At 42.2% G+C, this 131,527-nt stretch overlaps 1 protein-coding gene across 1 annotated transcript; it reads right to left on the reverse strand.

Moving 5' to 3' along the window:
• Positions 1-28,150: 28,150 nt before the first annotated feature.
• LRFN5 (leucine rich repeat and fibronectin type III domain containing 5) lies at positions 28,151-121,610 on the reverse strand. The gene is made up of 3 exons (XM_040411855.1): positions 121,542-121,610; positions 52,337-53,744; positions 28,151-29,075 (listed from the first exon to the last, which is right to left on the reverse strand). Exons 2-3 carry the CDS (start codon positions 53,722-53,724, stop codon positions 28,151-28,153), a joined length of 2,313 nt encoding a protein of 770 aa, XP_040267789.1. The 5' UTR covers positions 53,725-53,744; positions 121,542-121,610.
• Between the last annotated feature and the right edge of the window lie 9,917 nt (positions 121,611-131,527).

A 131,527-nucleotide genomic window follows, 5' to 3' on the forward strand; every position in this document is an offset into this window, starting at 1 on the left:
TGTGGAGTACTTGGACGCGTGTGATGGAGCATTGTCCTGCATGAAAATCATGTTTTTCTTGAAGGATGCAGACTTCTTCCTGTACCACTGCTTGAAGACGGTGTCTTCCAGAAACTGGCAGTAGGACTGGGAGTTAAGCTTGACTCCATCCTCAACCCGAAAAGGCCCCACAAGCTCATCTTTGATGATACCAGCCCAAACCAGTACTCCACCTCCACCTTGCTGGCGTCTGAGTCGGACTGGAGCTCTCTGCCCTTTACCAATCCAGCCACGGGCCCATCCATCTGGCCCATCAAGACTCACTCTCATTTCATCAGTCCAAAAAACCTTAGAAAAATCAGTCTTGAGATATTTCTTGGCCCAGTCTTGACGTTTCAGCTTGTGTGTCTTGTTCAGTGGTGGTCGTCTTTCAGCCTTTCTTACCTTGGCCATGTCTCTGAGTATTGCACACCTTGTGCTTTTGGGCACTCCAGTGATGTTGCAGCTGTGAAATATGGCCAAACTGGTGGCAAGTGGCATCTTGGCAGCTGCACGCTTGACTTTTCTCAGTTCATGGGCAGTTATTTTGCGTCTTGGTTTTTCCACACGCTTCTTGCGACCCTGTTGACTATTTTGAATGAAACGCTTGATTGTTCGATGATCACGCTTCAGAAGCTTTGCAATTTTAAGAGTGCTGCATCCCTCTGCAAGATATCTCACTATTTTTTCACTTTTCGGAGCCTGTCAAGTCCTTCTTTTGACCCATTTTGCCAAAGGAAAGGAAGTTGCCTAATAATTATGCACACCTAATATAGGGTGTTGATATCATTAGACCACACCCCTTCTCATTACAGAGATGCACATCACCTAATATGCTTAATTGGTAGTAGGCTTTCGAGCCTATACAGCTTGGAGTAAGACAACATGCATAAAGAGGATGATGTGGTCAAAATACTCATTTGCCTAATAATTCTGTACACAGTGTATACCCCCATATTAAATACCACCACTCACTGTGGCCTCTAAATATAATAGTGCTACACCATGCCCCTGAACAAATGAATTAACTACACTTGTGCCCTTAAATAGATAACTAACAACACCATGTCCCTTAATTGATGACTAGCCACACTATGCCCCTGAATTGATGACTAGCCACATTGTGCCCCCTGCATTGATGACTAGCCACACTGTGCCCCTTGCATTGATGACTAGCCACACTATGCCCCCTGCATTGATGACTAGCCACACTATGCCCCCTGAATTTAAAACTAGCCACACTATGCCCCCTGAATTGATAACTAGCCACAATATGCCCCCTGAATTGATAATTAGCCACACATTTCCCCCTGAATTACTGACTAGCCTCACTGTGCCCCCAAAATAGATAACTAGCCACACTATGCCCCATGCATTGATAACTATCCACATTGTTCCCCCCTGATTTTATTGCTAGCCTCACTGAAGCCCCTCAAAAGATAACTAGCCACACTGTGCCCTAATAGATAACCTGTTACCACACCAAGAGGGGAGGTTGATCCAATGCTACCCCCACACCCTTTTAGTTCACCATCCAATTAAACTGGGGTTGCAAAATACAATTCCCCTAATAGACATTATATTGTTGGTGGATCCTGTCTAACACTACACAGCTAACTGACAACCTCTGTGACTTTAACTATAATCCCATTTGGTTGTCAGACAGCTTTACTGGAATGTTTACTGGAACCATATGGGACAGGGCCAGTGTGTCACTGCCAGTTCTGTGAGAAGGTCTTACAGACGTTCTTCTCTACCTCTTGTATGACGTTCTTTGTTTTGGTTTCACTTTGTCATCTCCGTTCCTTCTGCCAGGTGTCACTTATTTAGACTAATTGTCTTCCTTTATATTCCCTCCCATACTGCCTCAATTTGCGGTTTATACTACTTCCTGGATGAAGTGTTCACTGCTGGAGGCTGCTGCTGCTGTTTACTCAGATAAGTCTTTTCATTAATTGTGTTTCCTTGCTGGCTTGATTCTAGGTGACCCTGACTCCGTCCGTATTAAGTGCAGGGAGCCGGCGGTCGTGTCCCCTCACTATTATAGAGTTTTCAGGTGTCACACAGTCTTAGGTACATGGGCATGCAATCGTCTACCATTGAGACCCTTGCATGTGCTTAGCAGTCAGGGAGAGCTCTAAGGGTATTAAAGGGCTCACCTATATGCTCCTTAGTTTGGGATCAAGCCAGTCGGTCGTTTATAAGTTCCAGCTATCTGCAACTTCACCCGTGACACAGTGCCATTATAGAACTTTTCAGAGTCAGGGCATTGACAACCAATACAAACTCCCATTACGTTTCCCATGGTTGTCACCCAGGAAATGCCCTATAAGTGACAAGTTATCCCAGAGAACGTCAGAGCCATCTGATGCTGAAATTGGATCTCACTGTGGAAGTCAATGAATGTGGTTAGATGAAAAGCAATGAAATAAAACAGAAAATAACATTCTGGGACCGGACCAAAGCTTTTTTCGGCTGCCGCCCAAGTAATAAATTGCAAGAGGAACACAGACCGGCAGAGGCAGATCAGGAAATGGGCAAATTGTGTGAAAATGCTTTCTGCAATGTCGGCAATATGATGGATGCTAAAAGCCGTAATGTCACAGGCGATGCAGAGTTAAACTGCTAGGACTGCACTTATCCTGAGCCAACTGATGAAATATAGGCAGAAGAGGTCATTAGAGAATGATTGATTAGTCTATTACACAAATGGCCAATGGAAAGTTGTCACATCAACAAAGTAACTATTATCTACTGTTATCTAAGGATGATCCTGGTATAACCTGGGTATCTCCTTTTATATAATTATATATGTGCAGCTGGTATAAGTTATAGATCTTCTTGTATAAAGTGATATGGAGCATACTGCTATAACCTGGGCATCTCCTGTATATAATTATATACATACAGCTGGTATAACCTGGGCATCTCCTGTATATAATTCTATATGTACAGCTGGTATAAGTTATACATCTTCTGTATATAGTAATATGGACCATGCTGGTAAAACATGGGCATCTCCTGTATATAATTATATACATACAGCTGGTATAAGTTATACATCTTCTGTATATAGTAATATGGACCATGCTGGTATAACCTGGGCATCTCCTGTATATAATTATATATGTACAGCTGGTATAAGTTATACATCTTCTTGTATATAGTGATATGGACCATGCTGGTATAACCTGGGTATCTCCTGTATATAATTATATATGTACAGCTGGTATAAGTTATACATCTTCTTTTATACAGTGATATGGGGCATGCTGGTTTAACCTGGGTATCTCCTGTATATAATTATATATGTACAGCTGGTATAAGTTATACATCTTCTTGTATATAGTGATATAGACCACGCTGGTATAACCTGGGCATCTCCTGTATATAATTATATATGCACAGCTGGTATAAGTTATATATCTTCTTGTATATAGTGATATGGAGCATGCTGGTATAACCTGGGTATCTCCTGTATATAATTATATATGTACAGCTGGTATAAGTTATACATCTTCTTGTATATAGTGATATGGGGCATGCTGGTATAACCTGGGCATCTCCTGTATATAATTATATATGTACAGCTGGTATAAGTTATACATCTTCCTGTATACAGTGATATGGAGCATGCTGGTATAACCTGGGCATCACCTGTATATAATTATATATGTACAGCTGGTATAAGTTATACATCTCCTTCTATATAGTGATTCAGACCATGCTGGTATAACCTAGGTATCCCCCGTATATAATTATATATGTACAGCTGGTATAAGTTATATATCTTCTTCTATATAGTCATAGGAAGCATGCTGGTATAACATGAACACCCCCTTTATATAATTATATATGTACAGCTGGTAAAAGTTATACATCTTCTTGTATATAGTGATATGGGGCCTGCTTTAACCTGGGAATTTTCAGCTTATGTTTAAATTACAGATATCAGCTGTCTAAACAGTATATAGTATTTGAGCGTAGCCTTTAATATGATTTTTTCCTAAAAATATTAAAGATGGATGATAGTACTGGCTCTCTGTCCTCTACTCTGAATTATGTATGGGGCACCATAATTCTCCAGTGTATTTTAATGCTTAGCCTGCTGAATGTTTACTGCACCGGGCTTAAAATATGTATAAATATCTGGTAGTGTGACTAGTAATTGTATGCTACTTTATTGCCTATTTGTAACATTATTCAATTTACTGCACTAGTCATGGAATAATGCTGTAGTATTATGTACAAATGTCGGCTATTAAACAATGATGAATAAGCACCTTTTGAAGTAAATCATACAGCCTTTGATCGTAAAATATAAACTGTATTTGTTCTGCGGGCAGAATAATGCATGTCCCTTGCTTTCTGTGTCTAAAAGAAATGGGTAAAAGTCCTTTAAACAATTTTGGAAAGAAAAAAATGATACTGCGTTTTATGGATTATGGATGTTCCCTTTAAAATGTGGGTGTGGCCAGGCTCTTCCCCAATATTGGTAAATGGGTTTCTTTCCATTATGCTAAGTCTAAGTGCTACACTTGTCCTTTTATTGTCAAGACCTGTCATGCAGGTTCCGTCGGGTGGCGTATTATGCAAGTATATTTCTGTGGTGCAGCTTTATATTTCTGCCTTTAGGGGCTTTAGGATCTGACTCTGCTATAGGCATGAGGCTGGGTAAAGAGGTAGGTGGGCATCACAGAATTAAATTATAGATTTCATCTAAAAAAATTCATTTCAAAATCAAAGCCATATTTTGGGTCTGCAGTGTTGGACTCGGGTACCTGGGTCCCATCAGAGGAAACTATTCTTGGGGCCCAACCCCTCTATCATCAATTAAGTTTAACAGGGTTTGAATCAAAGAATTAGACCCTAGTGGCAAGTAATTGGCAGCCACATATTTAATTTTTTTTCTCTTCTGGATCTTTGTGGCCCATTATGGACCCACTGGAGGATCATCTGCTACTCTGGTGGGCCCAGGGGTTGGACCACCAATGTGGCCAGGTGAGGCAATCACCTCAGGCAGCACCAGGTAGGGTCAAGAGGGGGGCAGCGGAAGGGCCATGGGTATTGAGCACTTCCATTGTGGCAGAGGGGTTAGGTTAAGAAATTGGCATGGGGGGGGGCGTTTCAGTTTTCGCCTCAGGCAGCAGAAAGGCTAGGTGCATCCCTGGGTGGGCCCATTTAACCCTGTGAGTCTGTGTTGTGTGGAGTCATGCAATGGCAAGGATTCAGTTTAATGCCTGTATCTAAATGCTCTGCTGAAGTCAGTGGCTTGTTGGTACATCCCCCTTACAGCACCCAAGGCTCATGCCCCATCAGCCACGTCCCCTGCTATGGGCAATACACTGTCTCTGTGTGTCCCCAGTGGAATCTGAATATGGGAGCACAATAATTGTGGATGCTATATTATGAAGTTATTTTCTTGACAAGGCAACGAGAGTTATCTAGCGCACCATGGGTATAGCATAAACAAAGTGTATATGGCTCTATAACATGTGGGACTCATGTGCCGCCATTTGGCTCTGTGTCCTTGCTTCTTCTATATACATGGGGCACATTGATCCAACTGGTAAGGGGCAGGGTAACCAAATACTTTACCTTTCAGTAGAGAGGCTTTGCTTTTAGAGACTGTTTGGTTATTCCTATTCAGAATGGTCCCAGGTTATAAGTGGTGTACCCCAAGGTTCAGTGCTGGGCCCTCTGTTATTTAATTTATTTATTAATGATATCGAGGATGGAATTAATAGCATTATTTCTATTTTTGCACATGATACTAAGTTATGTAAAACTGAACAGTCAGATGTCCATAAAATACAAGATGACTTGGACAATCTGAGTGATTGGGCATCAACTTGGCAAATGAGGTTCAATGTGGATAAATGTAAAGTTCTGCATCTTGGTAGTAATAACCTCTGTGCTTCATATGTCCTAGGGGGGTAACACTGGGGGAGTCACTTATAGACAAGGATTTGGGTGTCCTTGTAGATGGTAGATTAAATAACAGCACACAATGTCAATTAGTTGCTTCTAAGGCCACCAAGATATTGTCATGCATTAAACGAGGCATGGACTCGCGGGGCAGGGATGTTATACTACCACTTTACAAAGCGCTGGTGCGGCCTCATCTGGAATATGCAGTTCAGTTCTGGCCACCTGTCCATAGAAAGGATGCTCTGCAGCTGGAAAAAGTACAGAGGAGAGCGACTAAACTGATAAGGGGCATGGAGGGTCTGAGTTATGAAGAAAGATTAAAAGAATTGAATGTATTTAGTCTTGAGAAGAGACGTCTAAGGGGGGACATGATTAACCTGTGCAAGTATATAAATGGACCATACAAAAAATACGGTGAAAAACTGTTCCATGTAAAATGCCCTCGAAAGACAAGGGGGCACTGCCTCCGACTGGAGAAGAAAAAGTTCAGTCTCCGGAAGCGTCAAAGCTTCTTTACTGTAAGAACTGTGAATCTGTGGAATAGACTTCCTCAGGACGTGGTCACAGCAGAAACAGTGGACAGTTTTAAAAAGGGTTTAGATGAATTTTTAAAAGTAAACAACATTAATGCTTATTAAAATATGTAGAAATCTGAGTCTCTCTTCCTTCTGGGATTCGCGTTCCCACTTATCCCTTGGTTGAACTTGATGGACTTATTTCTTTTTTTAACTATATCAACTATGTAACTATGTTATGTGAGCCAGCTCATCTGTTCATCAGGGGCGGACTGTCTATAGACCCTAAAGGGAAAGTTCCGAGTGGGCCAATGCCCTCCTCATAGGCACCAGCCAGATACATAAAGATCTGATGCTCTCTGCATTAATTAATGTAGTATCATCATACTCTTATGCACCTGGCCAATGGCTGCCCTCCTGAATTTAATTGTATTGCCGTCCTCAGGATGATGAGGATGATACTGTGGCACGGGCAGCAGACTTTTGTGCTGCACTGTGGTATTTGGTTCTTTTGAGGTGTTATTTTGTTCTGCACTACATTATTTCTGATCCTCCATACTTCTGTTGTTCCTGCCTACATGTGTTGGCCCTGCCTTCTGTCAATTTACAACATGGGGACACTTTTAGGTTTCTTCCATGGCCATTTTAAGTTCCCAGTCTGTCCCTTCGTTCTTTTCATTGAGTTATTGGCATAGCTATCTATTGGGCCTTGATTGTGCCATGGGAGATGGTTTATCCACCAGCAGTCTCTCACTGAAATAGTGACTTGACTCGCTAATCAGTCTCCATTTAGTCAGTCTCTGGTGTTACTCACTTTTTCCAGCATGATGCAGACCTCCGTGGGGACCCACGTGCAAGAGCAGTCTTCGTGACATTGACAAGGCCTGGAGAGTCATGGAGAGCAGTCTGTGTGAGCTGTCACTGAGGCATCATGACTAAGTGCATTGTTCAGTGGGGAGAGGGGTCAGTTTTGAGGAGTCCACTGGTGACCCTTGAGGTAGGTTGTCAGTGTATTTTGGGGAAATTAAGGTGTCAGCAGTTGGGGGATGTACTTATAATGGTGGTAGCCAGCATTGTGCATTACATGTAACCTTGTGACTGGCACCTTATAGAAGCCTTTTCTGTGTGCATTTGGATCACTAAGCATCTGCCATCTGGGAGGTGCTTCAGTATTTTGCATCTGTGTAACCTCCATCCTATACCATTGCTCCATGGCTGTGTCTGAGCACTTGCATCAGTGAGTGTGGTGTAAAAAGGATTTAGTAGGTTTCTTTGGAGTCTGATTGGTCTGTAAAACATTTCAGCCAAGGATGGAGCCAAGATAGGTTGGGTAGTAGTAGACTTCTATCCCGGAGAGGCAACTGCTTGGTCTAGAAGGGTATGTGAAACATCCTTAGGATAGACCTGTGAGCTATGTGTAGTGGAAGGTTGGGTACCCTTAGGTCTGCCATGTAGCCTGGTTGGTTCAGTCCTGTGGATTAATGGCTGGAATAGGAACATGGTACGAAGGGCCAGTTTGGGAAGGGCTCCTACGAATAAGGCAATTCATTTTGGCGCTCCTATTATTTGGGAATGTAAGAAAGAAGAGCGGATTGCCAAAGAACAGGTGGCAATGTGGGTAGATGGGTGCTCACCCTGGAGGGTTGTGAAGGAGGCACAACACTTTGCCTCCCATCTCAATTTTTTTTAAATCACCACGGGCTGCCAGTTAGCAATACTAAGCACGGCCACTATACTGTATATAAGTCAAAACTCCTGTGAGACATTTCGGTTGTTAGAGATATCTTGCCTAGAAACCACAACCTGCTCATTATGGTTGCATACAAGAAGATCCACATATCTCACTTAAAGAGGACCTATCGCCTCTCCTGACTTGTCTGTTTTAGTATCTACTTGCATTCCCCATGTAATAACAATTCTGGAGCATCTATTCTTTTGACTACATGTTGAACAATTCACTTATTATTCCTGCTAGAAGTTATGAATGAATTGCCAGCAGTATGTAGTGAAGTTCCCGCTGGGTGTTACCAGTTGGGGGTGTGTCCTTAAATAGTCTGACGCTATCCAATCAGTGCTGCCATTGCCAGACTGTGCAGAGACACACTCACAACTGATAACATTCAGCTGTACCTTCATTGCAGACTACTAGCAATTCATTCATGACTTCTATCGGGAATAATAAAGAAGGGCACAACACAGTCATAAGAATAGATACTCCAGAATTCTTGTTACAGTAGTTACAGGAATGTCAGGAGAGGGGACATGTCCTCTTTAAAAGGAACCTCTTAGTAATTATGACAATACCAAACAGCTGACAGCACTAGATTGGGGCTGGGGAAGGCAAGATAAACATATCTTTTTCTCAACAGGAATAGTGCTAATATGAAGTTTTTTTCTGCCAGATTCTCAAGTGCCCTGGAGGCAGAGCTTCACTGTGAAATGCTCTTGGTTCTCTGAGTTAAGATGTTTCACAACCCCTCCTCCTTGCTCTGATTGACAGCTGGTCTCCTGACTAAATGCTATGGCTGTCACTCAGAGCACAGGGGAAGGGCTGTAGCAGATATCAACTGCTCCGCCTCCTGGGCTCTTGAGAGAGTAGAATCTAGCAGAATAAAACTTCATATTCTCACTACTCCTGATGATAACATTTCCCCACATGGTATGTTTATCCTGCTCTCTTCAGCTTCTACTTAGCGCTGTCAGGAGTTCAGCATGATCAAAATGTCTGCTAGACTCCCTCTAATTCTATACATAGAATTGCCACCATATGGCAGCACATGAAATACTTACTGGTCAATAATATGGAACTGCACAGAATGCTTCAGCACATGCTTTGTTATGTGGACAAGAGCTAACAAATTTCTGTATGGCTCTTCATAAAGATAAAATAATAGACAAATAATAACTAATAATAACCCATTTTCTCCATACAGATTGTACTGATAATAGGACACAAATTGGACAATAATGACAGAGCCAGACAGTAATCTAAGCACTTAGAGGAGTGCACACTTACACAATCCAGTCATAATTCAGAGTTGGCACTGTCTGAAGACAGAGATACATACTGGACATTATTTCCTTCTTTTCCGATCCCCAGAGAAGGCTCATGAAAGTTCTATCTATTCTATTGATGTATGCCCTAGGAGATTGATCAGTACAAAAAGCCGGATAGTTCTATGCATATAAAAAATTCTCCAAGCTCTAAGCAAAGCAAGGTCATTAACGGCTTCCCCAGGGGTCTGTGCTTTTTTAATGCTGTGCATTAATGATGTTAAAGCCACTGTAACTGGAAAGCTTATTACATTTGCTGATGATGCAAAATTGGCTGCAAATGTCGACACAGCACAAGGAGGTAAAGAGCTGCACGGAGGCAGTCAGATTTACATGAGGAGCGTGTAGACTGCAAATAACAACATTGCAAAATATGTCCACCCAGCCTGTTATCCTGCAAGGTTGATCCAGAGGAAGGCAAAATGCTTTGAGGTCTAGAAGAAGCCAAATTCTGTTATCTTAAGGAAAAACAATATTCCCAACCCCAATTCTATCAATCATAATAATTATCTGGATGAATAGTAATCTATTAACTATAACCTGTAGTATTACTACACTCCAGACATCCAGACCCCTCTATTCTTATCTTAGAGAGTTCACTATCAGAGTGCATAGAGTCTCACTGCTCTTACAGTAAAGAATCCTCTTCTATATTGGTGTAGAGACGGTAAAGAGCAGTGGATGTGTTGGCGACTGACCCACAGGGGTCAGAGACACCGCTGCAAAGCAGCATTTGTAGTCAGGAAACAGGCCAAAGTCAGGGCTGGTAGAGTTCAAACATATTCAAGAAACAAATGTATAGGTGAGTCAGTGGCTGCACCCATTTGGAAGGCGGTGCTCTCCCCGCGACTTACCCCAATGTCGCAAAACAGAATTAGTAATAAATGATTATAAATGTGGGGGGCACTCTGATATCCCTGGCTGTATATAATAATAATTGCTATGTATATGGTACATATATATATTTTTATTTGGATTAGACAGAAACAGACATCCGTATGACATTAATGTAAAACCTTATATTAAAAAATGTGAATGAGAGATTATAAAAAAAAATAAAAAATTAAAACTAGAATAGAAAAAATTAGAAATAAAACATATATTAAAAACGATGTGGAATCCACTTTGTAAAATGACTGGTAATTCAGTTCTCAAATGTCTGTAAAGCAGTAGTCCTTCAATTGTTGTCCAAAAGGTGGTGCACCTATTATTAATGAGAACAATATAAGTTGGTCGATAGTCAATATTATTTAATCATTGACTGACTTTAATATCGACCTCCTATGTGATCAAAGAAGAGATGTCCAAATATAGAAACAAGTCTGAGGTCAGGGCAGGTGATAATGGGTCAATACGTGAAACAGGCTAGTGGTCAGTGCAGGTAGCAGAGAATCAGAGCCTGTATCAAGCAGAAGTTCAGTACATGGGCAGCCAGACAGAATAATAAACCTTCACTGGTTAACTAGAAAATAGGAACCTAAAGCTCAGGCTCCCTCCCACTAGTGATGGTGCAAGGCTCCCTTCCACTAGGGAATGCAAGCCATAGGTTATGGAATAATTTGAAAGTGCATGTGCTGGCCCTGGCAGAAAAATGCAGACCACAGCATGCAGAAGATACCGGCTAGGGGAAGAAGGAACAAAGTAGGGGGAAGTCATTTGAGTAGCAAGGCATTCATGCCTGCAAGAAGGAGCTGGGTAGTGGCGGGCACGGGATGCCAGCACAACAGAAAGTTTCTTTATGTAGAAGACGACCCCTACAGTCAAGGATATAAATAGATGATGGAAGAGGTATCCATACTGACCTCTGATATATTGTACATCTTTTTTGTAAACTAAATAACTCTAATTTTGACAATCTTTCTGGGTCCTGCACACTGCCCCTTTCGATGCCCCCCATCATAAGGGGTAAGCAACTTTTTTTTGTCCAGCCTAATCCTGTCACTAATGCTGGAAACAGACCCCCATCGGGTCCCATTATAGTCAATGGGCTCTGACAGGGAAAGGTAGTATTCAGCTATGCCAGATGCGATAACACCAGCAGGCTGTTCCTCTACCGTAGGGATACGCAGCCTTCTGCACTCCAGCTGCTGTTAAACTACAATTCCCAATATGCGCACTTACTCGGCTGTTATTGTAACTCCCATAAAAGTGAAAGGAGGATTCTGTGAGTTGTAGTTTAAGAACAGCTGGCGTTCCGGAGGTTGGTGATCCTTGCTCTACCGGAGCAGCTTGCCGGAACAGTTTAGTGTGAAACTAGCCTGAGAAGCCTCACAGGCGCAAGATTGTCAGGGCCAGGTGAGTTGTGTTTGTCCACCCCTTTCAATCAAGCGGCAGGTAGGTGCTTCTTTACCTGTGAGGCGCTGTCCACTCTTGCTAATTAGTTATGAACGGCATAGGCAATGCTAATGAGACAAATGGGTTCGTTAGAATAGACTTGCTCATCCCTATTTGGTACAGTAGAGTCGTTTTCCTTTAAGATATGACTGTCTCTTGATGAGTATCTATCATGGTCGGGTACATGCATTTATTCAGAAATGAATCAGAGCTCTCTTCGGTATTACGCAGCCTGCAGCCCTTTCTTAAAAATGATAATGACTTGTCTCTGTTCTACTATTAAACATAGTAAAAGACAGAGATCAGCGCTCGTCCTGAAAGCGTTCCTCTAGGAGTCTTTCATTATCCTTCATTTCATTGTAAATTTGCTAAGAAATTGAGAAAATCTACTTCCCTTTGGGTTTAAGCATTTACTTCACTTTTCCAACCAAAAATAAATAAATAAAAAATTTGAATTAGTTTTTAGTCATAAACATCTGAAAGGCTTATTCCAAGATAATGACCCATTTTACTGTGTTTCAATTTCTCCTTTACGCTGCAATCCTGAAGGGCAAATCCACACAAGTTATAATTAGAGACGTCTCGGATTATCTTTTTGATAAAAGTTCATCAGAATATTAAAACAAAATTCAGCTTTTTTATCTTATATTTTATGGTTTTCTTATTTTTTTAAAGTCAACTCTTACACTGAAACATTTTTTATTAGAAATCAACCTACAGAAAGAACCCAAAGTACTTGTCTGAACCTCCTTGTCACGTCCTTCAACGTCCTCCTCCTGTCGGTCTCTTTATCTGGGTTTACTCCACAAATTATCTTCTCTTTTTTCTAGCTCCCCTCTTGTTTCTGAGTGATTGGCACTAGAGTTGTGCGAACCCGAACATTTCCGTAAAAGTTTGGGTTCGGTGTTCGGCGATTTTTATGGCGCTTTTTGAAAGGCTGCAAAGCAGCCAATCAACAAGCGTCATACTACTTGCCCCAAAAGGCCATCACAGCCATGCCTACTATTGGCATGGCTGTGATTGGCCAACTGCAGCATGTGACCCAGCCTCTATTTAAGCTGGAGTCACGTAGCGCCGCCCGTCACTCTGCTCGGATTAGTGTAGGGAGAGGCTGCAGCTGCTGTGAGGGAAAGATCAGGGAGAAATCTTATCAAGAACTGGTTTATGTACTCAGCGATCTACAGCAAATGTGTTTTGTGGGTTCAGTGCACAATTTTTTTAAGCCTGCCCTGAGCCAACTACTGCTGAAAACGAACTTTTTTTCTTCATTTCATCAATATCAATACCTGATCGGCAGCCATTTTATGCAACGATAGTGCACCAGCATAGGCTATCTGCAAGTCCAGAAATACAGCTTTGGCATACTGGGGTTAAAAAACTCTCTAATATACTGCACATCTGGGATTAGACAAGCATAAGTGACTGTCACATTTAGGACAGAAATACAGCTTTTTGGTTAGGGTGAAAAAAGCCTCTAATATACTGCACATCTGTGATTACACGTGCATAAATCACTGTCACATTTAGGACAGAAATACAGCTTTTTGGTTACTGGGGTGAAAAAACCCTCTGATATACTGCACATCTGTGATTACACGTGCATAAATGACTGTCACATTTAGGACAGAAATACAGCTTTTTGGTTAGGGTGAAAAAAGCCTCTAATATACTGCACATCTGGGATTAGACAAGCATAAGTGACTGTCACATTTAGGACAGAAATACAGCTTTTTGGTTAGGGTGAAAAAAGCCTCTTATATACTGCACATCTGGGATTAGACGTGCATAAGTGACTGTCACATTTAGGTCAGAAATACGGCTTTTTGGTTACTGGGGTGAAAAAACCCTCTGATATACTGCCCATCTGGGATAAGACAGTAAGGTGGCGCATGAAACCCATGCCCATCAGTCTGTCACATCACCCCCATGCATATCGGGGAACCTGTCTGAGCCTCAAGTCATGCAGCAGTCTCTTATGCTGTTTGAAGACTCTGCTGGCAGGGTTTCCCAAGGGCATCCACCTAGCCCTTCCCCAGGGGTGGAAGACATAGAATGCACTGATGCACAACCACTTATGTTTCCTGGTGAGGACATGGGAATACCACCTCAGCACGTCTCTGATGATGACGAAACACAGGTGCCAAATGCTGCATCTTTCTGCAGTGTGCAGACCGAAAAGGATGTCAGGGAGGAAGACTGGGTGGAAGACGATGCAGGGGACGATGAGGTCCTAGACCCAACATGAAATGAAGGTCGTGCCACTGACTTTCAGAGTTCGGAGGAAGAGGCAGTGGTGAGACCGAGCCAACAGCGTAGCAAAAGCGGGAGCAGGGTGCAAAAGCAGAGCAGCCGTCGACCAAAACAGTTCACCCGCTACTGGCCACCGTCAACAGGGACCGAGCACACCAAAGGCAGCTTCAAGGAGTTCCCTAGCATGGCACTTCTTTACACAATGTGCTGACGACAAGACCCGAGTGGTTTGCATGCTGTGCCATCAGAGCCTGAAGCGAGGCATTAACGTTCTGAACCTTAGCACAACCTGCATGACCAGGCATCTACATGCGAGACACAGGCTGCAGTGGAGTAAGCACCTTCAAAACCTGCTCCCTCTTCTGCTGCTCCCTCGGCCTCTTCCTCCTCCTCTGGAGGAACGTTGGCACCTGCCGCCCAGCAAACACAGGATGTGCCACCAACAACACCACCTCCGTCAACAAGCATCTACACCATGTCACACGGAAGCGTTCAGCTCTCCATCTCACAAACCTTTGAGAGAAAGTGTAAATTCCCACCTAGCTACCCTCGATCCCTGGCCCTGAATGCCAGCATTTCTAAACTGCTGGCATTTGAAATGCTGTCATTCAGGCTGGTGGAGACGGACAGCTTTAAACAGCTCATGTCGCTTGCTGTCCCACAGTACATCGTTCCCAGCCACCACTACTTCTCCAGGAGAGCCGTGCCCTCCCTGCACAACCAAGTATCGGATAAAATCAAGTGTACACTGCGCAACGCCATCTGTGGCAAGGTCCAACTAACCACAGATACGTGGACCAGTAAGCACGGCCAGGGACGCTATATCTACCTAACTGCACACTGGGTAAATGTAGTGGCGGCTGGGCCCCAGACGGAGAGCTGTTTGGCGCACGTCCTTCTGCCGCCAAGGATCGCAGGGCATCATTCTTTGCCTCCTATTGCCTCCTCTTCCTACTCGGCTTCCTCCTCCTCTTCTTCCACCTCCTCATCCAGTCAGCGACAGACCTTCACCACCAACTTCAGCACAGCCAGGGGTAAACGTCAGCAGGCCGTTCTGAAACTGATGTGTTTAAAGGACAGGCCCCACACCGCGCAGGAGTTGTGGCGGGGTATAGAATAACAGACCGATGAGTGGTTGCTGCCAGTGGGCCTCAAGCCCGGCCTGGTGGCGTGCGATAATGGCGAAATCCCGTTGCAGCTCTGGGACTAGCCGGTTTGACGCACATCCCTTGCCTGGCGCATGTGCTGAATTTGGTGGTGCAGAAAATCATTCACAGCTACCCCGACATGTCAGAGCTGCTGCATAAAGTGCGGGCCGTCTGTGCACACTTTCGGCGTTCTCACCCTGCTGCTGCTCGCCTGTCAGTGCTGCAGCGTAACTTCGGCCTTCCCGCCCACCGCCTCATATGCGACGTGCCCACCAGGTGGAACTCCACCTTGCACATGCTGGAGAGACTGTGCGAGCAGCAGCAGGCCATAGTGGAGTTTCAGCTGCAGCACGCACAGGTGAGTCGCAGTGCGGAACAGCACCACTTGACCACCAATGACTGGGCCTCCATGCGAGACCTGTGTGCTCTGTTGCGCTGTTTCGAGGACTCCACCAACATGGCCAGTGGCGATGACGCCGTTATCAGCGTTACAATACCACTTCTATGTCTCCTTGAGAAAACACTTAGGGCTATGATGGAATAGGATGTGGCCCAGGATGAGGAGGAGGAAGAGGGGTCATCTCTAACACTTTCAGGCCAGTCTTTTCGAAGTGGCTCAGAAAGAGGATTTTTGCAACAGCAGAGGCCATGTACAAATTTGGCCAGCCAGGGCCCACTACTGGAGGATGAGGAGGAGGATGGGGATAAGGCATGTTCACAGCGGGGTGGCATCCAACGCAGCTCGGGCTTATCACTGGTACGTGGCTGGGGGGATACGGAGGACGCAGACGATACGCCTCCCACAGAGGACAGCTTGTCCTTACCTCTGGGCAGCCTGGCACACATGAGCGACTACATGCTGCAGTGCCTGCGCAATGACTGCAGAGTTGCCCACATTTTAACGTGTGCTGACTACTGGGTGGCCACCCTGCTGGATCCCCGTTACAAAGACAATGTGCCGTCCTTAATTCCCTCACTGGAGCGTGATCGGAAGATGCGCGACTACAGGCGCACGCTGGTAGACGCGCTCCTGAGAGCATTCCCGACTGACGCCGGGGGACAAGTGGAAGCACAAGGCGAAGGCAGGGGAGGAGGAAGAGGTCGCCAACGCAGCTGTGTCAGCGCCAGCACCTCAGAAGGCAGGGTTAGCATGACCGACATGTGAAAAAGCTTTGTCACCTCGCCGCAACAACCGGCCCCAACTGCTGATATGGAGCGTGTTAGCAGGAGGCAGCATTTGACCAACATGGTGGAACAGTACCTGTGCACACGCCTACACGTACTGACTGATGGCTCTGCCCCATTCAACTTCTGGGTCTCCAAATTGTCCACATGACTAGAGCTTGCCCTGTATGCCTTGGAGGTGCTGGCCTGCCCTGCAGCCAGTGTAGTCTCTGAACGTGTATTTAGCACGGCAGGAGGCGTCATTACAGACAGACGCAGCCGCCTATCCACAGCCAACGTGAACAAGCTCACGTTCATTAAAATGAACCAGGCTTGGATCACACAAGACTTGTCTGTACCTTGTGCATAATAGACATTTATACCATCAAGCATACATTCTTGTACTCAAGTCAAGTGCAATGATTATTTTTTTATTTATTTTTTATTTGGCCCAATATTTTGGGGGCTACCTACCCCACTGCGGAGGCACAGTGGAAGCACAAGGCGAAGGCAGAGGAGGAGGAAGAGGTCGCCAACGCAGCTGGGGCACCGCCAGCACCTGAGAAGTCAGGGTTAGCATGACCCAAATGTGGAAAAGCTTTGTCAGCCTTGGAGGTGCTGACCTGCCCTGCAGCCAGTGTATAGTGTGAACGTGTGTTTAGCACGGCAGAGTGCATGATCACAGGCCACAGGCAATGTGGACAAGCTTACGTTTATTAAAATGAACCAGGCATGGATCCCACAGGACTTGTCCGTACTTTGTGCAGAATAGACATTTATACCAGCCTCAACCATCCATTCTTGTACTCAAGTGCACTTATTCTTAGTTTTATTTTGTTATATGTCCCAACACAAATCAGTGTTGGCTACCTATTCCTCCTTCACCGCCGCTTCCACCTACACCGCCACGTCAACCTACACCGCCACATCCACCCATCCACCGCCTCCTCAACCTCCTACTCCTAGATCCAGATTGTTATTTTAAATTTTTCAGTATTTTATGTTATTTTAAGTCATTTCCCTATCCACATTTGTTTGCAGAACAGTTGTCATGCTCTTAAGCACATTTTGATGCCTTTTGCAGCCCTCTAGCCTTTCCAGGACTATTTTAGAGCCATTTTAGTGCCCAAAAGTTCGGGTCCCCATTGACTTCAATGGGGTTCGGGGTCAAGTTCGGGTCGTGTTCGGGTCCCGAACCCGAATTTCTTTTTCAAGTTCGGCAGAACCTGACGAACCCGAACATCCAGGTGTCCGCTCAACTCAAATCGGCAGCAATCAGTTTGGGTATCCTGGGTTTTTTGGGAACTTCAGCACTGGTGACCAACCCACTTAAAAATACAGTACATGGCCTCAAGAGTAAATACAAAAAGGAAATGGTAGCTGCGCTCACCTGCGCTCACCTGCACTGAATCTCAGAAGGAAGCACGGACTGTGCTGGGAACAAAGCACAATAAGTAAAATGAAAAATGCAAAAAAGAAGTTCAGCTTCAAAAAAAACATGACAGCCTTTATACGATGTACTAATTAAAATCCAGTTTAGACACCACGTCTATACGTTTCAGATCGTATAACTGTGATCCTTCTCATGATCATGGTCATGTGTAAGGATCAGAGTTATACGATCCGAAATGCGTAGACGTGGTATCTAAGCTTGATTTTATTTAGCATATCAAATAAAGTTTATCACGTTTTTTGGACGCTGGTCTTATTTTTTCACTTTTCATGGCCTCAAGAGTATATAAGACACTACAACTATTAGCACCGATTGCCCTGGAATGGGGGAAGGGGTTCCTGTAGAATCTGGGGAGTAGTGGCTTAAACCAGGAAAAGAGAGCCGAAGGTCCTAATTTAAGGAGGAAAACAATCCCTTTGTAGATAACCTACTAGGACTCATGGACTTAAAGGGGTCGTCCAGGCTCAAGATAGTAATTAATATCAGATCTATGGATGTCCGATAACCTGCACCCCCAGCTGTTTTAGGTAGCTGCCGACACCAAGAAACTACGCAGTGTATCAAACCTTCTGCTTCTACACTGTACATTGTATAGTTTCCGGTGTCATAGCTGCTTGAAACAGCTCATGAGTCGGGGTGCCAAGTGTCAGACCCCCACTGATATACTGATGACTTAGTCTGAAGGTAGGTCACCAATATATATAGCTCAGACAACCCCTTTAATATTGGGTATCCCCTACTTGGAACCTCTCTTTATGAAGCAGAAGAAAGTTACTGAGTAGGAACAGCTCTCATTTTGGCAGATCCAGCCCAATCATGTAATATATGTCTTGTAATTCAACATTTCTCCTGTAGTGGCCGCTACAGTGCACAGACAGACAACTCCTGTAATAGAATATTATTTTTTTTTATTTTTTTTACATTCGTACTGATCTCATACCCCTGCTTTTCTTCCAGTGTCTGATGTCTTTAATGTTGGTTATTTCTAACGCTATTTTAATCAGGGATACATTTAGCTTGTGAGTTCCAGAGGAGTCGAGATAGAGAATTATACAATATGCAGGATAATTCCAGAGTGACTGAGGATCGTATTGACTAATTCTCCTGCATAATCACTACAGGACGTAATATGCCTTTAAATACTAAATGAAAGGGCAGATCCTCTAGGGCACATTACCATTACAAATCTTGCGGTTGCAGCATTAGGACGAGGCTCGCGGGTATTCACTTATGTTTAGCTTTAGTGCACTGCGATATGAGTTCAGTGGTGTCGGGAATTCTCAAGACGCTAGCGATGAGGTGTCGTGGTCTCTGCTCCAATTACTAATAAAACACATTATTTCTGCTCCATTGTTTCAGATCATTCTATGGAATTTGACATCATATATCATTTATAATATCTAAACCCATACATTACAGTTACTATCTATCTATATGTCATATCTATCTATATGTCATATCTATTTATCTAGTATCTATCTCTCTATTATCTATCTAAAATACAAAAATAAAACAGCACTCCAGGTATAGTGAATGGGTGGTGGACCCGTTTATTCCCAAGGCAACGTTTCAGCCCAGCACAAAGAAGCCTTTGTCAAGCCTATAATTGAAGCGCTTCCTCATTTTTGCATTTTGTTTCTTTTAGTGGACCACTGCTTATTGTCCCGGAGGATTGCACCCAATACAGATTTTCGAAATTTGCAACAATACAGATTTTCACCTACTTCTTGGTATACTGTACCACTGGAAACCTTGATCTGGTTTTTCCAGCTGATTTCCTGACAGTCTATCGCCATCATCATCATTTCAAACACTGCCTCTAATAATGCAAACCAATCATCCAGTTGGGATCCTAATATCATAAATGAGTCCCTCACTACTTCTGGGTGATGCTTACCTGCTATCCTCAATGACCCCAGCAAATATTAAATTAGCTTCCCCTTTTGGTGATGATTAAAACTATCACACCAGCTGGGATCTCCTTTCCATATTTACTGGGGCAATTTCCCATATTCATTCTGTAGAGGGGATCCTTATCCTCATCCTGTATGAAAATAATTGATGCAACCAATCTAAGATTGATTGACCCCTCCCTCACTGCCTAGGGGCCTCATAATATGCTTTTCTTTTATGGTAGTATGAGGCTATAAGGACCAATGGAAATCCATTACTCTACATAATAAAATGTTATTACAATATTTCTAGATAATGTTAATGTATTCCCCATCTTCATTCATAAGAATCCGGCAGTGAATATGCTAATTTCATTTGTATAAAATTTATTTCGCTGGAAGACAGAAGCGAAAGCTAAGATATATTGGAATAATTGAGGAATTCTTCAATGCCCACATGTTAATGGTCTGTATGGTGATAGGTGCTGGAAAATATTCTGTAGAATTCATCAACCCTTGTGACATCAATAGCCTGGAATGTAAATCAGCGAAAAATAAGAGCGTACATTTTCTCACTACAGAATGGATATGAAAAATTCCAATACCATGCTAATCTCAATCAAATTAATATCATTTTACAAATTTGATCAGGTTTGAAAGTCTGCATGTGTTAGAGGAGCCTTAAAATACTCACACTTGAACACCAGTTTTTGTTTTTATCTAAAGCAAAAGATCAAAAGTCAGATCTTTCATTTTTATGATAAAGACATCTCATGCAGGGATATACAGTCAGGTCTTAGGTCCATAAATATTGGGACAAATCGACACAATTCTAACATTTTTGGCTCTATACACCACCACAATGGATTTGAAATGAAATGAACAAGATGTGCTTTAACTGCAGACTGTCAGCTGTAATTTGAGGGCATTTACATCTAAGTCAGGTGAATGGTGCAGGAATTACAACAGTTTGCATATGTGCCTCCCACTTGTGAAGGGGCCAAAAGGAATGGGACAATTGGCTTCTCAGCTGTTCCATGGCCAGGTGTGTGTTATTCCCTCATTATCCCAATTACAATGAGCAGATAAAAGGTCCAGAGTTCATTTCCAGTCTGCTATTTGCATTTGGAATCTGTTGCTGTCAACTCTCAAGATGAGATCCAAAGAGCTGTCACTATCAGTGAAGCAAGCCATCATTAGGCTGAAAAACACAACAAACCCATCAGAGAGATAGCAAAAACATTAGGCGCGGCCAAAACAACTGTTTGGAACATTCTTGAAAAGAAGGAACGCACCGGTGAGCTCAGCAACACTAAAAGACCCGGAAGACCACGGAAAACAACTGTGGTGGATGACCGAAGAATTATTTCCCTGGTGAAGAAAACACCCTTCACAACAGTTGGCCAGATCAAGAACACTCTCCAGGAGGTAGGTGTATGTGTGTCAAAGTCAACAATCAAAAGAAGACTTCTTGTGGTGAACCCTCTGTATTCACTCTGGGGATCTAAACCATTGGTGAGCCTCAAAAACAGGAAGGCCAGATTAGAGTTTGCCAAACGACATCTAAAAAAGCCTTCACAGTTCTGGAACAACATCCTATGGACAGATGAGACCAAGATCAACTTGTACCAGAGGGATGGGAAGAGAGGAGTATGGAGAAGGAAAGGAACTGCTCATGATCCTAAGCATACCACCTCATCAGTGAAGCATGGGTGTGGTAGTGTCATGGCGTGGGCATGTATGGCTGCCAATGGAACTGGTTTTTATGTATTAATTGATGATGTGACTGCTGACAAAAGCAGCAGGATGAATTCTGAAGTGTTTCGGGCAATATTATCTGCTCATATTCAGCCAAATGCCTCAGAACTCATTGGACGGTGCTTCACAGCGCAGATGGACAATGACCCAAAGCATACTGCAAAAGCAACCAAAGAGTTTTTTAAGGGAAAGAAGTGGAATGTTATCCAATGGCCGAGTCAATCACTGGACCTGAATCCGATTGAGCATGCATTTCACTTGCTGAAGACAAAACTGAAGGGAAAATGCCCCAAGAACAAGCAGGAACTGAAGACAGTTGCAGTAGAGGACTGGCAGAGCACCACCAGGGATGAAACCCGGCATCTGGTGATGTCTATGCGTTCCAGACTTCAGGCTGTAATTGACTGCAAAGGATTTGCAACCAAGTATTAAAAAGTGAAAGTTTGATTTCTGATTATTATTCTGTCCCATTACTTTTGGTCCCTTAACAAGTGGGAGGAAAATATGCAAACTGTTGTAATTCCTGCACCGTTCACCTGATTTGGGTGTAAATACCCTCAAATTAAAGACAAAATTGATTGGATTGGGCATCACTCAATATCAAGCAACCATAGACAAGTTGGGGTATATCAGATATTTTTATATCACTTTAAAATAAATTACAACATGTTGCATAAAACTTACACACTAAAACAATACTGTTAAAACTTAGGCTAAAACTCTATGCACTGAAAATCCTTAGGGGGGCTGTTGAGCCAAACAAGTTAAAAAAGTCGAGAGGCACTTGTAATTATAGTTAGTACTTGTGACCATGTATTTGCGCCAGTTTTAGAAACGCACAGTTTATGAAAGAGTCATTAACATCCACAGGTTAGCAATAATTAAATGCTGTACTATGTACAGAGTACTTTACTGCTCCTGAATTCGGCCCACTTGTACACCAACTTTTCAGGTGCAATGCTCTAGTTGTGAGCTTCAAGGACCTGTAGGTAAAGTCTATGTGTTTTCCCCTCTCTCCTGGATAGCGATGCAGTTTCCTTTCACTGCTCTGACCTTCCAGGACCTGTGTGGCGTCCCACGTGGTTTTCTGGGCGGTCAGGTGACTTGAAAATCCAGGCGGGGTTTTCAAATAGATGATGGTAGCGATGATCTGTAGATGTTTGCAGTCCAGTTGTAAATATGCGATTCCGACGTATTGCTTCTTGATGCTCCCTCACTGTCTTTCCCAAACACGTTTCGGGGTAACAGAGCCCCTTCCTCAGTGGTGTAGACAGTGATGGCTGAGTGTTCTTTTTATATTGTCCATAATTAGCGCATTGCATATTGGGACAGCGAGGGAGTCAGAAGTCCTGGATATAAATTCCAGTTTGTTGTTTCTTAGGTCATAATACTTCAGTGCCTTATATAAATTGTATCAACTTATAAAAAATGCATATGCAATCTGTTATTGCTGTCCATAGTGCCATATACCAAAGAGGCTTAAAATCAAATATATCAGCCCTTCACTATATTAGTTCAGTAAGGCCATGCATGTATATATAAATGATCCTAAGATCACATGTGTTTAAACATTCATAAAGATATCTGCCCAAATCCTAATATAAAGGCATGGAATAAAAAACACATTCTAAAATTGAAGATACATAAAATGCAATTAAAAAACAATAGAAAACAATAAAAAACGCATCTGAAGTTAAAAAACGCATATGCGGTTTTGTTGCGTTTTTGATGCGTTTTTTGTGAAAATGTTAAAAATTATAAAATTGGAGACTGTACATGTTATACTGGGACATCTTTAGAGTCTTCATTCTCATATAGCAGTATATTGGTATAAAATAGATATCTTTTGGATCTTTATTCTTATATGATGGTATATATGATATAAGGCGAACATGTGGTGTAAAGAGGGTGCGGGCCTATCTAGAAGGGGAGATCTGGGTGCTGAAAAAACAGCCTGACACTGATTTCCCATTCAAAGATAGGCCAACGCCCCATTCAGAGGAATGCAAAGAGTTCCATGTCGGCATTTAAGCCTTTTGGGATGAGGGAATCAAATTCAAATATTCTCTTTGACTCTTTTCTTGACATTTGGAGAATATGGTTCCCCATATAATATATAGGACGTACCAAACGGACATTAAAAAAGAGAATATCGGAACATGTTGCAAATATAAAGAAAGGATATAAATTGCATTCATTATCTAAGCATTATAGGGACTACTACAAAAGTGATCCGTCCACCCTTACATATATGGCAATTTAGAGAGTTGGATACCCATGGAGAGGGGGGAACCATATTCTCCAAATGTCAAGAAAAGAGTCAAAGAGAATATTTGAATTTGATTCCCTCATCCCAAAAGGCTTAAATGCCGACATGGAACTCATTGCATTCCTCTGAATGGGGCGTTGGCCTATCTTTGAATGGGAAATCAGTGTCAGGCTGTTTTTTCAGCACCCAGATCTCCCCTTCTAGATAGGCCCGCACCCTCTTTACACCACATGTTCGCCTTATATCATATATACCATCATATAAGAATAAAGATCCAAAAGATATCTATTTTATACCAATATACTGCTATATGAGAATGAAGACTCTAAAGATATCCCAGTATAACATGTACAGTCTCTAATTTTATTATTTTTAACATTTTTACAAAAAACGCATCAAAAATGCAACAAAACTGCATATGCGTTTTTTAACTTCAGATGCGTTTTTTATTGTTTTCTATTGTTTTTTTAATTGCATTTTATGTATCTTCAATTTTAGAATGTGTTTTTTATTCCATGCCTTTATATTAGGATTTGGGCAGATATCTTTATGAATGTTTAAACACATGTGATCTTAGGATCATTTATATATACATGCATGGCCTTACTGAACTAATATAGTGAAGGGCTGATATATTTGATTTTAAGCCTCTTTGGTATATGGCACTATGGACAGCAATAACAGATTGCATATGCATTTTTATAAGTTGATACAATTTATATAAGGCACTGAAGTATTTATGACCTAAGAAACAACAAACTGGAATTTATATCCAGGACTTCTGACTCTCTCGCTGTCCCAACATGCAATGCGCTAATTATGGACAATATAAAAAGAACACTCAGCCATCACTGTCTACACCACTGAGGAAGGGGCTCTGTTACCCCGAAACGCGTTTGGGAAAGACAGTGAGGGAGCATCAAGAAGCAATACGTCGGAATCGCATATTTACAACTGGACTGCAAACATCTACAGATCATCGCTACCATCATCTATTTGAAAACCCTGCCTGGATTTTCAAGTCACCTGACCGCCCAGCAAACCACGTGGGACGCCACACAGGTCCTGGAAGGTCAGAGCAGTGAAAGGAAACTGCATCGCTATCCAGGAGAGAAGGGAAAACACATAGACTTTACCTACAGGTCCTTGAAGCTCACAACTAGAGCATTGCACCTGAAAAGTTGGTGTACAAGTGGGCCGAATTCAGGAGCGGTAAAGTACTCTGTACATAGTACAGCATTTAATTATTGCTAACCTGTGGATGTTAATGACTCTTTCATAAACGGTGCGTTTCTAAAACTGGCGCAAATACATGGTCACAAGTACTAACTATAATTACAAGTGCCTCTCGACTTTTTTAACTTGTTTGGCTCAACAGCCCCCCTAAGGATTTTCAGTGCATAGAGTTTTAGCCTAAGTTTTAACAGTATTGTTTTAGTGTGTAAGTTTTATGCAACATGTTGTGAATTATTTTAAAGTGATATAAAAATATCTGATATACCCCAACTTGTCTATGGTTGCTTGATATTGAGTGACGCCCAATCCAATCTATTTTGTCTTCACTTTACGAGCAACAGGGAGTGCTGTTGGGCAGTGCACCTATTCACTAGTGGAACAGGGAGTTAACCACCAATTTTTGCAAATCTACCCTCAAATTAAAGCTGCAGTTAAAGCACATCTTGTTTGTTTAATTTCAAATCCATTGTGGTGCTGTATAGAGCCAAAAATCTTAGAATTGTGTTGATGTCCCAATATTTATACTATATGTACATATAGTAATACTGTAGAGTTCTGATTTCCTGCATCCGCCACTAGAGGGAGCTAATCTGGTGCAATGGGATACATACATAAACTGCAGTGTCACCAACCCCAGTAACCATATTCCATTCATCTTCAAATATACTGTTTCAAAATTAAAAATATAGTCAGATTGGATGCAATAAGCAACACTGGAGCATTTACTCACATAGTCCTAATATGGGAGGCTTGTGGTGTTTTAAAAACTCAACAACAGATTAGATACCTAGCATTATTGGTTCTGGTAGTCTGTACTAGCAGAGAACAGCATGCCAGAGTTCTCTGGATCTGACATTGCCGGATGTTACCGCAATGCCCACCAGCCTTATTGACTATAATGGGACCAGGCATAGATCTGGCTACTAACTGGCAAATGTGCTGGGATTTGGCTGGACAAAAAACGTTGCAACATTTTTTGACTGGCCGAATCCTGGCACATATGCTCTCTGCCAAAACAACCTACCAGAACTAATAATGTTAATGTGTATGAAGCCTTACTCGCCATTTCCCAACAAATGGGACAATTTTGTAGTCTTGGCTAATAATCTATCATTTTGCATCTGCAGCTCCTTTACAGAGCTATGTGTCCCCATGGTTACAGACTATAAACAATCCTGTGTGACTGTAGGTAATTAAAAAATGGGGACAGCTTTAAATTACACACATATGACATACAGTGCACATGACTTTAGGAGTGCATACAAGGTATGTTTGGTGTCTGTAAATACATTAATACATAGGCCTGCATAAGAGCTGTAAACACAAAAAAGTATTAAAATAATAATGCTGATTATTATTATTATTATCTTGTCATTGTATACTGTATTACCAAATATTTTTTTGTAATTTGGCCCAGTTTTAGCCATTTGCAAACATAAATAAATTATATGTTCATCTTAAGGAAACTATTATTATTATTTTTTTATTATTATTATTATTATTATTATTAATAATAATAATAATATTTGCAATTGTGCATAAACTAAATCTTTAGGGAAAAGTATGATTTAGAAAATATTTTGAAAATAATATATAAAAATATATATTTTAAAAATAAAATGAAATAAACTTAAAAGCCTTGAGTATGCACAACAATCTATAAATATTTGAAATGAAATTTTTTTTTTCTTACAAATTAATAACTGATATTTGAAGGGGTTTGTCTGGGTCAAAAAATGAATGGAGCATGATCCCAAGCATAGCTGCTGTACAATGTATGGCGCTGTGCTTGGTGCCTTCTTAAACAGCTGATCGTTGGGGGTGCCAGATGTCGGACCCCCACCGATCAAATACTGAAGATACTGAGGATAGATCATCAATATTAAAATCTCAGAAAACCCTTTTAAATAATAAATAAGTCAAAACCTGCAAAAAATGCCTACTTAGCCAAACATTGGCCAAAGCAAATCAAGCGATGACCCGCCTCTGCCAGATCATTTTCTGCATCTGGAAGCAGAGACCATTGTCATTCATTAGAACAGGATTTGTGAAGGGATAAAAAAGCTAAGTCTTCATATTTTCGATGATTTAACACTATGAGGAACGTTTAAAAAACATAAATGGCTAGAAAACCTCTAAAACAGATGTAAAACAAAACTTCTAATTCTATTATGCAAAATGGTCTTCTAGAATTATTTGCAGCATCGCATCAGCAAACTTTTTTTGGTTTCAGTTGATTAATAATCTTTAAAAAGGTGTACAAGATTCTGAAAACATGGTTGCTTTATTCCAAAATCAGTGCTATGCCAGTCCGCAGATATTGCAGCTGAGGCCTATTCACTTCAATGGAGCTGAGCTGCAATACCAGATACTAGGAGGAAATAATATAACATTAATTCTGGAGCTTGTACTCAGTATTTTAAAGTATCTCTTTCTTATTGAAATGACCCACAAAAAATATATTGTGCCCAAATGGATTCATTTAAGGTGGAATTCTAAATGCAATTTGATTGAAATACAATAAATAGACATTAATATTAATGACAACAACAAAAACAAATAGAAAAATAGGAATTATTTCGACACTGTCTCCATATAGATATTGAATATTTTATTTTACACAACATAACAACACAGAAGTTGTTGTTCTGTACAGCATTTGCCTAAAAATAAAGGCAACACCATTGTCACTCAAAAATAAATGCAGTCTGGTCTTTTAAAAAATATTTTTTTAATTAATTCTTCCATAATTGGTCTTTTTTTAATATATTTTATTACGTTGAAAGCTTGGATGACTTTTCCCATATGAAAGGCTTTCATTGTGAATTCAGTCTTCTTCTTTTTTTCTGCCGTGGCAGAACCAGGAAGCCAGTCCTATAGGAAAGGAAGGCACTGGTGCTGATTCATAAATTTCACAACTCACTATTTAATTTTGTCATTGTATCACCAGAAAAAAAAAGCAAACAGAATGTGCAGGTGGCCTTGACACCATCCTGTAGAAGCCGAAAGAGAGACACAAATTGGAATCCACATTTTTAAAATTTTTGATTTTGTTTTAGTATTGTGCTCGAAATTCTCCAATTTATTTTCTTTTTTTATTGATTGTAATTCTTTTTTAAAGGAACTAATCACACAGTGCTTTCCAATATCCACTCAGAACTTGAAAAAGTCGCTTTTCCACTGTCCATGTCCGAATTATCTGACTGGACCAAGATCCCATTCATGGACATGCTCCTCTTTGACCACAGTCCACCTGTGTTGCGAGAGTTTACATAACAATGGTACTCCATAATTTCAGCATTTAGAGAGTACCTCCTCTTGGCTCTAGAAGTGTCTGCTGGTAAGGTAAGGAACTTACTTGGCCTTGATTGTGCTCTTTTATAGGTTGGTGACCCAGTGGGGCGATTAGTTAACCGAAGGGCAGTTGAATTATTTCTATTTGTGTTTTGGGACTCCATATTTAAAACAGTTTCAGACTGTGAGTCTGTGGGTTTTAATTGAGTTTTTCTTTTCTGCTTTAGTGAGGCCGAAGCGTTTGAAGTCCAGGTATGGGGCGAAGCAGAGGTAGTAGCGGCCGCACCTTGACTTGAACAGGTGTCAGAAGATGGTGCCCCGCTGTCTGTTGACTTACAACATTGTGGACTCTCGTCATGTCCTACCACTTGCTTGGAAGCTGATGGAGGCATTGATGCACTACAACTTTGATTCTGAGATCCATTGGTTTGAGAATATACATTAGTAACTTTCGTCGCTTTGTGTTGTTCATTCCCATTGCAAACCTTATATCTAATCATCAAGATAATTATAAAAACAAGGACTGAGGCCACAATGATTCCACCTATTATAATTATCATGGTACCTCCCAAGAACTGGGACTGCATAAAATGACAACGGACATAATCTTGCTCAGTTGTGAATTGGATGCAACCAACAACCCTTGTGGCTGTGAGGGATGTAATGCCATCATCATAAATTGCTAAGACACACAGGTCATAGACTGTTCCAGAAGCCAAGTTGTTCACACGGAATGTCTTGCTTGTTGGAGGTATCATTCTGGAAGAACACAAAAACATTTCACGATTATTTACTGAAATGAGGTAGGAAATTAAAAAGATATACAATATATTTATCAAATGGACATGAAACCATGAAGTAGAAACCCCTATAAGTCTGGATTCCTCACAGTTCATTTAGGTAATGATTTCACTAGTAGACAAAGGAGGGATCAGCAAATCAGGACTTCCACCTGCTGTGACCGTGACCACCAGACAAACTATTCAGATAATCCAAAATGTATCATCAGATAACAGCATTGTAGGCTCCAGTTTTTGCTCCAAACCATTTATTAAAGAAAGTATATCCACCACAAAAAAAGATTGTGACTTTTCGGGGTGAAAAAAAGGCCTTTATCAATAAATGTTTTGAAGTAAAAATTTGAGCCTCCAATGCTGTGATCTCTTCATTCATTTAGGTTATGATTTTATTTAGGTTAAGATGTACTTTGGTGTGTTAGTGTGGCATTCTTGACCCTTGTGTCATTTTTCCAAATTTCATCATGATCTACAGTAGATACTTTTTCAACCATAGATATCCTAATTATAGAGCCACTGTAGGAGCTGCCATACATTTCTGTTTTATTTTAATCTGAAAACTGGCATAAATGGAAAAAAATGTGCCAGGGCAACTGGTCCTGCCCCTCCCCACCCTTGCCATGCTCTCTTTTCGGAAAGTGATGTACAAACGCTACTTGCAACTAAATTTGTTGCAAGTGGTATTTAAAAAGTGGCAAACACAGGCTTTGCTAATTTTTAAGACAAAAAAGAGGTGTGGAGGGACTTATATGTAAACTTTTTATTTATAAAGGTATTTCAAGGATATATATTATGGAGTTACAGCACTCCAAATAGAACAAATTATAGCCATTTTGTTACATTTATAGCCATTTCGTTACATGTGGAGGGACTTATCATTTCGCCCCTATGTTTTTTTAAATTTTATTTATCCCATCTACCATACTCATCCTTATTGCAGTAATGGTGTACATATTTTGACTTTTTTTGATCCTCCTATTTCCCGACCCTTTTATCCGACCATGCAGACACTGACTACCCGCCAACTAAATCAGTCTTCTTATTTCTGGTAAACTGCAGTTTGATGTTTGTGTTTAAATTGTCCCTTCCCATTTGTCCCTGTGCCTAATTTTTGCCTTTTTGCTCCAGCCAATCGCTTTCCAACTGCCCAAGATTTGTGGAACATCATGAGAATTTAAGGATACCCTTCCTGACACGAAGCAGGATATCTTGATTCTTGAAACAAACACCCTGGCATGCTCCAAAAACTGCCTATGACTAATGCTGCAGCTTTGGGGGTAATTATTTTTGCTGATGGTTTTTCCTCATTTTTTTTAAACAGACCAAAAACACCAAGCAAGAAGAAGTCTTCATGAAGTCTTTAAGCTGGACATAAACAATAGAGATATGTTAGCCAAACCAAGGCCATTTTGGTAAAATTGATTGACCATCTTTATGGAAGACTCCTGACTCCCCCAATGCCAAGAAAAGGGTGGGCATGTTGTATTTAATACCCCCAATTATTTAGTTTTCGGAGCACAAGCTACCCACCAGAGGTGTCTGACAATAGCTTTACCCCTCTCCCATTCGCTACACCGTAGCCAAGCAAGTATGTGTATGGGGGGGATCAGGAGAGATAGATACCAGCTGAATAAACATTTGGGTAACAGTTATCTCATGTATGGCCGGGTTTACAGTGACTCAATCCCAGTGATTTCCAACCTTTGGCTCTCCATGTAATGTGAAAGGTCCACAGTTTAAAGACCACTGCTCTGTACAATATAAATTCCCACGTCTCATAAGACTTTTGCCAAATGAATTTATGACAGAAGGATTTTGAATGGTGTGACTCTTAATGAATTCACTCCTCTCTAGTCTGTATTTTAAGGTTACAGTATTTCCACAAATGACATCAAGTTTTTCGTGTTTGCAAGTGGTAAAGTTTTTGTCACTAGTGTTGAGTGAATCGAAGCATCCGAAGCGCAATTCGATCTGAAGTTTAGGAAATATGTGATTCGCTGTTAAGCCGAGTTTCCTCATGCTTCATGGCATCAAATAATTTTTCCTAAAATTACAGCTTGAGTTGTCTTAGAGAGAACCAAAAAAAAATACCTCATCCACTTGCTAAAATAGGGGCAGTTCACTCCTCTTTTGAGTGGAAAAAACCTGCCGAAGATCCTGCACTGAGTGTGATGACGTCACCGTGCACTCCCAATGTGATCATGTGATGACATCACCAAGTGGACGCGCGGATGTGTTATAACATGAAAGTGACTGTTACTGTAGCGTTATACTCCCAAGAGGGGTGGAAGGGGAGGGAGCATTTATTTTTTATGTAGTGGATATTGCTAGAACATAAATAAATCATAATTTAATTTGTTGGGATATTAACATTTAGCACTGTATACTCTATGAAGCTATAAACATGAGACCTTGAAAGCCACGGTAAAAGTGATACATGGACATTTTTCTATGAATGAGTAATGTGTGTATCACTCTATAACGTGAACACCTGGGAAATTTACGGTCAGTGAAGTGATCTCTAGATTTTTATAAATACATTTGCTGATGACCTACTTCTTATGATGCTGTTTAACGCTCAAGTTCCTGATGTAAAATTTTTTTTTTTTAAATCCAGGCAGGCAGATGCAGGTAAGACACATACTAAAAGGTGAGAACCTGCTAACAATCAATTTGATAGACAGCACATTGCAGTTTCATATTTTAACATATTTTACATAAAAAAGGTGAAAAATTTGGAAATGCCTATGCCTCATGCAAACACGCTCCGTGAGATACCGGACTGGCGTTGCAGGAGCGCACGGCGTAAAAGTAACCAATGACGCCGTGCGCTCCTGCAATCTCACGGACCGTGTTCCACGAACATCTGCATGCGGCTTTAGTGCTAAGTTGTTGTTTTTTGTGTTTTCTTTTCAATTTACCTGCAAACAGTAATAGGCTACTATTTTCAGCTTAGAATGTGATTAGGACCATTAGAAAAAATAAAATAAAAATCTGACCCTGAACATAAAGAATGGGGGTCATTTATTATGCAGAAATATGCTTATTTTACATCAGGTGTATTTATGGTGCATATTGCGAATTTTCCCTGCTCACGCCAGGTCTAAAAAAGTAGACGTGGCATGGAAGGGAAGGAGAAGGCATAGTTAAAAAGAATCCATCCCCTCCTCCTGACTTGTCTGTTTTAGTAACTACTTGCATTCCCCACGTAATAGCAATTCTGGAGCATCTATTCTTATGACTCTATGTATGTGCCATTCCTTAAAGGGCTTCTGTCACCCCACTAAACAGTTTTTTTTTTTTTGGTTACTTATAATGCCTATAATGCGATTTATGCATACATACTGTAATTAATCATTTTCGATCAGTAGATTCTGTTAAAAACTTACTTTTAAAATATGCAAATTACCTTGCTACCAGCAAGTAGGGCGGCTACTTGCTGGTAGCAGCCGCATCCTCCTATCCTAAAGACGCCCCCTCCGCATGTTGATTGACAGGGCCAGCGGACGGGATCTTTCTCTGCTGGCCCTGTTTGCATTCAAAATCTGCGCCGTACCTGTCTTCAGTCGGCGCAGGCGCACTGAGAGGCGGACGCTCGCTCGGTCGCTCCATCCTCAATGCGCCTGCGCCGATGACGTCACATCTATACCCGGCGCAGGCGCATTGGGGAAGGAGCGACCGGGCGAGCGTCCTCCTCTCAGTGCGCCTGCGCCGACTGAAGACAGGTACGGCGCAGGCGCCAGATTTTGAATGCAAACAGGGCCAGCCAGAGGACGATCCCGTCCGCTGGCCCTGTCAATCAGCATGCGGAGGGGGCGTCTTTAGGATAGGAGGATGCGGCTGCTACCAGCAAGTAGCCGCCCTACTTGCTCGTAGCAAGGTAATTCGCATATTTTAAAAGTAATTTTTTAAACGAATCTGCTAAACGAAAATGATTAATTACAGTATGTATGCATAATTCGCATTATAGGCAGTAACCCAAAAAAAAAAAAAAACTGTTTAGTGGGGTGACAGAAGCCCTTTAATTATTCCTGCTATAAGTTATGAATGAATTGCTAGCAGTTTGCAATGAAGGTCCAGATGGGTGTTATTTGTTGGGGTGTGTCCCTGCACAGTCTGACACTATTCAATCTCATGCTGCCAGTGTCAGACTGTGCAGGGACACATCCACCACTGGCAACACCCAGCTGGACCTTCATTGCAAACTACTAGTAATTCATTCACAACTTTCAGCGGGAATAATAAAGGAATGTCACATACACAGATTCATAAGAAAAGATGCTCCAGAATTGCTATTACATGGGGAATGCTAGTAATTACTAAAACAGACATGTCAGGAGAGGGGACGGATTCTTTTAAACTACGCCTTACCTCATTTTGACACATTAGATGACAGAAACAATGGAGGTCATTTATTATACTGAAATCTACCTATATTAGACGTATTTCAGACACAGCCATTGCGCCACCATCTGTAATTTTTCCCCGCTCACATCAGGTCTAAAATTGTCAGCAGTAGTGTTGTTCGAGCACCAAAGTGCTCGGGTGCTCTACAATGGAAGTCAATGGGAGAACCCGAGCATTAAACCAGGCACCCCCTGCTCTGAAGAGAGGACGGTGTCTGGTTCACAGGAAAAGGTCAGAAATTGATGGAAACACCAGCGAAATGGTTCGGGGACAGCATGGGGAGGATGTCTGGATGCATCTTGGACTCCCAGGTCGCTGCTGGGAACGATGTTGTCCGAGTAGTACGGCAATTTTACAGACTGACAATAATACGCACAAAACCGAAGAAAAAATTTATAGGAAAAATTGTTTGGAAACATTCTTTCCTGTATATTTACTTGTATATAAAGTGCAAGTGCTGCCAAAAATTACAAGGAAGAGGCACTCCGATACAACCTGTATATCACATAAAGGAGGGCCTCATTCACATTGTGGTACAATTGTTCATGTAGTGGGACTCCTACACTCATAAAGCCTATGCACTAAGGGAAAGGGCTGCCAAAAATTACAAGGAACCGGCACTCCAATACCCCATTTATTACACATAAAGGAGGGCATCATACACCCTTGAAAAATTATGATTGATGGCCTGCTGGTGACCCTCAAAAACGTTAGGAGCAAGGGCCTGCTGGTGACCCTCTAGAACATTAGCGGTGAGGGCCTGCTGCTGATATGAACATCTAAAAAATTAGGGGTGAGGGTCTGCTGCTGAGCTGCCAATCTAAAAAATTAGGGGCCAGTTGGTGACCCTATAAAACATTAGGGATGAGGGCAGCCTAATAAGCATGTTGATATGATGGAGGAGGACGATGAAGGGTTAAACAGAATAAGCTATATGATCTGTATGCAGCACAGGATGCTGGGTGACATCATACTAGAGGGAGAATATGTTTACATTAGCCTTATGTCCATATAGGGAATGGATTCTTCCCAGCAACAAGTGAATATGTGAATCACATCTGTTTCCAATATGTGTGGATGTATGTCTATAAGAGGCCCGTGTGGTCAAGATTAAATCAGAACGGTTTCAGAAGTCTGTGTGTATCATTGAGACCAGTTCTCCGGGTGCCTGTCTGTGACAAACAAAGGAAGAACCAGGGTGCATTAAGAAGCAGATTTCTTTCAGACGAGAAAAGGAAGATTGAACCATATACCCTTTTTTGTGTGTATTCAATACACCATAAAAGCCACATTTAGAGTGCTTTTATGTTCAGCCGCTTTCCTCTGGTGGAGTAGAGAAGTCTGGGGCAATCCAGGCCTTGTTCATTTTGATAAGAGTCAACCAGTCAGCATTTTCAGTTGACAGGCGGATGCGCTTATCTGTTATTATGCCCCCAGCAGCACTAAATACCCGCTCTGACAAAACGCTGGCGGCGGGGCAGGCCAGCACCTCCAAGGCGTAGAGCGCCAGTTCATGCCACGTGTCCAGCTTGGACACCTAATAGTTGTAAGGCACAGAGGGATCATTGAGGACGCTGACACGGTCTGCTACGTACTCCTTTACCATCTTCTAAAACATTTCTCTCCTTGTGACACTAGGCCGCGCATCAGGGTGAAGTTGCTGCGCATCAGGGTGTCATGAAACTGTCCCAGGCCTTGGAGAGTGTTGCCCTGCCTCTGTTGGAACTGCTGTGTGTTCCCCTCGTCTTCTCTCCTCGGTTGACCAAGGAACTACTCTGCTGCCAGAGTTGTCAGCTGGAAATTTTTGGAGCAATTTTTTCACAAGGACCTTCTGGAATTGCAACATTTTGCTCGTCCTCTCCACCACAGGAATGAGAGATGAGAAGTTCTCTTTGTAGCGGGGGTCGAGAAGGGTGAACAACCAGTAATCGGTGTTGGCCAAAATGCATAAAATGCAAGGGTCACAGCAAGGCAGCCTAACATAAAGCCAGCCATGTGTGCGAGAGTACCAACAGGCAAGACTTCGCTCTCCTCGTAAGTAGGATGACTCTCAATCTGCTATGGGTACTACCCTCTGTAGCGGAGGCAACCATCTCCTGCTCCTCCTCATCATCATCCAATTCGCACTGAGAATACGAGAATATGAACTGAGGGTGGTCTGGCTATCACCCTGTGTACTTTCTTCCCCCATTTCCACCTCTTCCACATGCAAAGCGTTGTCCTTAATTGTGAGCAGCGAGCGTTTGAATAGACACAGAAGTGGGATGGTACCACGTACGTACCTTCACCAGTAGATCAGGCAAATTGGGGTAGGTTTTGAGAAACTGCTGAACCACTAAGTTGAACACGTGGGCTAGATATGGTAAGTGTGTGAGCTTGCCGAGCTCTAAAGCCGCCACCAAGTTACGGCCATTATGAGACACAACCATGCCTGGTTGTAGGTTGAGTGGCGAGAGTCACAGCTCACTCTGGTCCCTTATCCCCTGCCACAGCTCTGCGGCGGTGTGCTGTTTGTCACCTAAGCAAATCAGTTTAAGCACGGCCTGTTGCCGCTTCCCCACTGCAGTGCTACAGTGCTTACAGCTACTGACTGATGGCTGACTGGTGCTGCAAGATGAGAATTCAGAGGTGGAAGTGGAGGAGGAGGTGGAGGAGAAGATGTAGGAAAAGGGGGGGTTGCATCCATTAATGTAGGTGGTGGCAGAAATCCTGATGGAAGTAGGACCCACAATCCTTGGCGTCGGTAGCACCTGTGCCATCCCAGGGGGCGACTGGCTCCCGGCCTCCACAACGTTCACCCAGTGTGCAATCAGGGACATGTAGCGTCCCTGGCCAAAAGCACTTGTCCATGTGTCAGTCGTTAAGTGGACCTTCACAATAACTGCATTGGTCAGGGCACGGGTGATGTTACGGGACACATGCTGGTGCAAGGCGGAGATGGCACACCGTAAAAAATTGTGATGGCCGGGGACTGAGTAATGAGGGACGGCCACCGCCATCAGGCTGCGGAAAGCCTCAGTGTCCACAAGCCTAAATGGCAACATTTCCAGGGCCAGCAATATGGAAAGGTGCGCATTTAGTGCTATGGCCTGTGGGTGGGTGACTGGGTATTTTCTCTTTCATTAAATGCCTGGGGTATGGACATCTGTGCGCTGCGCTGGGACACGGAAGTGGATGTGCTAGCTAAGGGTGCTTGCGAAGGTCCAGATGCTGGGCGGGAGGCATCCGGGCCTGCGTCTTGGACAGTGTATTGGCCAGCATGTAACACAGGGGAATAGGAGGCAGTGGTGTGACCCGCAGACACTGATTGTGGACCCAGGCGTTCGTCCCACCTATTAGGGTGCTTTGATGCTATGTGGCGGATCATGCTTGCCATGTGGCGGATCATGCTGGTGGTGGTGAGGTTGCTAGTGTTCACACCCCTGCTCATTTTGGTATGGCACAGGTTGCAAATGACAATTCTGTTATCGTCTGTACTTTCCTCAAAAAAGTTCCAGACTGCGGAACACCTATCTCTTGGCAAGGGAGATTGCCGCAAAGGGGTGCTCTGGGGTACAGTTGCGGGCCTGTTTGGTGTGGGCCGCCTTCTCCCTGTTGCCACCCCACTGCCTCTTCCAGCCTGTTGCGGTGCTGCGGATCCCTCCCCCTCTCTACTGCTGTCCTCGCTCGGCTTGTCACCTTACCAGATTGGGGCAGTGATTTCATCGTCGACCACCTCCTCTTCCACTTCCTCACTCTGGTTATCCCCCTGACTTGTTGACCTAACAAGAACCTCACTTATTGACAACTGTGTCAAATTAAGGAATGGCGATGAAAAGAGCTCCTCGGAATATCCGAGTGTGGGATCACTTGTTTGCCAAGACTCTCCATGGTGGGAGGAAGGAGGATCAGGCCGAGGATTCTGTAGACCAGACTCTTGGCTACTTAGACGGGACTTTGTGGAAGACAGGGTGGTGCTTAACCGACTGGAAGCATTATCTGCTGCAATCCAACCGACCACCTGGTTGCACTGGTCTGACTTTGAGAGTGGTGTCCTGCGCCGCCCTGCAAACTGGGACATGAAGCTAGGTATCGTGGATGAGTGTGTTTCTTGTGCTCTGGCAGCAGGCACAGTTTCACCACGCCCAGGGCCACGGCCTCTGCGTGCACCATCAGCATCACGGCCACTTCCCCAAACCTTACTGCTCGCCTTGCGCATATTAAATGGTATATATGCTTGCAAGTATGTCACACATACAGTAGTGCAGGTTTTGTAAGTGTATGCGCGAATAAATTAAACTGAATGTCACAGATATTTAGGATGCTCAAACGTTATACAGGAGATGTAGAGCAGGTAATGTTGCTGCTGTCACCAGCAGCCACACAATTGCATGCAAATTTAGCTCATGTTGTGCTAATATATTTGGCAGCCAGATAAAACAATAGTCCTTAAAAGGACTGTTGGGTCTCTAACACCTTTCAACACTCAAAACTCCCTAAAAAAACACAATTCCTCTCCTCTCCTCTCTGTCCCTTCTGCTGCAGCTCGTACTGACTAAGTCTGAGCCGAACCACGTGTCATTGGGTGCTATTTAGCACCTGATGATGCGTTCTGGCCAGCCAGTCACTGTAGTGCCAGTAACCAACATGGCACGTGCGGGGAGGAGACTCGAGCATCGCGCTTGAGAACACGTGGTGTTCGGCTGAGCATGCTCGCCCAACACTAGTCGGCAGGTCATGGGTGGAGAATGGTATAGGCCGGCAGACTCGTATCCTGTTTAAGGCCTCATGCACACGGCCATATGCATTTTGCGGTCCGCAAAAAAGATCCACAAAAAATACGGATAACATCCGTGTGCATTCCGTATTTTGTGGAACGGAACAGCTGGTCCTTCACAGAACTGTACTATCCTTGTCCGTAATGTGGACAATAATAGTAGATGTTCTATATTTTTTTGCGGAACAGAAATACGAAAATATGGAAACGGAATGCACACGGAGTAACTTCCATTTTTTTTGCAGACTCGTTGAAGTGAATGGTTCCGGAATGGACACGGAAAGAAAATACGTTTGTGTGCATGAGCCCTTAGGTGTAGAAAATGGTCTAAATGTAAGACAGAAAGGAATCTATCTTACATTTAGAAATGGCACTGGATGCGCTAAAGTTATGTACAAGCCGGCGCCTCTTCATAACTTCGGCAGATCCACAGCCAGATATAGGGGTTATTTAGACCGGCATCTAAAACGCCAGTCTTAATAAATGACCCCTCTATATGTGTATTTTTAAATACCGTCATGTTAATAATGCTTCCATACAACACAGCTAAACTGTGATATTGATTAATGGTAAAGTCCTTGGTGGTCTAGATCTATGAAGAAGATAATGGATCCCTGGTGGTTGTTGCTGCAATTTAGTAGAAGTCCCAAACTTGGGGACTTCACCTCATTGCCTGTGGGTTTCAAATTGATTAATGTGTTTTCCCCTCTGTCAGGGAATGTGGTCGACCTAAGAATCAAAAACCCAGACACTTTGCTGGCTAACGGATTCTCTGCTGGTGCGATGCCCGTAGAGCCAGATTTATTTGTTAAGCATTGGATTAGGGAGGCGGGGGGGGGGGGATCTAACTCATTTCTCAGACATTAATTTTAATATAACCAATCAGAGTAATTTAATAAAGTTACCAATCAAAAGCACAAGGATAGAATAGAGAAGTACATTCAGACACTAAGTATCAAAGTGTGATGCAAAATATTGCCAAAAGCCTAATGTCTGTAAATTTTATAATAGCTTGCTTTTTCAACAATCCTTCCTAATTGCAAAATATATGGCTTGATCTAGGTTCCTTATAAATGATAGTTGAGAAACATATTAAAGAAAACAACAGACTATGTTACTAAAGTACAGAGAGGAAGTAGACACAGTAGACAATCTCTTGCACAGTGGTCCAGAGTAATTAAAGGGCATCTGTCAGCAGTTTTGTCCCTATGACACCGGCTGACCTGTTACATGTGCACTTGGCAGCTGAAGGCATCTGTGTTGGTCCCATGTTCCTATGTGCCCGCATTGCTGAGAAAAAGTTTTAATATATGCAAATGAGCCTCTCAGAGCAACGGGGGCGTTACCATTACACCTAGAGGCTCAACTCTCTCTGCAACTGCTGCGCCCTCGTCACTTTGATTGACAGATGTGATGCCTTGCCCTATCAATCAAAGTGCAGAGGGTGCGGCAGTTGCAGAGAGAGCTGAACCTCTAGGTGTAATGGCAACACCCCCGTTGCTCCTACAGTCTCATTTGCATATATTAAAACTTCATTTTTCTCAGCAATGCGGGCACATATGAACCTGGGACCAACACAGATGCCTTCAGCTGCCAAGCGCACATGTAACAGGTCAGCCGGTGTCATAGGTACAAAACTGCTGACAGATGCCCTTTAACCACCTCAGCCCCCAGTGCTTAAACACCCTGAAAGACCAGGCCACTTTTTACACTTCTGACCTACACTACTTTCACCGTTTATTGCTCGGTCATGCAACTTACCACCCAAATGAATTTTACCTCCTTTTCTTCTCATTAATAGAGCTTTCATTTGGTGGTATTTCATTGCTGCTGACATTTTTACTTTTTTTGTTATTAATCGAAATTTAACGATTTTTTTTGCAAAAAAATGACATTTTTCACTTTCAGTTGTAAAATTTTGCAAAAAAAACGACATCCATATAGAAATTTTGCTCTAAATTTATAGTTCTACATGTCTTTGATAAAAAAAAAATGTTTGGGTAAAAAAAAAATGGTTTGGGTAAAAGTTATAGCGTTTACAAACTATGGTACAAAAATGTGAATTTCCGCTTTTTGAAGCAGCTCTGACTTTCTGAGCACCTGTCATGTTTCCTGAGGTTCTACAATGCCCAGACAGTACAAACACCCCACAAATGACCCCATTTCTGAAAGTACACACCCTAAGGTATTCGCTGATGGGCATAGTGAGTTCATAGAACTTTTTATTTTTTGTCACAAGTTAGCGGAAAATGATGATTTTTTTTTATTTTATTTTTTTTCTTACAAAGTCTCATATTCCACTAACTTGTGACAAAAAATAAAAAGTTCTATGAACTCACTATGCCCATCAGCGAATACCTTGGGGTCTCTTCTTTCCAAAATGGGGTCACTTGTGGGGTAGTTATACTGCCCTGGCATTCTAGGGGCCCAAATGTGTGGTAAAGAGTTTGAAATCAAATTCAGTAAAAAATGACCTGTGAAATCCGAAAGGTGCTCTTTGGAATATGGGCCCCTTTGCCCACCTAGGCTGCAAAAAAGTGTCACACATCTGGTATCCCCGTACTCAGGAGAAGTTGAGGAATGTGTTTTGGGGTGTCTTTTTACATATACCCATGCTGGGTGAGATAAATATCTTGGTCAAATGACAACTTTGTATAAAAAAATGGGAAAAGTTGTCTTTTGCCAAGATATTTCTCTCACCCAGCATGGGTATATATAAAATGACACCCCAAAACACATTCCCCACCTTCTCCTGAGTACGGAGATACCAGATGTGTGACACTTTTTTGCAGCCTAGGTGGGCAAAGGGGCCCATATTCCAAAGAGCACCTTTCGGATTTCACTCATCATTTTTTACAGAATTTGATTTCTAACTCCTTACCACACATTTGGGCCCCTAGAATGCCAGGGCAGTATAACTACCCCACAAGTGACCCCATTTTGGAAAGAAGACACCCCAAGCTATTCCGTGAGGGGCATGGCGAGTTCCTAGAATTTTTTATTTTTTGTCACAAGTTAGTGGAAAATGATGATTTTTTTTATTTTTTTTTTTTTCATACAAAGTCTCATATTCCACTAACTTGTGACAAAAAATAAAAACTTCCATGAACTCACTATGCCCATCAGCGAATACCTTGGGGTCTCTTCTTTCCAAAATGGGGTCACTTGTGGGGTAGTTATACTGCCCTGGCATTCTAGGGGCCCAAATGTGTGGTAAGGAGTTTGAAATCAAATTCTGTAAAAAATGACGAGTGAAATCCGAAAGGTGCTCTTTGGAATATGGGCCCCTTTGCCCACCTAGGCTGCAAAAAAGTGTCACACATCTGGTATCCCCGTACTCAGGAGAAGTTGAGGAATGTGTTTTGGGGTGTCTTTTTACATATACCCATGCTGGGTGAGATAAATATCTTGGTCAAATGACAACTTTGTATAAAAAAATGGGAAAAGTTGTCTTTTGCCAAGATATTTCTCTCACCCAGCATGGGTATATGTAAAATGACACCCCAAAACACATTCCCCACCTTCTCCTGAGTACGGAGATACCAGATGTGTGACACTTTTTTGCAGCCTAGGTGGGCAAAGTGGCCCATATTCCAAAGAGCACCTTTCGGATTTCACTCGTCATTTTTTACAGAATTTGATTTCAAACTCCTTACCACACATTTGGGCCCCTAGAATGCCAGGGCAGTATAACTACCCCACAAGTGACCCCATTTTGGAAAGAAGACACCCCAAGCTATTCCGTGAGGGGCATGGCGAGTTCCTAGAATTTTTTATTTTTTGTCACAAGTTAGTGGAAAATGATGATTTTTTTTTTTTTTTTTTTTTTCATACAAAGTCTCATATTCCACTAACTTGTGACAAAAAATAAAAACTTCCATGAACTCACTATGCCCATCAGCGAATACCTTGGGGTCTCTTCTTTCCAAAATGGGGTCACTTGTGGGGTAGTTATACTGCCCTGGCATTCTAGGGGCCCAAATGTGTGGTAAGGAGTTTGAAATCAAATTCTGTAAAAAATGACGAGTGAAATCCGAAAGGTGCTCTTTGGAATATGGGCCCCTTTGCCCACCTAGGCTGCAAAAAAGTGTCACACATCTGGTATCTCCGTACTCAGGAGAAGGTGGGGAATGTGTTTTGGGGTGTCTTTTTACATATACCCATGCTGGGTGAGATAAATATCTTGGTCAAATGACAACTTTGTATAAAAAAATGGGAAAAGTTGTCTTTTGCCAAGATATTTCTCTCACCCAGCATGGGTATATATAAAATGACACCACAAAACACATTCCCCACCTTCTCCTGAGTACGGAGATACCAGATGTGTGACACTTTTTTGCAGCCTAGGTGGGCAAAGGGGCCCATATTCCAAAGAGCACCTTTCGGATTTCACAGGTCATTTTTTACTGAATTTGATTTCAAACTCCTTACCACACATTTGGGCCCCTAGAATGCCAGGGCAGTATAACTACCCCACAAGTGACCCCATTTTGGAAAGAAGAGACCCCAAGGTATTCGCTGATGGGCATAGTGAGTTCATGGAAATTTTTTTTTTTTGTCACAAGTTAGTGGAATAGGAGACTTTGTATGAAAAAAAAAAAAAAAAAAAAAATCATCATTGTCCACTAACTTGTGACAAAAAATAAAAAATTCTAGGAACTTGCCATGCCCCTCACGGAATACCTTGGGGTGTCTTCTTTCCAAAATGGGGTCACTTGTGGGGCAGTTATACTGCCCTGGCATTTTCCAGGGGCCCTAATGTCTGGTAAGTAGGTAAATGACCTGTGAAATCTGAAAGGTGCTCTTTGGAATGTGGGCCCCTTTGCCCAGCTAGGCTGCAAAAAAGTGTCACACATCTGGTATCTCCGTACTCAGGAAAAGGTAAGGAATGTGTTTTGGGGTGTCATTTTACATATACCCATGCTGGGTGAGAGAAATATCTTGGCAAAAGACAACTTTTCCCATTTTTTTTATACAAAGTTGGCATTTGACCAAGATATTTATCTCACCCAGCATGGGTATATGTAAAATGACACCCCAAAACATATTCCCCAACTTCTGCTGAATACGGAGATACCACATGTGTGACACTTTTTGGCAGCCTAGGTGGGCAAAGGGGCCCAAATTCCTTTTAGGAGGGCATTTTTAGACATTTGGATACCAGACTTCTTCTCACGCTTTGGGGCCCCTAAAATGCCAGGGCAGTATAAATACCCCACATGTGACCCCATTTTGGAAAGAAGACACCCCAAGGTATTCAATGAGGGGCATGGCGAGTTCATTGAAAAAAAAAAATTTGGGCACAAGTTAGCGGAAATTGATTTTTTGGATTTAGTTCTCACAAAGTCTCCCTTTCCGCTAACTTGGGACAAAAATTTCAATCTTTCATGGACTCAATATGCCCCTCAGCGAATACCTTGGGGTGTCTTCTTTCCAAAATGGTGTTATTTGTGGGGTGTTTGTACTGCCCTGGCATTTGAGGGTCTCCGCAATCATTACATGTATGCCCAGCATTAGGAGTTTCTGCTATTCTCCTTATATTGAGCATACGGGTAATGAGATTTTTTTTTTCCGTTCAGCCTCTGGGCTGAAAGAAAAAAATGAACGGCACAGATTTCTTCATTCGCATCGATCAATGTGGATGAAAAAATCTCTGCCAAAAAAAGAAAAAGGAGGGGAAAGGCGTCTGCCAGGACATAGGAGCTCCGCCCAACATCCATACCCACTTCAGCTCGTATGCCCTGGCAAACCAGATTTCTCCATTCACATCAATCGATGTGGATGAATAAATCATTGCCGGGATTTTTTTTTTTTATATATACAAAGTGTTTGCCAAAGTATATGAACACCGCCACCTCCTCAGCTCATATGCCTCGGCAAACATATCTTTTACTGCAGAGGAGAAATCTCGTCTTGCAGCGCCGCATACACCGACTTGCGTGTAATCTGACAGCAGCACAATGCTTCTGTCCGAATGCACATCAGTGCTGCAGCTGGTCGATCGGTTGGTCCACCTGGAAGGTAAAAAAAACAAAACAAAAAAGAAAAAACCAGGCCGCAAAGCAATAACTTTATTAACTTTAGAACAGAACATATTAACTTTTTTAAACTTTTTTAACTTTTTTACTTACCGGTAATTTTTTTTTTGTTTAGTTTTTTTTACCTTTATAGAACAAACCTCTCCTTCCCCATGGGACAATGTGCAAAGCGCAAATCGCCCAAAGATGTGGCGAAGTACGTTATGCACTTTATCCCAGGTGAAAGGAGAGGTTTGCAGCAGCTGAGAGTAAAAGGGCCCTAATAGCCCTGTGTGCCTGTCCTGTGAGATGCAATCCCTATGCTAGGTGTACCTGTGTGTGGTACTTCCGGAAACACTCTCCATAGCATAGGGCAGGGTGGTCAGCACAGTCAGGACAGAAATAGCGGGTGTCACGCCTTATTCCACTCCTGCTACAGACACGACATCTTTTTCGGGGTGACGGTTGGGTTGAGGTACCAGGAACGACACTGGGGAAATGTCGCTCGTGTAGACGGCTAACTACACTGGGGGATGGGGCCACGGAACCTCCTGGGTAAAGGAGGTTCTCGATGATCTCTTCCTGGAATTTGAGGAAAGATCGTGTTCTCCCAGCCTTACTGTAGAGAACAAAACTATTATAGGCAGCCAATTGAATTAAATATACAGACACCTTCTTATACCAGCGTCTGGTTCTGCGGGAAACTAAATACGGAGACAACATCTGGTCATTGAAGTCCACCCCTCCCATGAGCGCATTATAGTCGTGGACACAGAGGGGCTTTTCAATGACACGGGTTGCTCGCTCAATTTGGATTGTCGTGTCTGCGTGAATGGAGGAGAGCATGTAAACGTCACGCTTGTCTCTCCATTTCACCGCGAGCAGTTCTTCGTTACACAAGGCAGCCCTCTCCCCCCTTGCAAGACGGGTGGTTACAAGCCGTTGGGGGAAGCCCACGCGACTAGTTCGCGCGGTGCCACAGGCGCAAATCCGTTCTAGAAACAAATGCCTAAAGAGGGCCACACTTGTGTAAAAATTGTCCACATAAAGATGGTACCCCTTGCCGAATAAGGGTGACACCAAGTCCCAGACTGTCTTCCCACTGCTCCCCAGGTAGTCAGGGCAACCGACCGGCTCCAGGGTCTGATCTTTTCCCTCATAGACACGAAATTTGTGGGTATAGCCTGTGGCCCTTTCACAGAGCTTATACAATTTGACCCCATACCGGGCACGCTTGCTTGGGATGTACTGTTTGAAGCCAAGGCGCCCGGTAAAATGTATTAGGGACTCGTCTACGCAGATGTTTTGCTCGGGGGTATACAAATCTGCAAATTTCTGGTTGAAATGGTCTATGAGGGGCCGAATTTTGTGGAGCCGGTCAAAAGCTGGGTGGCCTCTGGGACGGGAGGTGGTGTTATCGCTAAAATGCAGGAAACGGAGGATGGCCTCAAATCGTGCCCTGGACATAGCAGCAGAGAACATGGGCATGTGATGAATCGGGTGCGTTGACCAATATGACCGCAATTCATGCTTTTTTGTCAGGCCCATGTTGAGGAGAAGGCCCAAAAAAAATTTAATTTCGGAAACTTGGACTGGTTTCCACCGGAAAGGCTGGGCATAAAAGCTTCCCGGGTTGGCGGATATAAATTGTGTGGCATACTGGTTGGTCTCTGCCACGACTAAGTCCAAGAGCTCCGCAGTCAAGAACAGCTCAAAAAATCCCAGGGCCGAACCGATTTGAGCCGTCTCAACCCGAACTCCAGACTGGGCGGTGAAAGGGGGAACTACAGGTGCGGCTGAAGTTGGTGACTGGCAATCAGGGTTTGCCAGCACCTCAGGGATTCTAGGGGCTCTACGGGCCTGTCTTTGCGGTGGCTGCGACGGGGTAACTAGTGCACGTGCCACCGTACCAGCTTCAACTGCCCTTCTGGTGCTCGCCACGTCACCATGTTGTACGGCAGTGCTGGTACTAGGTCCAGGGAGGGCTGCGCTGCTGGTGTATGCCTCACCACGTGATCCGGCAGCGACAGCCCCACTCTGCTGCTCTTGAAGCGGATCCTGCATAACCTGTGGTCTAGCGACATGGGGCCGGGTACGCCTGGTGCTGCCAGGGACCTCCACCTCCTCGTCCGAACTTTGGGTCAGAGAGCCACTGCTTTCCACAGGTTCATATTCTGACCCGCTAGATTCATCAGATGAGGGTTCCCACTCCTCATCCGACTGGGTCAGAATCCTGTAGGCCTCTTCAGAAGAATACCCCCTGTTTGACATTTTGGACTACTAAATTTAGGGGTATTCCCTGAGACTACCCAAGAAAAAAAGCAAGCCTGTCTTACAAAGGGGAGGCTAGCGAAGTACCGGAGGCCGCTGCGGTTGATAAAAAATATCAAAACAGATTTTTTTATCGCCGCAGTGCGTGTAAAATGAATGTGCAGTGATCAAAAAATATATATTTTTTGTCACTGCGGTGGGGCGGGCGTGGGTGAACGCAGTGTTTGCCCGATCAGGCCTGATCGGGCAAACACTGCGTTTTGGGTGGAGGGCGAACTAAAGTGACACTAATACTATTATAGATCTGACCGTGATCAGTTTTGATCACTTACAGATACTATAAAAGTACAAATGCTGATTAGCGATACGCTATTCAGCGAATAAAAGTGACTGCGGTGCGGTGGGGTGGGCGCTAACTGACGCTAACTACCTAACCAAGGGGCCTAAACTATCCCTAAAACCTAACAGCCAATACTAGTGAAAAAAAAAAAGTGACAGTTTACACTGATCACTTTTTTTCCTTTCACTGGTGATTGACAGGGGCGATCAAAGGGGTGATCAAAGGGTTAATTGGGGTGCAGGGGGGTGATCTGGGGCTAAGGTGTAGTGTTGGTGCTACTCACAGTTCAGTCTGCTCCTGTGCTGGATCCAACCGACGAAAAGGACCAGCACAGGAGCAGAGAAGCCATATAACAGATCATATTTACTAATATGATCTGTTATATGGCTTGTGATTGGATTTTTTAAAAATCGCCAGCCTGCCAGCCAATGATCGTTGCTGGCAGGCTGGTGACGAACTTGTTCTTTAACGTTTGCCGCCCCGCGATGCGCATGCGCGGGCCGGCTTGGAGCGAAATCTCGCGTCTCGCGAGATGACGCGTATATGCGTGACTGTGCGCAGCGCTGCCACCTCCGGAACGCGAATCTGCGTTAGGCGGTCCGGAGGTGGTTAAGAGGTCTAGGGCAGTGCTTCTAAACATTTTCACACCTAGTATCCCCTAGTGACAAGAAGGGCAGACCGAGTACCCTCAAGGAATCGAACAGTGATAAATGTAAAAAAAAAAAAAATATGGCTATTCTCTTAGGCTTCGTTCTAAGCCTCTGTCAGCAGTTCCTTCAGATTTGACAGAAAATGGCGCATCAATTTGGTCTAGACCAACAGGACTTCCTTTCACCATGTCTCATCTCTGCAGATTTTGTGACACAGACATCTTAGTTTCCAACTTTTCCATCATCCTCCTTCCTTCTGAACACCCCATCCTGCCACCCCCAATACTGTGCCCGCCGTGCTCCCTAATTTTATACTGCAGAAACAGATAGTCCCTGAAAATACTATTACCCTACAGATAGTTCCCCTTCAATAATTACTGGCACACATGACCCTCAAAAATAATTGAGCTGAGCAAATAGTGTCCCTAACAGTAATAGTGCCATAAACAGCACACATTCCACTGGTCTAGAGCCCAGACTGTATGACCTGTTGTTAAAGGAATCCTCAAGTTAAATGCATGCTAGTGCAAACCCACCGCCATATAAGAGCCTATCATTGTGTATTCAAAGGCCCCTTGGAAAATTTTAAATTAGTGCTATCCTTTACTGAGAGCTAGCCATATGCAACCTTTCTGTGCTGCTTTATTTGAAAAAAAAAACTGTGTTTTAATGACTTATTAATTTTTTTTATTCTGGATGTCTGCAGCCACCACTAGGGGGAACCAAATGCATGCAACTAGTATTAAATTGCATGGGAACTGTCACAGTCGTTACCTCTGACTGTGACCTTCCGTCCTTGCTCATTCGGCGCTCCTCGCTGAAGTTTCGTTCTGTATCATTTGTGGTTCTTTATGGGTTAACTCCCCTGTGTGTCTATTAGGAGTTAATCCTATCTGTCTGCTCCATGGGTGTGGCCTCTCTGCTGCACCCATGGAACCTGTATATAAGGCTGAGGTTTCCTCAGTTCTGTGTCAGCTCTCCTGGTGTGTGTTGTCTTGTCCTGCTCCTGTTTGTACTCACTCTCCCATGCTGCTGACTAATGGGATCCGTGTCTGTCTGTCTGTGCTCTGTGGGTTTCCTACTTGTTCATTCCCGTCCTCTTTGATGTCCTCTTTCCTATGTTTCTGTTATCTGTTCTGCCAGTTATGTTTGTTATGTTATATGTCTCTGTTCAGCAAGCCTTTGCTGCACCTTTCTTTGCAGCAGAGTGCAATGCGCAAGGCCATGCAGTTTACTACTGGTGGAGAAAGTCCTTCTCTGCTCATTGTCACTCCTGTTTCCTTGCTATGTACTCCTGCTTGTGTTATTAGTTGCCCTGTTTGTATTTGCCTGTCTGTTATGTATGCCTATGTGCCGTCGGTACCTTCTGGTACCTGTTGTCCATTCGTTCCTGCTGTCACTGTCTAGTTTACGCTCCAGAGTGGACCCTGGCAACTTCCTGCTGCAAAGTCTAACCCTACCATCTGGGGCCCTAGTGAATACCAGGAGTTGCTTAGTCACGCCCCTCTGGAGTATTACTAGAGAGTGGCGCAGTGTGGGTTTTCTCCCACTGTGCTGACGGTACATAGAGCTCATGTTTTGTCTGTGCTGCCTTCCCTGGTTTTTTGTTTGTGCCATAAACTCTTGTGTGTCTGTACCTGATTTCCGTTTGTTTATTGCTTGATGACGCGGTGGTCTCTCCTGGGACCTCCAACTCGTGACAGGAACAATATGAAAAAGCAGCTTCCTTTAGTTCAAGAGTGAGCAACTGCCAGCAGTCCAACTGCTGTGAAACTACAATTCCCATTATGCATTCTTGCCCAGCTGTTCTCGAAACTTCCATGAAAGTGAATGGAGCATGCTGGGAGTTGTAGTTTAACAAGAGCTGGAGCGCCGGAGGTTGCTGACCTCTGCTTTAGCACTATAACAGTATTATGGCAAGAAGTTGAAGCAGTTTAGCGCCTTCTCGCTCCCACCGCTATAGTCTACAGCAGCCAAGTGACTCCCCTGCTCATCCCACAGCTGGATTGGCTCTGTACAGACAGCAGAGATGCAGAATGCAGTTTGAAGGAAGCCATAATATTACTGGTCCAAACCTGCATTACTAATCAGATCTTTCTAAAAATAGGTTAAACTGGACCAGATGTGTAAAAAATATTAAATTGCAAATCACTGAAGGCAAAAACAGCCCTACACAATGCGTGGATGTGATAATCCATCCCATAAATATGTTTACCCACATCCCATGCAATTATTCCTGCTCCCTGCAGTGCTGCTGGGCTTGGGTATTTGCCTTCGGGATGATAAACAGCGCTGTACATCGGATCCTCTGAGAAACAAATCAATAGGCACTTTCGCTGCAGACGTAGCAGATTACAATGAGTCAGGCAGAGCCGACTGCAGAGTCCGGAGAACGCAGAGTCCTCCACATCTACAGAGACGGCAAATATTGTCACCTGAACCAGAAATCAAGAGGAGGTTCTTAGAGTAATAAAGCTGCAAAATCATTTCTATAATCTCCTATCTATTATCTATCTATCATCTATCTATCTATCTATCTATCTATTATCTATCTATCTATCTATCTATTATCTATCATCTATCTATCTATCTATCTATCTATCTATTATCTATCTATTATCTATCTATCTATCTATTATCTATCTATCTATCTATTATCTATCTATCTATTATCTATCTATCTATCTATCTATCATCTATCTATTATCTATCTATCTATCTATCTATCTATCTCATATCTATCTATCTATCTATCTATCTATCTATCTATCTATCTATCTATCTATTATCTATCTATCTATTATCTATCTATCTATCTATCTATCTATTATCTATCTATCTATCTATCTATCTATCTATTATCTATCTATCTATCTATCTATCTATCTATCTATCTATCTATCTATCTATCTATCTATTATCTATCTATCATCTATCTATCATCTATCTATCTATCTATCTATCTATCTATCTATTATCTATCTAGCTATTATCTATCTATCTCATATCTATCTATCTATCTATCTATCTATCATCTATCTATCTTCTATCTATCTATTATCTATCTCCTATCTATTTATCTATCTATCTATCTCCTATCTATCTATCTATCTATCTATCTATCTATCTATCTATCTATCTATCTATTATCTATATATCTATCTACACATGGATACCCTAAAGCCTATCAATACTACTGGTAGCTCTATAGAGGGCATTGTAACTACTGGGGGTGCTATAGCAGGATTATAACTGTTAAGGGCACTATAGGGGTGTTTATGATTACTTTAGACCAGGCATTCTCAACCTGAGGCCCTCCAGCTGTTGCAAAACTACAACTCCCAGCATTCTCGGACAGCCTACAGCTATCAACCTACAGCAGGGCATTGTGGGAGTTGTCGTTTTACAACAGCTGGAGGGCCGCAGGTTAAGCATCCCTGGTGTAGATACTATAGATGGACTTTATTACTACTGGGGGCACTATGGGTGCATTATTACTACTGGGGGTATGGTGGGGGGCATTACAATTAGTGGGTACAATAGAAGGCACTACTACAAATGGGGAACATTAACATAATGCATCTTTTAGATGCAATGCAGGAGGCACTATTACAAATTAAGGCACTCTGGGAGAGAATTACTATCTGTAGGACTATTGGGAGTAATGGTACTATGGGGAGATTATCTGTATGGCACTATTATTTCTACAGTATAGTGTTTGTGGGCATCTGAGAGCACTTCGGGGACAGTATTGGATTGATACTGTTGGGGCACAAGAAGGGAGAGGATGATGGAAAATTGAGGAATCTAAGATGTCTGTGGGGTAAACTCTAGAGAGACGAGATGTGGCTGAAAGAAGTTAGCATGGATGACTTCTTTCAATCCACCCTTGCTCATATCATCTATCTATTTATCTATCTGCCTAATATCTATCTATCTATTATCTAGCTATCTATTATCTATCTATTATCTATCTATCTATCTATCTATCTTATATAATCCCATATCTATTCTTATATAGATAAATATTCATGAGATGTATACAGCCGCTCTATTGTAATCTGCAGTTGAATATGATGATAGATAGATAGATAGATAGATAGATACTAACTGTAATCCTGCCCCAAATATCTAGTCTTAATAAATAATAAATAATAATAATAATATTAATATTAATAATAATAATAATAATAATGTAATATTATATAACAAACAAAACCTAAGGAATGTTATGATTATTCAAAAGGGCCATAATCTCCAGTAGATGTGCATACTCTACATAAACCAGTGTGTTATAATATGAAATTGACTATTTAATAGCTTAGAGGGGCCAAAGGGGATGACAGTATTGATATTTTATGTAGTGTATATACTGTAGCTAATCATAAATACATCATAATTTCATTTGTGTGGATATAAAGAACTAGTATATAAACCTGCAAACAGGAGAATGTAAAAAACATAGTTAATATTGTGGTCTAAGCTGACAGTAGAGAGCATGATATCCGCCTGGAGTGCAGACATTTCACATGTAGATCTGGGATTTTAGAGCAACATCTCTAGACATACATGAGATGCAATCATCATTGCACTTACTCTTCTGAATATCAAATCTGATCAAGAATCTGATATACATCTGACCCCGACTATTCTAAATCTTTAATGACATCTAATTCTGAAGGACATTTACCTTCTGCTACCATTTCTGCTGATAATAGCTATTTTTGACAAAGCTTTGATCATCGAGAATATTGTATGAAATGACAATGTTATGTACTCTACCTGTAGACGAGGGAGTCATCGTATGTGCCATTGTATTGTATCTGAAACATTCGTATTCCAGGGATATTTCTTTGAAAATTGAATTTAATGAGTGCCGTCGATGACGTTGCTTCTGCCACCACCACCTTCTTGTCTTGGCTCAGTTTTGTATCTCCATTGCTGCTACTTGAATTGGAACCAGATTTAGTAGACGTCGATATGTCTGATGATCCAGGATCTGGCTCGTGAATGTGGTTTGTACTATTCACTAAGTGAGGGAGTTTGATTATGTGAAGATTGATTGTTTTTGTTGTCTCTCCAGCAGGATTAGAAGCTATGCATGCAAATGGGCCTCCATCTTTGACTGTAGTTATAACAATGTCTAGGGTTCCATTGTCGTAAACCAAAATCCTTGTTCCGTTGGATATTAACTTTCCTTCGGGGGATATCCAGTGAACTGCAGGTTCAGGGTCTCCAAGGGCTTTGCATTTTAAGACTGCTCTTTGACCTTCCAGGACTTCCACATCTGGTGTATACCTTGTGATAAGTGGTGGCTCACATAAGAAGTCTTCTTCTGTGATGGACCAGAAATAACGTCCCGAAAGGAGGGGTGGGGACGCGCATGTCTCCAAGTCGTCCTCTCTCATAAGGCGCCTCAGCCATAGCAATTCACAGTTGCAATGTAAGGGGTTTCCACCAAAACTTAACGCAAACATGGAAGGGTTTATCATCCCTGAGGTTGCTAGCACCTGTGCTCTCTGAAACAAGGGGTCCGGTGGTAATTTTTGCAGTTTGTTAGATGTTACATCTAATCTATTTAGCTTGTGAAGATGGGAAAAAGTTCCCTTTGGGATGTGCTCAATCATGTTGTGATCAAGACTAAGAGTGTGCAAGCTGACCATTTTTTCCACTGCCTCCCAAGGTATGGTCTCCAGGTTATTATAAGATAAATCAAGTTCCTCCAAGGCTAAAACATCATCAAAGGCGGTTGGTGAAATTAATATCAGTTGGTTATTGTTAAGTATCAAATGGTGGAGATTGGAAAGCCCGGCAAAGATGTCATTGGTGACTTTAGTCAATCGATTGCTGTTTAAATGCAATGCTCTTAAATTGCGCAAGTCAGCGAAAGAATGAGGTGTGATGTAACTTATTGTATTCCTGGACAGAGTCAGTTCCACCAGACTTGTCATGTTTGCAAAATCTTTCCGTTTTATATTGGTAACAAAATTATCTGCTAGCCTTAATTCAACGGTTTTTCGGTTGATGTTCGGTGGGATGAAGAGCAACCCTTTCTTATCACACAAGGTTGCGAGATTTGGAGATAGATTCTGACAGGCACAGCGCTTAGGACAGATCTCAGCTCTCACCGCCATGCCAATGAACAACAGATAACCGAACAGTTTTTCCATTGTAGATCAGGTTAAAAAGCCTGCAAGGAAACAGAGAGATTTGCCATTAGGGTTGTCCGTTACATACATTTTTTATTTACATTTTTTATTGTCTTTTTTTATCTTTTCGGAGGAATTTAGGATACAGAAATGAAATAAAAGTGAGAGGAACAACAAGTAAAAACAATAAAACAATTTAAAAAAATTAAATTTTAAATTCTTGAGAACCAAGAGCCATACATACATATGGCGCCTGGTGCTGTACTTTAATCTAAAGGAATATATTTATAAACAAAAACCCTTTTTGGCCCAGAACATATTTGTAAATATAAATAACCAATAGCCAAAGGCTATAAAGTTCAGTTTTTGGCCTATTATTTATTTGTTAAAATATAACTTTTATTATGGTCCTGTTTAAAAAAATAAATAAACAGAAAATGATGTGTGTTTATTTACAAACTTTTTACAAAAAGCCTAAGGCCACTTTCACACCTGCGTTAGGTGCGGATCCGTCTGGTATCTGCACAGACGGATCCGCACCTATAAATGCAAACGATGGTATCCGTTCAGAATGGATCCGTCTGCATTCTATGTAAAAAAAAAAAAGTCTAAATCTAATTGTTAGTCAGACGGATCCGTCCTGACTTTACATTGAAAGTCAATGGGGGACGGATCCGTTTGCAATTGCACCATATTGTGTCAACGTCAAACGGATCCGTCCCCATTGACTTACATTGTAAGTCAGGACGGATCCGTTTGGTTCCGCACAGCCAGGTGGACACCAAAATGCTGCAAGCAGCGTTTTGGTGTCCGCCTCCAGAGCGGAATGGAGGCGGAACGGAGCCAAACTGAGGCATTCTGAACGGATCCACATCCATTCAGAAAGCATTGGGGCTAAACTGATCCGTTTTGGGCCGCTTGTGAGAGCCTTGAAACGGATCTCACAGGTGGACACCGAAACGCTGGTGTGAAAGTAGCCTAAGGTGATTTAAAAAAATCAAAGAGCATTGGTGTTGTGCTTTTTGTTTCACTGTATATCATTGATAGCTGGGATTGGGCTTCATTCTGCATAAACGCAATAGAAGTGTTATTTTTCACACTAACTTTGCTCTGATATCTAAAGTATCAATATGTTTATTGATAACTAAAACGAGAGCCAAAATAACGGCGTAGCTCAGACCTCCTCTATCTAGAGATGATAGAATATCCCTTAGGCCTCTTGCACACGACCGTATGGCTTTTTCAGTATTTTGCGGTTCGCAAAAAACGGATCTGCAGAAAATACGGATGACGTCCGTGTGCATTCCGTTTTTTGCGGAACGGAACAGCTGGCCCCTGATAGAGCAGTACTATGCTTGTCCGTTATGCGGACAATAATAGGACATGTTCCATCTTTGAACGGAACGGAAAAATGGAAATATGGAAACGGAAGGCATACGGAGTACCATCTGTTTTTTTTTTTGCGGATCCATTGAAATGAATGGTTCTGTATACGGTTCGTATACGGTCCGTATACGGAACGCAAAAAATGGAGCGTAAGTGGAAAAAAAAAAAACTTTTGTGCAAGAGGCCTTATTAAGATGGTGATTCTACCCCAGTTCCTATACATTCAGAGAAATTCCCAAATATGAATTGAGGATAAATTCTTTAAACTAGCAGAGAACTTCTGCCATTTGGCTGGGCTTTGAAGCAGGGCCCCCCTGTGGAGTTCAATACCTCTGCTATCTGACATAAGATGGCTGGTGTGGGAACATGGCTGACAAAATAATAATCCATATTCCTCACAACCCCTTTATTTCCAACCAGCCCCTAATAGTATGCAAGGACTTGCTAAACAATTTCCCAGCCTCTCTATAACTCCCTTGTATATTAGATATTTGGCCGGATTCCAGTAAGGTAAACATGCTACCTTTGTTTACAATTTCTCACCTCCATTCAGCCAGCCAGGAACCCAGCTAATGGAACATGAAAAACCTCTCTGCAGGGGTCTAGGCCATACCCCAGTTCAATGAACATTATCAGACATCATGGAATCGGCGATTCATAAGGAATTATGAATTGCCCATCCATCACAAACATAAACCAGATGCATATTTGTGTCCCTGTGGCCACGATGAACAAGCCCGTGGTCATAGTTTGGTGGTGGGATGCCAGGGAGGGGAGATATACATATCTCTCTACAGAAACCAAATAACGGTACCATGCTTGGACTCTACTGGTAGCCTGAACCCAGGCGGATCTATTGGTCCCAGAACCACCTTCCTGCGACATTCTGGAGCCATGAGCCCTAATCGGTTTTGTGGCTTATGTGCTGGCTACAGGTTAAAAGGCTTGTGCCAGCAAGCGGGCTAGTCTTTTTCTGAAGGGATGTCACATCGTGCCATGTGTTTAGAGGGACCTGCAACCAGCTGACATCAGTGCCCCTACGTGACTACAACTAAGATCTCATCACAACCCAAAGGACTCCTTTACCTGGTAAGCTGACTTTTGTTCTGCTTAACCCTGTTTGTACCACGCCATTTGTACCTCAGACCACTGTATATATTCTTTGTGCGTATAGTGTTATTTCTAGTGAGCCCTTAAGGTGATTAAATATATAATTTAATCTTGTGCTATCTTGTATCTCGATCACGAATCCCCACCTCCGTGTTTCGGCCTAGTTATACGCTACTGCGGGTTGGTTTCTCACCCTATATAATTCCGTTAGTGGACCAGGCTTATATCAAACGAGAAGCTGGTGGCAGTATACCCGGGCTAAGGAAGCACTGTTTTACTGGGGCAGTGACCAGGCTCTCTCAGCTTGTTGCCTCTCTGTGCCAGCATGGACAGGAGGAGTCTGTGAAAACTGTATCAAGCTGACCTTACCTGCTCCTCCAGGAGGGCGTAACGTCACGCCTTGGTATCCAGTGACCATATTGTATCTCGCTGGCTCTACGTAGTTGACGTCCGGCAGCAGCGAGGTGCGATATTCATCACAGGGATCTTTGGGTCGTACGCCCCTTTGACATAATCACTACTTACAGGTTTTGGATGAATTGGCACGGGATCAGTATTGGCAGAGAAATAATATTTTTTATGTTGCATAAATAGGTAGCGAGGAATGGGGAAATACTTTATTTTTTGGAGTTAGAACAAAGAGAGAATATAATTAATTTATCTTGGTTTAGGTATTTTCAGTTATGTTTGGCATTGCAAAGTGTTAACCCTTTCAGGACCAGGCCATTTTTAGCAAATCGGACAAATGTCTCTTTATGTGGCAATAACTTTAAAACGCTTCTGCTTAAACAGGCCATTCTGAGGTTTTTTTCTTGTCACATATTGTACTTCATGACACTGGTAAAATTGAGTCAATCAATTTCATTTTTATTTATAAAAAAATACCAAATTTACAAAAAAAAAAAAAAAAATTCGCAAATTTCAATTTCTCTACTTTTATAATACATAGTAATAACTCCAAAAATAGTTATTACTTTACATTCCCCATATGTTTGGATCATTTTGTAAATGCCATTTTATTTTTTGGGGACGATAAAAGAATTGTCATTTGCAACCTATGCTGTACCAAAATGAGATGGGGGAGTAAACACTAGCAACCTCACCACCACCAGCTTGATCCGCCACATGGCATCAAAGCACCCTAATAGGTGGTCGGAACGGGTCACACCACAAGAGCACAGGTCCACAGCCTTTTAGTTTAGATGGTCAGCTCAGCGGCAGACCCTCACCCGTAATTTTTTAAATGGTCAGATAAGCAGCAGGCCCTCACCCCTAATGTTTCAGAGCAGCGGTCCCCAACCGCTGGGCCGTGGCCCAGGACCGGACCCTGAAAGATTGTTTGCCAGGCCGCAGAGGAGAGAGGAGCGGAGACATCTCCCTCCCTCCGCATCCCTCCCATGACGCGGCCGCCAAAGGGCCCAATAAAACACCAATGAATGTGTGGCTAATATTAAAGTAGGAGGAGTGACGGGAGAGGGTTTACCGCTGCGCCGTCTCAGCTAATGTGCTCGGCGAACGGCAGCAGCGGCAGCCTCCTCCTCCTCCTGAGTCTTGTGTTCTCCAGTCCCCAGCCATTAGTGCTCTGAAAAGCACCCTGTCCCACACACTGCAAGATTATTAGCCTGCCTCAAAATAAAGGCAGGCAAAAAACATGTATCAGCCAGCAAGATTTGGGGTTAATGTGACTCATTAACCGCAATGTTGCCAGTAGCCATAATTTGAGAAGATGGGGTCACCTATTATTAATCTGAGGTACATGGTGCTATTACATTAGTACCCCCATGTACCTCACATTAAAAGTAAGTGCCCCAGGCACCTCATCAAATAATGGGCAACATTGGGTTAACCATTAATGTGAGGTACACATGATGAGGTTACTTACTATTAATGTGAGGCACATGCAGGTCCAAATTGATAAAACAATGTGCCTCATATTAACAGAAAGTTACTCCAGCATGTACCTGATGCCATTAATCCCATCGTTATATAGTGTTATATATTTTAATATGCACCTTGTGTTTTGTTATGCACGTTAATCAGTGAGCACCGACCAGCACCCGCCTAAGCCCCGCCCCAGAACCCCCCACCCCACTTGGTGCCTGGGAAAATTGCCTTGCATGAAACTGGTCCTTAGTGCAAAAAAGGTTGGGGACCACTGTTTTCGAGTGTCACCAGCAGGCCTTTGCTTCTAATGTTTTTGAGGGTCACCAGCAGGCCATCAATCATAATTTTTCAAGGCTGTGTATGATGCCCTCTTTTATGTGTAATAAAGGGTGTATCGGAGTGCCTCTTCCTTGTAATTTTTGGCAGAACTTGCACTTTATATACAAGTAAATATACAGGAAAGAATGTTTCCTCTAAAATCGATTTTATCTTTGGTTTGGTGCGTATTATTGTCAGTCTGTAAAAGTGGCGTACTACTCGGACAACATCCTTCTCAGCAGCGACCTGGGAGTCCAAGATGCATCCAGACATCCTCCCCGTGCTTTTCCCGAACCATTTCAGTGGTGTTTCCATCAATTTCTGACGATTTTTTATGAACCAGGCACCCTCCCCTCTTCAGAGCAGGGGGTGCCTGGTTAAATGCTCGGGTTCTCCCGTTGACTTCCATTGTAGAGCACCCGAACATCTCAAAGTGTTCTACTCGAGCACCCGAGCACTTCGGTGCTCGATCAAGACTACTAAGGTGGCCAGATATCTGTCGTCTTAGTTCTGATGTTGTTTTCCCTACATATTATTTAGGGCAGGTACACTTCGCAATATAAATCAGCCCCTTGGTTTTGCAGGTTATCAGTTGTCTAATTTCATACTTCTTTCCATCACTAGGATTTGTGAAAAATTGTGTTTTTAAAATAAATTTACAGAAGGAACAGTCCCCACATGGTGCTGATCCCTTTGGATTATCCCTCTATGTGGATGAGGCAAGGGATTGTTCCTGGTAATGACTGAGAACCAAATAGTCCTTTAGATTCCTCCCTCTTCGGTAGGTTATACTCGGATGTAAACTGAGAACTGTTTTTAAATCCCTATCGGACTGTAAGATGTCCCAGTGTCTTCTCAAAATGTTACATGTTTCTTTTGTGTAACTATCATATGTTCTGATACATCTAATAATTTTGTCTGTTTTTATTATTTTCTCTGTTTTTATTCCAATAGGTCTTCTTGTTTTTTTTTTATCTTTGCCTCTTGAAAGCTTTTTTCAGTGGGCGTGTAGGATAGCCCTGCTCCTGAAATCTGGTCAATAATTCTTCGCTTTCTACAAGAAAAGATTCCTCATTTAAGCAATTATGACGCGCCCTAAGATACTGGTGGCGAAACATGTCGGTGGAGCTCTAGTTAGTTTTTAGATTAGAAGCGCATTGGTGATTGAGTAAGGGAGCCGTACTGCAGACGTCTCCCTGCTTTCAACTAACAAGCAGTAGAGACATGTAAAGCCTGTGAGGACAAACAGACTTAGCGGCAGGTGATTTAGCGCTAATCTGTCTGGCGAGACCTGGCAGTAGGAGAAGGTGGAATTTAGTTATCTAGGTCACAGAAAACTACTTCTGCTAACACCGCGCAACAATGATTTTGCTACTGAGAGAAAAACATGTGATTTATACTAAAATGAGCGCGCTAATTCCAAATATGAACTCGGAATTTGCCTGACACGTCTAGATTTCAACCCTTTAAGGACCCTGGAATCTCCAATTTTGCGTTTTCGTTTTTTACCTTCCCATAGTCCTAACTTTTTTTTCATTCACATAGCCTTATGAGGGCTAATTTTTTGTGGGACAAGTTGTACTTTCTAATGGCACCATTTACGGTTGCATAGCATGTAGTAGGAAGCGGGAAAAGATTTCCAAATGGGATAGAATTGGGAAAAAAACTATTCTGATAAAGGTTTTTTATCTTTATTTTTTTTACACTGTAGACTATGCAGTAAAATTGACCTATTATCTTCATTCTTCAGGTCAGTACGGTTACAACTATACCATACTTGTATAATTTTTCTTGCGTTGTAATAATGAAAAAAAAATTACGTTTGTACTTGGCTGTGTGAGGAATCAATTTTTTGCGGGACGATCTGTTCTTTTCAGTGATACCAATTTGAAGTGTGTGAGACTTTTTGATCACTTTTTATTAAACAAATTATTGGGTAGTTGAAGTGACAAAAAATTGCAAATTGGCAATTTTAGTTTTTTTTCCGTTATGCCATTTGCCGTATGTCATTAATATTGTTATATTTTAATAGAATTGGCATTTTCACACACGGCGATGCCCATGATGTTTATTTATTTTATTGTTTAAGTATTTTTTTAACTTTTTTTTAAACTTTTTTTTTAGTCACCTTGGGTGACAATAACTGGCAATCATAAGATTGCCTATTGTGTTCATTGATGTCTATATAGACACTATTAAACACTTCATTTGCACTATACCAATACAATGCTGCCACCTAGTGGCCTGTATTGGTATAGTAATCTAATAGGCACCGAAGCCTGCTTGAGGCTTCAGCCTATTAGATCAATGTAACAGGATCCCCGATCTCAGCCGGGGAACGCTGTGACCAGAGCGGAGGTGGCGGACTTCCGCTTCCGGACTGCGCAGATGCCGTGGTCACATTTGACCACGGCATCTGAAATGGAAAATGTATGCGATCAGCCTTATGGCTGATCGCATACATGTGACGTGAGTTTCTGCTATTTAAAATAGCAGAAACCCAGCAGCTATGGAGCCCGCTGCACGTGCGAGCTGACGCCATGTTTGGGGACTGGACGTCCGCCGTACATGTATGGCAGAGAACCTTAAAGGGTTAAGTTATACATGCAATGCCAATTTAGTTATAATATTAATGCATTATATTGGAGATATATTCCAAAGGACATGTACAGACCTGTTCGGACGCACTCAGGCTGATGTCAGCAGTAAGTATATAAGGCAAGCTGGACAGATTTTGATAAAGTGATCTGTTATAGTGCTATCAGTTTTGAAACTTAAGATGGATAGACGCAAACGTGTTAACGATCCAGACAATTTCTGCTACATATGTGGCAAATACACTACTTATAATCAGCACAAGAATCTTACAAAGCGAGTGCGTCTTGCAGCTTTGGATGCATTTGTGCTAGTAGTGCAGAACTTCTTTGGGAACAGACAAGCTGCAAACTCTGCTAAATTAGTAGACAACATACTTACAGCATATGAACAACTTGGCTGCCGAATGTCATTGAAAGTGCCTTTCTTACATTCCCATCTTGACTTTTTCCCACCCTATTTGGGACACGTAAGTGACGAACATGGAGAGCGGTTCCATAAAGATATTTCTACAATGGAGAACAGGTATCAAGGCCGCTGGAATCCCAACTTGATGGGGGACTACTGCTGGTTTTTGCAACGGGAAAATATGACCATTTACAAACGCAAAAGCAGATGCCTGAAGCTCTTTTAACAGTACTGGGCCTTGCTCAAGTAAGACTTTTAAACTGAAAAACAAGACTTTTTTAAATTTAGTTGTACCATTACATTTTCATACACTGTTTACTACGCAAAGTTTGATGTAGATCAGGGAATTGTTGGAGTAAAACTCGTTCTGTTAAAAATTATTCAATGCTTTCCAAGTGCTTAGTTCATTTAGGCATACTTATGCATAGCAAAATTTTGTGACTTGTTACAACAATTCTGACTTTGGATTTGTAATCCGCACACTTGATTTAGTAAAGGACAAATGGTTTTTGCCCAGTAGCAGATGAAAAGTTTTTTTTTGTTGCGTGGTGTAATTGAGAAATAAACTTTCCCCTGATAGATGAAATTGATGCGAACAGTGTGAACTTTGAGAATATAATAAGTTACTTACTTCCCTTAAACATGGTGGCAACATGTAATGTATACATTAACATATTGATACTTTAGATATCAGAGCAAAGTTAGTGTGAAAAATAACACTTCTATTGCGTTTATGCAGAACGAAGCCCAATCCCAGCTATCAATGATACACAGTGAAACAAAAAGCACAACACCAATGCTCTTCGACTTTTTAGAATCACCTTAGGCTTTGTTTGTAATCAAACACACATCATTTTCTGTTTATTTTAATGTAAACAGGACCATAATAAAAATTTTATTTTAACAAATAAATAATAGGCCAAAAACTGAACTTTATAGCCTTTGGCTATTGGTTATTAATCTAAAGGACCTTACAATTAAAGCTCCTTCTTCTGGCTGGTTGGGTGCCTGACGAGAAGACAGAATTTCCTATACACATAGCACTTAATGAGCACTATGCAAAGAACAAACCAAGTAACTATGCCAGGTGTCTTGGACATAGCAGACCCAGTTCAGCTCTGCATTTGGAAATTGCCCCCAAGGAGGAGGTTTATTTTTTCTGTACTTGGGGCTCCTTTTGATGTCCTAGTTAGAGTGGAAAAGTGCAGAGTGAAAAAAAAAAAGCTTCAATGTCCCCCAGAATTCCTTAAATGAGCTCTTAAGAGGAATATTAAAAATATATATAAAAAATGGCTAAGTAAAAAAAAATATATAATACAACACAAATAAGAAAAAATGTTAAAAAAACAAACCCTGCAACCGTCACCCGCTTTTGCAGAACTATACACATTTTATACCAATGCAACCAACACCAAATAGAGGGTCCATTTTAATAATTTTTTGGTGAATATGCATATTCAAAGAATAGAGTTGTATTTTGCATATAAAATTAAAGTGTCAACATGGCATAAAAAAAAGAAGTGATATTCACCGATTCTCCAAAGTTCACGTTCTTACGTACTGGTTCCTATTGGTCTCTACCTACTTCCTGGCACCACTCGACACACAGAAAATGACTGAGCAACCAATCACTGGCTGAGACAGGTCGTTTTTGTGGCCCATGATTGACTGAGAGGAACAAGCACATATAAGCCAGCGGAGACTAAGGAAATGTCAGAATGGGAATGCCGGGTGATTGTCGAGATTAATAATGCTTTGTTCATTTCTTTATGCAGTTTTGGCCAAATTTTATTTATTCATTTATTTTTAAGAACAAAATAAAAAAAAAACACTGCCCTGACAACCCCTTTAAGGACTCCACCTTCCAACGAAACAATTCAATGCATTATGTTGCTAACATCTTAGCAAAACTCTAGACAGGCTGAATTGCACATCACAAGCACTTGGCAGCCACATATAGACACATATGGCATAAACAACTCCCAACAGAGTAGTGCAAAGTCAAGTTTTTTCAAGGAGATGGGACCTCTATTCAGAGGAGTGTCTCTTGCTCTGGAGGAATTCTTTTTGTTTAGGGTCTTATCTAACAAGTAAAAATTGTCCAAAGAAGAGAACCACTTTATGTTTATGGAAATAACAAAAAAAAAAAAAAATCCCCAAATACAAGTTAGTAACCCAAACCTAGTCTATCATGGATATAGATGTTGGTAAGGGGCTCATGACTTGTTCACTTCACTCTCAGCCCCCTACCACCAGTACAGAAAAATGGCTGGTAGTGGTCATGGTGGCAGCAAACCAAGCCATCATTTTAGCTTTTGCTATCGTCCCCCTGACAACTTTTTGTATCTCTGACATTGACTATATATAATAATTATATACAATATTGGAATATTTTTCTCAAAATTTTAATGGCGTGTGATTGACTGCACTGAAATTTACAACAACCCTTTTGATATATTTTTTCCCAACAAGTCATGAAAACCTTTCTACGAAGATGAATGTCTCAGTGAACTGTGTCACAACGCAACATCACATACCGACAAATTGTGGGTTAGAAACTGAGATGGAAATTATCGAGAGAGAAGTGTGAAAGCCTAGCCTGCAGGGAAGCTGTTAAAGTCAATTTAATTATTATTCTTAATGGGGTGCAATTATATTAGGAGGCGTCCATGAGATACACTTGCAGGAATATAATGTTATACTCTGAAGAATTTTGATACTTTTAGAAGCTTGTCATTTACAATAAATCCATTGTTTGGGCAGATGATTGAAGGAATGATTTTCACAAGTTGAGAGAAAGCTGACATTTTCCAAAAAGAGACTAGAATACTTTCCATCTGGTAATATTCCTGTCAGATTACAGTTTTATATATATTAATATTTTTAAATATAATGTTTTGCAAATCTAAAGAAAAGTAAAGGAAAATAACTGAAAAAACTTACAATATTTGCAAACTTTTAAAATAAATTGTATTTATTTAGTCACTTGTAAGAATAAGCAAACTGATTCTGAGAGAGAGAGAGAGAGAGAGAGAGAGAGAGAGAGAGAGAGAGAGAGAGAGAGAGAGAGAGAGAGAGAGAGAGAGAGAGAGAGAGAGAGAGAGAGAGAGAGAGAGAGAGAGAGAGAGAGAGAGACTTTTATACAAATGTGTGTTTCTCAACAATATATGCGTTGTCTAAGGAGTACTCTTTTTCATTATGGAGAACCTCTAGTATGCAGAGTACGTGTGCATGGTATTGTAGGCCAGTTGATGCCCCTATGGGATTCTGGGAAAGATATTCAAAGTAGCTTTCCTAAACCTATATCATCCCAGCAGATGTTGGACATAATAATTTACATATACTTTCCCTACAAATCAAGAGGGGAGTTGTCTAGCCTACAATAATTACCACGTATATCAACTGGTCTCCATAATAGAAATAGTACCCACCAAGAGGTACCTCTTAAAGGAGTTGCCAGGTTTAGAGCTGAACCCGGACATATCCCCATTTTCACCCAGGCAGCCCCCCTGACTTGAGCATCGGAGCAGTTCATGCTCCGATGCTCTCCTTTGCCCTGCGCTAAATCACGCAGGGAAAAGGCATTTTTTTGAGTTCTGGTGATGAACCGGGCTCTCCTTAGGGCTGCCAGGTGGAGACTTCCACCCAACAGTAAGCCCGGTGATGTCACAGGCACTGATGGGTGGGCTTTAGCGCTGCCCTAGCCTGTTAAACGGCTAGGGAAGCGCTAAAGCCCACCCATCAGAACCGGTGACATCACCAAAAACACTGCTGGGGGGAAGCCTCCGCCCGGCAGTGTGTTATTGTAAATAGAAGAGCCCCTGCCCTGCGCGATTCAGCTCGGGGCAAAGGAGAGCATCGGAGCATAAAATGCTCCGATGCTAACATCAGGGGGGCTGCCTGGGTGAAATTATGGGTATGTCCGGGTTAAGTTCTGTGCCCGGACAACCCCTTTAAGCCCTTGCAACTAAAAAAGATGTTCTCATCTGCCTTGATCTGATAATGGCCCTTTGTCCTAAAAGAGCTAGCTACAGATGTGAGTCTGGCTTAACTCTTTTCCTAGCTTTGCTTCATAAGCATGTTTAAAAGGCAGGAAAGCATCTCTGCCAATCCACTGTGTGAATTAATGCAGCACTCTTATGGATGTTGTGTTTTCCTTACTGTTTACCAAATTGCAGTGCAGTAGCAAGTAGTTATACTTATGTCCCACTTTCACCTCAGTGGGACAGCTCCTTCATACTCACCTGAGGATACATCATCTGTATAGCAAATACAAACACCTTTAGCAATTTTATTTCACCCTTTTAATTCAGCATCATACTGTATAAACCAGAGAGGCCTCCAAAGTAACAGTCAACTAAAAGTGAGATAAGAGAATTACAACATCCCACAAAGCTTACACCTCTCACAATGAAACATGAAGGCTAGTTCTCTTTCTAGAGGGACAAGAGAATCGGAATGTCTCAAGAGAAATTTGCCATAATTGGTTGACTGGCCTTGGGGGGGGGACTCTTTGCGGTGCTCTTTATCATTAAGAAATGAATCAGAATGTGATAGACCAAGGTAATATATATATATATATATACAGTATAGACCAAAAGTTTGGACACACCTTCTCATTCAAATTTTTTATTTTATTTTCATGACTATGAAAATTGTAGATTCACACTGAAGGCATCAAAACTATGAATTAACACATGTGGAATTACATACATAACACACAAGTATGAAACAACTTAAAATATGTCATATTCTAGGTTCTTCAAAGTAGCCACTTTTTGCTTTGATTACTGCTTTGCACACTCTTGGCATTCTCTTGATGAGCTTCAAGAGGTAGTCCCCTGAAATGGTTTTCACTTCACAGGTGTGCTCTGTCAGGTTTAATAAGTTGGATTTCTTGCCTTATAAATGGGGTTGGGACCATCAGTTGCGTTGAGGAGAAGTCAGGTGGATACACAGCTGATAGTCCTACTGAATAGACTGTTAGAATGTGTATTATGGCAAGAAAAAAGCAGCTAAGTAAAGAAAAACGAGTGGCCATCATTACTTTAAGAAATGAAGGTCAGTCAGTCAGCCGAAAAATTGGGAAAACTTTGAAAGTAAGGGCTATTTGACCATGAAGGAGAGTGATGGGGTGCTGCGCCAGATGACCTGGCCTCCACAGTCACCGGACCTGAACCCAATCGAGATGGTTTGGGGTGAGCTGGACCGCAGAGTGAAGGCAAAAGGGCCAACAAGTGCTAAGCATCTCTGGGAACTCCTTCAAGACTGTTGGAAGACCATTTCAGGCGACTACCTCTTGAAGCTCATCAAGAGAATGCCAAGAGTGTGCAAAGCAGTAATCAAAGCAAAAGGTGGCTACTTTGAAGAACCTAGAATATGACATATTTTCAGTTGTTTCACACTTGTTTGTTATGTATATAATTCCACATGTGTTAATTTATAGTTTTGATGCCTTCATAGTCATGAAAATAAAGAAAACTCTTTGAATGAGAAGGTGTGTCCAAACTTTTGGTCTGTACTGTATATATAATCTATCTATGTATAAATCATACACACATTCTCCCAGAAACTTCTGACCATTGTGAATTCTCTTTCTGTTAAAGTTTTCAGACCAATGTTTAAATATTAACTATGGGAAACTTTTCTCCATGGCAACACACTGCATTCATAGGGATCTAGCGCTTTACAGTCTGTCTGCGTTTCACTCTGAATTTTTAATTGAAGCCAATTATTAAGATTCTGTAATGAATAATTACAGTCAAACAGATTTCAGAATGTCCTAACAGCGAAGTCACTAATTTACAAGCTGGCTATATCTATAGGGCTTATAGTAAGACAGACAATAATACTTATTATAAATATATATATATATATATATATATATATATATACAGTGCTGCCCATAATTATTCATACCCCTGGCAAATTTTGACTTAAAGTTACTTTTATTCAACCAGTAAGTAATTTTTTGACGGGAAATGACATAGGTGTCTCCCAAAAGAATATAAAACGATGTACAAGAGGCATTATTGTGGAAAAAAAAAAACATTTCTCAGCTTTTATTTACATTTGAGCAAAAAATACAAGATGTTCCGCACTGTGGAAAATCTCAGAGGACGTGGTCGGAAGCCAAAAGTGACACCTGTGCTGGCCAGGAGGATAGTTAGAGAGGTGAAAAAGAATCCAAGGATCACCACCAAGGCCATCCTGGTGAATCTGAGCTCTGCTGGTGGCAATGTCTCAAAGCAAACAATCCAACGGACACTGCACACTGCTGGGTTCCACGGATGCAGACCAAGGAAGACGCCACTTCTCGCACACAAAAGCTCGCTTGGCCTTTGCAAAAGCTCATCTGGACAAAGAAGAAGACTTCTGGTCTTCTGTGTTATGGTCAGATGAAACTAAATTTGAATTGTTTGGTCACATTGATGTTTCCTTCATTTGGTGTAAAAAAGGAGAAGCCTTCAACCCAAAGAACACCATCCCCACTGTCAAACGTGGTGGTGGGAACCTAATGCTTTGGGGGTGTTTTTCAGCCAATGGACCAGGGAACCTAATCACATTAAACGGCACCTTGAAAAAAGAGCAATACATGAGGATTCTCAACGACAACATGAGGGAGTCTGCAGAGAAACTTGGCCTTGGGCACCAGTGGACATTTCAGCATGACAATAACCCAAAACACACAGCAAAAGTGGTGAAGAAATGGTTAGCAGACAACAACATTAACGTTTTGGAGTGGCCCAGCCAGAGTCCAGACTTGGATCCAATTGAGAATCTGTGGAGGGAGCTAAAGATCAGGGTGATGGCAAGAAGACCCTCCAACCTGAAAGATTTAGAGCTCATTGATAAAGATGAATGGACAAAAATACCTGTGGAGACATGAAAAAGCTGGTCTGCAATTATAGGAAGCGTTTGATTGCTGTAATAGCCAATAAAGGCTTTTCTATTGAATGATTATTGAGAAGGGTAGGAATAATTTTGGACTGGACACTTTTTGCTCAAATGTAAATAAAAGCTGAGAAATGTTTTTTTTCCCCACAATAATGCCTCTTGTACATTGTCTTATTATCTTTTGGGAGACACCTATGTCATTTCCCCTCAGAAAATTACTTGCTGGTTGAATAAAAGTAACTTTAAGTCAAAAAGTGTCAGGGGTATAAATAATTATGGGCAGCACTGTATGTATATATATATATATATATATATATATATTCAACCCTAATACCATTTTAGATGATTGAGTTACCCATGTATTGTGATGGCATCCCTTTCCCCTCTTGTTATACTGTGAAATGTCCTCCGTTCCAGAACCCCTTTTATTAACCAGCGTGGAGAGGTGCTAACAAAGAGTGCTTTTTGTTCTGGTAGAACATGACTGTCCATTTCTTAAGCCTCTTGCACACAAACGTTGTGCATCCGTTCCGTGCATCATTGGGGACGTGCGGCGGCCGGGACAGATCGAGACCCATTCAACTTGAACAAGTTCTATTTTTTTGCAGGGCGGAGGCACGGACAGAAACACCACGGAAGCACTCCGTAGTGCTTCCATAGGGTTCCGATCCGTCCTTCCATTTTGCATCTCCGTGATTGCGGACCCATTCAAGTGAATAGGTCCGCATCCGTGATGCAGAGTGCACATGGGCTGGTGCCCGTGTATTGCGGACCCGCCATATGCGGGCCGCAATACGATCACGGACACACAACGTTTGTGTACAAGAGGAGTTAAATAGGTGCTCATTGATTTAAATGCACAGCAGGTAATACCACAGTTCTCCAGTAGTGGCCATTGCAGGAGAAGTTAATGACCACACAAGCCTCTCCTTCTGCTGATGGTTGGGATTAGATGATGATAAGTTTCTATTTGAAAAGTGTGGTCCTGATGGCACAATCCCTTTAATATATATACAGTTGAAACCAGAAATTTACATACACTATACAAAAAGACACATATGCATGTTTTTCTCAATATCTGACATGAAATCAGAGTAAATCTTTCCTGTTTTTGATCAATTAGGATTACCATAATTATTATCATTTGCCAAATGCCAAAATAATGAAAGAGAGAGAATGTTTTAAGACACTTATTTGACTTTCTGCAAAGTCAAAAGTTTACATACATTTCATTAGTATTTGATACCATTGCCCTTATACTGTATGACTTGGGTCAAACGTTTTGGATATCCTTCCACAAGCTTCTCACAATAGTTGGTCGGAATTTGGGCCCATTCTTCCTGACAAAACTGGTGTAACTGAGCCATGTTTGTTGGACGCCTTGCTCGCACCTGCCTTTTCAGCTTTGCCCATACATTTTCAATAGGATTGAGATTAGGGCTTTGTGATGGCCGCTCCAAAACATTGACTTTGTTATCCTTAAGCGACTTTGTAACCAGTTTGGCAGTATGCTTCGGGCCATTGTCCATTTGGAAGACTCATTTCCGCCCAAGCTTTAACTTCCTGGCTGATGTCTTGAGATGTTGCTTCAGTATTTCCACATAATCTTCTTTCCTCATGATGCCATCTATTTTGTGAAGTGTACCAGTCCCTCCTACAGCAAAACAACCCCACAACATGATACTGCCGCCCCCGTGTTTCACAGTTGGGATGGTGTTCTTAGGCTTCCAAGCTTCTCCCTTTTTTCTCCAAAAGTAACGATGGTCATTATGGTCAAAAAGTTCAATTTTAGTTTCGTCAGACCACAGGACATGTCTCCAAAAATTTAGGTCTTTGTTCCTGTGTGCATTTGCAAACATTAATCTGGCTTTTTTTTATGTTTCTTTTGGAGTAATGGCTTCTTCCTGGCAGAGTGGCCTTTCAGCCCATGTTGATACAGTCCTCGTTTCACTGTAGTTATTGACACAATCTTACCAGCTTCCGCCATCATCTTCACAAGGTCTTTTGCTTTTGTTCTTGGGTTGATATGCACATGTCGGACCAAAGCACGTTCCTCTCTGGGACACAGAGTCTCCTTCCTGAGCGGTATGATGGCCGGACATTCCTATCTTGTTTGTACTTGATGAACGAGGAACCTTCAGGTACCGTATCTTGAAACTGCACCCAAGGTTGAGCCAGACTTGTGCAAGTCCACAATTCTCTTCCTGATATCTTAGCTGATTTCTTTAGACTTTCCCATGATGCTACACAAAGAAGCAGTGTGTTTCAGGTGTGCATTTAAATTCTCTAATTAGCTTAGATGTTGCCAACAAACCTAACAGAAGCTTCCAAACACATGACATCATCATATGGGCAGTCCAGAATTGTTTAAAGGCATAGTAATCTTAGTGCAGAAAGTAATAAAAATGCCTTAAAACATTCTCAACTCTCATTATTCTGGCATTTGGCAAATAATAATAATTATGGTAATCCTAATTGACCAAAAACAGGAAAGGTTTATTCTGATTTCATGTCAGATATTGAGAAAAACATGCATATGTTTCCTTTTATATAGTGTATGTAAACTTATATACTGTATGAATAGGATTATTCGTCTTATGCTGATATTTTAACAATTTTATTTTGCCTTTGTTTGCTAACAGAGGTAGCATTCACAATTCATTCCTAGGTGCTTGACGGGGCCCCACTGCTATTAATAATAATAATAATAATAATAATAATAATAATAATAATAATAATATTTATTTATTTATATAGAGCAACCATATTCTGCAGCGCTTTACAAAATTGGCGGCTTCAAGTACAAAACAAAAGACATTACAACGTAAGGTTACATGCACACGACCGTATGTGTTTTGCGATCCGCAAAAAAAAAAACGGGTGACATCTGCATGTCATCCGTTTTTTTTTTTGCGGATCCATGGTAAAAATGCCTAAAACAGACAAGAATAGGACATGTTAATTTTTTTTTGGCGTGGCTACGGAACGGACATACGGATGCGGATAGCACACCGTGTGCTGTCCGCATTTTTTGCAGACCCATTGAAATGAATGGGACCGCATCGTCTCCGCAAAAAAAACTGAACGGACACGGAAACGAACAACGTTCGTGTGCATGTAGCCTAACTGGGTAATATACAACTGAAACAGCAGGAGTGAGAGCCCTGCTACATAGGAACTCAACAGTCTTACTTATTGCACATACAGGGACATATTCCAGATGGGTTCAAATCTTCAAATCCTCCCCCCTCCCAGCCATATAAGTACCAATAGTATGAATAGCTTTAGGTTCATAGCTTTGTGGGTAATTAGAGTAGAGGCGCTTGACTTGAATATTGAAACACCGCACTAATAGACCTTGGGATCCTGCAGCGCCATCTAGTGGTCAAGATCAATTGCAACTTCCAGCGAATTAGTCATTGCATTGAAGACCATAAAAAAATAATAAAAAATTTTTAATCACCCATTTCACTATATCACTTTAAAAAATTCACCCAAAAATGATTTCCATAGCAACAGCGTTATTGATGCAGCCAATGAGCAGGGAATTTTTCTGGGTGAGATTATTACCCTCAGTCTTATCTTTCTTCTCCAACACGTCTCTGATATGCAATTCTGATTTATGACTCCAGGCAGAAAAGGACGGTTACTATGCCAGAATGTTAAGCAGGCTGCAAATACTGCGGATAACAGAACTGATGTCCGACCCGCTCGTCACTGTCAATACTGTTAATCTAACCGGTTTACAAATGATTCATTTATAGGAGATGGCGCCCATTGGAATTCCTGCCGCATACGTGGAAGCTATTTAATAAAGTGTTTAACGTGTAGCAGTGAGCACATGAAATCATTGTAACTGCTTTATTAGGTCTCTTTGGAATCGCTGCCTGCGGACACACATTACTCTGCTTCCTGTTGTAACATCATAGTATTTATGCCCGTTATTACTCGAGTCGCATCTTCGATGTATCTGTGCAATTATACCTAAAATAAATGGCAGCGCGAGCATTGGTTTCTGCATTGCATGCTGTACAACCTTGCGGAACTATGTTTTCTACTGTTCCAATTCCCCAAAAAATCACAGAAAAAACATTACAGTTAGGACTCCTGCACACGAACGTATAGCTTTTTCAGTGTTTTGCGGTCCGTTTTTCATGGATCCGTTGTTCCGTTTTTTTGTTTCCGTTGTGTTTCCATTTCCGTTCCATTTTTCTGTTACATTTTTCTGTATGGCATATACAGTATACAGTAATTACATAGAAAAAATTGGGCTGGGCATAAAATTTTCAATAGATGGTTCCGCAAAAACGGAACGGATACGAAAAACATATGGAGTACTTTCTGTATGAGTTCCGTTTTTTTTTTGCTGACCCATTGACTTGGATGGAGCCACGGAACGTGATTTGCTGGCAATAATAGGACATGTTCTATCTTTCAACGGAACGGAAAAACGGTAATACGGAAACGGAATGCATACGGAGTACATTTAGTTTTTTTTGCGGAACCATTGAAATGAATGGTTCCGTATACGGACCGCAAAAAACGGCCCGTAAACGGAAAATAAAACGGTCGTGTGCAGGAGGCCTTAAGGGTATACAGCTTCTCTGCACAGCTATGCGTCTTCATAGTTAACAGACCACTACTGACTACAGTCTGATATGTATTCATGTTTTTCGCTCTGGGCCGTAGATTATAAACCCCTTCTTAATGCAGAAATTTTCCAGGAGTAAAAGAAGGAGCCTTCCCGGAGACATAACTTTTTAAAATTTTCCCTTTTATATAGCCACATGAGGACTTGTACTGAGTGTTAGTTTATCTCAGTGAATAGAAAGAATATAATTGTATTATTCATTGTAAGGTTTATATGAATCCTCATGTGTATGGATTTTAGGTTCTATATGATATGTCTTAATATTGCGTGGGCTTTAAATAATTAGATGTGTGATATATATATATATATATATATATATATACACACACACACACACACGTAGGATATATGTAAAAATTAAGGGAATGTCTTCCAGAGTAAAGTGTAAGTTAATAATCTATTTTCCTGAAGATTTCATGAATGGAGAAATGTGGACACAAACCCTGTCTTTTTGCTAAACAATGACCACAAGTGTTGTAGTGTATGTTTGGATAGTGATGAGCGGCAGGGGCAATATTCGAACTTGCGATATTTCGCGAATATTTGGGCGAATATTCGCCATATATTCGAGAATTCGCGAATTAGTGATCTCTAGGCATTATTTTCTTGATTGCATAAACATTTTCGCATAAAAATTCGCATGAACTGGTATTTTTAAAAAAATAGAATATTCGCGATTACGAATATATTTTGGGATATTCTAAATATTCGTGAATTCTCGAAGTGCCGATATTCGCGATTAAAATTCGCAATTCGAATATTCGTGATCAACACTATGTTTGGAATGAATTGGGTTTAGTCAGGGATTTAGAAAGAGTCTAGATGCTTGACAAAAGATAAACGTCATTGTTTCTTTCCAGTCTCTTCAAGGTCTGTATGAAACATTAGTTAAAATGTATCCCTTCTTCAAATTAAAAGAATATATACAGGAACTAGCTATAAGTGCCTCGACTTTTATATGAAGCCTTAGTGCCATCTAATGTTAGGATAAAAAAAAAAGGAATGTATTGCAAAATCCCTAGGGGAGGTCCTATTAGTTATCAAATGATGTCACTAGTTGTTGATTAAACTAGACCAGTCCCATTCTAAGATAGGATAAAAAGATGGTATGGGCTGACAGAAAAAGAGACCTTCATCTTCAGATCAGACCATCATCAGATCATCTTGAAGAAGACATCTTAATCCATCAGATCCAGCTTTGACCACCTTTTCAGCCATTGGAGACAGCCATCTTAGAACCATTGAAACTGATTTCTGCTAGCTGACATTTTTGGTATAGTATAACCTTACCTATATTTTATAAGATAATTAATTAATATAATATATATCTATATATATTCAATTAACCATACCTTGTGTATAGTATCTTTTTTGGAATAAGATTGGGGGGTACCTGTAACATCATCCTGAAAATTAATCCAATCCAGGGAGATTAAAAATATACTGGTGAAAACACGGTATCATCTCCAAGGAATTGAATTGAATTCTAGACCGGTATGGTTGATTATGTATATATCTGTATAGATACAAGATAAACCAGATTTGGGTTTAATCAGACATTTGTCGGCTGAGAGAAATCAGGTATCAAATTGATTTAAAATATAATTGAGGGGTATTGTTATAATAAGGCATAATTGTGTATATATATATATATATATATATAGAGAGAAAGAAAAATGGCGGCACTGGCACAAGAGAAGGAATGCGGGTGCACGTCTCAGGGGGATTAGACTTACAGCCCCAATTAATGGATCCAGAAAAAAGAGAGGCACTCCGGTAGATAAAAGCAAAGTGAACCCTTTATTCACCCAGGTGGTGCAACGTTTCGGCTCCAAGCATGAGCCTTCTTCACACTTGAAGAAGGCTCATGCTTGGAGCCGAAACGTTGCACCACCTGGGTGAATAAAGGGTTCACTTTGCTTTTATCTACCGGAGTGCCGCTCTTTTTTCTGGATCTATATATATATATATATATATATATATACTCTCGATTATTTGAACTTTCTTACTATTTTGCATATCATTGATTGAATTTCAATTGTCACCAATTTTCTTATATATTAGTCTGCACCATATTATTGTTATTTAATAAATATATATTTTGATACACCACCGCCTTTATTTTTGTTGTCTAACTTAGACCAGATCACAAGCTCGTTTTAGCTTGGTATTTATGATAATAGATTAGAATCTCCTTCATTACAGATTCTAATTTATTCACATAAATAATATAGACTCTAAATCGAAGACAGCATAAATATTCCGACAATGACAGCCATAACACATTTAGATTTTTTCCTGCCTCTATGGGACTTTAATATGTGATCATCTAATAGCTTATTCCATAGACTTCACTGATTTACCATTGCAGTCTATGGGAGATTCACTGCATTCCTATCAAGCCCTGCCACAGGCAGAGCTTGATAAGAACTTTACTGTGATAGACCTTGGACCCATAAGAAGGCCACAGGCTGCCATAGCAACTGAACTGCTCCCACAATCTTATTGCCGGTTGCTAAGTGACCACTCAGATGCCATGGTCACAACTGACCATGGCATCTGAGGGGCTAAGAAACGTCCATGATCGGTGTTATTGCCAATCGCATACTCTGCCACTATGGCACCTGCTCAGCTCCTTAAAGACTCTAGATCTGTAGTACATATATGCCCAATGTCGAAAGGGGGTAGAGGGGCAGCGAGAATAGAGTAACACATAATTGTGGGTTATGTAATTCGCATGCAGTCTGTAAACATGGAGACACATCATTCTGCATAGAAACTGCAGACATCACCAGTAGGACATAGTTAATCAGGACTATTTGCAAAGTTGCTTTATTTATATATTTATTTATTTATTACATATACAGACTGTTCTCTTAAAGGGATGCATTATAATCATTGTATAGTGTACTGTTATTTTTAAAGGGGCAGCCCTTTTTTATTTGAAACACATTGGGGTGGATTCACCAAGCCAAATTCACCAGAATTCTAGCATAAAGGTGTATTCTGTTTGTTTGAAGCTATCCTCTATCCACAGGATAGAGCAGGCATCCTCAAACTGCGGCCCTCCAGCTGTTGCAAAACTACAACTCCCAGCATGCCCGAACAGCCTACACATATCAGCCTACAGCAGGGCATTGTGGGAGTTGTAGTTTTACAACAGCTGGAGGGCCGCAGTTTGAGGATGCCTGGGATAGAGGGTAACTATTAGATTACTGGTAGCGCTCCATTCATTTCAGCGGGGCTGTTCTCATGATCATACTGCTGGGACCCCCACCAAGCATCACCCGTGATGCTAAGGAGGCTCGTCCTCGTCCCCGCCTGCCATTGGCTGCTCCCCCACGTTCCCAACACAGATGTTTTTATCCGGGTAGGGGAGAAGCAGCAGCAGCGGTGTGGGGACCAGGAGCGGCACAGGGAGAGGGGACCCGGGTAAGTATATTCAGCTATTGGGGGCCCGGCATATGGGTGGGCTTTTTTTTAGGATTGGATAACCCCTTTAATTTGCACCAAAAAACAAGAATACATGCCTTGCATTAAAACTTGTCAGAAAAAGGAAAAAAATATATTACATTTTATTCTCCTGTTTTTAAACTTGAGTAAAATATGAAACATAATTCATGATAACAATTTTAATATTTTTCCTAAAACATGGAGACTTTTATATGAGTTTTTCAAAGCAGATTCGAGATGAGCAAACTTCTTAACATTTGTTTCATTTGCAATTTGGCAAAAAAAAATAAAAAATTTGATTCGGGTCCAAATGAAATATTCTCTTAGGGCTCATGCACACGAACATTTTTTGTGTTCCGTATACAGGCCGTATTTTGATTCCGTATACAGAACCATTCATTTCAATGGGTCCGCAAAAGATGCGGACAGCACTCTGTGTGCCTTCCGCATCCGTTGCTCCGTTACGTGGCCCCGCAAAAATTATGAGGCATGTCCTATTCTTGTCCATTTTGCGGACAAGAATAGGCATTTCTATAATGGGCCTCAGGTTCTGTTCCAAAAATTGCGGAAGGCACGCGGGCGGCATCCGTTTTTTGCGGACCGCAAAAAACTGCACATTCGTGTGCATGAGCCCTAACTGGTAAACAACAATCTCTGGTCAGATAGAGAGGTGTCACGGCTGAGGATGGGGGAAACCCTCAGCCGTGCGATGCCAGAAGATGTTGGTCGCTGCATGGCCAGGACAGAGCTCAGGGAGCAGGTCACCTCCTATCATATCCCTAACTCTGACCCTGTCTCCTAGCCGTATGAGCCAACCCTGATGGTAGGGGGGCTCATACACCGGAACCTAAAGATTCCTACTAGCCCTCAGGGTGGCCCTCAACTAGAAGCAGGGTAAGATGACCTGTTCCTCCTAGGCACGGAGAAACAGGAGTCTCACTGGCCAAGCTACAAGAAAAGGGGAACAGAAACAACTTATGGCAATGACAGGTAAATGCAACAAGCACAACACCCACCTGCCACAGACAACAAAGCCTGGAACCCATGTGAAAGTGCTGCTGTCCAGAACACAAACGGACACAGCACACACCACACATCACACAGGAACCCAGGACCATAAGCTGCACCAAACAAGCATACCAAACACAGACACCTTCATAACATCATGTGTAACCTAAACTTATGAAGGTGTGTGTTTGGTATGCTTGTTTGGTGCAGCTTATGGTCCTGGGTTCCTGTGTGATGTGTGGTGTGTGCTGTGTCCGTTTGTGTTCTGGACAGCAGCACTTGCACATGGGTTCCAGTCTTTGTTGTCTGTGGCAGGTGGGTGTTGTGCTTGTTGCATTTACCTGTCATTGCCATAAGTTGTTTCTGTTCCCCTTTTCTTGTAGCTTGGCCAGTGAGACTCCTGTTCCTCTGTGCCTAGGAGGAACAGGTCATCTTACCCTGCTCCTAGTTGAGGGACACCCTGAGGGCTAGTAGGAATCTTTAGGTTCTGGTGTATGAGCCCTCCTACCATCAGGGTCGGCTCATACGGCTAGGAGACAGGGTCAGAGTTAGGGATATGATAGGAGGTGACCTGCTCCCTGAGCTCTGTCCTGGCCATGCAGCGACCAACATCTTCTGGCATCGCACGGCTGAGGGTTTCCCCCATCCTCAGCCGTGACAGTATGACCACAAGGGTGGCCCACACTGGCAGATGGTAAATAAGCAGGATGATGACTCCAGCAACCATGGCTGAAGTACCCCTCAACTACTGGCATCAACAGGAGCTAAATAGCCCCAAGTGGCCACACCCACACTCAGACACACCCAGTGTTCACAGAAAGAGAAGGGAATTAACCCTCCAAAACCAGACAAGGGAAGACAGCAACTTAAAGGGGAAGTGAACACACAAACAACCCCCGTGCACACCAAACATGGAAAGTGCACACATATAACACAAGTTGCCTGAGACAACCGCCTGCTATGACAGCGAGCAGCCTAGCAACCAGCTCCAGCTGCTCTACTGCCACATACCTTATGTTGCCAGCGGCAACCACAAGTGAGGCAATATACTAGCGGCTCTCACCTGTGATTGAACAACCAAACCAGACCGCAGGCAACAGCTTGCGGTTCAGGAGTCACGATCATGACCATGGTCGTGACAAGATGAGAAGGACTAGTATGCTACTTTGGGTGTCTGGGCAATATATATGCATTGTCTGGGGGTGCTCTTTTGCTCCTTCTCATTATAGAAAGCACCTAGTATGCAAAGTGGTTGTGTGGAGTATTGTAGATCAGGCAACACTCCTCTGGGTTTCTGGGAAAGATATTCAAGTTAGCTTTCAAATTAGCTAAGCCTATCTGATTCCAGATGTTCATACATTTTTCACAGAAATCTAGAGGAGAGTTCCCTGGCTTATAATACTCCTCATATGCACACGACACACTCCATAAGTGTATACAGAAATACTGCCCCAACCAAGGCCCCTCAGGCACCTAAGCAAATTTTATAAGCATTTTTAAAGAGTATTCACCCAGAAAGAGCTCTGTTCCTGGTATGAGACACTAAGTTTTCCTTTCCTTTTGGAAAGGGTGCTGGCTTGCATGTCTCTCTCCAGAGAAGCATTTTATGGGGACATGCGCACAGCAATGGATGGTAAATCTTATTATGAAAAAGCACTGATTGAAAAGTTTGTGGCTACCATCAGGGAGAAATTGTATCATGAAACAGCCTTCCAGAATTTTATTGTATATTTGCATATACACCTTTCACCCGGGGCATTTTTTGCAAATCTGACATATGTCACTTTATGTGGTAATAACTTTAAAACACTTTTACTTATCAAGGCCATTCTGAGATTGTTTTCTCGTCACATATTGTACTTCCTGACACTGGTAAAATTGAGTCAAAATATTTCATTTTTATTTATAAAAAAAATACAAAATGTACTAAAAATTTTGAAAAATTAGCAAATTTGCAAATCTCAATTTCTCTACTTTTACAATAGATACAGTCCTGATCAAAAGTTTAAGACCACTTAAAAAATGGCAAAAAATCATACTTAGCATGGCTGGATCTTAATAAGGTTTCAAGTAGAGCTTCAACATGCAACAAGAAGAAATGGGAGTGAGACAAAATGCTTTTTTGAGCATTCAATTTAATGAAAACAAGGAATAAACTGAGACAGGCTGTTTTTCAGCTGATCAAAAGTTTAGGACCACACCTCTAAAAAAAAAAAGAAACCCCCCCAAAAACAGAAATCCAACTTCCAAACATAAACTCAGTAATGAGCAGCTCCGCCGTTATTGTTTATCACTTCCAAAATTTGTTTCGGCATGCTTGATGCAAGCGTTTCCATGAAGCCCATCTACTGTCTGGAACTGTTGTCCATTTTTGTAAACTTCCCTTGCCATCCATCCCCAAAGGTTCTCAATTAGATTTAAATCAGGGGAACACGCAGGATGGGCCAAAAGAGTGATGTTATTCTCCTGGAAGAAGTCCCTTGTCCTGCGGGCATTGTGTACTGTAGCGTTGTCCTGTTGAAAAACCCAGTTACCACACAGACGAGGGCCCTCAGTCATGAGGAATGCCCTCTGCAACATCTGGACATAGCCAGTGGCCGTTTGACGCCCTTGCACTTCCCGAAGCTCCATTGTTCCACTGAAGGAAAAAGCACCCCAGACCATTATGGCGCCCCCTCTACTGTGGCGCGTAGAAAACATCTCAGGTGGGATCTGCTTGTCATGCCAGTAATGTTGGAAACTATCAGGACCATCAAGGTAAAAAAAATTCTCATCAGAGAATAAAACTTTCTTCCACCTTTGAATGTCCCATGTTTGGTGCTCTCTTGCAAAGTCCAAATGAGCAGTTCTGTGGCGTTCAAGGAGACAAGGTCTTTGAAGATGTTTTTTGTTTTTGAAGCCCTTCAGTCTCAGATGCCGTCTGATGGTTATGGGGCTGCAGTCAGCACCAGTAAGGACCTTAATTTGGGTCGATGATCGTCCAGTGTCTTGACGGACAGCCAACTGGATCCTCCGGTTCAGTGCTGATGAAATTTTTTTGGGTCTTCCACTTGACTTTTTTGTTCCATAACCCTCAGGATCATTTAAGAATTTCCAAATGACTGTCTTACTGCGTCCCACCTCAGCAGCGATGGCGCGCTGTGAGAGACCCTGCTTATGCAGTTCAACAACCCGACCACATTCAAAAAGGGAGAGTTTTCTTGCCTTTGCCATCACAACGTGTGACTACCTGACAGAAAATGACAATGAATCCACATCTTTGCACAGATTTGGCCTTTTAAAGGCATGTGGTCCTAAAATTTGGATCAGCTGAAAAACAGCCTGTTTCAGTTTAATCGTTATTTTCAATTAATTGAATGCTCAAAAAATGTTTTGTCTCACTCTCATTTCTTTGTTGCATGTTGAAGCTCTACTTGGAACCTTGTTAAGATCCAACAATGTAAAATAAGATTTTTTGTCATTTTTCAAGTGGTCTTAAACTTTTGATCAGGACTGTAGTAATAACTCCAAAAATAGTTATTACTTTACATTCCCAATATGTCTACTTCATGTTTGGATCACTTTGTGAGTGCCATTTTATTTTTTGGGGACGTTAGAAGGCTTAGAAGTTTAGAAGCAAATCTTGAAATGTTTCAGAAAATTTCCAAAACCCACTTTTTAAGAACCAGTTCAGGTCTGAAGTCACTTTGTGAGGCCTACATAATAGAAACCACCGAAAACTGACCCCATTTTAGAAACTATGCCCCTCAAGGTATTTAAAACTGATTTTACAAACGTTGTTAACCCTTTTATTTCCAAGAATTATTGTAAAATAGAGATGAAATTTCCGAATTTCACTTTTTTGGCAGATTTTCCATTTTAAGGAAATTTTTTCTACTAACAAAGCAAGGGTTAACAGCCAAACATAACTCAATATTTATTGCCCTGATACTGTAGTTTACAGAAATACCCCATATGTGGTCGTAAACTGCTGTACGGGCACTCGGTATTGCGCAGAAGGAAAGGAACGCCATATGGTTTTTGAAAAGCAGATTTCACTGGGATAATTTTAAGCTGCCATGTCACATTTGAAGACCCCCTGAAGCACCCCTAGAGTAGAAAACATTTTGGAAACTATGGGATAAGGTGGCAGTTTGGTTGGTACTATTACACTTTTTATGAGGCAAGGTTTTGGCACCGTTTTTTTATTTTTTTATTTTTTATTTACAATGTTCATCTGACAGGTTAGATCATGTAGTATTTTTACAGAGCAGGTTGTCACGGATGCGACAATACCAAATATTTTTTTGTTGTTTGTTTAAGTTTTACATAATAAGACTTTTTAAAAAAAATATATATATATTTTTAGTGTCTCCATATTCTTAAAGACATAGTTTATGTTTTTATTTTTTGGCGACTGTCTTATGTAGGGGCTCATTTCTTTTTTGCATGAAATGATGGTTTAATTGGTACTATTTTAGGGTGCGTTTAACTTTTTGATCACTTGGTATTACACTTTTTGTGATCTAAGGAGATTAAAAATGGCTTTTTTGACACAATTTTTAATTTTTTTTACGGTGTTCCCCTGAGGGGTTAGTTCATGGGATATTTTGATACATCATGTTCTTACGGACATGTCAATACCTAATATGTATACTTTTTTTATTTATGAAAGTTTTACACAATGATATCATTTTTGAAACAAAAATAAATCTTGTTTTAGTGTATCCATATTCAGAGAGCCATGTTTTTTCAGTTTTTGAGTGATTGTCTTAGGTAGGATATCATTTTTGCGGGAGGAGATGACGGTTTGATTAGCACTATTTTGGGGTGCATATAACTTTTTGATCGCTTGCTATTACACCTTTTGTGATGCAAAATGACAAAAAATTGCTTTTTTTACACGGTTTTTATTTTATCTTTTTTACGGGGTTTACCTGAGGGGTTAGATCATGTGGTATTTTTATAGAGCAGGTTGTTACGGACGTGGCAATACCTAATATGTCAACTTTTTTTTTTTTTACATTTAACACAATAAAAGCATTTTTGAAACCAAAAAAAAATCATGTTTTAGTGTTTCCATAGTCTGAGAGCCATATTTTTTTTTTTATATTTTAGGCGATTGTCTTAGGTAGGGGCTCATTTTTTGCGGGATGAGGTGACGGTTACATTGGTACTATTTTGGGGAGCATACGCCTTTTTATCGTTTGGTGTTGCAGTTTTAGTGATGTAAAGTGACCAAAATATATTTTTTTAGCACAGTTTTTTTTTATTTTTTATCGTGGGGTTAGGTCTCGTGATATTTTAATAGAGCCAGTCGATACGGATGCGGAGATACCTAATATGTCTACTGTTCTTTTTTCCTATTTTTACTTTATTTTGGGAACAGGAAGTTTTTTTTTTTACTTGAAACTTTTAATTTTTTTGTAAATTAACTTTTTTTTTTACATTTTATTTTTTGTCCCACTCTGGGACTTCAACTTTTGGGGTTCTGATCCCCTTTACAATGCATAACAATACTTCTGTATTGTGATGCATTGGCTGTAAGTGTATTACCAGTGTAATACACTTACAGCCTGCTTGCCTGTGAGATCCAGGGGGCTAAGTAAGGCATTGGACTGCCTTCCCTGCCATCGGGTCCCCATCACAGCAGCACGGGGACCTGATGGCTGCTCCCTCCCCATACATCGCATACAAAGGTTAATGCGCCGCCATCAGTATTTTTACCGATGCCGGCGCATACAGCAGGGGTCCGGCTATCAGTCACTGGCGGAGCCCTGCCGCTGATCGGCGGGCGCAGCTCCTGCACCCGCCTGACCAGCCAGCCGTAATAGAACGGCGCTGGGTGGCAGGTCACGTCCCGCTGTGCCGTACTATTACGGCGCTGGTCGGGAAGGAGTTTATGAGCATATTTGAGCATTATTATAGTATTATTGGAATTTTATTGTATAGTTTGGAAATGATTGCAGCTGGTAGCACAGCAGCATGGTAGCTCAGTGATAAGCACTGTAGGCTAAGGGTGAAATTTGTATTTCGTCCTAATTTTTGCTTTGGTTTCCCATAAAATGCAAGAACATCCTGATAAGTAAGGCTCTGTTCACATAATGTTTAATTTTTTTCATTATGAAAAATTTTTGGAAAGACCCTACAAACATACACAGTTCCACTATAGTAGAGAAATATAATAAGTGTCTTCCCAGGATATATGACTGCAGGGGCAGTTCGCCTGGGTACCGCTCAGGAAGATAAAGCAAGTGCAATGAAGGGGAGCAGTAACAATTTAAAATTTAACTTTTAATGTGTCTATTCTCACAAGGGAGTAAAAGACCCCTTACAAACAAAAAAACACACACAAAAAGACAGACAAGACCCCTGGAGGGTTGTGCCGCGTATTAAATGCTGCGCACCAATCCAGGTGCCAACCTCCCTAGGCCTATGATAAAATACACAGGCCTATGGTGGAGGAACCGTGTGATTCCTAGTATCTAGAATGTGTGAGATAGTAGGGAATCAGGTAATTAAGAAGTGGAACGGTCTTACCAGTTCTTAAGAGAGCCTCACTTGGATAACCATATGTAATGGGTTAATGCAGGAGGAGGTCACAGGGAGCAGGTAGGTACTCCGTCAGATGTCCATAGGTGGAGGAAACAAGACATCCGAGGTGTCCAGACGGCTGGGTACGAGAGTAGCCTCAAACGAGAAACTAACCCTAGTACCTCCCTGCTTGGCCTAGCCTAGCCCTAGTGACCGTAGACACATTAAAAGTAAAATTTAAAATTGTTACTGCTCCCCTTCATTGCACACACTTCCACTATAGGCTCCAGTGTTAAATAAATACCACAAAGTATCCTTTTTTGTGACATTTGTTGCATTAAAGAAAAATGTTTTCTATGTTTTTTGTAAGGTCAACAGAAAGCTCTATGGATACAATGCCCAAGTCTGTGTGTGCCTAAATTTAGATTTCTACTGGGGACAAGGATGGGAGTAAATTGGGAAATCTCTGAGCTGCGCTATGGAATTGTTGGCACTATATCATTATTTTAGCATCAAGAGCTTTTCATACTTTTCTATATTTGGCAATTTATGGAATGTTCTAGTAGATTTCTGGATATGAATATACAAACCGGATTCCAAAAAAGTTGGGACACTATACAAATCGTGAATAAAAACTGAATGCAATGATGTGGAGGTGCCAACTTCTAATATTTTATTCAGAATAGAACATAAATCACGGAACAAAAGTTTAAACTGAGAAAATGTACCATTTTAAGGGAAAAATATGTTGAATCAGAATTTCATGGTGTCAACAAATCCCCAAAAAGTTGGGACAAGGCCATTTTCACCACTGTGTGGCATCTCCCCTTCTTCTTACAACACTCAACAGACGTCTGGGGACCCAGGAGACCAGTTTCTCAAGTTTAGAAATAGGAATGCTCTCCCATTCTTGTCTAATACAGGCCTCTAACTGTTCAATCGTCTTGGGCCTTCTTTGTTGCACCTTCCTCTTTATGATGCGCCAAATGTTCTCTATAGGTGAAAGATCTGGACTGCAGACTGGCCATTTCAGTACCCGGATCCTTCTCCTACGCAGCCATGATGTTGTGATTGATGCAGAATGTGGTCTGGCATTATCTTGTTGAAAAATGCAGGGTCTTCCCTGAAAGAGATGACGTCTGGATGGGAGCATATGTTGTTCTAGAACCTGAATATATTTTTCTGCATTGATGGTGCCTTTCCAGACATGCAAGCTGCCCATGCCACACGCACTCATGCAACCCCATACCATCAGAGATGTAGGCTTCTGAACTGAGCGTTGATAACAACTTGGGTTGTCCTTGTCCTCTTTGGTCCAGATGACATGGCGTCCCAGATTTCCAAAAAGAACTTCGAATCGTGACTCGTCTGACCACAGAACAGTCTTCCATTTTTCCACACTCCATTTTAAATGATTCCTGGCCCAGTGAAAACGCCTGAGCTTGTGGATCTTGCTTAGAAATGGCTTCTTCTTTGCACTGTAGAGTTTCAGCTGGCAACGGCGGATGGCACGGTGGATTGTGTTCACTGACAATGGTTTCTGGAAGTATTCCTGAGCCCATTCTGTGATTTCCTTTACAGTAGCATTCCTGTTTGTGGTGCAGTGTCGTTTAAGGGCCCGGAGATCACGGGCATCCAGTATGGTTTTACCGCCTTGACCCTTACGCACAGAGATTGTTCCAGATTCTCTGAATCTTCGGATGATGTTATGCACAGTTGATGATGATAGATGCAAAGTCTTTGCAATTTTTCGCTGGGTAACACCTTTCTGATATTGCTCCACTATCTTTCTGCGCAACATTGTGGGAATTGGTGATCCTCTACCCATCTTGGCTTCTGAGAGACACTGCCACTCTGAGAAGCTCTTTTTATACCCAATCATGTTGCCAATTGACCTAATTAGTGTTAATTGGTCTTCCAGCTCTTTGTTATGCTCAAATTTACTTTTTCCAGCCTCTTATTGCTACTTGTCCCAACTTTTTTGGGATTTGTTGACACAGTGAAATTTTGAATCAACGTATTTTTCCTTTAAAATGATACATTTACTCGGATTAAACGTTTGATCTGTCATCTACGTTCTATTACAAATAAAATATTGACATTTGCCATCTCCACATCATTGCATTCAGTTTGTATTCACAATTTGATTAGTGTCCCAACTTTTTTGGAATCCGGTTTGTATCTATTATTGTACATACTTTTATTTAAATGTTTTCAGTTTATTGTATATTATAAGAAAATTTACAGAGGTGAGCAAATTGATTCTGAAATTCAGAAATTTGGCCAGAATTGTTTTTAAATTTTGATTTAATTAATCCAAATTGTGTGTTATTCAATGTATGAAAATAAAGGAAGATGAAGGAAGAGGGAAGAGAGAGTAAGAGAGATGCAGAAAAAGGAAGAGAGAGAGAGGGAGAGGAGAAATGGAGAGGGAGGGACAGGAGAGAGTGAGAGAGAAAGAGGGGGAGAGAGATGGGGAGAGAGAGAGTGGGGGGGAGAAAAGGAAAAGAGAGAGGGAGAGAGATGAGAGGGATAGAGAGGAGAGAGTGAGAGAAAGACAGACAGAGTGGCAGATAGAGAGGGACAGAGATGGAGAGAGAGGAGAAAGGGAGACAGAGAGAGAGAGAGGGAGAGAGAGGGAGAGAGAAAGAGAGAGAAGAGAGTGAAAGATAGACAGAGAGGCAGATAGAGAGGGAGAGAGAGGAGATACAGAGGGGGAGAGATTGAGAGGGAATATATTGAGAGGGAGGGAAAGAGGAGAAAAGTGGAGAGAGATGAGAAAGAGAGTGAGGGAGAGATACTATAGAGACGATGGAGAGCAGAGGGGGGAGAGAGGAATGGAGAGGGAATAGGAGAGAGAGATTTCTACTGGGAATGGGGATGGAGGTAAATAGGTAAAAGAGACATACAACTTTTTTAAGCAATCACAGCACTTTAGTTTTGATCTAATTAATTTTTGACTCAAATTGAGTTGGGCAGGAGATATAGCCGACTCAGGGCAGGATTGACTTTTCAAAAATGTGACAATCTTTAAAAATGTATTGAATATTTAGTTTATTTTTACAATCTTACCGTCTATTTATAAATCTAATATATCCGCAGATGATCTATTTCATACTGTTGCATATTTTATAATTAGAATTTGACTGTTTTTGCTTAGGACTTTATGTTGGTGGAAAGTAAATTTTTAAATTTTCTTGCATATTTGTATATTATTAAGTATTTGCATTTCGTTCATATTAATATGTGTTTACTATTAAAATGTTACTATTTAAATTTTCTTACATATTTTTGTGCGTCATTGTTCATATGTATTACTAGTATTGCATTGTATGTGTCGTGCTATTTGCATCTTAATACAATTTTATTGTATACCTCAATAAGCTCTTATGTGTCATTCACACTAGGCGGCAGAGTGAAAAACTGATATTCTTATGTTAATATCTTGCAGGGAAGGAACTATTTTGCTGTAGGTTTAAGATGCGGTTCCAATGGAAACCCTGCTGCCTGAAAATGGCCCTTAAGTGCTGACATTTCTAACCGTACGCATTAACGTTCTGACAAAAGGCGCAATGCTGGAACTTTTTTTCTTTAAAGAAACATCGCCGCCTGCGCACAGACCTCCCATATGGAAAAGTAGCGTTCATTCCTTCCTGACGAGAATCTGTAAACAGCCCGCACAATCTGAGAAAGGGACAAAGAGCATTTCCTCCTATGTTACAGCTTAAATTGAAAATCTACTTTATTGACGTCTTCTCCAAGAAAGCCGCTTTCCAGTTTGCTGCAGTAATAAAGCTGATTTTCAGTATTATCTGTTATGGCTATAGAACTTTCCCCCGGTGAAATGCACTTAACGCCGGGCACTGAAGATCAGTTACATTGTGTATTAAAGCTCGGAGGAAAGAAAATGAATATCAAACGTAAATGGCAACGTTATGTGCGCCAATAAAAATAATCAAAGAAAACGTAAATAGATAAAACAAATAAATGGCTGAGTTTACAATGATTTTTGCCATCCGCTGCCTGTCTGCGCTGTGTTTAAAAACATCCGTGAATGTGTCTCCTGCTCAGCCGCACGGTGCAGCGCTATACTACATAGGGCTAATGACTAGTATTGAGCAAAGTATTGAAAAATTCGATTTGGCTGCCGAATTTTACCCCCAAAAAATTGCTTTGTGACAAATTACTTTGTCACGAAGAGCATTTCTTTGCAAGTAGTAGGTGCAATGACAGGGAGCGGCGATTCCGCTCGTCTCGTCGTCCCCCCCCCTTTATTGTACCCCTCAGATGTCGCATTCATAGCTGATTACGGCAATAATACAGTGTAAAATAAAAAAATAAAATTATAAAATCATACTTACCCTCATCCATTTGATCATGAAGAGCTACTGTAGCAGCCGCCATCTTGATTGAAGATCTAGGGCAAAATCTAATGCGGCATGTGATGATGTCATCACGTCGGCTGGCAGGACTCACCTGCATAATGGAAACGGGACGGATCCGTTTTGCAGCCCATAGACTTCTGTTATGACGGAATGAATAACGGAATGCCTCTAAAGGCATTCCGTTACGCATTCCGTCATAGAATTGCGTTATGGTCCGTGGTAACGGAATCCATAACGCAATTCACCTTTTACCAACAAACGAAGTGTGAGCGAATTTCAAAATATGAAATTCGCTCATCTCTAGTGACATTGTATCAATGCAAGCACAAGAGAACCAGCCTGTATCTCATTCGGATTGTCTGCACAATTGTAGCAAAGTTGCAGCTGTGATAAGTACTAGGTCTGTGCAGATGTTCTGCCTGTGGATATAAAAGGAGCCACATTTTTGATGGGGCACTAAGGATTTGATTTTGTGTGTTATTACTAGAGATGAGCGAATTGCTTGAAAATTGGAATCGGCTGATTCGCCGAATTTCACTAAAAAATTTGCTACAAGAAGAATTACTGCGCCACGAAGAGCATTTTTATGTAAGTAGTGGGTGCAATGACAGGGAGCTGCAATAGCGCTGCCCACGTCATTGTACCCCTCAGATGCCGCGTTCATACATGATCGCGGCATCTGAGTGTACAAACAGTGTGAAATTAACCTAAAAAAAAACATTACATCAAACTTACCGCCTCCATTTGCGCGCGACGGGCCAGCCGCCGCCATCTTGCTTGGAGATCTCTGCCGAAATCACGTACGGCGCGAGATTATGTCATCACGATGATGTAATCTTGCGCCGCATGGGATTTCGGCCGAGATCTTCAAGCAAGATGGCGGCAGCCGGCCCGTCGCGCGCAAATGGAGGCGGCAAGATTGAATTTTAGGATTAATCGATTCGCTGACACGAAGCACGAGGAAATTCGGCTTCTAGGCGAATCGAATGATTCATGAAATTCGGATCGAATTCCACTTCGTGGGGATTCGATTCGCTCATCTCTAGTTATTACTCAGTCATTTATAGTTTACTTGCCCTTTAATACATTGCTAGAATGTAGCCATTCCGTCCAACAACAGAGAACGGTGAAGAGAAGATTGAAACTTCTTATTTCATCCTTCTTGATATTTTCTGAAGGATCCAACACTGAAGTGGATGCAGGAGGAGGGCGATGCCGCTCTCTACATAAAACATGTTATAATGTGTTTGTGCCTGTAATAGACGGCGCCGCTCTCGGGGCATTTTTCATTTCTAATTCACGTTAAAAAAAAACCACAAATGTCACCGTGCATAGCGGAATCCGCGTCCTTCACAGTTTGCATGCTAGAGTGACAAGTTACCAGTGAATTTTCAAGTCGTTTAGAGCCAAGTCTTTTTTGCAACATCTGTTTTGTGTCGAAAATAAGAAAAATCGGAGTGAAATAACTAAGTGGGTGTGAGAGAATAATCAGGGAATCTGTTCCTGCAAGTGCAACCATGAATCAAGACCAAGAGACTATTGGCTGGTCTTATGGAACAAGACTTGTTCAGAATTTTGGATAGGGGGCATCAGGGGTCGTGTAATCAGGTATAAAATATGAGATTAAGGGCTCAGCACACAAACGTATTTTCTTTCCATGTCCGTTCTGTTTTTTTTTTTGATGACTGTATGTGCAACCATTCATTTCAATGAGTCCGCAAAAAAAACTAAATTTGCTCCCTGTGCGTTCCGGTTCCATATGTCCATTAAGCAAATAAAAAATAGAACATGTTTTATTATTGTCCGCATCATGCACAAGGGTAGGATTGTTCTATTAGGGGCCAGCTGTACAGAATGCGCACGGACATTATCCGTATTTCTTGCAGATCCACTTTTTGTGGAACGCAAAATACATACGGTCGTGTGCATGTGTGTATAGACACTACAGATACATTGAATTGATGTTAATGGATGAAAAAAAAAACATCCATAGACTTGTACAGTCCTCAGGAAGATAAGGGGTGTGTTCCTTAGAGACCAGGGAATGACGGGTAAGCTGCATACAGAGTGTCATCTGTGTGTATTGTGTATAGCATTACAATACTGCCTTTTTCAGCAAAATATACCCAATATACCTGTCATCCATGCTATTTACTGATGAGATGGCTCTGCAGACTCTATCCCAGTCCACACAGCAAAGCTGCATAAATCAAGAAATATCTTATTTTGTCAGTTTTTTTTATGATGACACTTTCCTTTAATAGATGAAACAGCAGTGCGCACTTACAAAGGATATCCTAAAATGTAAACGCATCTTCTGGGCAACAGATAATTGATTAGTGTCTGCTTGGTGGGGTGCCAACTGCTGTGAACCCCACCTATCACAAATGTGGATGTCCTGGTATAGTTTTGACTTTTTCCACAAAATATACACAACACACCTATTCTCTAAGCTATATGATAATATTGGGATGACTCTGCAGACTCAGTCCCAGTCAACATAGAAAAGCTGCCTAAAACAGGAAATAATTTAAAGTGTGTGCTTTTTTCTGATGAAACTTCCCTTTAGTAAATGAAATAGCAGTGTTCACTTACAATGGATGTCCTGAGTGTGGCGTAACCAACCTTGCCACTGGGTTTTGGAGGGGCCTGGCTACCAGCCTCTTGCCCCAGGATTATGGGCCCTCTCATCAGCCAGGCTTCCTTTGTTCACAAAGGACTTGTACTAACTTGAACCCCTGGTCTAATTCGTGCCATTTTGGGATATTAAATGACTATGTGTATTGAAAAGGGTGGGACATTGTATACGCTGAGTAGGGAGGTCTGTTACATTGTCTCTCTGTGTGTATTGGCGATGTCCTTTGTCCTGAGAGATAATTGAATTACGTCTCGGTTGTCTCCAGGACAGAGGATATTGTGTATTCTCCTGCCTGTGATGATTGCATCAACCCAGAGTGAGGTAATTGTATCACGGGCAGAGGGGAGGATTTTGTGTGGGAGTGTCTGAGTGTATTGTACGTGGTTATTGGCTGTTTTTACAAAACCCTGTGGGTGGTAACCGTGTTGGAAAATGTGTTTAAATCAATGCTTGTGTGTTCAAATAAAGAGTTCCTGTTTTACCCTTCATCATGTTGAGGCTGGTGTTTGGGTAACTGATCGACACAGGGGGATTGCTATACGCTGAAGATTTGCTATACTCCCCTGGCATAACTACTAGCTCTTGCAAGAGCTGTTCTTGCTCTCAGGATTTGGGAGAGGTTCACCCACTAGAGCCTGGAGCCTTGTCGTAGGTCCAGGGTGGGTAGGAGATGGTGAGACCTCAACCAAGCTTCGGTGGTTTGTGGGGTCTGCAGTGCTTACGGTGTCAAGTGGAGTGCTTGGAGTCCTCGGGAAGCACTAGGAGCATCCATCGACGGAGGTACCTGGTCGGGGTGCCAGAAGATTCGTTACACTAAGGTTTATACTTAAAGGGGTTGACTCATCACAGATGATGAGGGCATATCGCTAGGATATGCCCCCATTGTCTTATAGGTGAACGGGCCACCAAAAATTTCCGTCGGCCCCATAGAAGTGAATTGGAGCCGTGGCCGGTCCTGTTAGTTGCCCTCCCATTCACTTCTATGGGGCGAACACTTGGTGGTGGCCACCACCTTGCAGGCTCCGATATAGGTGCGGGCCCTAGCGGTGGCACCCTCGCCTATAAGACAATGGACAATTGTCTGAGATGAGACAACTCCTTTGACATCTATCTCCTGATTGGTTGGGTGCCAACTGCTGTAACCCCCCCCCCCCCAACAGTGATGGCCAGTTCACAGTGTTCGCCTGCGAACACATGCGGGCTGCCATCTTGACTCACCCAGCCGGCGATGCACAGGTAAGCCCTTACCTGTGCCTGTGCCACGAGCCGGTCTGAAATCAAATGCGGTCACCGGGAGCAGGCAGTTCTGAGAACAGCCCGATGAAGGCCCCGTTCTCGGAACTGCCTGCTCCCGGTGACCACATTTGATTTCAGACCGGCTCGCGCACAGGCACAGGTAAGGGCTTACCTGTGCATCGCTGGCTGGGTGAGTCAAGATGGCAGCCTGCATGTGTTCGCAGGCGACCACTGCAAACTGGCCATCACTGCCCCCCAGCCCCATGATCATTAAAAATGGAGGTGCTGTGCCTTCCCAGCAATATCTATGAGATAGAGTTTGATGTATGAAGATTGCAAAAATAAGTACATCTACTAGTGAAAGGAAGATTTGCAGGTCCTTTGCCCTGAGACTGAGGATACTGATGCTATAGGTGGTTTTGCCCTTGAGATAGGTACGTTGCATGTTCCCAGACGATTTTCAGCTCTTCTGCCCTTTTTATAATAAAGCAAAATGACAAAAAAATAAAAAATATTCATTCTATGAAATTCAATGCATACACTGTAGATTACAGCATGGCGCCCTCTGCTGCCCATCTTGATATCCATTCCTGACTCTGAGCAGAGAATTATCAAGCCTCTCTCCATATGCTGTCTCTCAGACAGAACCAACCCAATGCGAGTGATCAATTATTCATGGGGATGCGCTTTACCCAAGATATAAATTTATAACTCACGCCTTAATTTAGGCTTCGTGATGAATTATTAACCGCTTCAGAAATGTCCCGGTTCATGGCAAAATATTGAAAAGGAGGAGAGAAATTAAACCGATAGACGTACGCAGGTCCGCATGCAGCTCTGCAGCACTCGGATACAGGTAACGGATATGGTAGGGTCCTTGTGACGTCACATGACTGGTGCGGTGGTGGAATAGGTACTATACGGCAACCGCCGACTGCATTGAATATCTCCATCTGAATCTATAAAGGGGTGCATTAAACAGAACTGGGGTGCACTGGGGTGCACTTGGGATATGGCATAAGCCAGGGATGCTCAACCTGCAGCCCTCCAGCTGTTGTAAAACTGCAACTCCCACCATGTCCTGCTCAAGGCTGATAGCTGTAAGCTTTTCGGGCATGCTGGGAGTTGTAGTTTTGCAACAGCTGGAGGGCCGCAGGTTGAGCATGCCTGGCATAAGCTAACCTGAAAATTCAGACACCAGCCTCTTAAAGAAATACATTTTCTTTTCAAATGAGTTATTAGTGGAAGGTCCCCATGAAGGCCCCCCCCCATTCTCATCAGTCTTACTGGGCATCTCTTCCTCTGGAACGCCAAAGTGTGATAGTCCATTGCTGCCTCTGGTGCCATGTAATGCAGTATGACCACTATCGCCCGCCAACTGTTTCCCCCACTTATAACAGTTGATCATGAAAGCTTCCAATACCTCCCCCACCCCTCTTGACCCGCTCATCATTAGAGGACCTGTTTAATCAAATAGGGTTGCCCAAAAAATCCGTCCAATTTTACATCAGCTTGAAAAGGGTCCCGATACAGAAAAGTCCATATTTATTTCTACATATTAAGATATATTAAAAAAACAGACAATTACGCGTTTCAAGCTCAGCAGTCATTAATCACAGCAAAGACGCTTAGGTGTTGTAAGCTCAGCAGCCCTTCGTCATAGCGGAGAACTGTATACCTTTCAGAATTGCAGGCATTTTTCACAGCAGAGACGCTCACACATTTCGAACTCAGCAGCCCTTACGGAATATAAAAGTCCATGAAAGAATATATTTATTTTTACATATTGAAATATAACACGGAAACAAAGATGCTTCTGCATCTTGGTTTCAGCAGTCATTAATCATGGCAGAGATGCTTCTGCGTTTTAAGCTCAGCAGCCCTTAGAAATAGAAGAGAAACTTACGTATCTCAAGCACTGAAGCCCTAAGTCATAACCCGGGCACATGCGCTACCAGATCCAGGCTCACCAACTCTCAGTCACAGCAGACACGCTGACATATTTCAAGTACTACAGCCCTTAGTAAGAGCAGAGACTCTTACATGTTTCAGGTATTGCAGTCCTTAGTCGTAGCAGAGAGAGACTATTACACATTTCATGCTCCACGGCCCTTAGTCATAGAAGAGATCCTTGTACGTTTCAAGCACTGTGACGTTTAGCCATACCGGAGACCCTTACACATTTCAGATACTACTAAACATAGCAGAGACCCTTACACGTTTCAGGTACTACTAAACATAGCATAGACCCTTACACATTTCAGATACTAATAAACATAGCAGAGACCATTACACATTTCAGGTACTACTAAACATAGCAGAGACCCTTACACATTTCAGATACTACTAAACATAGCAGAGACCCTTACACGTTTCAGGTACTACTAAACATAGCAGAGACCCTTACACATTTCAGATACTACTAAACATAGCAGAGACCCTTACACGTTTCAGGTACTACTAAACATAGCAGAGACCCTTACACATTTCTGGTACTACTAAACATAGCAGAGACCCTTACACATTTCAGGTACTACTAAACATAGAAGAGACCATTACACATTTCAGGTACTACTAAACATAGCAGAGACCCTTACACATTTCAGGTACTACTAAACATAGCAGAGATCCTTACACATTTCAGGTACTACTAAACATAGCAGAGACCATTACACATTTCAGGTACTACTAAACATAGCAGAGACCCTTACACATTTCAGGTACTACTAAACAAAGCAGAGACCATTACACATTTCAGGTACTACTAAACATAGAAGAGACCATTACACATTTCAGATACTACTAAACATAGCAGAGACCCTTACACATTTCAGGTACTAATAAACATAGCAGAGACCCTTACACATTTCAGGTACTACTAATCATAGCAGAGACCCTTACACATTTCAGGTACTACTAATCATAGCAGAGACCCTTACACATTTCAGGTACTACTAAACATAGCAGAGACCCTTACACATTTCAGATACTACTAAACATAGCAGAGACCCTTACACGTTTCAGGTACTACTAAACATAGCAGAGACCTTTACACATTTCAGGTACTACTAAACATAGCAGAGATCCTTACACGTTTCAGGTACTACTAAACATAGCAGAGACCCTTACACATTTCAGGTACTACTAAACATAGAAGAGACCATTACACATTTTAGGTACTACTAAACATAGCAGAGATCCTTACACATTTCAGGTACTACTAAACATAGCAGAGACCATTACACATTTCAGATACTACTAAACATAGCAGAGACCTTTACACATTTTAGGTACTACTAAACAAAGCAGAGACCATTACACATTTCAGGTACTACTAATCATAGCAGAGACCCTTACACATTTCAGGTACTAATAAACATAGCAGAGACCCTTACACATTTCAGGTAATACTAATCATAGCAGAGACCCTTACACATTTCAGGTACTAATAAACATAGCAGAGACCCTTACACATTTCAAATACTACTAAACATAGCAGAGACCCTTACACATTTCAGGTACTACTAAACATAGCAGAGACCCTTACACATTTCAGGTACTACTAAACATAGCAGAGACCCTTACACGTTTGAGGTACTACTAAACATAGCAGAGACCTTTACACATTTCAGGTACTACTAAACATAGCAGAGACCCTTACACGTTTCAGGTACTACTAATCATAGCAGAGATCCTTACACATTTCAAATATTGCAGTTTTTAGTCATACAGAGATGCTTACACATTTCAGGTACTACTAATCATAGCAGAGACCCTGACACATTTTGAGTACTGCAACCATTAGTCATAACACAGATATTAACAATTTTCAAGCATCACAGCCCTTAGCCATAGCATAGACCCTTACACATTTCAGGTACGGCAACCTATAGACATAGCTAAGACCCTTACATATTTCAAGCACTACAGCCCTTAGTCATAGCGGAGACCCTTACACATTTCAGGTATTGCAGTCCTTAGTCATAGCAGAGACCTTTGCACATTTCAGGTACTACTAGACATAGCAGAGGCTCTTACACATTTTAGGCACTGTAGCTCTTAGTCATAACAGAGGCACATGTTTCCAATACTACAGTCCTTAGTCATAGCAAAGACACTTACATAATACGGATGTCTTTTTCCATAAATAGTGCCATACTTGTCCCTAGGCCCGGTGTGGTACTGCATCTCAGATCCATTTAAGTGAATGGGGATGAGCTGCAATACCCTGTGTCTGACCCTTTCGAAATTAGTAAGCCTTTTTTCAATAACAGCACCACACCTGTCTACAGGTCGTATGTGGTACTGCAACTCAATTCCCTTCACAGCAATGAAGCTAAGCTGCAATAGCAGACACAACCTATGGACGAGTTTGGCACTGTTTCTGGAAGAAAGAAGACGCGTTTTTCTATTTTTGGACAATCCTTTTAATATTGAAAATATTTTCAGTCATTAAATTGCAGTTTTTGTTGAAAGAACCTAGTAATAAAGCCTTACCTAGAACCCGACCTTTGCTTGTCTTTGATTGGCACATCTATGAGCATAGGATTTAAGAGGATAAATGTCCAGCATTAATATTATATGACACCGCTCACATGGCTTCCTATAAATCTGCTATAAGACAATGCTGGCCTTGAAACGCGCTGTGCATAATTTAGATGGGTCTTGTCAGTATATGTTGAATATTGCACGTAAAGTATAAGAATCCTGAGGGTCTCAAGCTGCTGCTGAATAAATAGCCCCAGCGTGCACTGCCAGAAAATGGCAAAGGTTGCTGCAAACTATACAGAGCCGTCCTGTATCTCAGCATGTGCTACCTGGAAGGCGTAGACTCCCATATGCCAGCCTAACTGAAGCCTGAAATGCCTAGAGGCATATTACAGAAGTGAAGACTGAAACGCAGATGGAGCAGGAGATGCCTTGTCCTTTGCAGACTACTATCTTTAAGGAGAGTCTGAGCTGCTTTGTTGCATTTCTGCAGATGTAGCAGAGCTGAACTGGTCACTTCCATAAAAATTATTACCTAAAATTCTGATCTTTAAAGCCGCGGCTGCTTTTTCTCCCTTTCTGCATAATATGATAACACTGGAATGCACCCTGTTGCCTAGCAACAGTTCTTTCGTGAATCGGGTGACATTGGCAGATCTTCATCATCCTCAGGTATCTTCCAGGCTGCTTCCTGCCCTCTGCAATAGCCCTTACAACCCAAGGACAGGTGCGGCGCTGTTTCTGGAAGAAACCAACCAATTCTGGACAAGCCCTTCCCCATCTATAAAACTATTTATTGCTCCAATCATTCTAAAGTGAAGTCCTTTTGCAAATGAAGCTGATTGGAAGTATTGTTTTGTGTGGGCAACTCCTCTATAGATCTATGTGTCTCCAAGATGGCTCTCCTGAATAGTATTGAGCGCGAATATTCGAATAGCGAATTTTAATCGCAAATATCGGCACTTCGAGAATTCGCAAATATTTAGAATATAGCACTGTATATTCGTAAAATCTAATATTCTGCTTTTTTTTTTGTTTTTTTCTACAACACAGTAGACATCAGGTGATCATCCCTCCCTTCTTCTAGCTTGTGGGCCAATGAGAAGGCTTTGTCACTGCTTAGCCACATCCCTAGCAACCAATAGAAAAGTCGCCTGCCCCTTACTATTGCCGAAAATTCTCAAGCGCAAATATATTGGAGCACTTGACTCTATCTGCATATAAAGCTATTCTAATGTTCTGTCGTGCCGACCATTTTCTCCAGTCTCAGGAAACTTATACCAGCTTGAAAAATATAGCATAAGTGACCCACGCCTGTATTTCACACGCATTACGCGATTATTATTACGTTGCCGATTTTCTCAATCAAGAATATAATCTTGAGTTTGCAAATATATGACGAATATTCTGCAAAATATTAGCGAAATATCGCAAATTCAAATAATGCCCCTGCCACTCATCACTACGTAGATGCCCAATGGCATAGGTAGGTTTAGTATAGGACCTGCCTGACTGAGACATCCTTGGCGGGGGTAGGTGGGCACAGATGTGTTTTGATCAAAATATATTGGCTAAGTGTCTCATATTTTATTATATCAGATTAAGGGCTTTGTCCATATATAGGAACGAAATAAAGAAAGAACGGAAGAAAGAAGAAATAAAAAGGTAGGAAGGAGGGAAAGAAAGAAAGGAAGGAAAGGAAAGGAAAGGAAGGAAAAAGGAAGGAAGGAAGGAAGGAGGGAAAGAAAAGAGAAAATAAAGAAATAAAGAAATAAATAAAGAAAGAAAGAATAAAAAGGTAGGAAAGAAGGAGGGAAAGAAAGAAAAGGAAGGAAAAAGGAAGGAGGGAAAGAAAAGAGAAATGAAAGAAAGAAAGAAAGAAAGAAAGAAAGAAAGAAAGAAAGAAAGAAAGAAAGAAAGAAAGAAAGAAGAAATAAAAAGGTAGGAAGGAGGGAAAGAAATAAAGGAAGGAAGGAAAGTAAAGGAAGGAAAAAAGGAAGGCTGGAAGGAAGGAAGGAGGGAAAGAAAAGAGAAAATAAAGAAATAAAGGAAGGAAGGAAAAGAAAGAAAGAAAAGAAGGAAGGAATGAATGAAAAGAAAGAAAAAAAAGGAAGGAAGGAGGGAGGGAGGGAAAATTAAGAAATAAAGAAGAAATAAAAAAGGTAGGAAGAAGGGAAAGAAAGAACAGAAGGAAGGAAAGGAAAGGAAGGAAAAAAGAAGGAAGGAAGGAAAAGAAAGAAAGAAAAAGGAAGGAAGGAGGGAAAGAAAAGAGAAAATAAAGAAAGGAAGGAAGGAAGGAAGGAAGGAAAAGAAAGAAAAGAAGGAAGGAATGAAAAGAAAGAAAGAAAAAGGAAGGAAGGAGGGAAAAGAAAGAAAGAAAGAAATTGAGAAAGAAGGAAGGAAGAAAAGAAGAAGGTAAGGAAACTGTTATGTCAAACTGCACAGTTTGTTTTTCATCTGAACCCATGAAAACACATAGTTCTGCATAGGAGCTGTAGACATAAAACTAGAGATTTTTATTCTGGAAATTTGCACATTTGCTTCATTTCTCATTTCAGATGAATCAGAAGGTGCTCACGTCCCTCCGGATATTGCAGGAGGTTTATCTGCGTACACTACAGTAATATCATTCTCTGTGACAGTAGTCTGCAAGCTGTGGCTCTCCAGCTGGGAAATTACTACTCCTAGCATTCCTTGACAGCTGGAAGTTGTAGTTTCACGAACGCTGGAGAGTTACTGGTTGCCGACCACTGCTCTAAAGCTAGGTCCCCAACTGAGACATGGAATTCAAACTGGGTCATTGCCACATGGCAGATACTGCAACTGATCTGCAGGAAATGCGTAACTCAATGTATACAAGACTCACCATTGGGTTAACCACTGTCGTCAGAGTCCATATGTAGTTTACCACCTCATGGGGAGGGGTCTTCTCTAATCTGCTGCCCTAGGATCAGCTGTGATACCAGAAGCCGAAGTCACTGTGTAGCATAGGAATCCCTCCCTATTACTCCAATGACTATTCAGGTTGTAACTTTCTGCACTATAAATACAGTGTATTAATATTAATACAAAGTGAACCGTAAAAGATTATTTTAAAGTGCAATTATACAAGAAACATAATTATAAATCTGAGGATCCTATAGACGTATTAGTGCTCAGATAAGCTGTAATTATCACCCTCCAGACTGTTGTTCTTGTAGGAGGTTATTGAAGTCATTTAATGAACTTAATGGGAGAGTTAAAAAAGACTCAGAGATGTGTATTATGCTCAGTACAATGAATGGATTATTTAGTCCTGTTCGGTTTTTATTGCCCATTGTGTAGAGTTTGTTACAATGTACCGTGAGGATAAACTCAGCAGCAGCACAAACCTCTCAGGGCTAATACATCTCACCTAAATTGATACATTGTATATTTTACAATTTGATACTTTGTATATTTACTGCCCTTTTGCACCAGATTCATGTTGGCTGAACCTTCCGATTTTGGCAGATGTCAGGGGGCATAAGGATGGGGCAGTTGGATTTTGACATGCTTGATCCTTTTACTCTTAGGGCAGGGGAGTAGCTAAAGGCTCATGGGCCCTGGTGCACGAGGTCAGCTTGGGCCCCCCTTAGTGCTTTGTGGCTAGGGAAGCACATAGCCTTCGTGCTGCCTGAGGCAAACATCGAAATGGCGCCCCCCTCCATGCCAGATTTTAGACCTAACCCCTTCCCTCCAGCCAGAGGTGTAACTGGACCAGCATGCATTCTATAATACCAGTGTCTTCTTATGTGGCACAGGGGTCTTTGGGCCCCCTCAGGCTCCTGGGCCTGGTAGCAACTGCTACCTGTGCACCCCCTATAGCTACGCCCCCGTGTCTTAGGAAAATAAAACCCTGCCAGAGGTGTTTTTCTACTCTCCCAACTCAATACACACGCATGCTCAGTCAAGCAGAGCATGCATGTGTTTGGGGGATTAAGAGAGATAGCTGTTGGCTCAGTACTGTCCCAGCTGTGCTCGAGATGTACAGTGGATATAAAAAGTCTACACGGCCCTGTTAAAATATCAGGTTTCTGTGCTGTAAAAAAATGAGACAAAGATAAATCATTTCAGAACTTTTTCCACCTTTAATGTGACCTATAAACTGTACAACTCAATTGAAAAACAAACTGAAATCTTTTAGGTGGAGGGAAGGAAACTAAAATAATGTGGTTGCATAAGTGTGCACACCCTCTTATAACTGGGATGTAGCTGTGTTCAGAATTAAGCAATCACATTCAGAATCCTGTTAAATAGGAGTCAGCATACACCGGCCATTATGTAAAGGGCCTCTGATTAACCCCACATAAAGTTCAGCTGCTCTAGTTGGTCTTTCCTGAAATGTTCTTAGTCGCATCCCACAGCAAAAGCCACGGTCCACAGAGAGCTTCCAAAGCATCAGAGGGATCTCATTGTTAGAAGGTATCAGTCAGGAGAAGGGGACAAAAAAAATTCCAAGGCATTAGATATACCATGGAACACAGTGAAGACCGTCATCATCAAGTGGAGAAAATATGGCACAACAGTGACATCACCAAGAACTGGACGTCCCTCCAAAATTGATGAAAAGACGAGAAGAAAACTGGTCTGGGAGGCGACCGAGAGGCCTACAGCAACATTAAAGGAACTGCAGGAATATCTGGCAAGTACTGGCTGTGTGGTCCATGTGACAACAATCTCCCGTATTCTTCATATGTCTGGGCTATGGGGTAGAGTGGCAAGACGAAAGCCTTTTCTTATCAAGAAAAACATCCAAGCCAGGCTACATTGTGCAAAAACACATCTGAAGTCTCCCAAAAGCATGTGGGAAAAGGAGTTATGGTCTGATGAAACCAAGGTTGAACTTTTTGGCCATAATTCCAAAAGATATGTTTGGCGCAAAAACAACACTGCACATCACCAAACGAACACCATACCCACAGTGAAGCATGGCGGTGGCAGCATCATGCCAAGGGGCTGTTCTTCCAACTGGGGCCTTAGTTAAGCTAGAGGTAATTCTGAACAGTTCCAAATACCAGTCAATATTGGCCCTAGCTTCTGCTAGAAAGCTGAACATGAAGAGGAACTTCATCTTTCAGCATGACAACGACCCAAAGCATACATCCAAATCGACAAAGGAATTGCTTCACAGAAGAAGATTAAAGTTTTGGAATGGCCCAGCCAGAGCCCAGACCTGAATCCAATTGAAAATCTGTGGGGTGATCTGAAGAGGGCTGTGCACAGGAGATGCCCCCGCAATCTGACAGATTTGGAGTGTTTTTTCCAAGAAGAGTGGGCAAATCTTGCCAAGTCAAAATGTGCCATGCTGATAGACTCATACCCAAAAAGACTGAGTGCTGTAATAACATCAAAGGTGCTTCAACAAAGTATTAGTTTAAGGGTGTGCACATTTATGCAACCACATTATTTTATTTTTTTATTTTTAATTCCCTCTACCTAAAAGATTTCAGTTTGTTTTTCAATTGAGTTGTACAGTTTATAGGTCACATTAAAGGTGGGAAAAGTTCTGAAATGATTTTTCTTTGTCTCATTTTTTTCATCACAGAAAACTGACATTTTAACAGGGGCGTGTAGACTTTTTATATCCACTGCATATCATAGTACATGACTCCTGCAATGGTCACCCAAATGGCCAAGAACAAAAAGGCTTCAATCTGAAGGTGATCAAGCAGATCGTTGATTGTCATCGTGAATGAAGCATCATGGAAAACTAGTGTGAATCCAGGTAGATCCAAGAATCTGCTGTTTATCATCACTACCTTTCTAAGGAACGATTCTACAGATCCTCGTAATAATAAACCCCTATTCATATCATAACCAGTGCCTTCCATAGTGGACAATCGTTCTTACAAATAGGATCCACGTTTGACTACCTGTAACATCACATGTCAACCTAAGGATCAAAATATGCCATAAAAAAGGAACCATTCTGTTATGCTGTGATACAGCACCACCTAGTGGTTAGATCATGGTGAAATTAGTAGAGGAGGAGATTTGGCCAAAGTAGTGGCATTCTCTTACTTTACATAAAGGACCTTAGATAATGATATCTAAGTACCCTGGTTAAGGTAAAGTAGCTTGCTGTCTCTGCTTTCCCCTGACATCCAATCTTCGAGGCACAAGTCCCACCAACCTCATTCCTCAAAGCAAGGCCCATACAGAGGGAGGGTGACCCCTTATTCTGCATTTATCCAATAAAAATTAATAATACAAAGAAAATTCCTCTGACCTTCCCCACCCAGTGCACCAGGATCATACCATATCCCCCCAGCCAGACCATCTGGGTCTGTTACCACTGCTGCTATAAGCTATTTTGGTCAAGTGACTCGAGAGCTTCCTCAATCTTCATACATGAGAATATGTTTTGTTCATAAGATTCCAGCTAGATGATGCCAAATTCATCGTCTTCCAAGTAGCTCTTTAGTTGCCAATTGTAATAATAAATGCAAATATGTAAATAACTAAGACTCTTGCTCTGAAGGACAAACTCCAATATGTTTCCCCGAATAGCAAGTGGAAAATCAAATACACTTTCATTCAAGGGGAAATCATCCAAAAAATCCAAAACAATTCCTAGAGTGAAGATGCCAGGGTGGAGGGTGGCATGCCCAATCTTCTTTACAGCTTGAAAAATACAATTCCGGTACAATTTTTATGCTATGGATGCACTGACGTCAAAGGTGGACCCCTCCTATACCATGTGCTGTACATGGAGTGTATCTACTGAGGCATATCTTAGAGTTTTTGTATCTCATGTACATGCAATAGGTTCTCTTTCATAGGATGTCCTATCAGTAAACTTTGGTGGGTGGGAGAGGAATGCAAAAGCTCCCCTTAAGGGAAGACTTATCATAAAGGTCGACTGAGTGGTCACCATGGGTCCCATTCAAAGAGGGATCTAGCCCTGGATGGTCTCATCTCATTTTTTTTACTGGGTGGAAAGAACCGGTACAGAACTGTGTTCTCCAGAGGAGCCACATCATCATTAAACAATGGGGTTAGGGGATGACCCAAGGATCATGGAATGGCAAACAAAAGTCAAACCCTTAAGTCCTAAGGGTCTTAAAACCCATAACGGAAGACCCATTTTGATCCTTATTTGGAAACTATGTCTCCAGTCCCACTTGTAGGTGTCTGAAACCACAGAAACCAAAGGAAACTCCTTCACTAGAGAAGATGAAGATGTTTCTCCTGGTTGGATTTCAGTCCAAGTCTCCAGTGTGGACCACTGAGCCACCTTTACTTTGACGTCAGGAGATGTTTTTTGGTTTATTACCTTTTCTAATAAGACAATCCCTGTAATGGCAGCCTCCCTGATGAACAGCTAATTGCCTTGGATCCGTTTTCAGCTTATTTCCAGAGGGAGGTTTATTCAGTCATACATTTCCCCTGCAATGCCCACTACTGGAGAAATAGAGTATTACATGTAGCTGTTCCAATGAATAACCAATCTTATAAACCACGCACAGGCTGTCTGCCTGTGTTGGAGCTGTTCGTACTTGGTGCCTCAGTCCCACATCTTATGCCCTAGTCTAGCATACGGATAGATTTTGATGTGACTACCCCTTTAATGGTTAATGTTACCTTTCCCGTATTATACGAAGTCCCTCATACAGTCTCTACAGTAATTGCTACTCTTTCAGTTATCCCTTCAGTTTTAGTTTTAGATCTTTTTCTCATAAAAGGATATTATATTTCCAATCGCGTATCGTCGGCCATGATGACATTTGAAAGTTCTGTAAGAATTAGAAAGGTCATTAGCAGAACATTTATCCATCATCTGACAGATTACATGAATCAGCGGCTGGAGCCGAGGAGATAAAGCAGAATACAATTGCTTCTAATAAACAAATGTAGATGTGAGGGATATGGTAACAAATAGATGTATTCATCGCCAGATGGTTACAAAACTTATATAAAAGTATCATAATGTTTCCCTACTGTACTTCTAATGAAATGGATACTTTTGAAAGCCCTTTTTCATTGAGAATTTTGGGCGGGGGGTGGGGGGCATCCGAGCACTCTTATTTATCTACCTAGAAGATCTGTACTGTCGAGGATCTGGCCTCAGGATTTCAATGGCAACTGTGTAATGCTTCACTTCTCCTGTGGGGGTTCTGCAGGAAAACTCAAAATGATTCTGTCTGATCAGAGGGGGGTCTCATTGCTGTCATCTGTGGGAGAATGCAACAGCAAGTGTATTTCCCTGCAGCAACTCCAGAGGGGAAAAGGAAGTACTGCATGATGACCATTGAATTACCTAAAAAGTGTCAAGTCCTCCAGAGAGTATGAGGGTGCTGCAGGGATAGTCAAAAGGATTCTGTCTGATCAGATGGGGTATCATTGCTGTCATCAAGTTTATTTCCCTACAGCACCTCTAGAGGGAAAATAAAGTACTGCATGATGACCATTGAATTACCTAAAAAGTGTCAAGTCCTCCAGAGAGTATGAGGGTGCTGCAGGGATAGTCAACAGGATTCTGTCTGATCAGATGGGGTATCATTGCTGTCATCAAGTTTATTTCCCTACAGCACCTCTAGAGGGAAAATAAAGTACTGCATGATGACCATCGAATTACCTAAAAAGTGTCAAGTCCTCCAGAGAGTATGAGGGTGCTGCAGGGAAATTCAACAGGATTCTGTCTGATCAGATAGGGTATCATTTCTGTCATCAGGGGGAGAATGCAACAGCAAGTTTATTTCCCTGCAGCGCCTCCAGAGGGAAAAATGAAGTACTGCATGATGACCATTGAATTACGTAAAAAGTACCAAGTCCTCCAGAGAGTATGGGGGTGCTGCAGGGAAATATAACAGGATTCTGCCTGGTCAGAGGGGTTTCCATTGCTTTTAACTGTGGGAGTATTCTGTGACAAGTGTTCAATTTTCCTGTAGGGCCTCCAGAGGGGAAATGAAGTATTACATGGTGACCACTGAAATCCATAAAAAGTACCAAGTCCTCCAGAAATTGTGGTGGTGCTGCAAGAAAATGTCACAGGATTCAGCAAATGTAACAGTCCTTCAGAGATAGAGACACTCTTTGAATCTGCTCTCTGCACTCTCCAGTATTCTACAAAATGCAGAGATAGATGACTTGCTCTCCATTTTGACCCTCTAACTACCCTAGTAATGCCAAGGTGAAAAAACAATTTAGTGATTTTTATTTTAACAAAGGGAATTTGATAGCTTGACTCTAATTTCAGGGAAGGATTATGGATCATCTCACATGTCTAGTTTCTCCTGGGACATCCCCGTTCTTTGTCCGGCTCTATCTTCCACTTAGAATGCATGCTCCTGATAGACCTGGATTAGAAGGATTTGCCGGGATGGATTTCAGTAACTGTTTTAATGCATATATAATTGAAAACTAAGCAAGATGGAGCTTTCAAGGGTTGAGCAAAGGGCATGTTTTGAGAATGGCATGGCCTTCTTATCTCACAGAAGCATTAGTACCATTTAAAATTCAAGAAATGCTCTGTATTTTACCACATTAGGAGAAATTTTCCTGATATGATGTGCTGTGAGAATTTAGATAATATTGTATGTCCAGGATATGGTATGGGACTGCAAAGATGCTGGGTATTGTAGTTTTGCAACATCTGTAGAGTTGCAGGTTGTCTTAGCTGCACCATCTTTGCCGGGAGGAAGGGGGTGGAGAGGGGTTGTACCAAAACCGGGGCCACAGCTGTCAGGACATATTGAGAGTTTTAACTAGTGTTGAATGAAGCAAAGCATGCGAAGCGGAATTCGCTCCAAAGTTTAGGAAAACTTCGATTTGCAACTAATCCAAATTTACTCGCGATTTGTGGTAGCAAATCAGTTTTCCTAAAATGCCGGCTTCACGTGTTACAAAGCGAAAGTAAGTGCATAGGATCTCAAGCCCGGAAATCATACATAATGCCATGCAGCCAGCCAATTTGCAGATAGCCATCCCCTGTGATGTCAAAGCCCTTTAAACCCCTCATCCCACGTGGTCTCCGACATTGTCCTGTGAGCTGAGCATAGGGAGAGACATGAAAAGTGCTCATGCACTAGGGACAGTGTTGCTGAAAACGATTAAAAGAAGAATATTGGAGAAGGGAGACTGCAGGGAGAGTGTAGGGAGACTGCAGGGAGAGTGCAGGGAGAATGTAGGGAGACTGCAGGGAGAGTGCAGAGAGACTGCAGGGAGAATGTAGGGAGACTGCAGGGAGAGTGCAGAGAGACTGCAGGGAGAATGTAGGGAGAGTGCAGGGAGAAAGTAGGGAGACTGCAGGGAGAGTGCAGAGAGACTGCAGGGAGAATGTAGGGAGACTGCAGGGAGAATGTAGGGAGACTGCAGGGAGAGTTATGGGAGACTGCAGGGAGAATGTAGGGAGAGTGCAGGGAGAATGTAGGGAGACTGCAGGGAGAGTGCAGAGACACTGCAGGGAGAATGTAGGGAGAGTGCAGGGAGAATGTAGGGAGACTGCAGGGAGACTGCAGGGAGAGTGCAGAGAGACTGCAGGGAGAATGTAGGGAGACTGCAGGGAGAGTGCAGAGAGACTGCAGGGAGAATGTAGGGAGACTGCAGGGAGAATGTAGGGAGACTGCAAGGAGAGTTATGGGAGACTGCAGGGAGAATGTAGGGAGACTGCAGGTAGAGTGCGTCAGTTTGAATTTTTTATTTCTACAAAAGTTGTAAATGTAATTCAATACCAATATAAAGGCATATTGAGGCCTTTCAGAGGTTAATCAGGGGTTAAAAACAAAAATGCAAACTCGCCTCATCCATTTGCTCGCGAAGAGGCTGTTGTGGCCATCTTGATTGATAAAAAATGTGCCAAATCTTATGCACACTGACATGATGATGTGGTGACAGCTAGGCACCCCACGACCACCAGAATTAACTGTCATCCTTAAAGCAAATCTGTAACCTTTCCTGACTACTTGAATCTCCCTTTCCATAATAATTCTGTAGCTTCTCTTCTTATGAGTATGTTGTTCCATTCCATAATTATTCCTGCTATAAGTTATGAATGAATTGCTAGCAGTTTGCAATGAAGGTCCAGATGGGTGTTATTTGTTGGGGTGTGTCCCTGCACAGTCTGACACTATTCAATCTCATGCTGCCAGTGTCAGACTGTGCAGGGACACATTCACCACTGGCAACACCCAGCTGGACCTTCATTTCAAAATACTAGTAATTCATTCACACCTTCTAGCAGGAGTAATAAAGGAATGTCACATACACAGAGTCATAAGAAGAGATGCTCCAGAATTGTTATTACATGGGGAATGCTTTTAATTACTAAAACAGACATGTCAGTAGAGGGGACGGATTCTTTTAAACTACGCCTTACCTCATTTTGACACATTTGATGACACTTAGAAACAATGTTGCTTTTTTTTTTTGTATAATTTTTGTATTTATCATTCTCTAGATTTTATGTCCTTTAGACTTTATAGAATATTCCCATCATAGACACAGCATCGGACTGGTCAACCAGAGTACCAGAGGATCCTCCAGTGGGCCCAGAGGAACAGAGAAAGAAGAACACTTGGAAGTGTCTTTGGAGATAATAGCTTGCCACTAGGGACAATTTTTTTGAGTCAAGACTTCATTGATGATAGGGGGGTTGGACCCCCAAGAATAATTTTCTCTAGTTGGCCTAAGGAACGCCAGTCTGACCCTACATAGATATTTAGGGTAAAGAGGATGTGTCTGATAGATGAAAACGGTCATGAGAAGAATGAATGGAAAAGTTGGCATGTCGCTCTACATTTACCTCTGGGGGAGTCACAGCTAAATCCCATGGAACTGAACCGAGAGAGCTGCATGTGTATAATACCTCTCCATTCAGTCTCCACCTAGATGACCAGCACCATATACCCAGATGCTGGTCCTAGAAGTGGGGCCCACATCCATCGGACATTTAAAGCATTTCCTGTCTCATAAACATCTAAAATATGACGTTCTAAAACTTTCGGAAGCCCCATAGATGTGAATGGAAAGATCTGCGCGTGCATGGCCACAGCTCCTTTCACGGTGGGACCCACCCCTATCAGACATTTTGATGGCATATGCTGTGGATACACTATACATTTCCAGGTGGCATTAACCCTTTAATAACACAGCCGTTTGCAGATGCTCCTTAGCTCCCTCTAGTGGTGGCTGCAGGCAGACAGAATGTTCTCATTTATCGCTATGATCATGGAGGGGATTTGGACTTCTGTATCAGGACAATAGATCTTCAGACCGCCACCGTGAACTACCCCAAGACATAAATAATGACAACGGCATAGACAGGATTCATCATGTGACAAATAGTATTTTCTTATGGGTAAATTGCATTTAAATAATATTTTCCTGAACATCTGCTGTGGATAATTGTATCTGAATGAGACTCTTCTGTTGATACGTCTTTCAATTATACCGAATCAGTCCGCCGGCGAGCGAGTGGCAATCACACGGCATTCTTCTGTTAGAAAGGAGCCTTCAGATTATCTTATTACATTGAGAAATGAAATCACTGCGTCTCCTCCTATCATCAGCCTCACCGTCTACAGATCTTATGCACATGGATTTAAGGTGTCTTCTATAGGATGAAGAGAGCAGTCAATACTTAAAGGGCATATGTCATCTGTGTTGGTCCCATGTTCGTATGTGCCCGCATTGCTGAGAAAAATTATGTTTTATTATATGCAAATGAGCCTCTAGGAGCAACGTGGGTGTTACCCTTACACCTAGAGGCTCTGCTCTCTCTGCAACTGCTGTGCCCTCTGCACTTTGATTGACAGGACCAGGTATGATTATATTTTCACTGCCTGGTCCTGTCAATCAAAGTGCAGAAGGCGCAGCAGTTGCAGAGAGAGCAGAGCCTCTAGGTGTAACAACAACGCCCCCATTGCTCCTAGAGGCTCATTTGCATATATTAAAACATCATTTTTCCCAGCAATGCGGGCACATATGAACATGGGACGAACACAGATGCCTTCAGCTGCCAAGTGCACATGTAACAGGTCAGCCAGTGTCATAGGGACAAAACTGCTGACAGATGCCCTTTAAAGGGGTTGTGCAGGAATACATAATTTCTAACAGTTGCCAGAAGCCCGCCTCCTGTACCGAAAGGATCATACTTACCTGCACCACACTGGTGTACCGCACCGGCTCCCACGTCTCCATTTTCTGGACATGGTCAACTGATCCTCTTTAGCCCACCGCTGGTCAGCAGTGATGTGTCCACAAGCTAGTGGTCGGCTGCAGAAGATCAGGTGACAATGCCCATGCCAAAGAGAAAGAAAACAAACCCCGGACCAGGAGATGGGGACGCAGGAGCCGGCGCGGAGGACCAGGGCAGTGGGGCATAGGTGAGTACAATCCACTCAGTAAGAGAGGCAGGCTGCCGGCAACTGGTAGAAATGATATACAGTTGCAAGAAAAATTATGTGAACCCTTTGGAATTATATGGATTTCTGCACAAATTGGTCATAAAATGTGATCTGATCTTCATCTAAGTCACACCAATAGACAATCACAGTCTGCTTAAACTAATAACAGACAAAGAATTAAATGTTACCATGTTTTTATTGAACACACCATGTAAACATTCACAGTGCAGGTGGAAAAAGTATGTGAACCCTTGGATTTAATAACTGGTTGAACCTTCTTTGGCAGCAATATCTTCAACCAAACGTTTCCTGTAGTTGCAGATCAGACGTGCACAACGGTCAGGAGTAATTCTTGACCATTCCTCTTTACAGAACTGTTTCAGTTCAGCAATATTCTTGGGATGTCTAGTGTGAATCGCTTTCTTGAGGTCATGCCACAGCATCTCCATCGGGTTGAGGTCAGGACTCTTACTGGGCCACTCCAGAAGGCATATTTTCTTCTGTTTAAGCCATTCTGTTGTTGATTTTCTTCTATGCTTTGGGTTGTTGTCCTGTTGCAACACCCATCTTCTGTTGAGCTTCAGCTGGTGGACAGATGGCCTTAAGTTCTCCTGCAAAATGTCTTGATAAACTTGGGAATTCATTTTTCCTTTGATGATAGCAATCCGTCAAGGCCCTGACGCAGCAAAGCAGCCCCAAACCATGATGCCCCCACCACCATACTTCACAGTTGGGATGAGGTTTTGAGGTTGGTGTGCTGTGCCTCTTTTTCTCCACACATAGTGTTGTGTGTTTCTTCCAAACAACTCAACTTTGGTTTCATCTGTCCACAGAATATTTTGCCAGTACTGCTGTGGAACATCCAGGTGCTCTTGTGCAAACTGTACACGTGCAGGAATGTTTTTTTTGGACAGCAGTGGCTTCCTCTGTGGTATCCTCCCATGAAATCCATTCTTGTTTAGTGTTTTACGTATCGTAGATTCGCTAACAGGGATGTTGGCATATGCCAGAGACTTTTGTAAGTTTTTAGCTGACACTCTAGGATTCTTCTTCACCTCATTGAGCAGTCTGCGCTGTGCTCTTGCAGTCATCTTTACAGGCCGGCCACTCCTAGGGAGAGTAGCAGCAGTGCTGAACTTTCTCCATTTATAGACAATTTGTCTTACTGTGGACTGAAGAACAGCAAGGCTTTTGGAGATACTTTTATAACCCTTTCCAGCTTTATGCAAGTCGACAATTCTTAATCGTAGGTTTTCTGAGAGCTCTTTTGTGCGAGGCATCATTCACATCAGGCAATGCTCCTTGTGAAAATCAAACCCAAAACTGGTGTGTGTTTTTCATAGGGCAGGGCAGCTGTAACCAACACCTCCAATCTCATCTCATTGTTTGGACTCCAGTTGGCTGACACCTCACTCCAATTAGCTCTTGGAGATGTCATTAGTCTAGGGGTTCACATACTTTTTCCACCTGCACTGTGAATGTTTACATGGTGTGTTCAATAAAAACATGGTAACATTTAATTATTTGTGTGTTATTAGTTTAAGCAGACTGTGATTGTCTATTGTTGTCACTTAGATGAAGATCAGATCACATTTTATGACCAATTTGTGCAGAAATCCATATAATTCCAAAGGGTTCACATACTTTTTTTTGCAACTGTATTCATAGACAGTGTCATACGTTTATAGTCATGACATTGTATTCATAGACAACCCCTTTAAGGAAAGTCGTGTTTTGTCCGAGCATCCTAAAAGATGGATTCTTTAAATTCTCCATGGCGAAGAACACAAGCCATTAACTCTTTGCAATACGGGCGAGTGATAGAATTTAAAGGGATTTTCCTATGTGAAATATTCTACATTTTTCAAACCAGCCCCCGGATCTGAATGCTTTTGTAATTACATCTAATTAAAAATTTTGCATAGCCACTGAGTTTTTCAATAAAATGTATCTGTATAGCGCCTCCTGCTGTTTATTCTTTTTATTACTTTTCCATCCACCTCAGTAACGTCACATGCTCAGTACCATCCTTCCACAAACCATACCTACTGTTAGAAGCTGTGACAGTTACAGGGAGAAAGCTGCAGCAGAGAGGACGCACTCCCTGAACTGTGATAGGGGGAGAGATCCAGCAGAAAGGACACACCCATGAGCTGCAGCAGAAAGGACACACCCCTGAGCTGCAGCAGAAAGGACACCCCCCGCTGAGCTATCAGCTTGAAAAAAATTCTAGCAGATCAATTTGGCGATTAATAGTTAGATCTCTGGATCCACATGAGGTACAGGGCTGGTTCTAGCTTTGTTAGAAAGAGATTGCTGTGTACTACATGATGCAGCATCTCATTTCCATTTTTTTCATTCATTGAGGGACAAAAAAATCACTTCAGCCCACAATTGTCACCTACATGGTCCTATGCCAATCCACGCAGCTGGCCTGGGTCTAGAGCACAGGTTGCCCTCAACGTGTATAAGCAATGACTACATGTATTGATAATACTAGTGAGCAATTCCTTATACAGGTTCTTGGGCAGGTCATCACACCAGGACTATATTAAAACATTGGCAGAAATTACAGTGTGCCAACGGCATGCCCAACCATAAATACTGGCATACTAGGTTGTAAAGATGTAATCAGCGTTGAGCGAATCGAATTCAGGGAAAATTAGATTTTCTGTGAAGCCGAATTTCCTCCTGCTTCGTGTTAGCGAATTGGTTTTCCCTGAATGGCGGTAAAAAATAAATAAAATCATACTTACCTCATCCGTTTGAGCACGAAGAGCCGACCACCGCCATCTTGATTGACAGTCTCGCATGAAATCCCCGTGCGTGGTAACATATGACGTCACCACGCCGGCCGACGTGATGACATCATCATCACGGTCTGTGCAAGATTTTGCGCTAGATCCTCAATGAAGATGGTGGCGACCGGCTCTTTGCGCTCAAACGTTTGGGGTAAGTATGATTTTTTAATTTTTTTTTATTATTTCATACTGTAATATCAATGATCAGTCATGAACGCAGCATCTGAGGGGAACAATGACGGGAGGGGGGGGGGTTGCTGAATTGGTGCAATTGCAGCTCCCTGTCATTGCACCCACTACTTACAAAGAAATGCGCTTCGTGATAAAGTAATTCGTTACGAAGCCAATTTTTTGTAAAATTCGGTGAAACAATCAAATTTTTCAATACTTCGCTCATCACTAGATGTAATGTGGAGCCGGGGCCCCAATTCAAAATCAGTAATGGGGCCCACAATTATTATTGATAGTACTAGGATGGAGGGACCTTGTGGGGGGGGGGTGTCATCTCAGACAATGGGGGCTTATCACTAGGATATGTCCCCATTGTCTGAAAGATGTGGGTCCCACCTCTGGGACCTGCAGCTATATAGAGAACGGAGCCCCGAAAGTGGCGGAGGGCGAACTGCGCCTGCGCATCCGCCTTCCATTCATTTTCTATGGGGCCGCCGAAAATAGCCAAGCGCTGGCTATTAGTTAATGGGAGCGGTGGCCGGTCTTGCTCGGTGCGCTCCCACTCACTTCTATGGGAAGAGCATTTGGTGGTGGCCGGACCAGAGTCTTCCAGTCCTCCAGCCCCCACTTTGCGGGACTCTGTTTCCGATATAGGTGCGGGTCCCACACCTATAAGACAAGGGGGGGGTATATCCTAACGATATGCCCCTATTGTCTAGGATGAGACAACCCCTTTAAGGTATGTTCTCATGGCAAATTAATTCACATATGGACATGTTACACACGGGGATGTCGCTTCCGCTGTGGACAGGGCAGTGACGTCCTGTCCATAGCCCAGCCGGATTTTCAGAAGTGGAACGTCAAGTTAACGGTACGTATATTGTAAACTTTTCAAGCCAGTTTGGTGTAGTTGAGGTGGGTTTGTTGGACCTGTTAGGTCTTGGAAAACAGTGATGGCCAGTTCGCATTGTTCGCCCCCACGAACACATGCTGGCTGCCATCTTTTCTCACAAGTCCGGCGAGGCACAGGTAAACCCTTACCTGTGCTTCTGCCGGGAGCCGGTCTGAAACAAATCCGTTCACCGGGAGCAGGCAGTTCCGAGAACAGCCCGATGAAGGCCCCCGGTGGCTGTCCTCGGAACTGCCTGCTCCCGGTGACCTCATTTGATTTCAGACCGGCTCGCGACACAGGCACAGGTAAGGGCTTACCTGTGCCTCGCCGGACTTGTAAGAAAAGATGGCAGCCCGCATGTGTTCGCCGGGCGAACAATGCGAACTGGCCATCACTGTTTGGAAAACCCCTTTAACTTGACACCCTGCAGGTGAAGCAAGGCATTGTAGGATACCCTGTAATATCCTTAACACCCCTGCGGTCCTTCTATTACCTGGTGCAGACATAGCCTTTCTGCTGCCTGAGGCAAAAAATTTAATGGCGCCCCTCCCTCCCCAATGTCAATTTCTTTACCTAACCCCTTCCCTTTAGCCCATGGCCCTTCGGCCGCCCCTCTCTTGCCCCTACCTGGTGCTGCCTGAAGCGACCGCCTCACCTGGCCTCATTGGTGGTGCACCCCTGGGTGCAAGAGTATAAAGGGTGTATTTAAGAAGATGTCCTATTTCGTAGCTCATTTTGCCCTCCCTGCAGTAGCACCATCATATCTGGCCATATGCATGTCCCTGGTGGCTGCTATTTGCAGAGTAATGAGGCCGGCAGCAGCAGATCCCACGTTCTGCATTAGACAGCTCTTAGGGGAGAGCCGTCCATTGTGCAGGAGGCGATATATAGGCCTGGCATCATTTCTCTGCTGCGTTGACCCACTTGCTGACAGAATGAGCGCCATGTGCTCCCGTCCAGTAATCCTCTTCTTTATCAGCTTAAAAGCCAGATTTGTTGCTGAATATTAGAAAGCAGACATGAAAAAAATAAAAGGCAGCGCCTAAACATGAAATCCCCGATCTACATGTGATTAACACGCAGGAGAGCAAGACGTGACACACGAGCTGAAGATCCGACATGTAAGGGGGCCGCGCGGGTCTTGCACTGCTTGGAAATTAGTGATGAGGCGGAAGACTTACAGTAAATTAAACAGTAATTGGTAGATGCAGCAGAGCTGACTCGGTCATGTTATTGATCCTCAGTTAAAGGGGTATTCTCCTTTAAATCTTGATGGCCTATCTACAGTGTCATCTAGGAGTTTTGTGAGCCCTGTTCGCCAAATTCTGAAGTTGGGGATAACCCATAGAAGTCAATAGAAAGCGACACTGGCATTGTTATATCATCATTTATTAAATGACAAAATCAGCTCTGCGACATTTGTATTAGGCCTCTTGCACACGAACGTATTTTCTTTCCGTGTCCGTTCCGTTTTTTTTTTTGCATTCTGTGTGCATTCCGTTTCCGTATTTCTGTATTTCCGTTCCGCCCCAAAAAATAGAACAGGATAGTACTGTTCTATTAGGGGCCAGCTGTTCCGTTCCGCAAAATACGGAATGCACGCGGATGTCATCCGTATTTTTTGCGGATCTGCAAAATAGATACGGTTGTGTGCAAGAGGCCTTAAAGGGCATCTGTCAGCAGTTTTGTACCTATGACACTGGCTGACCTGTTACATGTGCGCTTGGCAGCTGAAGGCGTCTGTGTTGGTCCCATGTTCATATGTGCCCGCATTACTGAGAAAAATGAAGTTTTTTTTATATATGCAAATGAGCCTCTAGGAGCAACGGGGGCGTTACCATTACTCCTAGAGGCTCTGCTCTGTCTGCAGCTACCGCGCCCTCTGCACTTTGAGTGACAGAACCAGGCAGTACAGGGCTCCAGATGGCGACCAAAACAGTCGCCAATGCGCCTTAAAATTTGCAGATGGCGACAAGACTTTTTAGTCTTGTCGCCATTTGCGACTGTACCGCCGCGATCCTGCGCAGCCTACGTTCCCTTCAGTAGCACACCGCACAGTGGAGAAGGAAGGAGTCCCTCCCTCTCCACTGTGACGCTGCCGCCACTACCACCAATGGGGATATAGCAGGGAGGAGGAGGGGAGGAGCTGTCGCCACTGCGCCACCAATGAATGTAAAACATAAGTGTCGGCAGCGGTATCGCAGACCCGGCACCCGGCCTCAATAACAGGGCAGGCGATCCGCGGCCATTAACCCCTCAGGTGCCACAGATCGCATGCCCTGTTATTGAGGCCGGGTGCCCGGTCTGCGATACCGCTGCAGACAATTGTATGAAGGAGTCAAAGAGGACCTTTCATGGGTCCAAAGAATATGAACTTATCAGCAGGCTGCATAGAGCGGCGCCCAGGGATCTAAGTGCACTTACTATTATTCCTGGGCGTCGCTCCGTTCGTCCGCTGTGGCCCCCAGTATTTTCAGCATTCAGAGGAAGGAGGAGGAGACGCCAGTGTCTCTCCTTCTCCCTGACAGCAGCGCCGTCCAATCAGAGCGCAGAGCTCAGAGCCAGGGAGGTTTTTTTTCTCCCTGGCTCTGAGTTCTGTGCTGTGATTGGACAGCGCTGCTGTTATGGAGACAGAAAGACACTGGCGTCTCCTCCTCCTTCCTCTGAATGCTGAAAATACCGGGGTCCACAGCGGACAAACGGAGCGGCGCCCAGGAATAATAGTAAGTGCACTTAGATCCCTGGGCGCCGCTCTATAAACATTCATTGGTGGTGCAGTGCGCTCTCCCAAAGCCTCTCCCCCCCCCCCCATTATCACTGGCCACAAGTCGTCCCCGTCTCCCTCCCATTGTTATATGGTGGCCACAGTGTCCCCATCCCCTTCATTGGTGGCAGTGGCAGATTACACTGCTGGGGCTCAGATCGTTACCATGGCAGCCAGGACGCTACTGAAGCCCTGGCTGCCATGTTCAGCTCCCTGCTGCTGTGTGCACAGAGCCCAGGACAGCAGGGAGAGTGTGAGATCCTATTCACCCTGATAGAGCTCTATCAGGGTGAGTAGCACAAGGGATGAAAAGATCCAGGTTCTAGTCCCTAAGGGAAGAAATGGTTGTTAAATAAAAAGTTAAAAAAAACTTAAAAAAATACTAAAAGTTTAAATGGCCGCCTTCCCAGTTTTACATATAAAATTTACAAACAATAAAGAACATATTACATATCACCACGTCCCAAAAAGTGTGAGCTATTAAAATATTAAAAAATATTTCCGCTCGGTGAAGGCCGTAACAGAAAAAGAAACTCTAAACCACGCAATTCGCCATTTTTAGTCACCTTGTTCCCCAGAAAATGTCCCTGGATGTGAGAGGCATGTGGTGCTGTTTTCTCCTATATGTAGTGCACCTGCGTCTCATCTTCTCAAAGTCCTTTTTTTTTAAAATTATATGCATTTTAAATTTGGCGACTAAAAAATTTAATTTGGCTCCTAAATTTTTTAGTTTAGGAGCCAATGGCTCCTGGTCATTTTTTTTGGTCTGGGGCACTGCAGTATAAATAGGATCACACCTGGCCCTAACTACTCCTAAAGTGAATCAAAGTGCAGAGAGCGTAGATCCTCTAGATGTAATGGTAACGCCCCCGTTGCTCCTAGAGGCTCATTTGCATATATTAAAACATCACTTTTCTCAGCAATGCGGGCACATATGAACATGGGACCAACACAGACGCCTTCAGCTGCCAAGTGCACATGTAACAGGTCAGCCGGTGTCATAGGGACAAAACTGCTGACAGATGCCCTTTAAAGAGCACCTGTCAGCAGGATATAAACTTTGCAGTCTGCCTGGTAGAGTTGATCTTGCTGATTAAAATGATACATGTCTTGCAATAATCGGTTGTGCCATTCCAGAGAAAAAATACTTTTATTCTATTGCACTGAAGGGCAGGGCCTAGATGACCCCCCCTTGTGCTGCCCCAGACACAAAAAAGGCCTTATTTTGATTAAAAATTTAAGTCTTTTTTCTTGGCCACAACCGATTTTTGCAAGACATGTATCATTTCAATCAGCAAGATCAACTCTATCAGGCAGTGTGTCTGGTTTAAAGGGGTTGATCTTGATGACATGTGCCCCTTAAATATTAACAGGTAGATCCTGTAGACCCCTATAAATAAAGAGTTGAGGGGAAATTTGCCCAGTTTCATCAGACTTTTTAGGATTGCAGCAACATACCCCTGGCTATTGTATCACATACACATTTGAGTCTAGAAAAGCTGGGTGACATCCTCCATGACAACTAACCTCAGTGATATTATTTGCTACCTGGAAGCGGAGGACAGAGAACAAAACCTACAGATGTCTGCATCCTTAAAGGGGTTGTCCATTCCTTTTCTATTAATGGCATATGCTCAGGATAGGTTATCAATACCTGATCAGCGGGGGTCTGACACCTTGTATCCCCCTGAACGATCAGCTGTTCAAGCTGTGGTCCTCGAGCTACACAGCTCCATCGGTTGTGCAGTGGACGGAGCTGGTTACTGCAGTAAATGGAAGCAGCGCTGCAGTAACCAGTTCTGTCCACTGCACAACAGATGGAGCTGTGTAGTTCTGGAGCTACACTGAAACGGCGGATCGGTGTGGCTGCTGGGAGTCTGAACCCTGCCGATCAGATATTGCTAGCCTATTATCGTGTGTGGATAGGCCATTGATATAAAATGAATGCACGACCCTTTTACATTTCAATGAATTGTGTTAATGACCCCTATTTCTGACAATGAAAATTCAACCCCAATATTGCAACATGGTAGCAAAACAGGCTGCAACTCCCGTCCCAACCACTAGGTGGCCGTACATGAAAAAAATATATAGCGCAAACATCTCCTGACAGAGTTTCTTTAATACATGTTGTTATTCAAAGCAGGTATTCTCATGAAATTTCCAACTTAAACATTTGGTAATTAAGACTTCAAAGTATTCTTTTGACAACTTGATCTAATTAGCGCAGGATTGTTTAGGCTTCTGTAATGGGAAGTGTTTTCTAAGGTTCCTCGAAATGTAAAGAGAAATTATAGAAAAAGTCAAAATAAACCATCAGCCATTTTCTTGGTATAAATCTGTGCTTCTTCTCCAGGATCAATTAAGAGAAGATCCTCCTCGTATCTACAGAACAGCGCTGCCGCTCTCCCCTCTCAGAGATAATGAATGCTCCTTGTCACTACACTGAAATAGGTCAGGAGCAGCTTATACCAAGAAGCCTCGGCCTCCTTCTAGACAGGCTCTGGATACAGATCTTGCATGCGGCCAATTTGAACAAAGATGGGACCATTCAATGATCCTGAACAGTTATGTGCTTATACCTTATGTAAGGTATAGGCTTCTAAATGATGCCTGGAAAGTAAATCTAAGCCTTAAAGGAAATGTCCACTTTTTAATGTAATATATTATGGTTCAACATTCTGTGCTGATACATTTCTGACTATAGCTTTCAGATCTCCAATGTTTCTAATAACAAGCTTTAAATCTACTGCAGAGATATAGACTTTTACATGATTAAATACTGACTGCCTGTAGCCACCCCTAGGGGGAGCTCGTGGTTTACTATGCAGACATAGAACTCAATAAAAGCACAGTGTGTACTAAGCTTCAAAGCTAATACAATATTTTACGGTTCAACATTCTGTGCTGATAAATTTCCTACTATAGCTTTCAGATCTCCACCACTAGGAGGAGCTCAAGAGCTCACTGTTATGTGGACCTAGAACTCAATAACAATGCAATGTGTACAAAGATGCTGAGCTCCCCCTAGTGGTGACTGCAGGCAGCCAGGATTTTATCTATCCGCTCTGTATCTATGCTGGGGATTCAGAGCTGTGTTATCATGAGGCAAAAGCTTGTTATCAGCACAGTCAAAAGTGTGATGTCAAAATGTGGAGATTCCATTTAAAATAATATTCTGCTCCCTGCTACATTTCTACTGGTTCCCAGTTACATTTTCACGTATATCTCCATGTTCTAAATATATTAGGTACCTGTTTCCTTTTTTTTTAAGGGTATGTAAATTTTTGCATAGACTTTGTAATACTCAAATACAGTTAAAATAAATAAATAAATAAATAAAGGAACACTCCAGGTAAAATCGATACATTGTGGTATTCCTAGTGCAGGGGGTGGAGCATAACACAGGGATTCTGCCTTTGTTTTTGTTTTTTTAAACCATGTGTCATGCTCCTCCTCTAACACAGTGAATCGGTTTTGCCTGGAAATACCTGTTATCAGGATCAACTCTACTATACCAGACACAGTGCCTGGTAGGGTTGATCCTGCTTATTAAAGTGATACCTGTCTTGTGAAAATCGTTTGCAGCATTCTCAAGAAAACAGGTTTTTATTCTTCATGCACATCAGGGCTTCAATGCACCAAGGGGTGTGGCCCGCCCCGAAAGCTTAGGAGCTGAGGTGCACTGAGTGACTAGGCTCCTCCCCTCAGTGCACTGAAGCCCTCAGTTGCATAAAGAATAAAAGTCTTTTTTTTTTCTTCAGGAACATCATGATCAATTTTCACAAGACAGGTATCATTTTACTCAAATAGATCAACTCCACCTGGCAGTATGTCTAGTTTAATAGGGTCAATCCTGCTGAAATGTGCTTTTAAGTCATAGAAAATCAGAAATTGCTTAGAATGTGGAATGGGAGACATCAATGATATTTTCTTATCTCTCATTCTGGCATCCATAAGGACTCTAGATCCAACTTGCACATATACTCCTCTACCATTGCTAGCCATTTTCTAATGCCCCGATGGTCCTGATGACAGACACCTGACGGCACTCACTATAGTCAACTTCATCTCTCCACATTTTGGGCAAACATTTCCTAAAAGGTTAAAGGCTGTTGACACCTTTAGCAGCATTTTTTAATGATTGCATTTTAACAAATTTTGGGCAAATATTTTATTATTTTTTTATTAGTATTTAACAAAAATATTGAGCTGATCTGTCATAAAGGGATAACTGTTTGTCTAGCTGTGTGAATCATACTTTGACTTTCCCTTTGTGCCGGTCATCTAATAAACCTTATCTCTAAATCTTAAAAAAGTCATAAACACTTAATTAAGCTACATTCTTATCAGTAAGAGGTTTGGGAGGTCAGAGATCAGATATAAGAGGCAGTCAGCTGAGCTGCCTGAAGGAACAAAGTCAAAACAGACAACATTCTTCTAGAGAATCTCAGGGCTGAACAGGGAAAAGGGCTCAACATTTTTAATAAAAACCAATTGAAAAAATGATTTTAGCTAAAAATGAGCCCAATGCAAAAAAAAACTAAAACATGTTCCAAATGTGTACATAGCCTTAAAACTTTGCAGCAAATTCTATGTATGTCAATAACCATAAACAACACAAGAAAAAAAAAAAAGTAGAAAGAAAAGTAGAAACAATAGCAACCAATCAGATTCCAGCTGTCATTTATCTAATGCAGGGCAAAAAAAATTGTCAGATCTTATTGGTTGTTGCTGCAGTTAACCGCTCATCCTTTGTACCACTTTCTTCAAATACATATGAACATATACATAGTGAAAATAATGAATATATATATATATATATATATATATATATAGTGAAAACAAAACAATTCAAAAAGTTGATGGATACCTTGCTTAGGAAACCATCTCTTTGGTGTTCACCTGGTCATCTGAATACATTAGTCTGTCCAAAGCTCTGATAAAAGGCAGCCGCATAAGATCGAGATGCAAGTCATCTGGAGGAAAAAAGAAAAATTCTGCGTATTATAATGGTTTAAGTATGTATCATTCAATTAGCCTAAACAAGTCTATGCAGCATGGAGAGGGAGCCTGCTATACAGCGGTTAGAATTTCCTTTGACCACTTCTGGTCACGTACTGTAGCTACAGGTACAGTATGCATGTGATAGTCACCCAGACTGGAAGACAATGGTTGCTAGGCAACCTGATAATAATACACTAGAGATTAGCTACTGGAAGGGGAATACAGTTTGTAGATAGTTTTATACTACTATCTGCAGCATATCTATGCCGGAGGAGGAGATGCTGAGCTTGGGAATAGACTGTATTTTTATGATATTTTTTAAACCTCATAAATCTTACTTTTTAATATTGTTGATTTCTACTGTAGAGTAGCATTTTTTAATCTAGACGATTGTAAAGTTTTATAGTGTGTATAATGCCCGATTGAAAGGAACATAAACAAGTTTGTGCGGTACGGAAAAGCAGTCTACTGTACAGCAGTTTGAGTTTCCTGTCACTTAGTTACATGTATCAATATAGTAGTCACTCAGAAAGGAAGACAAGTGGTTGCTAAGCAACTTGAAGAAGCAAACATTTAATAATACAGTATAAATGAGCTGCAGGAAGGAAAATACTTAAACATTATACGATTAACTATAATATGTCTACACTAAAGAAGGAGACAAAGTTACAGGGTAGACAGTATAGTTTTGTGTGATATGTTGAATGCACACATCTTACCTATAAATATAGTTTATTTGTACTTTACTTTTTAAAAAATCTAGAATATTATAGTCTAGAACTTCTACCGTGACCATACAGTTCAGAAGGAAGTTTTTCCTTTGTGATGTCTTTTGATAATGGCAGTCATTTACTGTTATCAGCAACCATTTTGTGAAGGTCGCAGATTCGTGGACACATTACACCAGAGATGAAAGCATGCGCTAGTGTAATGGCGGTTACAATAATTATGTCTCGCTGCCCTTCTATGATCCTAGAGATCAGTAATAAAAACATTTCCATTTTATCAGAATGGCAGATGAGGCCTGAAATGGGATGGGGTGTAATGATAGCAGAATGCAAGGTGCTGAAAGCTCAGGATTCCTTTCCTGTCCTAATAATGGAGAAAGAAAACAAACATGAAATATCTCAGATAATAGATAGATAGATAATAGATAGATAGATAGATAGATGATAGATAGATAGATAGATAGATATAGATAGATAGATAGATAGATAGATAGATAGATAGATAGATAGATAATAAATAGATAGATAATAGATAGATAGATAGATAGATAGATAGATAGATAGATAGATAGATAGATAGATAATAGATAGATAGATAGATAGATAGATAGATAATAGATAGATAGATAATAGATAGATAGATAGATAGATAGATAGATAATAGATAGATAGATAGATAGATAGATAATAGATAATAGATAGATAGATAATAGATAGATAGATAATAGATAGATAGATAGATAGATAGATAATAGATAGATAGATAGATAGATAGATAATAGATAGATAGATAATAGATAGATAGATAGATAGATAGATAGATAGATAGATAGATAGATAGATAATAGATAGATAGATAGATAGATGATAGATAGATAATAGATAGATAGATAATAGATAGATAGATAGATAGATAGATAGATAGATAGATAGATAGATAGATAATAGATAGATAGATAATAGATAGATAGATAATAGATAGATAGATAGATAGATAATAGATAGATAGATAGATAGATAATAGATAATAGATAATAGATAGATAGATAGATAATAGATAGATAGATAGATAGATAGATAATAGATAGATAGATAATAGATAGATAATAGATAGATAGATAGATAGGAGATAGATAGATAGATAGATAGATAGATAGATAGATAGATAATAGATAGATAGATAGATAATAGATAGATAATAGATAGATAGATAATAGATAATAGATAGATAATAGATAGATAGATAGATAGATAGATAGATAATAGATAGATAGATAGATAATAGATAGATAGATAGATAATAGATAGATAATGGATAGATAGACACTTATCCAGCAGAGGTCACAGCAGAGGTCACTGTATTGCAGGCAGTAACGTTCCCCGGTCATAATAAATAATCACCCGAGGTTTCTGATTGCTACAATTGAAAAGGTGACATTGAGACACGGAGGCGGTCTGGGTGGTCGGTGCTAGATTATCAAATATTTTTGATTTTATCGATCGGTGATAACTAGAAATGAGCAAATAGATTCTAAATTAATCAAATTCGTTAAATTTAAAGGAACCTGTCACATCAAAATCGCCTATAAAACCGCCAGCATTACCTTATAGTAGCCCCCAGTCTGTTATTTATGATATGTTTGATCCGGTAATCTGATGCTCCATACATGACAAAAACAATGTTTTAATCGCCATCAGCGCTATCTCGCCGGTCAGTCTGAAGTCAAGGGGGCAGCGGCCTGCTTGCTCAAAGTCAAGATAAGCACGCCCCCCCTAACCGTCCCCTCTTCTGTGTGATTGACGTCCTGCAGTGCGGCCTGGGATCCCGTTAGTCTCACGCATGCGCGGTGCGCTCCTTGTTACTGCGCGATCTCGGCTCCCGCAGTTAGCCGGGTTTCATCAGCGCACCGCGCATGCGTGAGACTAACGGGATCCCAGGCCGCACTGCAGGACGTCAATCACACAGAAGAGGGGGCGGTTAGGGGGGGGGCGTGCTTATCTTGACTTTAAGCAAGCAGGCCGCTGCCCCCTTGACTTCAGACTGACCGGCGAGATAGCGCTGACGGCGATTAAAACATCGTTTTTGTCATATATGGAGCATCAGATTACCGGATCAAACACATCATAAATAACAGACCGGGGGCTACTATAAGGTAATGCTGGCGGTTTTATAGGCGATTTTGAGGTGACAGGTTCCCTTTAACATAAATTCATCTGACAAATGAATCCAAAGTTTTGGCGATTTTCTTCAGACGAGTTCCACAAAAACAGTGTCCAATGCCATTTTACTGTAAAAATTGGGGGAAACGACAGGAAGATGGAGGATCATATGACCTTGGGAGGAAGGGATTGAGGGCTTGTCCTGATTGGCTCAGAGGCTGACAGGTAGCCTTATCAGCCAATCGAGGGGCAGTATTCAGCCAGTTCCTTCTGCTGAGAGCGCCGTTACCCACCATTCTGTTCTCAGCTTACGTTCTGATAACATGTGCTGTGCCCGTGTCTGCCAAAAACAGCTGAAGAGCAGACACAAGCCAGTAATCTGCACTAAGGACACTATAGGGAGAGAACAGGGAGATGTAATTGAGTAGATTTTAGGCTTTTATCAGGGAATGGTTAGCAAAGGGAGTTAGGGACCTGTCACTCCGAGTTCTGTGTCGTTTCATAGTTCATACAGCTCCTGGCAAGTGTTATCTTGCAACAAATTCATTTTTTGTGTACAGCCAGCTTTTTTGTAAAACTAAAATCTTCAAGGTTCTACAGTTCATAGGCTTATTGCCAGCACCCCAATAGCATACATTATCATTAATATTATTATTATTATTCTGCAAATGCTGAACAATTGCCCCCTTTTTCCTAAAAAAAAAACCTCACTTATAATTGGGCATTTTCAGCGCAATGAAGTCCCTCAATATACCTGCGTAGTAATCTGAGGTTGATGTGGGTCTCAGCTGAGGCTGATGGAGCTTGGAGGTCTGATGACCATCTGATCTGAGGTCTGATGAAGAATGGCAGTCTGAATTTGGGGTCTGATGAGGATTGAGGGTCTAACCTGAGGTGTGATGAAAAATATTTATTTTCTTATTTTCCTATTCTGAATCCAAGGTGTATCTTATAGTCCGTCTTATAGTCTGAAAAATTTGATGAATCTGAAACAAAACGCATTTCACGTAGTTTGCTCATCTCTAGTCTTACCATAATACGGATGAAAGCATGGAGAGCCTCCGAGAACACAAACTATCTAAAGTAAAAGAAAACTATTTTCTTGTGTTGTTTGAATATTCTCTGCTCTCCTGACATTGCTCGCTCTTCTATTCTCGCTCTAACCCCTCGTCTCTGAGATCACATTACAGGATCTTTACTCCGGCTGCTTTATCATCTGCGGTTGCTCGATGCATCCACAAAGCCAGCTAATTGCAGACTATCTGTAAAGCACTGCACGAAAACTTCCAGCCAGTAATTGCTTCTTAATAATCAGTCACTGAATCCTGAATCCTGCGGCCATGTTTATTAGGCAGCATCAGCAGCTCCTCTTCCAAGAAGTGCAGAAGGAAAGGGCGGAAGATGAAATATGATGAGCATTAACAAACAGGGGCATAACCCTGACAACTGCGACCGGTGCATACCCCCAGCTCGACGGAGGGCGGACACATGCATCACAGGGCCCCTTACAAAACCAAGATTATCTATCTATCTATCTATCTATCTATCTATCTCATATCTATCTATCTATCTATCTATCTATCTATTATCTATCTATCTATCTATCTATTATCTATCTATTATCTATCTATCTATTATCTATCTATCTATTATCTATCTATCTATCTATCTATCTATCTATTATCTATATATCTCTTATATATCTATCTATTATCTATCTTTCTATCTATATATCTATCTATCTATCTATCTATCTCATATCTATCTATTATCTATCTATCTATCTATCTATCTATCTATCTATCTATCTATCTATCATCTATCTATCTCTTATCTATCTATCTATTATCTATCTTTCTCTTATCTATCTATCTATCTATCTATTATCTATATATCTCTTATATATCTATCTATATATCTATCTATCTATCTATCTATCTCCTATCTATCTATCTATCTATCTTTCTATTTATCTATCTTTCTATCTATCTATCTCATATCTATCTATCTATCCATCTCATATCTATCTATCTTTCTATCTATCTATCCCTCACATCTATTATCTGTCTGTATCTATCTATCTCATATCTATCTATTTATCTATCTATCCATCTCATATCTATCTACCTATCTATATTCCAAACAAATGAGACAGCACTCTAGATTTTGTGGTGAAAGAAGATATACCCCTGCAGAGCTTCAGACCTGCTCAGTGGAGTTTTCGAAAGGGCTGAAACATCACGTGGATAAATAAAGGGAATCGGTTATGTTTTCACCACAGAATCTGGAATACTGCCTAATTTTATTTGAAGTGTAATTAGCAGGACATTGGCTTTAAATCCTGGAGCGATAGCAGCCACCAACATGGAGCTGTGCTGAAATATCTATCTATCTACAGATGCAGCTGTGCTAAACTTGATGGTTAATGTAAAAAGTAAAAAATGGCACAAAAATCTATCTTTATATCTAAATGGTATTGGCTTCAAATCCTGGAGCGATAGCACCTTCCAAATGGAGTGGTGCCGATTCCAGGAATATCTGTTTACCTATACTTATATCTATGTAATCTATTTATCCATATATCTACCAATCTATCTACAGATGCAGCTGTGCTAAACTTGATGGTTAATGTGGTAAGTAGAGTTGAGCGGATACCTGGATGTTCGGGTTCGACGGGTTCGGCCCGAACTTCGGAAAAAAGTTTGAGTTCGGGACCCGAACTTGACCCGAACTTGACCCCGAACACCCCTGAAGTCAATGGGGACCTGAACTTTTGAGCACTAAAATGGCTGTAAAAATGTCATGGAAAGAGCTAGACGGCTGCAAATGGCGTCAAAATGTGGTTAAGAGCATGGCAAGTGCTCTGCAAACAAATGTGGATAGGGAAATGACCTTAAATAACATAAAATACGTAAAAATAAAAAATAATAATCTTGATCTAGGAGGACCAGGTCCATATGGAGTAGGAGGTTAAGGAGGCGGTGGATGTGGCGGTGTAGGTGGAAGCGGCGGAGGAGGAGGAGGAGGAGGTAGCCTACACTGGATTTTGGTTTTAAATTTTATTTTTAAAATTAGGGTACAGCCCAAAACTTTGGGAAATATAACCTGTGATAACCCCCTCCAGTCATGCTAAACACACGTTCAGACAATACACTGGCTGCAGGGCAGGCCAGCACCTCCAAGGGGTAAAGGGCAAGTTCAGGCCATGTGCCCAATTTGGAGACCCAGAAGTTGCAGTGTACTATACACACCAAAATTGGTGAATTTCACCCTAAAATGTAAATGACTATTTATTTATTTTTGAACCGGCCTTCTAAGTATAGCAGTGGTACTATACACCCAAAAATTTGTTAATTTCACCCGAAAAAGTAAATAACAAAGTAGTGAAATGATATAAAATAAAACACGTACAAAAAAAAAATGGATTTATGAGGTGGAGTTCCATATGGAGTAGGAGTATAAGGAGGAGGTGGACGCAGCAGAGTAGGTGGAAGTGGCGGTGGAGGAGGATGAGATAGCCAACACAGGTTTTTGGTTTTAATTTAATTTTGTAAAATTAAGGTACACTCCAAAAGAGTGTGAAATATCCAAAATACAAACATGAGTAATTGCGCTGCAGTATAACAATGGCTGCTTAGTGCCGGTATACATGTCTATTCTGCACAAGGTACGGACAAGTCCTGAGGGATCCATGCCTGGTTCATTTTAATAAACGTGAGCTTGTCCACATTGGCTGTGGACAGGCGGCTACGCTTGTCTGTGATGACGCCCCCTGCCGTGCTAAACACACGTTCAGACAAAACACTGGCTGCAGGGCAGGCCAGCACCTCCAAGGTGTAAAGAGCAAGCTCAGGCCATGTGCCCAATTTGGAGACCAGAAGTTGAAGGGGGCAGACCCGTCATTCAGTACGTGTAGGCGTGTGCACACATACTGCTCCACCATGTTGGTGTTCAATATCAGCTGGTGGTGCTGGTTGTTGTGGCGTGCTGACAAAGCTTTTTCATATTTCGGCCATGCTAACCCTGCCTTCTGAGGTGCTGGCGGTGCCCCAGCTGCGTTGGCAACCTCTACCTCGTCCTCTGCCTTTATCTAGTGCTTCCACTGTGCCCCTGCTGTCAGGTGGGAATGCCACCAGCAGCGCGTCTACCAGCGTGCGCTTGTACTTGCGTATCTTACGATCACGCTCCAGTGACGGAATTAAGGACGATACGTTGTCTTTGTAACGGGGATCCAGCAGCGTGGCCACCCAGTAATCAGCACTTGTTAGAATGTGGGCAACTCAGCGGCCGTTGCGGAGACACTGCAGCATGTAATCGCTCATGTGTGCCAGGCTGCCCAAAGGCAACGAAAAGCTGTCCTCTGTGGGAGGTGTATCGTCTGTGTCCTCTGTATCCCCCCATCCACGCACCAGTGATGGCCATGAGCTGGTCTGGGTGCCACCCTGCTGTGAACATGGTTCCTCCTCCTCCATATCGTCATCCTCCTGAACTGTGCCCTGGCTGGACAATTGTGTACCTTGGGTTTGTGGGTGCAGGAACCGCTTGGGAATGACTGTCCAGAAACCCTACGAAATGATCCCTCTTCCTCCTCCTGTGCCACATTCTCTTCCAACATCGCCAGGAGGCATAGAAGTGGGATAGTAACGCTGAGAACGACGTTATCGGCACTGGCCATGTTGGTGTAGTACTCGAAACAGCGCAACAAGGAACACAGGTCTCGCATGGAGGCCCAGTCATTTGTGGTGAAGTGGTGCTGTTCCGCAGAGCGACTGACCCGTGCGTGCTGCAGCTGAAACTCCACTATGGCCTGCTGCTGCTCGCACAGTCTGTCCAGCATGTGCAAGGTGGAATTTCTACCTTGTGGGCACGTCGCATATGGGGGGGGGGGTGAGCGGGAAGGGCGAAGTTACGCTGCAGCGCTGACAGGCGAGCAACATCAGGGTGAGAACGCCGAAAGTGCGCACAGACGGCCCGCACTTTATGCAGCAGCTCTGACATATCGGGGTAATTTTTAAGGAATCTCTGCACCACCAAATTCAGTACATGCGCCAGGCAAGGGATGTGCGTCAAACCGGCTAGTCCCAGAGCTGCTACGAGATTTCGCCCATTATCGCACACCACTAGGCCGGGCTTGAGGCTCACCGGCAGCAACCACTCATCGGTCTGTTGTTCAAGGCCCGTCCACAGCTCCTGCGCGGTGTGGGGTTTGTCCCCCAAACAGATACGTTTTAAAACTGCCTGCTGTCATTTACCCCTGGCTGTGCTGAAGTTGGTGGTGAAGGTGTTATGCTGACCAGATGAGGAGCTGGTAGAGGATGAGGAAGCAGAGTAGGAGGAGGAAGCAACAGGAGGCAAACTGAAGCACCCTGCAATCCTCGGTGGTGGAAGGACATGCGCCAAACTGCTATCCGCCTCAGGCCCAGCCGCCACTGCATTTACCCAGTGTGCTGTTATGGATATATAACGGCCCTGACCGTGCTTACTGGTCCACGTATCTGTAGTTAGGTGCACCTTGCCACAGATGGCGTTGCGCAGTGCAAACCTGATTTTGTCCCATACTTGGTTGTGCAGGGAAGGAATGGCTCGCCTTGAAAAATAGTGGCGGCTGGGCACGACGTACTGTGGGACAGCCACCGCCATAAGGCCTTTAAAACTATCCGTCTCCACCAGACGGAATGACAGAATTTCAAAGGCAAGTAATTTAGAAATGCTGGCATTCAGGGCTAGGGATCGTGGGTGGGTAGGGGGGTACTTCCTCTTCCTCTCCAGCGTTTGGGAGATGGAGAGCTGAACGCTTCCCTGGGACATTGTATAGATGCTTGGTGACCCAGGTGTTGGTGTTGCTGGAAGATCCTCTGTTTGTGGGGTGCCAGGTGGCACTGTCACTCCAGAGGTGGATGAAGAGGCCGCGACTGCAGCAGAAGAGGAAGCAGGAGGAGCCAGAGACCTTTCTTGGTTTTTGAGGTGTCTACTCCACTGCAGCTCGTGCTTTGCACTTAAATGCCTGGTCATGCAGGTTGTGCTAAGGTTGAGAACATTTATGCCTCGCTTCAGGCTCTGATTGCACAGCGTGCAAACCACTCGTGTCTTGTCATCAGCACATTATCTGAAGAACTGCCACGCCAGGGAACTCCTTGGAGCTGGCTTTGGTGTGCTCGGTCCCTTGTTGCGGTGGGCAGTAGGAGGCGTTCTGTCTAGAGGATGGCCGCTCCGCTTTTGCACCCTGCTCCCTCTTCTGCTGTCCTGGTGGCTCTGTGCGACCCCCGCCTCTTCCTCCAAACTACATAGGTCACTCGCATGACCTTGATTCCATGTGGGGTCGAGGACCTCATCGTCCTCCACATCATCTTCCACCCAGTGTTCACCCCTTCCTTCCTTGTCGGTCTGCACCTTTTCGAAAGCCCCAGCAGTTGGCACCTGTGTTTCGTCATCATCCGAGACGTGCTGCGATGGTCCTCCCATGTACTCATCTTGAAAGATAAGTGGTTGGGCATCGGTGCACTCAATCTCTTCCACTTCTGGGGCAGGGCTAGGTGGATGGCCCTGGGAAACCCTGCTAACAGAGTCATCAAAAAGCAGAAGAGACTGCTGCATGACTTGGGGCTCAGACTGCTTGGTTGATTTGCAAGGGGGTGAAATGAAAGACTGATGGACATCGGCTGCAGGTGCCAACTGTGGTCTTTAAGCAGGAGACTGGGTGGGAGACAATGTGAAGGAACTGGATCGACTGTCAGCAACCTAATCTACTATTGCCTGTACTTATTCAGGCCTCCCCATTCGTAGAGCAGCATTAGGCCTGACCAAATACCGCTGCAGGTTTTGTCGCCTACTCGCACCTAAGGAAGGGGTTTCACTTGTGCGTGTAGCTGGCACAGATCGACCACGCCCTCTCCCTGCACCAGGAGCTCCACCAACAGCACCACGACCTGGGCCACGTCCCTTATTTGACGCTCTCCTCATATTT

This window comes from Bufo bufo, chromosome 11 (genome assembly GCF_905171765.1).
Source record: "Bufo bufo chromosome 11, aBufBuf1.1, whole genome shotgun sequence".
NCBI classification, from domain to species: domain Eukaryota; kingdom Metazoa; phylum Chordata; class Amphibia; order Anura; family Bufonidae; genus Bufo; species Bufo bufo.

Bases quoted from the DNA above. Each gene is read 5' to 3' on its own strand.
- LRFN5 (XM_040411855.1), bottom strand. From the start codon at position 53,724: ATGGAAAAACTGTTCGGTTATCTGTTGTTCATTGGCATGGCGGTGAGA. The intron at 29,076-52,336 runs GTAGAGTACATA...GTGTTCTTCCAG, and splicing joins GATGACTCCCTCGTCTACAG to AATGATACCTCCAACAAGCA.